This window comes from Ascaphus truei, chromosome 6 (assembly GCF_040206685.1).
Source record: "Ascaphus truei isolate aAscTru1 chromosome 6, aAscTru1.hap1, whole genome shotgun sequence".
Taxonomy (NCBI): domain Eukaryota; kingdom Metazoa; phylum Chordata; class Amphibia; order Anura; family Ascaphidae; genus Ascaphus; species Ascaphus truei.
The window spans coordinates 65,407,366-65,520,078 of record NC_134488.1 but is presented as its reverse complement, the minus strand read 5'-3'; the positions used below and the strand labels follow the sequence as shown (position 1 = coordinate 65,520,078).

The window sequence follows — 112,713 nt, the reverse complement described above, 5'->3', positions numbered from 1 at the left end:
AAGACATAGCATGCACAGTTAGAGATAATATATATTATAGGCGTATGACCAGATTAAAATGTGAGACAGCTTTAGTTTTGAAAGAATTTAGACAGGTGGTGGCTGTGAGAGTCGCCGGTAGATTGTTCCAGTTTGGGGGGGCACGGTAAGAGGAGCGGCCGGATACTTTGCTGAACCTTGGGACCATGAACTGTCTTTTCGAGTCAGATCTCAGATAAGTGATAATTTAGAACTTTTTTAGATAATTTATAACTATTTTTTATGTTTAATGGGATTATTTTTCTGTTTTATGCTTTTTATATACAGGCAGTCCTCGGTTATCCGACACAATGCGTTACTCAAAATGGCGTTGTAAAGCGAAACGTTGTAAAGCGAAACACGTTTTCCCATAGGAACACTGTTTAAATGAAAGGTTCCGTTCCTGGAGGCATTTTTAACACTAAAATACACCAAATATTTTATGCAGGCAATAAGATATGCAGCACACACATAAATTATATAGTGTATATACTGTATTATATATATATAATATAACATAATAAATAATATATTATATAGTATATTATATATATACGCTCTTACGACGCTTTGCAACGTTGTTTATGTGAATTTGTATATATATACCCACATACACAACGTTGCAAAGCGTCGTAAGAGTGTTGGATAAGCCATTTTGGCGTTGTAAAAATGACCATAGATATGCATTGCATAGCGTTGGATAAGCCATTCGTTGTAAAGCGAAGCGTTGTAAAACGAGGACTGCCTCTATTGCGTTGTATGTTTTAATGGTTGATTTATATTACTCATATGAATGCACTTGCATGATTGTGTTTAATCTAATTGCAATTAGGTAAGGTGTGTATATATACATGGACTCCTGCACCCCCCATGCTATATGCCCCTGAGGAAGTCGCCAACAGTGCGACGAAACACGTAGGGTTGTTTTCCATTGTATTTTGTACTGCAGCTATGTCATGGCGTCACGCTGCGACTAGCCCTCCCCCACACATGCGAATACGGAGCTCAGCGCTGTAGGAGATTCTGTACCAGGAAGTGCTGTGGAAGCAGACCCATGGATCCATCTGTGTCTGCTTCTGAGCTCTTTCTATCTCTGCTCCAGCGACACACACGGACTCCGGTATCGGCGTGTTGTGCTGATCTCCACCTGCATCAGGTTATACAAACTGTGTTTTAAAATACTACACTTGTCAGTGTGCATGCATTTTTATGGTTTCTCCAAAACCACTATTGTAATAAATGGAATTACGCGATGGGGCAAGCGCTTCGGTTTTTGTCTTTTAGAATCTTCCTGGAACTTGTTATTCCATCTGAAGCAGCTAAGACCCAAGGGATCTGTCCCACTCCATCCATCATGTCCTTTTTACATGTTTCTGGTTATCTGGACAACATATGTATTATTCACAATTTATATTAATAATAATTGTGTTGATTTAGCACTGAGTTTTTATGTTTGTTATACACACATATACTGCTTTTAATAGGATTCATTGTATTGCATAAATCTGCTGTGGTTTTGTTGTGTAGCAAAGTATCACGGAATTTAAGAATGCGTTTTCTCCCTGACATTGAGGCTCACTGACAAAATAAGAAAAGGTAGTTTTCCACTAAAATAAAAAAAAAAATTGGCCCATAAACCTCAAATCTCACTCACGTATTTAGAATGCAGCATTCTTATTAATGTCTACAAAGCTTGATAACATCTAGGAAAACAGATTCAAGGATAGACTATTACATTAATGATTGCAATACATCGGCGAAACCGTCGACTTTGAACTAAGTACATTCATATATTTACTCAGTTGGTAAAGCTAAATCTATTTTACAAGATAATTTCACTGCTGAACCATTTGTGTAAACCTCTGCAGCCTGCGGGACCAGACGCCTAATGACAGTCGTGATCTGATATTATGAAAACACGTGCAAAGGGACAGGGAGGGTAACTTCCGCCACACCTCCCAGCATTCCTCGCGCGCTCACATCCGCCACCACCTTCCAGGCGTCATTTCGCGCTCACTTCCCGCCACACCTCAGGACGAGGCTCACCCACTGACGCGCGCGGGCCAACTGACAGCGGGGCCCGATTCATCCAATCAGAGGTTTATTAGCTCGCGGGTCGCGCGCTTCCTTCGTCCGAAACTGTGACGTCAGAAGAGAGAGCGAGAGAGATGGCGAGTTATCAGTACGGGCAGGTAAGGAAGTGAGAGGCGAGCGGACAGGGGTAGAGGGGCTGCGCAGGGAGACATTGGGGAAGAGGAGGGGCTCAGGTGGGCAAGTAGAGAGCGGGACTGAGGGAGCAGCACAGCCCTCTACTCATAATAACAATACATGTCTTATGGGAGGAGCGGCTCGTTGTCAAGACATTGACTGGCACTCAGTTTGGAGCAGGGGAACCTGGTTCAATTCCCGATATATAGATTGTAAGCTCCTTCATGGGAAGACTGTGTCTGCAAAATGTCTCTAAAGTGCTTCGTAAAACTAGCAGCACTATACAAGAACATGTTATTATTATGTCTTTTTCCTATTGACCATTATCTTTTGCTGCCTTGCAGCAATCCCGTCCTACTTAAATTGTTTTGTTGACTTTTGAAGGTATCGGTTGTTGAAAACGTGCTTGCCTGGGAGGTTAAAATGGCTGCTGCCAAAGGAGGTTGTCATGGTAGCAGGCGATACCAGGAATATGTGAAACCTCAGACATAAACGTTTTTTTCTTTAGGAAAGTTGGAAATAGATCAGCACAATGTTATATCGTGGTTATAATTTCATGGCGGTATTGCTGTGTTAGGGACCAATAGGATGAGGGGGGATGGGACAGACCGGACGCCAAGGGGGGTAATGCTATATACGAGTAAGAGACTGTTTTTGCCCCATAGACTTCACTGTGGTTTTTCGGTCGAGAGCAGCTGCTTTGGTGTATATAGAATGAGATCCTGAGGCGGAGAGAATGTAGGAGAGGGGTCCAAGAAGAGATACTGAGGGGACAGAATGTGAGGACAGAGAGAGAGAGAGATAAGGAGGACATATACTGAGGGGGAGAGAGGGAAGTTGTGGGAATCAGGACAGGTGGTCTCGTAAGGCTGAGGGAGTGAAAGACGAGAACAGAGACTGCTGGATGAGAACAGAGGTGATCAACTCAAAAAGAGGGACAAGGGAATAGAACAGCGGTTCCTAACCTTTTTACATTGTGCACCCTCTACTAGAAAATGTTACATTAACCCTTAATTAATCTTATTGCCTACTCATCAGACTGCTAAATGATCCGAGGCAGGATAGAGTCCTGTGCTCATGGGGGAACATGCAGTTAATAAGGCCCCAAACTGCACCTCGTGTGTTTACCGCATGGGTGGTATAGCTGTAAATCACTGAGGGAGCTTCCAAAGTCACGTCCCACAGTGCCTTGCTGCTGTGAATGCAAAACATTGTGGGGAGCATATTTGGAAGCTCCTGCTCTAATTGACAGCTATACCACCTTGACTAAGGCTGGGGCCATGGTGCCCGTCCGGAGGCTCTGGAGAAACCATAAAAAGCTGGTGCTTTCCCTGGCCATGGTGTACGGGCGGTGGGGGGTGTTCCTAGGGGCATCACGGAGCTGGTTTGCCCTAATTGGGCGAACCGCTCACGTGACCTGTCTGTCGCGCTAAGAAATCAGTTTAACTGATTTCTCCCGCAACGCGCACCCCCTTCTGCTTGCCCGCACGCTGCATGGAAGTGAACACTGCCTTAAGGCAGTCTGTTTGTCCGCACAGTCTGCGGCATCATGGCCCCAGCCTAAGGTGCATTTTTGGGCCTTGTTAAGTGCGCCATCCCGACACAGCCCAGAAACCTGTTATACTGCCTGGGAATCTGCCATAACATTTTTTATTTTATTCAAGACAGCGACCTCCTAGGAGTTTCCAACCCCCCTGCTGGGAATTGTGTGTGTGTACACACCTGTGACTGAAGGGGAGTCTGGTTCAAATCCCAGTGTGAGCTCCTTGTGACCTTGGGCAAGTCACTTTATCTCCCTGTGCCTTAGGCTCTAGAGCTTAGATAGTAAACTCTACGGGACAGGTACTTATTATGCCTGCAAAATTCTATGTATAGTGCTGCGTACACTGTCAGCGCTATACTAGAAAAAAAACAATATTAGATATACTTTTGTTCATTATGTAGCTTTTAGGTGTGGTTTGACATAGATGGAACCAGTAGTAACAGGTCTAGGTGTGTACACTGCAAGACTAGTCCTGTAAATCACAGCTCAGAGCTATGTATAGTGTTTTGAGTATCTCTACACCTCCAGCCGCACTAAGCTTGTTGTCATTGGATAAAACAGGGTGATTCTGCTTCAACATGCTGCTCTCTCCTTTCAGCAGGGTTACCCTGGATCTGCAGGGCAGTCACCAGGAGCCCCTCAAGGGGGGTACTATGGAGGGCAACAGTATGGTGGAGGGGGCCACCCTGGCAACGGCTATGGAGGACCAGCACCGGGTGGCCCCTATGGACCCCCATCCTCAGGAGGTCACTACGGACATCCTGGTGCAGGTGGAGCAGCACCTGGAGCTCCTGGAGGGTCTTATGGGGGCCAAGCCCCAGGTGGACCTTATGGAGGACAAGGATCCAACCCTTATGGAGGTCACCAGCCTGGACAGTATGGACAGGGTGTCCCCACTGGTGAGTAAGCACGCGGGGAGGGGGTTAGGAACCTTCTGTTGCAATCCCAGAGTAGGTTATTCTCAAATCCCCGCAGCTGAGGCAAGATTTTTCTTTGTCTTCCCCCTTGTGTTTCTTTAGAACAAGTACAGAAAGAAATGTTTCAAACCCGCTAAGGAGCTTTGTCACTGTGGTTCACAAAGTGGAGAGGACAGATCCTGGATTACAGTTTTTGAATTGTAGCTATAGTGTGTGCAGAAAAGCCATTCAATTCATTAGGCTAATTGCACAGATTACAGCTAGAGTGATTTTGTAAATAAACCGTACAGAAGGTTACTCTTTTAAACTGCATTAGTGCTAATTGGGGAACTATTTAATGGCAACTCCCATTCAAGTGGTTTCCATGTAATAGTTACAGTTTGAATAAACCTAATAGAATTGCATGTTCTTATTATGGAAGTAGATATATTTAGAATCTCTGTTCCATATAACGCCATGCTATGTTATATTGTATCAAGATTACGTTTATTCATTTTTATAAAAAATAGAAAAAAAGTCAAAGTAAAAAAGTGCTAAAAAATAAAAAAAATTAAAGAGAGAGAGAGAAACAAAATAACAGGCTGTCTTCTCAAATACATCCACAAATTGCCTGAATTAACATTAATTATAAATCCTGGAGTTTTGCAGCATTTGCTCTAGTGATAAAACACAACAACTTTAAGAAGAACACTGGAAAGGTAAGCATAAAGACGCATGAGCCATTTCAGGAGTGCCACTGTATAACGGAGCTCAAATAAATCACAGGAACTGAAATGTATAAGTAAAATGTAAGGTATTTCACATTTAGGTCCACAAGCATCCTTGCATCTTTCTTGTCCCTCTCTCCTACAGGAAACATCCCACAGGGCGTAGACCCAGAGGCTTTCTCCTGGTTCCAAACAGTTGATACAGATCGTAGTGGTAATATCAGCTTAAAGGAGCTTAAACAAGCCCTGGTGAACTCCAACTGGTCAGCCTTCAACGATGAGACCTGCATCATGATGCTGAGTGAGTGTGGGAGTTAAGTTTACACTTGTGCAGTATGTACAAGGCAAGGGTTGCAACAGGGGAGAGTTTAAGGCTTGGTCCCCACTGGCTGCTGCAGCGCTCGCTATGGCGGGCGCTGCGGGGACAAGAGCCCCTCTCACTGGGGTAGGGCCCGCTGTGAGGGGGGGCCGCCGCGCTGCGCGGTGAGTTTTTCTTCCAGACTCGAAAATTGAGATTGACACGGGTGACGGAGCGCTAGGCCACGCCCCCCGGCGGTTTAGCCAATGAGGGCGACCCTGCCAGGTGACGTCATGGCTGCGCCCCCGTCACGCCCCCCTGTCTTTCCCCCTGCAGCTCACTGCAGACCGGGTAATTTGGCTGCACGCACCGCCAGCCTTGCAGGCGTGCGTACAGCGCAGGCAGCGGGGCCGTAGCCTGAGGTAGCATTGCATGCTTGCTACCATGCCATCTTTGCTAGCTGTGGGGCCTGCAGCACGTAGCATAGCATGTTACAGATATGCTACATTTGTGTTTGTTGATGGCCTCTCTGGCAGCCATGGTGCCATTTCACAAAAACAGTTTTTTATTTATTTTTTTCAAAATCCACAATAAATCAAAGCATTATAAATGAAAGAACAATTCTGCACTGTTTTTTTTATTTTATATTTTCTCAATTCTGTCTTGGAACTGATATCCCCCCATCATTACTGACTAGAATCACAAGCAGCACATATAATCTATACAATACTTGAAAACGAGAGGTAACTCTCAATGTATTACTTCCTGGTAAAACATTTTTATAAATAAATAAAATACAAAGCAAGGCATTGCTTTCACTTTTAAAGTAAAGGGGCAGTTCATCCTACTATTTTTGTTTTTTTTCCCCCCTCTCAGCTTGAGAATTGGGGGGTCCCCCTGAACCAAACACCACTAATTGCAGCTGCAGGGGACCCCCCCCCAACCCCTGGTTCCTGAGCTACTGGTAAAGTTACCAGGTTTGAAACAAAATGGCTGCCAAATCTCAGGCCAGTAGGAAGCTGCAACATCATCCATTCTGGCTTCCTACTTAAATTGCCTTTAAGAACTGGGAAGCAATGCCGGTAACTTCACCAGCAAATATCGTGGAAATCGTGGCGGGAAGTCACCCGGAGCTGAAAATAGTGTGGTTCCAATCCTGTAAATAATAATAATAATGATGCTTGGTTAGGGTAAATTGCTTCTTTAATATGTTTACAATCCGTGCAAAATCATGACTAGTTATGAGAGAAACTGTGGCTATCTTTGGAGTCATGTATGCAAAGAAAGGAGACAATCCCAGCATTAAGCATACATAGATGTAAAGGAGCCAACTTGCCTGTGCACTCCTTCCCTGCAGATATGTTTGATAAGACCAACTCTGGCCAGATTGACCTGTTCGGGTTTTCGGCACTCTGGAGGTTTATTCAGCAGTGGAGGAGCCTTTTCCAGCATTATGACAGGGACCGATCTGGCTGCATCAACCACGGAGAACTGCAACAAGGTGAGGGAGAGACTAGGGGGGTGGGATCTCTGTTTAAGGCTGCGGCCAGGCTGGGAGCGTGTGCGCGCGCTGTGACATCATGACCTCCGCTTGGCTGTGCGATTCCTGGACGTGTGTGTGATTCCTAGTTGCGCGTGTGTGTGGGGGGGGGGGGGGGGGGAAGCGGGGCGCGGCCATGTCACAGAGCTGGTTCGCCCTCATTAGGCGAACCGCTGACATGACGCAGCGGAAACAAATTGACCTGGCTCTGCAAGCAGCTGTGCCCCTATACGCTCATGGGCACGCGCATGCGTGTGCTCACGTTGCCACACACATTGTAGCAATGTGTTTCATCCTGGCGAGCGCGTGCGCCAACACAGCGTCACCCTGGCCGCAGCCTAGTAAGTGTCTGGAAGCAATACTCTCTCTTCACTTTCATAACGCACATTGGGATAGTCACTGTCTTCCTGTACCATAAGTGAATATAGAAGTCCTTCAAAATTGTCGCTCATCGAGCAAGGGGCACCAGCTCTGGAAAGAGCGCACGCCGCTGAATTGCATCAGAAGCGGAGCTATAGCTTATCGCTCTGATTCCTAAAGTCGTGCCCCAAGATGCATTACTTAGTGCTTTTGTGTGACGTGACTTCAGCATTCAGAGCGGTGATTGACAGTGATGCGCGGTCTTCCAGCAACGATTCTCAACCTAAATTTTACTCCTGTCATGGATGTTGGATTTTGAATAAACCAACGGGAGGGTTCTTCATAGATAGTTTGAATTGTTGATTGCAAAGCAAACAATACATTATCAAAACATATTCACTCTGAAAAGCAGCCCACAGGCTCCTTCATGTAACAGAATCATTTTTGATGGGTACAAAGTACAAGAAAAACAAGTTCAGCGGTATAATATAAATATTTGTATTACAGGTCATTTTTTGTTTGTTTTTGTCGCAGCTTAGTTGGTTAATGTGCTTGTCTTGTAAAAAGGATATCCTGAGCTCATCTCACCGGGACCTTGTTTCTCTTTTTAGTGCAGGAAAGGAATTGCAAATGCTTGGGAGAGACATAAGGGGATCCTAAATATGAAAGCAAGCCGAGGGTCTGAGGTTTTCCAGCAGATAGGAAAAGATGCAGGCAAGGTGGCAAGGTCAGCCAAGTGGCTCTTATCTGCTGTCAAATGCTAATTCGATGCCCCTAATCCCCTTTGCTGCCAGAGGAGATTGCAACATATTGTAAAGCGATATAATTAAGACATGGAAATTAATATATAGTGCAGGCTCACCTGGCAGCTGAGGGATTAAATATGTCCAACATATGTTCGTTTCCATTGTGCTATATTTTCTTCCAATAGGGACACTGTTGTATAGAAACTCAAATTCACTTGAATGTAAGTTTCCATGTGTGCCTCATTCAGCAGCACAGCACTGTTTCAGTGCAACATGTAACCTGTTCATTGGAGTGCCCCTGACTCACATGACTCCTTTTCTTGGACCCTTTCTCCCTCTACCTTTGCCTCACTCCCCCCCTTCTTTTTTTTTTTTATTTGTTTTTTTCTCGTTACCTCTTAATTTCTCTCTCACTCCCTTCCTCCTCCCTTTTTCTGTACCTCTCCCAGCGCTGACCCAGATGGGGTACAGCTTCAGCCCCCAGTTCGTACAGATTTTGATGTCACGATATGCTCAGCGATCCTCCAACCCCACCCTGCAGCTTGATCGCTTCATACAGATCTGCACCCAGCTCCAGAGCATGACCGAAGCCTTCAGAGAGAAAGACACAGGCCGTTCAGGCAGCGCCAAGCTCAGCTACGAAGACTTCCTCACCATGACTGCAACACGCCTTCTCTGACCTGGAAAAACTCTGGCTCAGCGAAGGGACCTCCATCATATTCCGTACTCATGAACCTTTCCTCCCCAAGCACTAATTCCCCATTCTCATTAGTATGAGAGAAGCCAAGTGCTCACTAGGGAAGCGGTGTGGTGTAATGGTTAGATCATTGCTCTTCAATCGACATGCTGTGGGTGTGATTCCAGCCTCTGATGCACAGTCTGTTCTCATGCAAATCCTTCTATCACCCTATGCTTCAGTTACCCCCCCTGTAGTTGGGTAACAATAATCTTCCTTTATCCTCTTTAGAGGCCACAGTACTGGAAATGTGCTATCTGGATTCCACCCCAGTGGTGACAGTGCTTTGTAAATGGAAAGCAGAATATAGATACAAAATGCTATTATTATTTATATTATTAGGCTTCAAAGTAAAGCTTTTTTTTCTTTCTTGATATAGAAATATATAATCCACATGGGCAGGTATATTCCCATTTCACAAAATAACCACCCTCAACGAATTCAAAGCACCTGTCCCGCGGCTGTACACAAATTAAATTATTTTTGTAAGTTGTGTTTACTTTTCCTCAATGTGCCAGGGGCTTTTCTGTGGCTGGCAGCTGCTAATACCCTGGCACAGCAATGGTACTATAGAGGAGGGTGAGGTGGTGTGTGTATAATTTTGACACTGTTCCAAAATGCCTTCACCCAGAGACTACTATATTAAATGTGCTTAATGCCTGTGTTTATAGCCAAAACGCTACATTTCAGAAAAGACAACGTGGTGGGGGGAAAGAAACTGGTATTGACATATTTAGGATGACGGAGTTTAGAATTTTTTTTCCTTTTGTACATCATAATTTTAACACCGTGTGTTTGAAAAATACATATACACCATGAAGAGAATTTGGGGGTTACATCTAATTTAACTGTGGATGCCTATATTTTGAAATATGAATTAGTATAAATGGAGGTATTGTAATAACCCCCAAAAATATATGATGGAGGTTTCAGCAAACTTGTAGGTGACACAATATCTTTGTAATGATCCCCTGATTTTTTTATTATTGGAGAGGGGGAGAGAAACAAACACTTCACATCTTTATCCCTGCCTTCCATTCAGTCATATTTTTTAACACACAACTAACCCCTTTAAAGCTAGGAGTGCTCTTGTGTTTCTGCCTCCTGCACCGAAGAATTTAAAGTGGGAAGGGGGAGATGTAAAGGTCTAGTTTTGCCTGACTTATAAAAATATTTCTTTTGCTATGTTCAAAACCAATGTCCAGAAACTCTTTGCCATATTTGTAAGGGCCAATACCTTGTAAGAATCCCTCATTTGGCAGGGAGAACTTTGACCTAATAAATGGCTTTTACAATATATACATATACACACGAGTCTGTCTTTTTCCAGATATGTTGCCGATTGAATAATTGATAGAAGATGTAGGCAGCACTCACATAAAAAGTATCCTACCACAGGTGCTTACTGGGGCATGGAAGGATCCATGCTATAAATGCAGAATTAAAGGAGAAAGTGGTCTTGTGCAGGCGGTGTTTATTAACAGTGACCACTGCTAAATAAACACTACTTGCACAAGACCATGTGAGAGTGCTTTCTACATTTATTCTGCTGATCGAATAATAACATATGCTGGTCACAGGATCGGGGATCGCAAGGGACTGCTGTCCAGGGCCTGGTCAGGCAGGGGGTCTGCCCCCCCTGCTGGCAATACTAACCTACAGTGCCAGATCTGCAGAGGGAGCCCCCCTCTTACAGGTACCTGTGGTCCCCTCAAGGCTGCAGGCACACTTCTCCCTCCTCTGTTATGGCTCAGCCCTCCACCCCCCTCCCAGGGCCAATCCTACAATCTAGGTTCCTACGACTTGGTGCCCCAGCCATTGCCAAACCAATTGCTTCCATAGTCAAATCTATCCTGTCTGCAGGCCATATCCCTAAGACCTGGAAAACTGCCAGAGTTGTCCCAATCTTCAAAAGTGGGGACAAAAACACTGTCTCAAACTATAGGCCAATCTCACTTCTCCCAATTCTATCCAAAGTCATGGAAAAATGTGTCCACTCCCAACTAAGCGATTTCTATACCAAAACAAATTTCCCTAGCCAATTCCAATCTGGCTTTCGTCCCAAACACTCCACCGTAACTACCCTGCTAAAAGTTTGCATTGAAATCCAGTGTGGAATGGAACGCGGACAACTCACTGGTGCAGTATTCCTAGATTTTGCAAAGGCTTTTGACACAGTTGATCATGCTATCCTGCTTAACAAACTCCAGAGCTCTGGAATAGGGAAGCATGCTTTAAACTGGTTTCAGTCCTACCTATCAGGAAGATCCCAACATGTGTCCATCTCAGGTTCTAACTCCAACCCCCTGGATATCACCTGTGGTGTCCCGCAAGTCTCTGTTCTGGGGCCCCTACTCTTCTCAGTGTTCATTAATGATCTTCCCACAGCTTGTAAGGAAGCCTCAATACACATGTATGCAGATGACACAATCCTATATGCACACAGCCATAGCCTCTCTGACCTTCAACACATACTTCAGTCTGACTTTTTGAGACTCGAAAACTGGATTTCTCAAAACAAACTGTTTTTAAACACTGACAAGACTGTAACAATGGTATTTGGGACCAAGACTAAATTTGTAAAGCTTCCAGTGACTGAGCTCCTGCTTAGAACCAACGCTAACACCACCCTAACACCTGTCACTAGTTTTAAATACCCGGGCTTATGGTTTGACTCCCACTTAACACTCGGGATGCACATTGATACCCTGACAACCAAGACCTATGCCAAACTAGGGGTACTTTACAGGAACAAATCCTCCCTAAGTCTCCTGGTCAGAAAGCGTATCGCACAGCAGATGCTAATGCCAATTATTGACTATGGAGACATAGTATATGGCTCTGCACCTCAAACCCACCTTAGCAAACTTGACACCCTCTACAATTCAATTTGTCGTTTTGTTCTCCAATGCAACTACAACACACATCACTGCGAAATGCTCAAAGAACTAGATTGGTCAACACTAGAGTCTAGGCGCAAAGTTCACCTTTCCTGTCTTGCCTTTAAATTCTTCATGGGCAAGCTACCCAGCTACCTGAACAAGCTCCTCACCCATACCACTTGCAGCACTCATCACCTGAGATCAGGCTCCAAAAGACTGTTCATGGTCCCAAGGCTCAACAAAGTATCCGGACGTTCCTCCTTCTCCTACCGTGCACCCCAAAACTGGAACAACCTACCAGAGACTCTCACATCCACCACCAGTCTAAATTCTTTCAAATCTAAGGCTGTCTCACATTTTAACCTGGTCTGTAACTGTTTCATACGCTCATAATATATATTTTCTTTAACTGTGCACGCAATGTCTTGTATATAATGTATACCCTGTTCATTTATGTAACTGTACGGTAACCATGTATTATTTGTTTTACTCTGTGCCCAGGACATACTTGAAAACGAGAGGTAACTCTCAATGTATTACTTCCTGGTAAAATATTTTCTAAATAAATAAATCCTAAACTCCACCAATACCATAAATCCTTCCCCTGCCTCAGACCCATATTGCCTTCCCCATGCCTGCATCAGGCTCATCTCCCCTCTCAGGGACTTCCAGAGTGCTGTGGAGTAGGGTGTGTGCTCCTTTCATTTGTCCTAGGCCCCAAGAATTCTGTTGGCAGCCCTAACTGATCATACAAACCAGGTCCCAATGTCTACCTCTTCAACATACCTTTCTCAGTTCTCTGTCCATGGTCCTGAAGTCTGTAAATTCTCTAAGGCAGGGCTTCTCAACTCCATAACATGTCAGGTTTTAAGGATATCCCTACTTCAGTACAGGTGGCTCAATCAAAAACTGAGCCACCTGTGCTGAAGCAGGGACTGATTGAGCCACCTGTTCTGAAGCTGGGATATCCTGAAACCCTGATCTGTTGAGGGGGTCTTAAGGACTGGAGTTGAGAAACCCTGCTCTAAGGCATGTGTGCACAAAAGGGGATGTGAATTTTTTTTGGGGGGGGGCCTGCTCTTCCCCAAAGCATTTAAATTAAATGCCGGGGAGCACGCAAGGCCTCTGTAAGTTCTCTTACCAAGTCTCCGGTGGGGGAAGGAGAACAGGCAGGGGGGCGCAGACGAAAAAGTTTGCGCACCCCTGCTCTAAGGCATGAGAGTTTTTGTGTCAACGATTTTTAGGTGCAACTAAATACTACCATAAAAATACAATGGTATGGTTTCATTTGTTTTGTTAAGTCTTCTGATATTTGTTTGCACTTAAGAAAATTTGATACATCATCCAAAAAAGTGTTCTCTGTTTAGCATCAAACAAAGTTAACCTTCAATATATATATATATATATATATATATATATATATATATATATATATATATATATATATATATATCGGGAATATTTCACAATATTTTGTGTATATGTGTGTGTATATATATGTGTGTGTGTGTGTGTGTGTGTGTGTATATATATATATATATATATATATATATATATATATATATATATATATGTGTGTGTGCATGTTATTACAGATAAGAAAACACGCTGGTCTTGTACAGTGACTTATTATTATTATTATTCCTAGATGTTATTTTACATGCAAGGCAGTTGGAGACTTAGAAGAGCCTGTTATCACTCTATTTAGATGTGTTCCCTTTTACGTTCCTTTAATGTTCCAAGGTTGTTATATTTGGGTGCTGCTTGTACTTGATGCTGTTTGTTTTATCTTTGCCCAACATTAAACTTTGGTGCATGACACTACATTTAATTAAAGCAGCAGTCCGTGCTGGTCACCATTACAACATTTTTTTTAAAATGTACTTTAATAGATCTCTTGTTGCCCATCTCAACACCATTTAAAAAAAATATATATATGGTTCATCAGGAGATGCAAGTGTTTGAAACATTAAGTGTACAGGAGGTTACAATGGAGCTTTACCCAGAGCCCAGATGCAAGAGATGAAGAAAATCACGATTTTAACATTAAAAAAATAAATATATATATATATATATATATATATATATATATAGTGCAGAATGAATGAGTTCTTTAGTATTAGGTGATACCTTTTTTATTGGACTAACGATTTATGTCATAGGACAAGCTTTCGAGAGTTATCCTCTCTTCTTCAGGTCAAGCAATACTGATATACAAAGGATTCAATGGCTAAAACAGTGTAGAGAGAGGGGAAAAAACAGATATTTACTGTAGATAAGGTAAATATCTGTTTTTTTTCCCTCTCTCTACACTGTTTTAGCCATTGAATCCTTTGTATATCAGTATTGCTTGACCTGAAGAAGAGAGAATAACTCTCAAAAGCGTGTCCTATGACATAAATGGTTAGTCCAATAAAAAAGGTATCACCTAATACTGAAGAACTCGTTTATTCTGCACTATCGCAACTGGACTAACACGGCTATTTTCTGCTATATATATATATATATCTCAGAGGGAAGGATACTTAAATTATACAAGTTAAACTCATGTAGGCTTCTGGAGAGGATTGTTGCTTTACATAATTGCTTGTGTCTCACTTTTCAGGGTCAGTTCAGATAAGAGCAATGTGACCAGAGACCAAGCAGTCTCTTGAACAGAAGTCTTGCTGTTCCCGGAACATAATTATACACTGAGCTCTGTTGCATGGAATACAATGTACATTCCCTTGAAAATGAACATGTTGCTTTGTGAAAGAAAAAAACTTTTATTTGATGTATCGTTTTTCTCCCAAAGGGACTCAAAGCACATCACAAATACAATTTAGTGCACAGAATGCGGCGCTGTGCATAGAATTTTACAGGCCCAGTTGCTGCCCTGAGAGCTTACAATCTATGGTTCCAAAAGGTCACAAGGAGCTGACACCCGACTCCCCTGTGTCACTCACTCCTTCAATGCAGAGTATAACTGCAGACTTTCTCTGTAAGGGTTCTGTATAAGGTCCCAACGTGTATATAGAGGCACAGGATCTGCACCAAATGTAAGAATCTTGTTGAACGTGTGCTGTAAATTGAAAGCAGATCAGTAGTCAGCGGAGTTACCATAAAACTCAGACTTGGCAGATGATTTAGACACAGAGCAATGACGAGAAAATGTAGACAGAGTCTGGAAAAAGTGAGAGACCAAGGAGTAAAATCTTATACTGTACATATAAGAGTCTATTGCCTAGTCTGGTCTGTAAGACTGGGACAAAATCGGCAAAAAAAACCTAGCCATTTACAGATGTAGTCCATTTGTGTCCGGGGTTTTCCTGACCCGAGCCTGTCCCTTACGTGAGATTTCCCAAGAAATTTACGCTAGTTATCCGCGATTTAACCTGGGTGAAGTGAGCCTGAAGGCAGTCTGAAATTCGATATGTGGCGCTATATGCAATACCAGGCAGAATCTCAAGTCGGTGATTGCGAATTATTGTGTAACCTCCCATCTAGCTGTAGGACAAACATGCTGACAAGGGCTCGGCTGAATGTGTACTGCATGTTACATGCTGACAAGGGCTAGAAAACTTTAGTACTTTATGTACAGTACTACTGTAAGTGTATTACATTTACTGCTAAAGAGTAAAAAAGACTTCAAACAATGAAACCAGTGAACACTTTAATAAAAAATAAGTTTTGTTTTATATAGGAAAACTTATTGCAATCTGTGTGTATACTGTACATACGTATAAGTTATAATATATATATATATATATTATATATATTCAGTACTGAAGTCTGTGTGTACACATATACTTTAGATGTTTGTTTATTGCATTGTCTGTTCTCTACTTTTTTTTTTAATGTTACGGTTAATGGATCAAGCTGTGCATTGCCTCCGCAGTGTCTCCTTCTGTGATGCCTACAGTTCTCTAACCTCTGCAGACTCTGCATACTGTATACACTATTAAATGACATCCACAAACCCCCAACCCCATCGCCAGCCAGCCAAACTCCCTCCCCCGTACCTGAGAGAACAGAATGTAAGGTTTGTAACACAGAATACTTCGCACGCACGCACGCACAATATTAACTACAATCCCGCAACCGACCCCCATAACCAAGACAGGATTAGCCTCCGATTAGCTTGATCCATTAACATGGGGGCGTGGCGGGGGGGGCACGGCCATGACTTCACCTGGCAGGTTCGCTCTCATTGGCTGAACCGCCGGGGGCGTGGCCAGCGTCCAGTCGCCCGTTCTGAAGACAGTTTTATTGTCTTCAGAAAAATATGGCTGTGCAGCGTGGCGGCCAAGGTAGGTAGCGGGCCGGCCGCATTGTGGGGCAGATCTTGTGCACGCCGTGTACGCCATAGCGCGCACTGCATCAGGCAGCGGGGACCTAGCCTAACTTAACACATTCACTGTGGACAGGCGCTGAATTTCAAACAAACAAATCTGAAACCTGTCTGGCATATCCTGTTTAATTCAGGTGTGAATAGCAACACAGAGAGCTGTCTCCAGTTGTTTACAACTAAACGAGATTTATATTGATTAAATTTCCAAAACAAAACGATTGATGTCCGGACCTTAGTTAAGGAAAACTGAACATAAAGACAGGCTGTAAGTGCACGTGGGACAAAAGAAGTGAAAACTACCCTGGTGTATTGACACCTTTAGGCACATGTGGAAAAGGTCCATTGTGTTTATAGTTACGCCCTACATTTCCTTCCATTCAAAGAGCGGTGACCTAAAAAACATTGCTCTGGGCATTTCATAGAATGAATGTGTAGCCCCCTTTCCCCATAACTAAGGGAACTATGCGTGCTGTTCTTTACCTGTGGCTCACAGAAGGCCCAAGCCTCTTCCGCTTGGAGCCTGGGGTGCACTCGTCTATCAGGATACAGCACCTCAACCTGGGAGGGATCCTAGCGCCGTAGGATAACCCCTCACAGGAACCAGTACAGTCAGTAAATAGGGATACACACACGGGTATAACTAACTTATATTTACTGACACACAACTAGATAACACAATACAAGGGCCCACAATACAGTACCCACACAATATACACCACCCCGGTGGAACCCCCAAAGTACTGAGGGTACCCTGTGCACCTAACCACCCCGGTGTCCACAGAGTCAAGCCCACCCAAAGTGTGTGGCGTAGCGCTACCCCTTGTGTATGGCTGTTGGTGCACATGGGTACCTTTCTGGTCTTAGGCCAGACCACGCCGACTTGGAATGGTGGATCTGCAGAACCGCCACGTGATCCCACGATGCAGTGTTCTGCTGATCCTGTCTCCTTCCCGAAGGTGTCCGTCTCTTGAGGGAGCTCCAGATGGAGGGTTTCCCTTAATGTCTGTTAGGAGCCTGTGGTCTGGTCCCAGACCGCAAGCCACGCACACCGCGTGGCTTACAGATGCAGCGGCCGTTATTCGAACATTTCACGGAGCCGTTTTCATGTGCTCTGCTGTATTCCACACAGCATTCACGCGGCCAATCACACCAGGCACACGTGTTTATCGCGGTTGCTTTGTTTGAATTTCATGGGTTCTGTTTTGTATCCGTGGCAGAAATGAAAGAATTGTAATGTGTACAGTACTGTGCTACTGTGCTACTGTGTCAATTTCAGGTGTTTAAAAACCAGAACACTAAAATGCAATTTTCTGCACTCGCGTCTTAAGGCGGTACGGTTGGAAGAAATCATGCACCATAACATGGGTATTCCGAGGTATACAACGCGTGAAATGTTCGAATTGCGGCCGCTGCATCTGCACATCCGACGATATCACCACACTCTCACTATACTAAGGGGAGCGTCCCTATCTGGGGCCTTCTCTAGAGTACACAAACTGAAAAAGGGCTCAGGGCTTAACTGGGGCCTTCGGGGCAGATCTGGCCTAGTCTGGGAGCCACTGGCACCCGGACACTACCTTCTCTCTGCTGCGATCCCGCTCCGAATGAGCGCTTGCTCCATTTCGCGCTAATTCCCTATCTACCCAGCGCCCCTAAGGCTCTTGGGAAATGTAGTCCCTTGCGGAGCCTTGGTCAAGATGGCCACCGCAACTTCCCAGCTATTGTGCATGCACATAGCTTCTATCGCGCATGCGCGAACATTCAAGATGGCACCTCCCTTTACCGGCGGTCCCACCGCGGAGCTCCGGCACTCCCACATTCTCCATCCGTCCCCACTCCGACTAGGAGGTAAAAGGGGACCCAGCTACAAATGGATAAATACCTCTCCAACCTCTTCTGGACAACTAAGAGGGAAGGAATCTCCTGAGATGTATTCCTGGTATGGTTGCAAGATGGGCTCATTTAGTTCTCAATAAGGTTTTGGCAGGTGAAAGAGTATACAGATACTCAACATGATTTTATACTACATGTATACCGCACATTTTCAGTGGGACAGTCATGGTATAAGGTGCTGGTCAATGATAGACCCTGACAGAAGTCCTTCACCATTTCCATGCTGCTTGTAAATAAAGTATACATTGCCATAAAAATCAGCTTCATGCTCTAATTAATGAATACCCAGACTACACAAATATCATATGGCATGTTACAGATTTCCATTAGGAGACAGAGGTAATTGTATGAGTATATATCAGTGTTTGGGCATTATGTCACAGAATGTCATGGCAGCATAGCCAACAGCACAGGTCACTTGCATGAACAGCACAAAGAGCCTTTGGAGGATGTCATTCATGCCTTTGCCTGTGGCACCATCTGGTGGTAGTGGGATAAAATGCATCCCATTTACTGTACATGCTGGTACAGTACAGGTATACCCCGGTTTAAGTACACTCACTTTAAGTACACTCGCGAGTAAGTACATCTCGCTCAATAGGCAAACGGCAGCTCACGCATGCGCAAGTCAGGACGTCCTGAACAGCAATACCGGCTCCCTACCTGTACCGAAGCTGTGCGCAAGCGGGGAGACTATAGAGCCTGTTACAAATGCCTTATTTACATCAGTTATGCACGTATATAACGATTGCAGTACAGTACAAGCATCGATAAGTGGAGAAAAGGTAGTGCTTCACTTTAAGTACATTTTCGCTTTACATACATGCTCCGGTCCCATTGCGTACGTTAATGTGGGGTATGCCTGTACATGGAAAAATACATTGTACAGTAATACAGTAAATAAAAATACCCCTTGTGGTGCATTTGCATGTCTCAGACAGGTTCGCAACCCTGTATTTCCCCATTATCGTTACTGCAAACAGTACTTCCACTGCAGCAAGGTATTCTGGGTACTGACATGCAAATGAGCACAGGATGTCTCTCTACTTCACATTCATTTTAACATAGTCACCTATAAGCTTCTGCCTGCGGCATTACACAGCTTTCCAGCACAGTTATTGTACAGTGGAGGGTTTTTGTCACGTTTTTTACCCACCAAACATTTTTTTTATGTCTGGAAAAATACAATGCAAATCCTCATTCTTGTTATTTTGTTTCTTAGATTGACGTGGTATAACAGAGATTCCATCACTCAATCTGTTCCTGTCAGGGATTCAAAGCCACACTGATGAACTGTGGCCAATCCTCTCTTCTATCCATTGGTGACCACAAAAGTGAATGAAAAAAACAATCTTAAATGTCAAAAGATCTACAAAACGGTGAGTACCGTTACCTAATCTTCTTAATCAAAATTAACCCCAGTCTGTGCTGTGATGGCAAGCAAAGCCCTGTTCTGCATTATATTCCTTACCCCTTCAGGTTAAATGCAACAAATGAAGCAGTGACGTAATCCTATGGCTGCCACACGGGGCGTGCCTTGCTCTGCAGGTCCCTCTGGCAGTAAAAGATTTAAATATCTATAACCCCTCTTATTTCCCTATATGTGTCAGTCAGTCCACCCTCCCTTAGTACACCATAGTCAGACCCACCAGACAAGATGTTTATGTATATTTTTTAACTAGTGCTTTATGGTCAGGGTCTCCCTAAGCCCCATGGCCTCTAATCTTAAGTAAAATCCTCCCAATTCAATACAATATATTCATATGTAGCCCAGTGCCCACGGCTATGTGTTTTATGGCCCAGACATTATAAGTCCTGGTAGTAGCAAGCAGTGTTGGGGTTAAATTCCTCTCACATGGGTCAGCATGTGAGTCTCTCCACTGGAGTGTTAATTTGTACCAGGTGCAGTCGGGAAACCATTGGAGCATGTGCCAGGGTGGGGAGGGGATGGTCACTGGAGTAGTGCTGCCCAATTACCGGAGTTTGTGAGTGGGACCCTCCCCTTGTATAAAACATGGCTTCCTTCCAAATGTAGGGAGAAGTGGTTCTGGATTCTACTTTGCCCTATCAAGGGGTAAGGGGATGAAAACTAGCCCAGAGGCCTCAAGCTCCTGGGGGCCTAGTCAAGGGAATGGTCCTGCGAGCCAGGCTCTGACCATGATCAAGATGCAAGCTCCAATAAACCATGTTATACAGTTCCTAGTACGTGGCTACTTTACTGGAAGGGTTCCTGTGTGGATAACCCCTGCCCTTGGCAGAGCCCTGCAGGATGGAGGCGCTGCACCAAAGACTGAAACCTGTCCCGTTGCCTACTCCCTATACCAACGCAGAGGCTCAGACCTCCTCAGAGCCTACAGGTGAGCTACACAGCAGCACAGTAAGATCATGTAACTACAAATCTCCCTTAAGCCGTGATTATACCCAAAAGGTACACAGCATGTAGATTACTGGGTATGGGAGTTCTTTGGCGACACCCACCAACAAAACCTTTGAGTGTTCTCCCACCGTTAGTTTCACCATGGCACGAGGGTACTCCTTGACATCCCCATGTATACATTTAATGCATACCTGGGCCGACCCCTTATGTTTATCTAAGGCCACAAGCTCCCGATGTACCAGTGTCTTACTACAGCCAGAATCCACCAACCCCTCCACCTTAATTCCTTCTACTTCCAAAGATATTAGGAATTTAGTTCTGGCAGGGTCTATCGCCTTGCCCAGGGTCAAGTAGGCGTGAGCACTTCTTTTCCTGACCACCACAATCGGGGTAGCGTAGGGACTCTTTGACTTCAAGATTATACAGTACCTGCAGTCAGCAATTCTTGCAGATGGCATCTTACGTCTTCAACATCGGCCGGTGCTAATCTCCTCGACCTTTCTCTAAATGGCCAAGAATCATGTAGACGCACTTTGTGATCTACTCCCTTGGCACACCCCACGTCCAACTCATGGGAAGAGAATATATCAGGCCTTCTGGCCATAATTTCTCTCAGACGCTGTTTCCACCTTTCTGGAGCAGGGCTATCTCCAAACTGAAACATATAAGGGGTCAATTTCTTTAGTCTAGTCTTCTCCCGACGAGCCCTGTATATAACTTCAGCACTGTACAGTTTGGCTACCATTGTACTGTCCCTTTTCTTACCAGCCAGTCATGGGTTGTTTCACTCCACACTTCGACGGTCATCCAATCTAATTTTGTATTAGGCTCTCACGGGGCGTGACCCTGTCCTTCGAACTTCTCCCACTGGATCGTTAGCAGGTTCTTTCTGCAGGCTTTCAAACACAGGGGTGGGATGGTCAGTACCCTGCAATAATCATCCCTTCCAACCGTGTGGCACCATTTGGCTAGATGGTTGAAGATATTAGCGTTTGTGACAATTATGGTTCTTGTCTCATCCTTATTCCGAACTTCAGGGCATAATAGTGAAACTACTGTCAATTACCCAAACACTCCTTTGACTACCACATACCCTAGGTAAGGTTAGCTGACATCAATTAGTCCAAACAGTACAAGCCCACCCAAAGGTCGCAGTGGTAGATGTTTCAGGTGTTTCTCGTACCATGGTTTGAAGATGATAAACATATGCTATCCAAAAGAACATTGCATATCTTTACTTTGGCAGGTGGACCAAGGAGAGCATCTGGCACTTGGGACTGGTTCAACCATCTGGCAGGGATGGTGTTGGGGGAGCCTTCTTTTGTGGGACCCAGCATGCTCCTTTACGGAGTCCCTTTGTCATTTCCCTGGTTAGGCTTATTGCGGAGTACTTTCCTAATCCCTTGTCACAATCCCGAGAATAAAACCTTTCTTCCATACATCTATAGCAGAATTCAGAGCTGTTGCTACCAGAGGCAACCTTACAAGTCATCCTCCTTCTGGGAAAAGGCTCCCGTCTGGAATCCCACCTGTGTCCTCGCTGTTGCTCAAAAGAGCATCTCCCCTCAATATTTCCTATACCCGCATCGATGCCATGTACTTTTCCACTCCTTTCAGTGACTGCCCTCTGAAATATGGCCCGACTCGACGTGACTCGTCTTCCACTGGCCACACGTCAGCACTTTTTACTGTCCCATTTACCTACCGTCGGTGTACTCTTTATAGACTTCATACATTGAGGTCATAATGCAACTTGTTCCTCCTCATTCCATATGTCTTTGAGAAGTTCCAAGACTTTTGGAGGCGCTTCTTTTCACTCTCGTAATTGTAGATACAGTGTCAACATGTCATTGGATGGAACCCCCCAAATTAGCTGCTCTATTCATGGCTTGTCGGCCCTTTCCAGCAAAACTCCACCTTTTCGCACAACCCTCTGTAGGGTTATTTCCAGTTGTCATAGAAATTCAGATAATTTCTCTCCTTCCTGCTGGTACATCCTTCGAAACCGGAAGTGAAGATCTTCCCCACTCACTGCAGCTCCAAATTTATACTCTAAGGCCCTCAGATAATTGGCAGGGGTGACAGTCATCCACTCCTCTTGAACTACTCTTATAATCGATCTAGGACATTTGGCCGCAACCAAAGCGCCAGCAGCGCTCCGCCACCACAACTATTGACTGCAGGGTGAGTCGCCGCAGGTCACATCACTGTCACTGCCTTTCACATATCCTTCTCTCACTGGACACCTCCACGGCATGTCCTCAGTGCCTCTCCCAGCTGCAGGTCACCTCCGCTGCCCCAATGCGCATGATACTCAGCGTGGCTGCCAGCAGCCAGAAAGCCGTGTGGTGCATGGGAAATGTAAAAATGTGTCCTGGCTGCACGTCGGAGCAGCGGAGGTGCCCAGCGGCTGGGAGAGGTACTGATTACATGATACGGCGGAGGTACATGGCTGGGAGAGGCGCTGAGGACTTGTGGAAGGTGGTGATGGCACAGTGACCTGTGGAGATTTGTCCTGTGGTCAGTAGTTATGGCGGTTGAGGTCCCATTCTGTCTTATAAGTCAATGCTGGTCCGTTAAGGATCTCGGCGACCCGGACCCTTGTATCTTGATCAGACACCCCCGCATTATTTGGGTGGCCTGGTCCATACAGCTCTTGAAGTCATCTTCCCCTATTGGGGTGGGCACTATCCCATAGAAAATCCTTTATCGCCTATAATAGTTATCCCCACTGCAGGACTGCATAGATTTTTCTACTAAGTTTCAGGGGTTGTGAGGGATTTCTACTGGAGGTATGAGAGGCACAAAGCATAGTTAATTTTGAAATTCCTCTAGGGTTTTCCCTGCTTTTGCTAAGGATTCCTTAACCCTATCTACAAGTGGGGCGCGAGATTGTGACACTCCATCTCCAATTTCCATCTGGCCAAGTATATTTTTGGGTGCCGTGCAGGATCAGTAACTTTAGAACACACATAAAATACTGATGCATCTTTTACATCATTTTTATCTGTACTCTTCCTCACATTTCCACTGTAGCCAACACCCCCTTGATCGCTGCATCGTGTACTGCTTCTGGGATACCTGTTATTAAAAAAAAAAACTATATCTAGGCCTTCCCGGGTACACCAATCATGCAAAATAGCCACACTTATCTTGATTAAAATTATACCCACAGCTGCAAGGGAGTACGTGGCTTATAGAGAGCCTTCTCTAATTCAAAATAGTGACACGGGACAATGCTAAAACGATGTCTTGTGATCTGGTAATTTACTAAGAAGCTAAGGGAGTGTTGGCGTTTTATCATTAATATGCAGGGCTCGACAAATGCACTCACCCACTCGCCTGGGGCGAGTGCATTTTGGCCGCTGTCGAGTACTTACCTGAGGCGGTGTCTCCCGGCATTCTCCGTCTTCCTCTGCAAGTTATACTGTTTCTCCTACAGCGCCTGTTAAAATGGCCACTCGACGTCAAATGACGCCGCGTTGCCATGGCATTGGGAAGCTACGTGACATCACGGCTGCGTGGCCATTTTAACTGGAGCGGCAGGGGAAACAGTACAACTTCCAGGGGAGAAGACGGTGATCGCCGGACCCCGCCGCAGGTAAGACTCATGAGGGGGAGTGAGGGAGTTTTATTGGCCGGGTGAGTGACAAGTGTGTTTTTACCTACTTTGTCAAGCCCTATTAATATGAAAAAAAAAAAGAAAAGGGAAATCCTAGTGGTGTCTCCAATGTAACCCCTCTTACTTCCCTGCATATGTCAGGCTGGGGGGCCTGAGTCCACCATCCCTTAGTACAGGACTTTTGAAGCTGTGCCTCCCTGCCTGGCCTCCCCCGGTCTCGCGCCCCCTCTCCTACCTGCCAGCTGCATCAAATGACGCTCTGGGGTCACGTGACCCACTGTGTCATTTGTTGCCGCGTTACCAGGATTCAGACGCGTCTCCATGGCAAGTGTTACTGTTGCAGAGGCCTCACGCAATCCCCGGCATTTAATTTGAATGCCTTGGGGAGGAGCGTGGGATCTCTGCATCCGCCCGCGCCCCCCCCCCCCCCGACAAATCTTGCGCGCCCCCAGTTTGCGCAACCGCTGCCTTAGTACACCATAGTCAAACCCACCAGACGAGGTGTGTAAGTATATATATATACTAGCTGAGAGCCCCGGCGTTGCCCGGGATGTTTGTGGTGTGGGTGTGGCATTTGGGTGGGGAGTGGTCCACACGGCCCATGTGCGGTGGTAGTGCTGCTGTGGCTGTACTGATGGTGATTGTATCGGTGTGCTGATTTGGGAGGGTTTGGTGCTGATGTGGGGGTGCGGATGTGGGTGTGCCGATGGGGGAGGTGCAAAGGTGGCGATGTGTGGGTGCTGATGGTGTTGATGGGGACTGGGAATGGCGGGGAGCCGAGAATGCCAGTGTGCTGGGGGGGCATGGGATACCGGTGTGCTGATGTGGTGGTGCTGGGGATAGTGTGTGTGTGTATACATGTTTGTGTGTATACATTGTGTGTGTGTGTGTGTGTGTGTGTGTGTGTGTATACATGTGTATGTGTGTGTATGTGTACGTGTATACATGTGTGTGTGTATACATGTGTGTGTATGTATACATTGTGTGTATACAACATGTTTGTGTGTGTATACATGTGTGTATACACATGTGTGTATATACACATGTGTGTGTATACACATGTGTGTGTGTGTATACATGTGTGTGTATACACATGTGTCTGTATACATGTGTGTGTGTATACATGTGTGTGTATGTATACATTGTGTGTATGTATATATTGTGTGTATGTATATATTGTGTGTATACAACATGTTTGTGTATGTATACACATGTGTATACACATGTGTGTGTATACACACGTGTATGTGTGTATACACGTGTGTGTATACACGTGTGTGTGTGTATACACGTGTGTGTGTATACACGTGTGTATACACGTGTGTGTATACGTGTGTGTGTACGTGTGTGTGTGTACGTGTACATGTGTGTGGGGGAGGAGGGGGGAGGTGGTGGGGAGGAGGGGGGAAGGGGGGGAGGTGGTGTGGAGGAGGGGGGAAGGGGGGGAGGTGGTGTGGAGGAGGGGGGAAGAGGGGGGAAGAGGGGGGAAGTGGTGGGAAGGGGGGGGAAGTGGTGGGAAGGGGGGGGAAGTGGTGGGGAAGTGGGGGGAAGTGGTGGGAAGGGGGGGGAGGTGGTGGGAAGGAGGTGGTGGGAAGGGGGGGGAGGTGGTGGGAAGGAGGTGGTGGGAAGGAGGTGGTGGGAAGGGGGGAGGTGGTGGGAAGGGGGGGGGGTGGTGGGAAGGGGGGGGGTGGTGGGAAGGGGGGGGTGGTGGGAAGGGGGGGGGGAGGTGGTGGGAAGAGGGGGGGAGGTGGTGGGAAGGGGGGGAGGTGGTGGGAAGGGGGGGGAGGTGGTGCGAAGGGGGGGGGGGGTGGAGGGGAGGTGAAGGGGGTGGGGGGTGGAGGGGAGGTGAAGGGGGTGGGGGGTGGAGGGGAGGTGAAGGGGGTGGAGGGGAGGTGAAGGGGGTGGGGGGTGGAGGGGAGGTGAAGGGGCAGGGTGGAGGGGAGGTGAAGGGGGGGGTGGAGGGGAGGTGAAGGGGGGGTGGAGGGGAGGTGAAGGGGGGGGTGGAGGGGAGTTGAAGGGGGGGGGGTGGAGGAGAGGTGAAGGGGGGGGGTGGAGGAGAGGTGAAGGGGGGGGTGGAGGAGAGGTGAAGGGGGGGTGGAGGAGAGGTGAAGGGGGGGTGAAGGGGGTGGGGGGTGGAGGGGAGGTGAAGGGGGAGGGTGAAGGGGGGGTGGAGGGGAGGTGAAGGGGGTGGGGGGTGGAGGGGAGGTGAAGGGGGGGTGGAGGGGAGGTGAAGGGGGGGGTGGAGGGGAGGTGAAGGGGGGGTGGAGGGGAGGTGAAGGGGGGGGTGGAGGGGAGGTGAAGGGGGGGGTGGAGGGGAGGTGAAGGGGGGGTGGAGGGGAGGTGAAGGGGGGGGTGGAGGGGAGGTGAAGGGGGGGGGGGGGTGGAGGAGAGGTGAAGGGGGGGTGGAGGGGGGTGAAGGGGGGGGTGAGGGGAGGTGAAGGGGAGGTGAAGGGGGGTGGAGGGGAGGTGAAGGGGGGGTGGAGGGAGGTGAGGGGTGGGTGAGGGGAGGTGAAGGGGGGTGAGGGGAGGTGAAGGGCGCTCACTCACCCGTCCGGCCGCTCCCTCACCCGTCCGGCCGCTCCCTCACCCGTCCGGAAGCTCCCACGTGGATCTGAGGCGGGAGGCAGCTTGTTGTGGCCGCTCCCCCGCTGTGTCCCGGGCGCTCGCTCCTCCGCTGACTGTAGCGGCACCGGGGGGGGGGGGGGTGGAGGGGAGGTGAAGGGGGGTGAGGGGAGGTGAAGGGGGGTGAAGGGGGTGAGGGTTGGGTGAAGGGGGGTGAGGGGAGGTGAAGGCCGCTCACTCACCCGTCCGGAAGCTCCCACGTGGATCTGAGGCGGGAGGCAGCTTGTTGTGGCCGCTCCCCCGCTGTGTCCCGGGCGCTCGCTCCCCCGCTGACTGTAGCGGCGCCGGGGGGGGGGGGGGGGCTGAAAGCGCGGGAGACAGGGAGACACGGGGAGAGGAGGAGGTGCGCGCGGGTGTGGAGGCTGATGTTCGGGGAGGAAGAGGCGGAGGCTCCGGGACCGGCGGGTATGTGAGCCCCACCCCCCGGGTTATACATGCTGCTAATGTACACCCCCCCTACTGTGTGTGTGTGTGTCTGTCTGTCTGTCTGTCTGTCTGTGTGTGTGTGTGTGTGTGTGTGTGTGTGTCCGTGTGTGTGTGTGTGTGTGTGTGTGTCCCTGTGTCCCTGTGTCCCTGTGTGTCCTTTGGCCCGTCACTCCGCCTCAGGCCAATGAGAGGTGTGCGGGGGCGGGCCAAGGGACCAATGAGATTTCCCCTAGGGACACCGGATATCCAGGCAGGCAGGCAGGCATACAGTGCTTTCACTAATATAGTATAAGATTAACAAGTGCTGCATGGTTAGGGTCTCCATTAGCCCGATGGCCTCTACACTTAGGGAAAACCCTCCCAATTAAATATAATATAGACATATTACACAGTAAATGATTACGCTGTGCTGTTGTCCCTTATATAGTCACAGTGTCCAATGTAGTAGCCAAAGGGGCCAATGTTAATGCCAGCACAGCGTTGGAGCTCTTATCTTAAGATGGTGTGTAGTCGTGTTGCAGGCCTGTTAAGGATGGAATATTTGTGAGATGATCGTGTACATTCACAAAGGATACTCAAAATGGTAATTCCGTTTTCTTCTTATCCAATCCCATATCTCCTTTCATGTGTTGCCAGGCAGATCAGGGACAGTGTCTCTTGTTCCTTATCGCACCATGTGATAGGTGGAGCAGATTAATTCTGTATTGTCCACAGTACAGTATACATATATTTGTAGCAGGGGCTACATATGTGTTACATACATTGATGTCCCCGTTATCTGCGTCAAAGCAGTCTCCCCCCTCCCCACCCCTAAAAGGGATGAATAGTAAAAGAACACATTACACAGACACTTTAAATAAAAATGTTTTATTATTTAAATATGTGAAACATAGTTATAACAAGGATGACTCCTTGTGTGCTGGTGACAACCTGAGTACAGGTTTGAGTGGATCCTGTTCTTTTCTGTTTGTACAATAAGAATTCGGAGTGCTTTATTGCATACTGACACCAACAGCTTGTAGCAGTGACAACAACAGACCAGATTATTTGTCATTTGTCCTGGTCTGTTATAGGATTGTGAGGAGTCAGAGTGCCTTATTGCTTGTTCCAAGAGCTTGTAGCAGTGACCGTTTGTCTGCAGTGGCACAACGGGCATAAGAAATCACTACCTTTCGGGTGGGAGGCAAAAAGGTATTAACCACAAAGCAATGTGCCGTAAGGGGTTAATTCCAATACTTTCTAAGAGTGGGTGTAACTGGTGTTTGCTACAGTGCTGCTCCCTCTGATATATGTTAAGATTCCCAGGTGCCTTATTGAACCTGGTGGCAAGATTGGGCATATGGCTACACGAGTTTTATTATATGAACAGGTAACGTGAGCCGTCAAACCTTTAGCGTTAATTGGGAGGGTGAAGAGGCCTTATCCACTTTGTTGTGAAGTAATGCAGTTAGCACCTGTGCACTTGAGGGGTTAATGACGCCCCCTTTTAGGATAACACTTGCCTTGCTCCCTGGGTAGGAATGAGTTTATAGGCAGACACATTGTAGGGTGGGATGGGGTATGACAGAGGTTACATGCAGCCCCCAGGACATTCTAGCACCAAACACAGAGAGGACACATGAAAGGAGCTCTGTTTGTTTATGAGCCCACGCCGATATTTCACAAATCATTGCGGGGAGCTCACACACAAATATCCCTCTGTATATACTGACCCGGGGAGCATGCAATATCCACTTTGCAAAGGGGAGATACAATGTGCACAGCCTTTCACTGGGGACATTTACTGGTTGCAGAGGAGTTTAATGTTCTGAGCAGTTCTTCACAGCTATGATGTATGACCAAACATGCTATACAAGGGGAAACCCCAAACTCTAGAGGGTATTAAACCTGGAGATCTAGCTTTAGGAATATAAGTGCTTAACTGTAACCCCTTTTTGTTGCACAGGGACGTGCAACAGTAAGCAACACTGTGCCAGTCCCTCAGGTGCTGATGAGGTTAAAAGGGAAGCCACACTTTGCAGACCCAAACTTTAGCTTAGCCTGACTAATGGTGGCATAATAATTACTCCCTAGTGCAGGGGTGGCCAACTCCAGCCCTCAAGGGCCCCCAACAGGTCAGGTTTTAAGGATATCCCTTCTTCAGCACAGGTGACGCAAACAGCGGCTGAAGCAGGGAGATCCTTAAAACCTGGTTGGTGGCCCTTGAGGACTGGAGTTGGCCACTCCTACCCTAGTGGAAAGAAAGGGGAATATCTAGGAGAGATAAACAGTGCTATTACCCAAGAGATTCAATAAATATAATAAAACCTTTCACATATTTTATATTTAAAATCTTAAATTAGTTTGCATGGTTTAAAAAAAAAAAAAAAAAGGAAGGTGTGTGTGTGTCATAAATTCAATTTGGTCCTAGAGGGGACTTGCGTCTCTACAGAGATGTCCCCGCTCCCTTCCTGCAGTGTTTATCCCGGGGCTGTGAGCTGGAATGTCTGCCTCCGACAGGTTCACAGGCCTAATCGCCTCTTGCTAACAGCCCCAAACAATACCCCGCTGATCCCCCCCAGGATTATAGGATTATCTCCCCTGTTGTCCCTTCTAAATCCCACAGACTGTGAATTTCCTGTGTCAGCACAATGTTGTCGGCATGATGACATGACATATAGGCTCTATCTGTATCCTGCGCCCATCCAGAATTTGCCCCTGGGAGGGTAGTTAGGAATATATCTGGGGTGCTTAAAAAAGGGGCAGATTTCACATGGAGTTGGGCACTACTGGGAAGTGTGCAGATAACACCACAAAACTGGTTCAAAAAAGCATTAGATCATGGCAGCAGGTTTATGATACAATTTGTGTCCGGGTGCAATTATTTGGGGATAGGTATGAAAGCGCTTGATTAACCCTCTCAGTGCTGATGGAAACAGCATCACATTTTTTGTTATATGCACGTTATACCTATACTGTTTTGCAATGTGTTATATGCCTCTCCAGCACTGAATAGGTTAACATGTCCCATTATGAATTTAACTGTGTCTCACACACACATATCCCCAGCCCTCCCAAAATCTAATGCACATACATCCCTCCCTCTGATCCACACTTACACTTCTTTAGATATAAAAGCATCCAATACATGTAGCTCCACCACACGTAACCCCCCTCCCCCATCTCTGTATAAGATAAATACACCTCTACCACCCCAGGACCTCAGATGATCCAGCTCACAGTCTGTGGGAATATCAGAGTTGAGGCACAGGTCAGGAGTGGGTTATCCCCATTCCCACAATACCATAAATTCACAGTGTCCGGGGGTTCCCCTCACTTCCTGTGGGAAACGTCTTCCATGCTGACTCTGCCCCAGACGCCCACCACAAAGGCTTCTATTTCGCACTCATTGTCACCACGAGCGATGCGGAAATATCCTCTCTCACCCCAGTCTGTGCCCCAGGAATTGGCAGCCAGCTAAAGAGGAGGGTAGAGGAGTAAGAGAATGGGCAGTGCCTGATATACACATGCACTCATCACACAGCACACAGCCCTACACACAGATACATACAATCTGACATAACTTATGTAGTAAACCATGTCAGCAGCATGCATCATAACACACACATACGTCACAGACACAATACTATGACAGCATGATATCATAACACAGATTCAATATCATGATATGATGTAAAATAAACTTATAAACAGCACACACAGACACACATTAACAAACACGGCAGACACCAACATACACACAAAATGTCAGTGAAGACAGAACTAACACGATCAGAGCAAAGACCGGACTGCTTGCACATATCCTGACAGATCTAACACAGGCATAGACCCTGGCTTGACAGACACACAATATCAGCATACATAGTGTACACACACACACACACACACAGTGTCAGCTTACAGAAATGCAACATGTAAAGAACGAACACCTTCAGTAAACAAACTCATGTACACACATTCGCACAAAAACGACAACAGTTACTGGCTTCATGCACATACATAAGTACACAACATCAATAGAGACGACTCATGCATTATAACACAATGGCCTCGAGTCAAATTTAATAATGAAAAAATGCAGTATTATAGGCACACAAAGAAAGAAGCGCTATTGTGATGGTGCAAGTCATCAGGATGGTATCGCTAAAAAGAACGCACGTTTTACCATTTGCTTTCGCGATCGGCACCAGAATGACTTAAATACAGCAAATGTAGTCATTTGATGCTAGTCATCAAGTCCCAATATCTAGCAGAACCGGCCTGACGCCAGCAAATACCGCATTTTTGTATCACCGACTACAGACTGGCGTTAGCCCCACCTTTCCCATGTATATAATGGCCATTATATTGCCCATGACATGCATTGGCAAGATAACCTAAACCAACATGGAACAGCTGATAAATAAGGAACTAGAACTCATTTAATTAGATATTAACCCCTTAGTGTAGCCCAAGTGATCAGCGTCTCATGGCTTTTCATGACTAGCTGACTACTAAGGGTTATAAAGGGGTTAATACACTATTACAGGGGTGGGCAGCTCCAGTTCTCAAGGGCCACCAACAGGTCAGGTTTTTAGGATATACATACTTCAGCACAGGTGGTGCAGTCTGTGACTGAGCCACCTATGCTGATGCAGGGATATTCTAAAAACCCGACCTGTTGGTGGCCCTTGAGGACTGGAGTTGCCCGCCCCTGCACTAACACAATCACACTACCTACCCAAATACTGTAGCTAGTAAAGCATTGCCATCAAAGGAGTTAATGTCATTTCTACCATAAGGTTATGTAATGACCCATGTGATGGCGATGCGGTAATTAACGCGCGGTTATCGGTTGCATTAATTACTGCATCGCGACTAGTCTAAACATATCGCTCCTGGGAAAATATTACCGCAATCTTAATGACTTGGGTCATAACATTATGGTAATAGCACCTGGTATTTGTTTATCTTCGGTGCAATATTAACTCTGTTTTGATGGGGTTTGACGACTCCCTGCCAATGTATCACATAACGTTAGACGTGCCAGGGCCAGCTTGTTGGAGGTACCGTCGGTGCCCCTGCACCGAGCCCCGCGCGCTACCCCACAACAATTAAACTGATTGCCGGGGGAGGAGCGCGTGGCCTCTGTAACGCTCTTACCTTCTCCGGCGGCATCTCCTCCTGCAGGGACCAGTCACGGCTCCGCAACACAATTGACGTTGTGTTGCCATGACAACTGGACACCATGTAACGCCCGCGATGTCACATTATCATGGCAACGTGACACCATTTTACGCCACAGAGCCATGACGGCGGGACGCTCAGGAGATGCTGCAGGAGAAGGTAAGAGCCAAGGCCCCGCACATGCACCGAGACCCACAAACATCCCAGCCGACCCTGGCCAGGACACACAGCCTGAGCAAAGGCCAGGACACCCAGCCTCAGCAAAGGCCAGGACACCCAGCCTGAGCAAAGGCCAAGACACACAGCCTCAGCAAAGGCCAGGACACACAGCCTCAGCAAAGGCCAGGACACACAGCCTCAGCAAAGGCCAGGACACACAGCCTGAGCAAAGGCCAGGACACCCAGCCTCAGCAAAGGCCAGGACACACAGCCTGAGCAAAGGCCAGGACACCCAGCCTCAGCAAAGGCCAGGACACCCAGCCTGAGCAAAGGCCAGGACACCCAGCCTGAGCAAAGGCCAGGACACCCAGCCTCAGCAAAGGCCAGGACACCCAGCCTCAGCAAAGGCCAGGACACCCAGCCTCAGCAAAGGCCAGGACACCCAGCCTCAGCAAAGGCCAGGACACCCAGCCTCAGCAAAGGCCAGGACACCCAGCCTCAGCAAAGGCCAGGACACACAGCCTGAGCAAAGGCCAGGACACACAGCCTGAGCAAAGGCCAGGACACACAGCCTCAGCAAAGGCCAGGACACCCAGCCTCAGCAAAGGCCAGGACACACAGCCTCAGCAAAGGCCAGGACACACAGCCTCAGCAAAGGCCAGGACACCCAGCCTGAGCAAAGGCCAGGACACCCAGCCTGAGCAAAGGCCAGGACACCCAGCCTCAGCAAAGGCCAGGACACCCAGCCTCAGCAAAGGCCAGGACACCCAGCCTCAGCAAAGGCCAGGACACACAGCCTGAGCAAAGGCCAGGACACACAGCCTGAGCAAAGGCCAGGACACACAGCCTGAGCAAAGGCCAGGACACACAGCCTGAGCAAAGGCCAGGACACTCAGCCTCAGCAAAGGCCAGGACACCCAGCCTCAGCAAAGGCCATCACACAGCCTCAGCAAAGGCCAGGACACCCAGCCTCAGCAAAGGCCAGGACACTCAGCCTGAGCAAAGGCCAGGACACCCAGCCTGAGCAAAGGCCAGGACACCCAGCCTGAGCAAAGGCCAGGACACACAGCCTGAGCAAAGGCCAGGACACCCAGCCTGAGCAAAGGCCAGGACACCCAGCCTCAGCAAAGGCCAGGACACCCAGCCTCAGCAAAGGCCATCACACAGCCTCAGCAAAGGCCAGGACACTCAGCCTGAGCAAAGGCCAGGACACCCAGCCTCAGCAAAGGCCAGGACACCCAGCCTCAGCAAAGGCCAGGACACACAGCCTCAGCAAAGGCCAGGACACACAGCCTCAGCAAAGGCCAGGACACACAGCCTCAGCAAAGGCCAGGACACACAGCCTGAGCAAAGGCCAGGACACACAGCCTCAGCAAAGGCCAGGACACACAGCCTCAGCAAAGGCCAGGACACCCAGCCTGAGCAAAGGCCAGGACACTCAGCCTGAGCAAAGGCCAGGACACCCAGCCTCAGCAAAGGCCAGGACACCCAGCCTCAGCAAAGGCCAGGACACTCAGCCTGAGCAAAGGCCAGGACACCCAGCCTGAGCAAAGGCCAGGACACCCAGCCTGAGCAAAGGCCAGGACACACAGCCTGAGCAAAGGCCAGGACACACAGCCTGAGCAAAGGCCAGGACACCCAGCCTGAGCAAAGGCCAGGACACTCAGCCTCAGCAAAGGCCAGGACACCCAGCCTCAGCAAAGGCCATCACACAGCCTCAGCAAAGGCCAGGACACCCAGCCTCAGCAAAGGCCAGGACACTCAGCCTGAGCAAAGGCCAGGACACCCAGCCTGAGCAAAGGCCAGGACACCCAGCCTGAGCAAAGGCCAGGACACACAGCCTGAGCAAAGGCCAGGACACTCAGCCTCAGCAACGGCCAGGACACCCAGCCTCAGCAAAGGCCATCACACAGCCTCAGCAAAGGCCAGGACACTCAGCCTGAGCAAAGGCCAGGACACCCAGCCTCAGCAAAGGCCAGGACACCCAGCCTCAGCAAAGGCCATCACACAGCCTCAGCAAAGGCCAGGACACTCAGCCTGAGCAAAGGCCAGGACACTCAGCCTCAGCAAAGGCCAGGACACTCAGCCTGAGCAAAGGCCGGGACACACAGCCTGAGCAAAGGCCAGGACACACAGCCTGAGCAAAGGCCAGGACACACAGCCTGAGCAAAGGCCAGGACACACAGCCTGAGCAAAGGCCAGGACACACTGCCTGAGCAAAGGCCGGGACACACAGCCTGAGCAAAGGCCGGGACACACAGCCTGAGCAAAGGCCAGGACACACAGCCTGAGCAAAGGCCAGGACACACAGCCTGAGCAAAGGCCAGGACACACAGCCTCAGCAAAGGCCAGGACACCCAGCCTCAGCAAAGGCCAGGACACACAGCCTCAGCAAAGGCCAGGACACACCGAGTTAGCACACAGATACACAACACTCAAAGATTCTCCAGCACTCAGACACACACAAATGCACTGATACAATATCAGCACACATCCACTCAACTCAGCCACAAAACATGTACACACAATTGACACACACACAGCTCTGCTGTGTAGGGAGTCACAAACACAAGACACAGATTGCAAGCACTCCTTAACCCATTCTTTACCAAAGGGGCCTGCAGTGCTTTGCCCATATATAGATATATATGCACTGCTCTGACAGATGTCAGACTTTGGGTAAATTATTTCACTAATGTCCCCGGTATGTGTTTCTTACCCAATACTTGTGGTTCTGTCCGTCTGCTCCTCTCTCCTCCCCCCACCTAATAAAGAGAGACAAGGAGGGCAGAAGTAAGACAGAGGATCACTGGCACAGTAATGGGGAAGGCTATACACCCCATCCCAAATCAATCATCATTAATCTTCAGTTTCTACAGACTGTAAAAATCCTTCATTTTAATTGCACTAAGGCACTTAACAGCAACATTCCCAGTGGTTGATATCAGTGGCGCAATGTGATATTATCTTAGTGTGCCAAGTACTGAGTGCCATATTGCCACAGTGATAACATTAACACTTTAAGCACTGAGGGGACCTGCATATTGCTTTGTAAGGCATTACAATCCCCTCCAGCACTGCAGGACTGGAAGTCTCAAGCATTATCTTGATTACATAATACAGTCAGCGTGGGCTTAACACAGATATAAAAAATGTTTGGTTCACACAGCCTCAAAGTTCCAGGTACAGCGCGTATTGAGACGTATCTCATGGATGATAACGAACCTTCTGTATCAGCTCTGTGCACGGCAGTGTCCGGCACATGTTCCGTATTCCTCCCCCTTAGATTGTAAGCTCTGCAGGACAATCACTCCCTTCTCTGCGTGTTTATTTCTATACCTTGTGCTCCTGCCCCTGTGCTGTATTTGCTTTCCCTTATCACTGTGCTTATCTTATACCTTTTAAGAAAGTACAGCAGGCAGCTTGTATTGGGGTTCTTTGGTGATGCTCTAAAGCCAGCGGTCACCTCACCCCCGCTACCCCCCTAACACCCACTTACCACGGTGCGGCGTCATGACGTCACATTGCCATAGCAACGTGACGTCACATGATCCATGATGCCATGACGACGCGTGTGGAGCCAAGGTAAGTAAAGGTTTACAGAGGCCCTGCAGCTCCCCCAGCACTTAATTTAAGTGCCCTTGGGAAGCACGCTGGGCCTCTGTAAACCCCGCGCCCCCCCCCCCCAGCACTGAATCTCGTGCCCCCCAGTTTGCACACCGCTGCTCTAAAGTAATTGTTAGAATGATAAGAGTCAGACACTTTCTGTTTTTTCACATTGGAGATGTGTAATTATAAATATGGCCTGGAGCTCATGTAAGGGCGCAGTTCTGTTTAACTACGGAGGAGGAGGAGGAGTTGCCTGGTACTGGCTTTGAAGCTTGTTCATACTAAGCTTATTGTGACCTTGGACAAGTCACTTTATCTTCGTGTGGCGTAGACGTATAAGATTAGTTTAATTCGTTGTACCTGTAATTCTGTGCATTACGGTGTATACTGCCGTCTCCACCTCCGAAATATTGCCAAGATCTGCACTTTTCTCACTTATGAAACAACTCAAATCCTAATTCACTCCCTCATCTGGTCCCACCTTGACTACTGCAACCTTCTTCTAGTTGGCATTCCTCTTGTCCCAACTCCAATCTACTACGCAAATCCCTACACCGGCTTCCCATATCCTCTAGAATCAAATTTAAAACACTAGCTCTGACTTACAGAAGCACTCAATGTCGTTGCGCCCCCTTACACCTGAGCCCTCATCCCAATATATATCTTTAAATGCCCCCTGCGTTCTGCCCACGACATCCACCTTTCCTCCTGCCTTATCACCTCCTCCCATTCCCACCTACAGTACATGATTTCTCTTGTGCTGCACCCTCTCTGTCTGGAATTTCCTACCACGCACCACGAGACTCTCCCCCAGCTTTCAGATATTCAAAAACTCCCTGAAAGGCTTCCTTGGATAAGGTCAGTTATCTGGCATACAGTACCTCGGACATCCAAATCCCCCTTACCTACGCTCCAATTCCATTGGGGCCAGCTGTGCGGCTGGATCAAACTCCACACTATGCAACACCCCCTAACAACCCTACCCTCAAACCTTAATGGGATCAGCCGCCTGGCTGGACCATACTCTAACCTGATGTATACTCCAACCTACAATGAGCAGCCACTTTATCTTTTGTTTCAACATTGCCCCTTATTCCCTCTAGATTGTAAGCTCTCAGGGGAAGGGCCCTCATCACCTCTTTGTATCTATTTGTCCTTATTCATATACAACTCTGTTTATGTAATTATCAAACCCCTGTACCCCCATTGTACTGCGCTGCACAATATGTTGGCGCTTTACAAACAACAATAATGTATATAGACAGACATAGGTCAAGATTGAGTGAGCAGGGAGTGAGCGCGCTGGCGCTCATGCGCGGTGACGTCACGCTCCCTGCTCGGTCAGGAGATTTGTGGCTGGCAAGGTGCGCGCACGAGGGGTGGGCGATTCAGGGGGGCCGCATGACGTCACGGAGCTGGTTTGCCCTCATTGGGCGAACCGCTCATGTGATGCGCGAGCGAGACACAAATGCAATTTTCCTTGCTTCGGCAAGCATCTAAGCGCCGAGCATGCACAAGCGCTCGCTCACACTGGCCACACACATTGCTACAATGTGTTTCATCGCGGCCAGCGCGAGCACACGCTCAGCGCCACCCTGGCCGCAGCCTAAAAGAGAACAGGTGAGTAATGGTGAAAAGAGGCAGTAACAGAGTATCGGTAGCATTATGTTTTAGTTAATGTTTTAGTTAACCTCTTCAGTGCCTGAATCCCTCACGCATTGCGGTCTCTGGCAGTGAGTGAGGTTGTTATATGTCGATGTGGGAGGAAGCAGAGGGGTGTCTGACAGTAGTGGAAGGGGACAGAGCCCACCTTGCTGCTTCCCCTGTAACCATGGAAACACCTGTTACGTCTGCACATGATGTGAGGCAACCACCTGGCTCTGGGCCAAAGGTATGTTTGGTTACGGCAGGCAACCGGCTGGAACATTCCTGAGCAATCAAGGCTGGGACTCCAAGGTCAGCGAGCGGGGAATTTACCTACATACATTCTGCTAATTATACAGCATGTACTTCAATGTCAGATACGGTGCAATATACTGCACTCTTCTATTACGGTACTGACCCCCCACACACACAGCGCTCACTGCACCTCCATCCTGCACTGCAGCACCCTACTATTACAGTACTGAATCCCTCTCACACACAGCTGTCACTGCACCTCCATCCTGCACCCTTCTATTCCAGTACTGTCCCCCCTCACACACAGCTGTCACTGCACCTCCATCCTGTACCCTACTATTCCAGTACTGTCCCCCCTCACACACAGCTGTCACTGCACCTCCATCCTGTACCCTACTATTCCAGTACTGTCCCCCTCACACACAGCTGTCACTGCACCTCCATCCTGTACCCTACTATTCCAGTACTGTCCCCCCTCACACACAGCTGTCACTGCACCTCCATCCTGTACCCTACTATTCCAGTACTGTCCCCCTCACACACAGCTGTCACTGCACCTCCATCCTGTACCCTACTATTCCAGTACTGTCCCCCCTCACACACAGCTGTCACTGCACACACTCTGCTATTCCAGTACTGACCACACACACACACCCTATATCCTGCACTACAGCACACACTGTTATTCTAGTACTGACCTCTTGCACATAGCTGTCACTTCACCTACATCATGCTTTGCTGCCCTCTTTGCTATTCCAGTACTACACCTCCATCCTGCATGGCAGCATACTCTACTATTCCAGTACTGAAACAACACACACACACACACGTATCACTGTACTGATATCCGGCAATGTAGTACATTCTGCTATTCCAGTACTGACCCCTCTTCACACAATCCTATTACAGTACCCCCATCCTGCACTGCAGCACACTCTACTATTCCAGTGCTAACCCCCACACATAGCCGTCACTACACCTCCACCCTGCACCAAACCATGTGCAACCCAACTCTCCAGTTGCTGTCCTTATAACATGCATATAAAACCCACTGCTCAATGCATTGCAACTTTCTCTGGCAGTGTAGGGGTTACTCCTTGCACAGGATGTGTAGAAATCGCTAGTGGTGGAAATGGTGCTCATTGCAAGGCCCTGTGTGTCCCACTGCTTGCAGGGACCTCTCTTGGATGCTTCCTGCCTCTCCCTTCCTCTGATTCCAAGAACACTTAAAAAGACTCCTGCTCACCACCGGATTTGAGTACATACTACTGATTACTCAACCCTAACACCTCCTGTAACCCCACTCCCCACCAACACCTCCTGTAACCCCCCCCCCCTTATCTGATCTGATTCATGCAGGAAAGAGACAGGCGGGCAAGGCAGATAAAAGGGACAGTCACAGTGAGAGTTACAGATGATAAAAGTGGTAGTAACCCCTTCAGCGCTGGAGACCCTAATGCAGTCTTGCCAACCCTGGCAGTGAGTGAAGACTGGGAAGCTGATCTATTTCGGGGTACGTTGTTGTTGAAAGCGGGTTCTATAATGTCAATACATGGAACATATCTACCCATTCATTTGGTGTGATAGGGAAATTGTATAAAATATACAGTATTATACAAGTTGATAATGGTGAGAATCCCGTGCAGGGAGCACAAATAGACAGGCTCCCTGAAAATAGGGTCATTAACTGCTTCTAGTTTTTTAATTTGAGGTGAGGTGGGGTGAGGTGAGGTGGGGTGAGGTGAGGTGGGGTGGGGTTGGGGGGGGGTGAGGTGGGGTGGGGTTGGGGGGGTGAGGTGAGGTGGGGTGGGGTTGGGGGGGTGGGGTGGGGTTGGGGGGGTGGGGTGAGGTGGGGTGGGGTTGGGGGGGTGATGTTCTGAACTGGCTGCGGTTTTCCTTTAATGATAGTGGAAGCTTCAAAGACAGAACCAGTCAGAGCCATATCCCAGCAACATGTCAAACCTGGGCTGGATTCCGAGACTCCCGATAACACACACTCCTATCTCCCACCGCACACAGACCCCCTCTCACCCGGTGATCTTTACAGAATGCGTCCCATGCCTGCGGTATTGCTCCGGTTTCCCTGCGGTTGCTGGCGTGTGTCTGTAGATCCCACGCTTGTACATAAAGAAATCCTCGTGTACCTCCATGATGGCTACAAGAGAAGCGTGGGAGTCAGTCATACTGCAGTTATTTTAATTACGTATAGTTTTGTTGTAGATATACAGAAAAACGTATAAAATGAATAGTAAATAATAAGTCAGCAACGAAGCTAGTGTGTGTAATATATATATATATATATATATATATATATATATATATATATATATATATATATATATATATATATATATATATATATATATACACATACATACATACATATACACATAAACACACAGTATATCTTCCAAAATAGAGATCTTTAAATTCATAGAAATTATATATATTATATAAAATTATGATTCTGTGACAGAGTTAGGCAGGTGTGAAGTACTCTTCATGGAGATGGAAATAACCTAAAAATAAAATTAATGGGAGAGAAATAAATTAGGCTTGAGTCCTCACGTCCGGAGACCCCACCTCCAATCCTACAGAGCATGTGCCGCGATCAGGCAGTGAAGGGTGACATTTGGGTAGTTATGGGGTGGAGTAAGGAGGTGTGAGCTTTGGGGGGGTTCTCTCAGGGCCCTCCCACCTGGAGACAAAGTACACAAAATCAAAGAATGGAACCCACCTGTCTTGTGGTGTAGTATAACTCGAGTAAATATACTGCTATTTAATAGTTGCAGGTTGCAGCAAGTAGCAACAATTTTAAAGTAAACACAGTTTGTGCATCACAAGGTAATTTCCAGCTGTCTGTTAACTGGATTTGAATGTTAGCACTGTTCTGCCTGCCATTCTGCAGATGTTATGTGATTTAGGGGGGGGAAGGGTGTGTGTGTGTGTGTGTGTGTGTGTGTGTGTGTGTGTGTGTGTGTGTGTGTGTGTGTGTGTGTGTGTGTGTGTGTGTGTGTGTGTGTGTGTGTGTGTGTGTGTGTGTGTGTGTGTGTGTGTGTGTGTGTGTGTGTGTGTGTGTGTGTGTGTGTGTGTGTGTGTGTGTGTTTTGTAGCCACTCTTCAGAACTCACCTTGAACAGGCCCATTCTCAAACACTTCTTTCATAATGTCGCTTTCCTGCAAAATACATTAAACAAATCACTGAAATGACAGAACGCCCGTGTTGGGGTTATTTGTACAGTGATAGAGGGGAATGCAGTGCTGATGGTAGTGGGGGCAGACACAGAATTTAAGGGAGTGCAGGGTTGAGGTGCAGTGACAGAGGTGTGTGTCTGCGCTCTAGCAGACTGTAGCTGCGGCCTCAAGTGGGGTGAAAGGAAGGCTGCTGCGATTTTCAGCTTAAAAAAGAGAATCCAAGCGGCACTATAAAAAAAAAAAGTTTGGGGGTTTTATATATGCAGCATTTGATTACCTTTATTGAAAACTAATTACCTACGCTGACTATGGATTTGTTCTCCCGTGATCGATCAGCAAAGATACTTTTCCCCAGGTTTTCCTAAATGGCTTCCTTTCAGTTTCAATTAATCCTTTAGTCCAGGGGGGCGCAAACTTTTTTCCCTGCGCCCCCCTGCCGGCTGTCCCCTCACTCCCGCGCCTCCCCCAACCCCAACTTACCCGCGCTCCGGCGTAATGACATCACATTGCCATAGCAACGTGACGTCACATGACCTCGCAGCGTCATTTTGACGCCGCGTTGCCATGGCGACGCAGGGAGGAAGCCACCGGAGCCACGGTAAGTTAGGTTTACAGAGGCCCTGCAGCTCCCCCGGCACTTAATTTAAGTGCCTTCGGGAAGCGCGCGGGGCCTTTGTAAACCCCGCGCCCCCCCTGGGGGTCGCGCCCCACAGTTTGCGCACCGCTGCTTTAGTCAATGCAACTCATACAAGAATATATGGTAGCTGCCAAGGTACCATTATCTATTGTTACAGTTTGCAGCTCAAACTGCTGGGAATATTGGTAACAAATGATCACAAAACAGGAAAGTGTTGCAAAGATCTTGCACTGCTGGGGAAGTGTGCTAAAACCTGCTATAGAAAGCAAAGGATACATAGTATATTAAAACTCACTAAAAATGCCAGTAAGAGTTGAATAATAAAAAAATTAAAAAATCCAGTATTATCCAATACTACAGAACTGATTTATTTTAAAAACTCTTGTAGGATATTGCTTGGATTGCCTCTTAATACAATTTTGACTTCTGAGGAAGAAATGTAGATTTCAAATGAGAAAACTGAAGAGAAATACAGTGTAGTGCAGAGCGAGGCAATCGTATGAGAACATAAGCATCGAATCAGAGGAAGAGACCTGTAGGTGAGGTGCCTGAGAGTCCCAGTGTACAGACACAGGGGCTGAGCAGCTCTCGAGGATTCAGAGATGGAAGACTCCAGAGCCCAAAGCCCCTGCAGTGTCCAGGGGGTCAGAGCTTACTCCCTAGGGAACTGCACAGGAGCCGGTCCTCTCACCTGCAAACCACAGTGAAAGAGCACAACATGTCCACAGTGCAAACAAGTGTTTCCGCTCTAACCTGTGCAACCTCATGGAGCAGAGAGACCTCTGTCAAGCACAGACTGTGCAGGAGAGAGAAATGCTGAAAGGCCCTTCCAGTATAGTAAGCAAGAGAGGCACAGAACAGTGTGCGAAGGAAGGGGGGCAAGTTATCAAGACAAGGTGGTTTGTAGCACTGAAACTGCAAAAGGGATACATACGTGTGCAGTGCCTGTAACTGGTGGGAGCAGCAAAGGAGCAAGTCCCAAATACTAAAAGGTGCAACTACTTGGGGCAGTAATACTGCACAGGGACATCTCCTAGCCATAGACGGTGCAAGCACTGGGGTCAAGAAGAATACAAAGGAGAAAAACCCAGCCATATAGGGTAAATCTCCTGGGATCAGCAAGCACGGAAAGAGACAAAGCACAGCCTTTCCACTCCTCATAGAGCAGCTCCATTCACAGATGGTGCAACCATTGGGGGAAACAGGAATGCAAAGAAAAAGAAAAACAGGCACAGGTAGTGAATCTCCTGGAAGAAGCAAGCACCCAAAGAGACAAAATCCAGATGCAGGTAGTGCAACTACTGGGAGCAGAAACACTGCACAAACTCCAAGCAAATGGAGTGCGGCGAGCAGTACTTCCAATGATGGAGCAGCCACCAGCAGCGAAGAAGCAAGAAACCCATTGCTAGCACCATATGGTGCAGTCCAAAGAAGCGTTCCAGGGAAAGACAGAGACTACGCAGGAAAGGGTCATTGGGAATGTCATGAAGCACCGCATGCTAATGATTTCCAAATCAGTGAGGCAACTCTACTTCTGTAGTGCGTGATCCATTGATAAATTGTTCAGTCTTCTCCCCTACGTTACAAAGTAATGAGATAACAGTCTAGGAAAGGATCTCCAGAGTCAAGTGAGGCCCCTGGTAATAAAGAGGAGAGTGCTGGTATGGACATATCCTGTAAGCAATAGACTACTCTATTCAGAGTGTAGCAAGAGGAGCAAGTTCCTTTCCTTGGCACACGGACAGATCTGATGCCATGACATCAGACGCGAACGTTAGCGGTGAGTGCGAGTACCCGGAAGACCAGAGGATCACGAAGCAGGGATCTTAGTGATTGCGGTTCCTTAGAGGCACGGATCCTACAAGGCACCCCTGACGGGCCATCACCAGGCAGAGCAGAACATCACGAAGTGTTCCAGTTAAGGACGGTAGCAATATGCAATGTTCTATGGACACTTATATTGATTGAACACTGTTCTCTGCTCTGGTGGAACTTACCCTTGCATTTCTCTGAAGCTGCACCAAAGATTCTTTACTTGTAAATAAGGATAGGGGCTTGTGTCCTAATATATCTTTTATTTATCTAAAAGGTCTGTGTTTGTCTTCTCTGTTTTTTGCATATACATATACATGTCTTTTAACACGCAGGGATTTAGCTGTGTGATTTTGTATTTTTAATAGTAGAGGGTGGTGCAGGGTAGGATCTTAGTGCCATGCTAGAGCTGTGTGTGAGGGGTCAGTACTGGAGATGCTGGGGGTGCTGCACTATTATGGGTCAAATCACCCCTTTCAGTCTCAGTAACACCGGGGGTCATATGTGTCAAGGCAAAAGTCGTACAACTCTGGGGCACAAACATTGCTCCAGAATTGTATAAATAAAATTCTATTTAGGTCAATGAAACAATTTTTATTTGATACATTGGGTGCAGACTTTTTGCCCCAGAATTACACCACTTTTGTCTTCATGCACAGACAATACAGTGCCACCACAAATGTCATTGCAAGCCCATTGTCAGACCCATACGATAAAAGGTATCACTGTAACTCACGCTAGATGCCAGGCGGTAGGCGGGTGTGGATTGGTAGATCTCATTGGCTATGGAGTGTTGGTTGGGGCAGTGTGCTGTAGCCTGTCTCCTTCCTCGCCCCGTGGAGCGGCTGTGCATCATACAGGGTTTGGCAGCCCAATCTGTATTCAGACTGTCAAATGGGTAACACTCGTCTGTCACCAACCTGAGAAGAAACACAGATATCAGATGGAGGGCTCACAACCCTTTTCACGGCAACATGAGCATACAGTACATTGCAGAGCAGGGTAAACCCGTGTTGTATGCAGAGATATATATATATATATATATCTGTGTTGTAGGCACTGCAAAATATACTGTATCTGAATAGGTATACAGAGTAGTGTATGCCTGTGTTTTAGGCAGAGTGGTGTATACCGGTGCGTTATGTGGGGCAATGCATTGCAGGCCCCTCCTGCAGAGAAGGGGTTAATCCAGTGTACCATAACACATGGAACTGTATTGTTTGGAAGGATGGTGACTACCACATAATGTTTTAAGCTCCTCACCCTCCTACTCCAAGGTGTTCTGCTAATAGCAAGGTATAAAATACATTAAATGTCATTTTCATGGAGGAAGACGTGGAAATACATGGTAAAAAGAACCGGATTAAATTAGAAGTTAGTACGTGCCTGATCTGTGGTTACATTGGCCTTGTGGGCAATATTATCATATTTTGGCAGAAATATGTAACTAAAACCCCAATATAAATTAAATAGAAATAGTCAAATATGCGCTTGCTTTTATGCAGTATGATGTAATTAATAGGAAAGAGTTAATAATAATAATAAAATGTTGGGTATTAGTCAATTTGTATGTGCTTTGATCTTGTGTTTTTGTTAATCCAGTTAGTGTTTTATAAGTGAACGCAAGTCCCTGAACAATGACTCTAAAAATCCCCCACATGCCTCTTTTATGGCATCACCTTGTTATAATGACATCTCACTGCCAAAGTTTGTCCTGTTATTAGAATACCTTCCTATAACAACACCTCCAGATAACAACATCTCAAAGCACTGACAATCATTATCCCATAAGAACACCCAACCAAATAAGAACATCTCCCTGCCCTTCCTAGATGGAAACCCCTCTTAATCTCTGGAGTTCCAGATATAAAGACACCCCCTTTTTAAGGACACCAAGCATTCATACCCTCTCCTCCTCAGATACCACCACGCTCCATCCACGCGCCCCCCACTGCAGCCATGCTGGTTCCTGGTGTCACATGACAGCAGGTTCTGTGGGGAAAGCGCTGGCGTCATGTGACCCATCGACTGGATGGAAATCCTGTCTGAGGCGACCGCTGGGAAAGAGTAAGAGAGAGAAATGAAACCCCCAGTGTTAGCTCCTTTCAGGAAAGCCACTTTATCCAACTGTGCAAAAACATTAGATTGTTAGCTCCTTGGCTTTGGGTAATGATTTTCCTGTAGAATTCAGTGTACAGTATCAGACCTGTATACAGGACATCATTCTCTCAAGTACCACAATATATCCCAATTTAACGCAGAATATCGCAGAGTTGCCATAGGATTCAATTGCGATTATAACGTAGAACATCACAACATAGCCTGAGGTTTGGGCAACCTACAGGTAAAGTGGGTACCTGCAGTGGAGAAAGCCCAGGACCCAGCACAGTTGCCTTGATCGAGGGGCATGTGGATCATTCCTGGCCACTTAACCGCAGCATTGAAGTGACGAGGCAACACCTCATTATTCATGTTCACCTGTGGAGAAGAGAGCCGATCAGAGGTAAAACACCAGCCACAAGGCGGACAGATGAGAGAGAGAGATCACTATACATGTACCACACTACAAAACGGGGGCCGAAAATACAGTGGCCATTATTCATTACGGTGCAATAGTGCCAATCAGACACTGCCAAATGGAAACTCCCATTTAACTCAGTGGGCTTTTCCAGGTGCACTTAATGAGCGTGAGAGAAGTGTCACACTGAGAGACACGAGTGTTCGTGTTCATAAATATTTCTAATCAGAACAGAAGTATGAGACCAGAGAGAAGTGTGGCACTGATCGTTTAACCTCTTCACTGCCTGATGGGGCTTTCAATGTATTGCAAATGGAATTAAAAGGTGCAGTCCCACTTGGCCAAACAAGTGGGGGGGTCTTTGCCTTGCCTTCTTTAACCTGGTTTAATGTTTCATTGTAATATTTGCCATCAGAATTTCCACAAAAACAGAAACTGGTCTGCATTAATCTCCCTCACATTGTGAATTCTCCTGGAGAGATTTCCATTGAAGTATGAGCGGAGAAAAACAAAAGCAACTCAAGCAGACAGACTTTTATTTGATGGAGTTAGTGGGTCAGATCCTGTGAGCTTAGCCTGACCCCGCTTGTTCTAACATGTAGGAATTTTCCAGCCTCTCCTTGTCCCTGGCAGTACCCCCCTTTCTTTCCTCCCCCTGGTGGACAGCAGAAGGGAGTGGTCACTTAACAGAGGCTAACAATCCCTCTAACTACCCGGAGTGGAGAGGCAGCGGATTTCCTGAGTGGAAGTTGCCTGATAAAGCTGGCGGTCTGGGTTATCGGCCCTGTATTGTGCATCTGTGCTGGGCTTGCCAAAAATCACACAGTGACCCCAAGCTCAGGAAAAGGGCCCCTGATAAAAATAAAAGTTGTCTGTGCATTCCACTTCCATGTTTACATGTTAATACCTCATGTCACACGCCAGCGACACAGTAGCACCCAGCAGGCTCTGCACCTTCCACACCTCATGCATGGGGAGGAGGGGATTACTAAAGTGTTGGGGTCACTTAACCTTACGCCACGTCTAACCTCTCTCCCATTTCATGCTTCCCCCCCCCCCCCCCCCCAGCAGAAAGGTGTTTCAACACAGGATTATTGAGCAGCTGGTGACTGCAGGTGCTTAGTCCCTTTTTCATTACGACACAAGTGGTGTGCATATAAGGGCATTTTCTACTGAGCACACTGTCTCGTGAGCTCATCATTTTTCCGACTCAACTATCTACCTCATCTTTCTCTGATTCCTGATGGAGGGGGGGGGGGGGGGTGGTACTCACATGTAGCTCATTCATGTTCATCACTGAGGAGGAAGGTTTGATGGTTCCCAGACGATACTGAATTCCCTCATCCAGAGTCAGGCCCCAAAAGCGACTGTAATTCCCAGCTGTCCAACTAAAGGAGATAGAGCCCACAGAACCAGCGTATTAATGGGAGGGAGACAGACAATGCTATCTGCCCCTGGGGGTACTTCCATCCCTCACCCTACAGTACAGTCTATTATAAGCTTAGGGTACTTTACTTATACAGCACCACATAGAGGCAGGTCACTGTACTGCACTGTACTGTAATGATTACACAGTATAGGGATAAGCACAATCCTTAGGGTCCTTTTTAATGGCAAAAAAAGTCTAATATGTTAAAATAATAATAATAATGAGAGGCTGTAGCCAGTGCGTGAGGCTCATAATTAATGTATTGGAGAATCTATGGCCCAGTCCTGCTTTGGTGTAATGTAGCTTTCCCTTCCTGATGCACTTACCCATAATTCCCCCTGTTGATAGCTTCTACGGTCTCCTGGTTGATGAGGCAGGAGTTTTGCTCGCAGTACCACTGCCCGTTGGTGGTGCAGGTGCTGTAGACAGAAAGGTGGTGAGAGGGTTGAGTCAGGCGCAGCACACAGAGGCTTTGGGGGATTATTCAGTACACAACCATAGTGCTGATCGGGGCACTATCACATGGAAACTGCCATTTACTTTAATATGCCTTTCCGTGTGAGAGTTTAATGAATACATCGAACTTTGCATCAGAATTTTCCATCTGCAAAACCGTCAGATTATTCAGGCTGAAATTGCATATACGAAGAGATGAATGGATCAAGGTGCTGCCACTCCATAGAAAAACTCACCAGAGAATGAAGGGAAAATCAATTTATTGGACTACATAAAAAACATTAACAAAACAAAAATTGACTCCTCACACGCGTTTCGCCTCTCTGTGGCGCTTTTTCAAGGAGTATACTGCTAGGAGAGGAAGAAACCTATTTATACCCCCCCCCCCCTGTAAATGGGACAGATAGTGTCAATTAATGATAATAGCAAATAGATAATTGCAAGAAAAACATCAATTCTATATGTGACACTTGTTGCATTTTTGTTCATTCTTAGTCAGTATTTTATGTTTTTCTTGCAATTAACTATTTGCTACTATCATTAATTGACACTAGCTTTCCCGTTTACTGGGGGAGGTTTAAATAGGTTTCTTCCTCCCCTAGCAGTATACTCCTTGAAAAAGCGCCACAGGGGGTGTGAAACGCGTGGTAGGAGGAGCCAATTTTGTTTTGTTCATGTAGTCCAATAAACTGATTTTACCTTCATTTTCTGGTGCATTTCCCCCATTTTTTTCTTGGAGCGGCAGCACCTTGATCTATCCACCTCTTGATTTGCTATTTTGGATCAAGTGGGCGCTATTTAGGGATTCCGGAGGAACATCTGAAGCAGCAGAATCTTTGCACACATATCAGCTGAACCAGGCTGATGGTGCATGATCACCAGTAATGTTACTCCACACCGACTGCAGTCTAGATACAGGGACTATGAACTGAAGCTGAAATTTGACAAGAAATCTCTCAAACCTATACAGGTACTCACTATCTGCCAAGTTCTGTGTATTTGCCCTATATATCACTAACTGCAATATTACAGACCTACCGCCTTTAAAACCCCTCCAGAAAGACTCCAGTTCAATTGCTATAACTCCTCTACAATTTGCACGCTTAGAGCTTTTATTCGGCTTTTGTCCTATTGCTGAAACTACGTACATTTTATTTAATACATCAGAAGTGTCCCACTTTTACAGCCAGGACTTGGATTTAACCAAGATAAATTGTAAGACACCAGATGTGTCCAACATCTTCAGAAATGATTACACAGTGCAAGGATAAGCATGATGCTTAGGGTCCATTTTAATGGGGGAGGGGGGGAATGTCTGAGTTGTAAATAAAATAAAATAGAGGAGTGAGGCTCTCTCACAATTAATGTAGCAGGATTAGATAAGGGCAACAGTCAGTCAATAAACATTGGAGAAAGGAATCCCTGCCCAAAATTGGTGATTTATTTCTCAAGAAGGAATACATCTAAGAAAACAAATTGCCCGGTTAAATCCAAGTCCTGGCTGCTGGCCTTGCACACATTGGCCCTATTCTCCCCCCCCCCCCCCAGTGTTCACCTGCTCAGAGATCTTTAAGTGATCCCAAATGTTATAATGCAGGTATGAGCATTCCACCCTCTACCCACTGAGCCTTGCTATCTCCTAGAAGCAGGGGAGGTCCTGCAGACAGGACGGTGCTCCCGGATATGTACAGAATTCCCCGGGAGTGACTCAGATGGTATTTTAGTAAATCTTTTGTTAATGCTGTTGAAGGATGGGGGGGGGGTTTCTTGACAAAGTCATTACAGAGGGGCCGGCGACACATTGTTTGACATATCTAGCAAATAAAAATACCACCCAGCCTTTCCCCATTATCTCTTAGCATACAGTGCTTGCACTGCAACCAAGGATTCTGGGTAATGACATGCAAATAATCACACAGTGTGTCACTTTTTGCTTGTCCATTTTAACATGGAACCCTATAAGCTTATGTCTACCGTATTACATAGCTTTTTCAGCACAGCCTGTGTTGAAGAAGTGCAGAGCCAGTAAACCTAATCACAGAGAGCTGTTTAAACCTGTTGGGTCTCAGTGTGAGGTTGGTTATACTGGCTTTGCAATGTGAAGCTGGAAGTGGCTACAACCAGACACAAATCTACTGACACGTAACGGTATTTACATACATGCAAACCCGTATACACTGCAGATCACACATATAATAGGGAGCAATTTGCCACACTCACATGAACAACCAAGATCAACATGTCTACATACATGTCTAGTACATACATTTACATAATGCAGAGTGGGGTGTAATTGTATATTTGACAGTTGCAGAAAAGTGTATATAAACGAAGTATGTGTATGCATGTATAACGCAGCGTATTGTGTGTATCTGTATATAATGCAGAGCAGTATGTGTCTCTATATCACACAGTAGTGCATATCTGTGTACATGATATGCAACATGCGTGTATTTAAATGGTAGTCCATCGCAGAGAAGCTGCATGGTTTAGAGATTATGTGCTGTTCCTCTGTGTCTGTTTTGGGGCTTTACATTCCTTTTAAGGCTCTGGGGATGAGAGTCTAAGTTTAGCTGAAGGATCAGCTTGGGAACTTAGTTTTCTTTAGTTTACTCTTTTCCCACTAACCCCCTTCATGCCAGAGAAACGGAGCAACGAGAATTGATGGGCATCTTAAGGTTACTGAAGGGCCAAAGGTGCAGCCCTCACATAATTCCCATGTGCCCCTAATGCAGCTATTTTTGCATTTACTTTAATTTAAAACAGCAATTCCTTTGCCATCACAAGGACAAGCAGCACATAGCTTAGCAGGTTATATATGTCTTGCTTAGCAATTCTACAGTATGTAAACTCCCCTGGTAGCAAAGGGACCAGTAATACAGTAATATGAACCTGGCTGTCCTGGAGGATGTGAAAATGGGTAATATTGTGAAGGAAAGACTCAGTTTACATTATTGTTCATGGGACACACAGCCAAGCCTAGGTTTATATGTGGTTTTTGTGTGGGTGTGGGTGGGTGTGTCTGACAGCTGCAAAAATTCCTGAACAAATGGGACTTTAGCCCCTGAAAAGAGACACAGTAGTAGTTGTGTTTCTCACAATCCCTCCCAGAGTTCTAGAACACAAATAGCAGAGAGGTTTGTGGGAGTGATGCTAATAACATGGTGGTCAGGAGATTGTCAGACAGACAGAGAGGTATCGGTGTACTGTGCACTTACCACAAGTTACAGTTCTCTTTGTATGTTGCTCCTTTTGGGTATTTTTGTCCATGTCTGACACAAGCTGGAATAGAGGGAGTGATCAGATGAAAATTACTTGGTACACCAACAATCAGCATATGGAGACAAGTTGAAGTAAAAACCATACAGTTTTAAAAGATGACTTTGGGAGCAGAGGTGAATGTCCTTGCAAAGTTGCACACACACTAGTTACTGCATAAAACTCACCGGGTCAGGATAGAGTGTATAAATTAATGTGAGTTATGTTATGAGCATAATCCTGATGAAGGCGATTATGTTTACAGGATGCTGATAAATCACATTTACTTTATTCTGGCTGAGCAACCTTGCATTCCAATGGTAACTTATAACACCCCGTATTCACTTATAACAAATTCTGCACCCCAGTACTGACCTGTAACAAACTTTGCACCCCACTAACAGCCTGTAACAAATGCTGTACCCCAATACTGATCTGTAAAATGCTGTACCTCAATACCTATTTGCAACAAAATTTGCACCCTGCTAACGGCCTATAACAAACTCTCCACCCCAATGCTGGCCTGTAACAAAATCTGAGCCCTCTACACCCCAGTACTGACCTATATGAAACTCTGGAACCCACTATTTACCTTTTTCGAACTGCACCCCAATACAAACGTGTATTAAACTCCGCACCTTATTGCTGATCTTTAACACCGTACTAGCACCCAGCATGGCATTATAACCATATCTGCACCAACCATAGTTCATCACAGTCAGTCCACAAACCATTGCAAACCCGGTACTGGTCTATAACTTAGCTTTGCAGTGATCCAGCACACGTCAACTGCATATTCTGAGGCAGCTCCTGTCCCGTAACCAACTACAGTGCCCACATCCTTATACTGTGCCAGATACCTTCCAAGATGGCAAGGGGTGGCTCAATGCCCAGACAGTAGCCCCAGAAGTCAGGACAGCAGTCGGACACGGTGCGGTTACAGAACAAGTCACAATAGCAGATGGTATCCAAATAGGGCACAGTGCAGACATCATCCCTGCCAGGACAGCAAGAATCTCTCCGCTGACAGTACGAGCCACCCGCATCTCTGATCCCGCGGGTGTGAAGTCCTGGAGCCAGCTCACGTCGGGTACGAGATCTCCGGGGGGTTACCCCTTCTGTCACACCCAAGCAGACCACAAGAGCAGCCAGGAGCAGAAGCTTCATTCTGTTATAGGGTTACTCACAGAGGCTCCTGCAAAGAGATAATAGGGTGAGGAATTAGGGCTCCGGCACAGACATACTAGGGTAATTTGATGGGTCATACAAATGGTGTGATGTATTGAGTTCTGCAACATCCTACAATGTTTTGTACAGTGCAAAGGGAAAGCAGAATTTGGTGAGCTCAAACCTACCAATGTAACAAAAACGTATTATTTGCGTTAGATATTTTTCAATGCCAAATGGAATTTAAGGTGACGTAGTCAGCAGGCTTAAATCAGTTTTTGATCAAACGATGCCAACAAATGACTCCTTTGTTAATAAAGACTTAGGAATGGATCCAAAATGTATAATTACATTTTTTTTTTTTTTTTAAATTAGGGTGCAATTGTATGTCCAAGTTTAGCAGTTTATTAACATGGTGTTTTAAAAACAAACAAGATAAAAGGATAGGTGTATCATTGTGAATCTCAGCAGCTAGAAAAAGTTACAGGTTAGAGGAGAGGTTAAATTACCACTGTCACATACGGCCCACCTGTGAGCACGTAACAAGGGTTAATGCGCAGCTCTCAAGCTGGCCTACTTTCCCCCTTCACAAAAGCCCCTCAAATTAACAATATCTCCCCTTAATCCATTCCCATATACCATCTGTCACGAACAGCACACTTGTGAGCACATGACATACATATGTGTGTAGCCCCCTTTCCCCGTGACTAAGGGAACTATGCGTGCTCAGTACCTGTCTGGTGTACAGGAGGACTAATCCTCCACCACTGGGAGTCCGGGGTTATCTCGTCGTTACTGGATACAGCGCCTCCACCTGGGAGGGATCCTAGCGCTGCAGGATAACCCCTCACAGGAACCAATACAGTCAGTGAATAAGGATACACACACACGTATAACTAAGGCTACGTTTATAGTGACGGTAGGTTGTGGTTGCTGGAAAAATCAAATTGAGATGACTTCCAGTGATCGCGACCAAGCCGTCGCTCCGCGCTTACTATAAGCGAAAGCAACGGCGGCAATGTATTTGTTTTGACGTTGCTCGCTGTCGCCAGCACTATAAGCGCAGCCTAACTTATCTTTACTGACACATATAACTAAACACCACAATAACAATACAAGGCCCCACAATACAGTAACCACACAATATACACCAAACCGGTGGAACCCCCAAAGTACTGAGGGTGCCCGGGCACCTAACCACCCCAGGGTCCACAGAGCCAGGCCCACCCAAAGAGTGTGTGGAGTAGCGCTACCCCCTGTGTATGGCCGTTAGTGCACGTGATTACCTTCCTGGTCTTAGGCCAGACCAGGCCAACTTGGATTGGTGGATCTGCGAACTGCACACTGATCCCACGACGCGGAGTTTGGCTGATCCTCTCCCCCTCGTTCCCGAAGGCGTCTGCCTCTTGAGGGAGCTCCAGATGGAGGGTGTCCGTTATTGTCTCTTAGGTTGCCTGTGGTCTGGTCCCAGACCGCGCGCTCTGTGTGGCGTCCTGTCACCGGTACACTAACAATGCTGGCTGGGTGCTACTGGGGAAGCATCCCTATCTATGTGCCTTCCATGTAGCACCACAAACTGGAAGGGGCTCAGGGGCCTAGCTGGGGCCTGCAAGGGATATCTGGCCTAGTTCAAGGGCCACTGCCATCCTGCTCCCGACTGAGCGTGCGGTTCCTTCATGCCAAATTGTATCTAACTCCTTCTCTCTCCTCTGGGAGCCCTATTGACTGCTCTAGCCCCATGTGTCTGGGACATGTAGTACCGCGCGGAGCCTCTGTAATGGCCACCGCAACTCTTGGCCAATGCGCATGCGCGAGGACCACACTGCACATGCGTGAAAGTCAAAATGGCCACCGCTCCGAAGTACCGGAGCAGCTCCCTGCACCTAGCCGGGTCCGCCCACAGCTCCAGCGGCACCTCTGAAGCAATCCCCCTCCCTGGCCAGTCGGTAAGAGGGGACCTGGCTACATGTGCATCACCCTTTCCCTCCTCCTAAGGGATATTTGGCTGATACGGTGTTATGGTGCTCCCCTGTTAGGCTTACAAGAGGCCTAAGCCTCCGTTCTTAGGGAGCCTGGGGTGGCTGGTGCAGCACCTCCACCTGTGAGGATCCCAGCATTGGCGGGATATCCCCTCATGGGAACCAGTATACCTATAGGGTATTCCTCAAATAACCACAATCCAAACAGTACTCAAACAGTAATAGTAACAGCAATACAGTTCCCTCCAATGTATATGGGCACACAATATCCCTTGGGCACCTGAAAGTGCATGGTGTCCATCAAGACAACACGCAAAGTCAGTGTGAGGGCAGCGCTACCCTCCTGCGTATAGTGTTGGTGTACATGGGTACCTTCCTGGTTACTCATGTGCACAAGGGTTTTTCCTCAGATAGGCCGCATCCAACATCCCACGATGCTGGAGTTGTTTCCCTGTCACTGAAGGAACTACCAGTACTGCTGTTACCTGTTTGGCTACCAGGAGGCCTGAGCCTCCGCCGCTGGAAGCTTGGGGTGATATCTCATCCGCCTTGGTGCAGCGCCTCCACCTGCGTAGGATCCCAACGTGGTGGGATAAGCTCCTCACAGGAACAAATCCAATAATAATCACACACAGGGTATATAATAACTGGTTTTACTGAATGCAAGATAATCAACCTGTAACCCAAAGTACATAGACCCTCCACCGCCCCCCGCACACACACACAACCCCAATACACCAGATGAGTGTCCCCAATGTACATTGGGTGCTTGGCACCTATATTCCTGATGTCTTTTCCCAATGTCGGGGCACACTCAAAAGTGTGGAATAGCGCTATCCCGTGAACTGTTGGTGCACTTGTTGAGGTACCTGCCCGAGGCTCCAGCACCCGGGTACTGCTGGATAACAAACAGGGATCCATCTGATCCAATGTCGTCATCGTCCGCCTCTACGTGGGATGAACACCCGTTGGAGGGTTTCACCTTTGAAAGTCTATAACTGCGACGGTGGCCTGGTCCCTGTCCACAGGCCACAATCACCGCGTGGCGTCTCACCGGTGCTATACTCTGACTATCAGCAGCTATTGGGGAAATGTCACTAGCTATGGGCTTTCCTGTAACAGCTACAGCCTACTGGGAGTTGGGGCCTATCAGGCCTCGTCTGGGATGCCACCTGCACCCAGACCTACCTAACCCCTCTGTGTCCCTTCTCCGACTGGCGTGGCTTCTAGAGTGCCAAGTGTAGCAATCCTAGGAACAGGGGATTGCGGAAACCCTATTGACTGATCCGCGGCACCTGATCTAGCAGTCCCGTGGGCTGCTGGGGGTTGTAGTCCCTTGCGGAGCCTATCTCCGTAATGGCCGCCACACTGATAGACTTCTGAACATGTGCAGTGCCCTGTAATGGCCGCCGCAACTCTGATACCCCCTGTGCATGCGCGACATGTCACTACACATAAGCGGCTACCATTAAGATGGCGGCGCCCTGTGAAGGGAGCCGCCGTGGACCTCCGATGACCCAGTCACCTCTCCTGACTGCCTGCAGGCTCCTGCACCTTCCCCCACCTGCCACCATGCTCGCCCCAGCTTCCACTGCCAGGTAAGGAGGACCAAGGGGGGGAACCAGGCTACATCCTCCCCCTGGTGAAAGTCCCCACTTAGAACGACAACCACCAACATAAGTTATATACTGAAAAATATAGTGTTACATATATAACTTAACACAGTAATTGACTTTAAACCAGATTATACAACTCGGGGAACATCACAATCACAGACCATATCTTACTCCGAGACCAATGCTAAGATTCGTAGTGGGATGCCCCTAACGAATCACAGGCTACCCGATTGGAAAGGTGCCTTACTCGCTGACTTCGGCGAATTTCGTCCTCCACCTCCCTCTGGGGAGTAGTGGTCATAAGCTTGAGGCTCAGGATCTCTCATAGGAGGTCTCTAAAATGTCTCTGGCTGGTATAAAACTTGGACTCCAGGGGTCCACGGGAGGGCTCGTTGGAGCCACTGATATGGGTGCCTGTGGCCCGGGCCTCTCCTTCGGGAGGTGCCCCTTGATTTCTATATTATTCTTGTTGTTTCCATCATGTATTTGAGTTTTCTTCAGATCCCTCTGGCTCACCGGCCAATGGTACAGTCACTATCTCGGGATAGTTATCCCCCACTTGCGGGATAGGCAAGACATGTGTAAGGATCCGCGCTGTGGGTACACCCGCTTCCAGCGCCTCCTTACCTTTGCTCCGTGCCGCCCAGGCTCCCCGGCGGCGTGCCTCACTCCGTGCGGCCCCTTCCACGGCTGCTCCCACACTTCCGGGTCGCGCGCGTCTCCCCTATGGGCGCGCGCGGATCAGACTTCAATTTGCTGGCGCCAGGCGCCTGACTCCCTCCTCTGACGCATCACGCGCTTCCCTGCCCCTGCTCCATCAGGTCCGCCCCCCAGGCCCTTCTCTCCTATCAGGCCCTTCCCCGGGCCGTTCCTCCGCTCCTCCCCTTGCTCTGACAGGTTCCAGCTGCCCAGGCACCTCTCCGCTATCAGGTCCTCCCTCGGGCCGCTCCTCCGTCCCTCCCCTTCCTCTGATAGGTCCCAGCCCCCTATTTAGTCTTCCCTCACCATTTCCTCTTTGCTCTGCATAGCTTCTGTACCTTGGTGCTGTCTGCTGTTGCCTGACCCCTTTTGTCTTTCAGTTCCAATTCCTGTCCCTGGATATACTGCTGACCTCCCTGGATATCGACCTTTGGCTTTGGACTTCTACTACGCTGCTCTCTGGTACCCTAGGATTTGACTTTGGACATTACTACTCTGCAGACTTCTATATCCCTTGGACACGGCTTATGGACACTCTACTACGCTGCTCTCTCCACTCTACGACCCAGGCTTACGGACACACTACTACGCTGCTCTCTCCATCCCACGACCATTGGCTTACGGACTTTACCTTTATACGCTGGAGCTGGCAAGTACGGTACTCATTCTATTCTTGTTACCAGGACCACCTACGCTACTTCCGCACTCCGGCCGTGCCCCTGTTTACTGCTAGGTGTGTGGTATTACTCCTTTCCACCTCAGTCCCGGGGTCTCGTCTGGCTTGTGGGCAGGCCGAGCGTTACAACATGGTTGCGGTGCCAGACCTTTACCTTGCCCTTCCCTTCACATATGCGGTAGACAGGGAGGCCCGGCATTGGAGATTCCACTTCGAATACTCCGTCGTGTCAGCGGTCGACCAGCTTGTGTTTGCCGGGGATCCCTAGATTGCGGAGGAGAACAGCGTCCCCAGGATGAATTTCCCGATGGCAGACCTTGTGGTCGTAGCGCCGTTTGTTGCAGGCATTCAGATGGGCTGATGCTTTCTCCGCTTGGTAGGCTTTCTTGGAGTCATTGCAAGTATTTGAAGTGCGTCCTGTTGGGTACCCAGTCTGTACATATCCTCAGATGTATATCCACAGGCAGCCATGCTTCACGGCCTAACATTAGAAAGTACGAAACAGCAGAATACAGTTTGCTTTTAAACCTGAATGCATTGTGCATAGAAATTATTTTGGAAATGGTAACATTTCTTACGTTTTTACCATTTTTTATGGAACAAAAAGTTTATTTTGAAACTCGCTGCCCGTGCAAGCTCTGTACTTCTGCTGCCATTGGCTCTGAGCACACCACGTGACCACGTCGCCGCACGGGAAGACATTTCTTGTCTTCTCTGCTGGCTGACGCGCCCCAGCGCTTTGTGAGCCAAGACAGCAGAACCCACAGGGGCCTGCCTGATTGAGGGGAGTGTCTGGTGTGCAGTGCGGGGACTCAGCCTAAAGCAGGGCGAGGAAGAATGTTGTAACCATCAAGCTATATCAATAAAGACTTCACATTCTAAACTATAAAACTCCTGGCGCCCATCTATACCATTTGCAAGTATGCCCAGCCTGCGCGGACCCTCACCCTGGATGAAGGTACGCACCCTGAAAAGCCACACATACACTTAAGTTGTACACTTCCTTACAGCCGGGCAGGGAGGGTTACAAATAAATGCAGGACAGTTTCTTAAAATAGCAGGATAAAACATAAAATCGCCATTCATTACATTACCATATGTCATAGGTTTTCCCCCGAGAGGTCACCTGCGTAGAAAGATGAAGATTCAAGTGTTTGATCCTAAACATACCACTGTTGAATTCTGATTTCATAACTCCAGAGCAAGCCCTATATACCATTCTCCTCCAATTGAAACATAAGCCCACCCGTCATAAATCAGCTGTTAGGTTGAAAGTTTTACGACAGAGGGAAAAAAACCTTTTTAACCGTCAAAAGAAGTTTTGCCTCAATATATAAATGCTCATACCTTCATTTCCCAAATACTTAGACATGCGTAAGGCATATCAATAGATTCAGGCAATTATGACCAACGTAACGTGTGACAAATGGATATCTATCCTTGGCACCGCTTACGCACAGGTGTGCTGTACGGTTTGATTTGTCTTTTTGCCATGATTACAAATATCTTAACGGTATACTTAAATTTTTATTTATTTTTTTAAATACAAAAATCAAGGTGATCACCGGATAGTCTTATTTTTACTAAATTCACCTGTGTGTCACCCCCTTGCTGTGAGGCACAAGTAGTGTTGGTTTCCTTTGAGGCTGACAGAGTTCTACTTGGCTATGGTTTATTGCCTTCTAGACACATGTCACTTTTAGTGGGCCATCAGTTATATACACTGTTTATTGTTTTAATCGGTCTACTCATTTGCTGGATTAAACCAGAACTACATTTTGCAGTTCATCATATTTGCCCTGAATTGTTTTACAAACGCATGTAACGTGCTATTGCGCCCGTCTCAATAAAAAGATGTTGCAATTTTGCCGTAATGGTGACGCACAGAAGAGTAACAAATTCATACGTCTTGTATATAACTGATTTTGGTGTGTGCGTCAAACCGTTTCTCACTTTGGAAAAAAAATGACAGTAAGGAGTGCAGTTGGAGGCGGTGTTGGAATGGTGTCGGTGGCGAACCTATGCACATGATATATAAATTGCAAGCATGCTTGTCCATCAACGCTTTCTTGGCATAAAAGATAATTGCAAGAAGAATATGAAAACGTACGGCATAAATAATGACATGACAAATGTAATATCATGAATAATAATATGCCAACACAAATGTCCCTAATAATTTATTTTTTTAAGATCAAATTTTATTGAAAGTTTTCCAGATTATGGGGTACAGAAATTAGAAAGTGAATGGGGACATGGTATATATAATAACATATCTAGAAGATATAAGGAGTAGACAGCACTCAATGTAAGTAAAATAATTAAATACATCAAAGTGGTGCAACGAGAACAAGGGGGACCCTCAACCCTCCCAAATAATCATTAACACAACAGTAGTTCCCAGCACTCAAAAATAGAATAAACCGAAGATCTGCAAATATAGAGCTTTAATATATAAGTGTATCTAAACATGAGCATATACACAATAATAGATGTGGAGATAAGGGGGAAGTGATAACCATCCCAGGTGTGTACAAACAGCTCATGGGGAAAGGTAAATTGGAGGATATGGGATGGGGAAAACAAGGGGAGGGAAAACAAAAAATAGGGAGATGGGGAAGGGGGGAAATGGATAAAAATGGAGTGTTAAAAAAAATAAAAGGTAAGTAGAGGGGGGCAACGTTTCGGTGATAAACCCTTTCTTCTGGCTCATTCCCTATGATCTGCACGACCACAGGCACTTCCCTCTCCCTTAACCCTAACCTCCAAACACACCAAAACAGAGAGCAAAGTACCTGTGGTCGTGCAGATCATAGGGAACGAGCCAGAAGAAGGGGTTTATCCCCGAAACGTTGCCCCCCTCTACTTACCTTTTATTTTTTTTGAACCCTCCATTTTTATCCCCATTTCCCCCCTTCCCCATCTCCCTATTTTTTGCTTTCCCTCCCCTTGTTTTCCCCATACCATATCCTCCAATTTACCTTTCCCCATGAGCTGTTTGTACACACCTGGGATGGTTATCACTTCCCCCTTATCTCCACATCAACATCTATTAATGTGTATATGCTCATGTTTAGGTACACTTATATATTAAAGCTCTATATTTGCAGATCTTCTGTTTATTCTATTTTTGAGTGCTGGGAACTACTGTTGTGTTCATAAAATAACAGCCATGCCTATAGGGTATAATGGGTTATGGCAGTGTCATCTTTTTGTAAACCCTGTGTAATAAAAAAAAGTCTGTGGGAAAGCAGGTGGGGGAGGAGGGGGAAGAAGGGGGTGCAAATGGGAGGTAAACACCAATGGGAGGGCAAGAGAAGGGGCAAGTACAATTCAAGGGGAGTTGTTCAGATTAAAGAATACAACATTTGACACAAGGCACTCTTTCAATTTGTTTTTAAGAAAATAAATAAAATGACCTTATACATAGCCCCCAGTGATATGTAATTGTGCTGCAATGAAAGAGTGTTGCGAAATTCTAGGCAGATCATGATTGCAAAACAGGGCCAAACATGCATCACCAAGTACTATTCAGGTGCGTAATTGTTGATTTTGTTATCCAATGATCTTGAAAGCAAGATATTAATCTTGTTGTTTATTTACAGAGAAAAAAGTTACATTTAACCCCTTTGAAACGCTTCAGAGCAGGGAAATGTTATTTAGATTCGAAATCCCAGGGTGTATTGGGGAGACTGGAATATACACTGGTGGCCAAATCCAGTCCTTAAGGACCATCAACAAGTCAAGTTTTCAGGATATCCCTGCTTCAGCAGAGGTGGCCACTATCAGTGGCTCAGTCATTATGGCAGCCACCTGTGCTGAAGCAGGGATATCCTGAAAACCTGACCTGTTGGTGGCCCTTGAGGACTGGAGTTGGCCATCCTGCTGTAGATCCTCTGTCGATCCCATGCAATGGTGGGTACAGTAGCTGCCAGTGGCCTGCAACACATTGTGAGATTAAACCAGCTACCATACTTGTGTCATTTTATCTCAGTAGGGTAATAAGTGTAGCAATCACAGAATGTTTTGATAAAAGCGTTATACAAACCATGAGTTTCTACAGGCTGTTTGTGGTGACAATCGGATCATTACTGTGACAGGCCCAGACAGCCTAAGGACGGGATTATACCGGAAAACGCAGGCAGCGTTGTATGGCGCGACGCCGCGCGGCTCAAAAACAAAAGACATTAATCCAAGTAAATATACCTTTAGCAGCGTGCGCGATGCCTGGAGCTGCAGGGCGGACGACTGGAGAGGAGACACAGGATTTTGTTATTGGCCGGCGACTGTTGCTTCACGTGAGCGGTTCAGCCAATAAGGGCGAACCGCACACGGCCACGCCTCCGCGCCTCCTCCGCTACTCTTCTCGCCTGTCTCCCTGGTATAATCAAGATGCAGCTCAGCAGCAGCGCAGGCTGACATCACAGAATAGCGCTGCCGCCCTGCAGCTATTGGTATGATCAAGGCCTTAAATTGTATGAGAGACACATGCAAAACCTGGGCTGTCTGAGCCCGCCCAAATAATCTGGGAGGTAGTCAAATAATCTGGGAGGTAGTCAAATAATCTGGGAGGTAGTACCCACCCAAAGAGGAACTTGTACGATGTGCACACAGCTCATTCCCAACCTAGACAGTAACATTTTTTTTGCAGATTTAGATTCTCAGGGACAGGTTCGGCCAGGCCAGATTTTGCAGCTGACCATTACTTTCGCTGCACTGATGCCCTATTGGGATGTGAGGCAGAAGCAGGCAGAGCTGCCCCATAGCTATCTGCAGACAGGTCACTGTAACATAGAGGAGAGGGAGATAGTGGGAAGTTATCCCAACATCTGCCTCATCCAAAAAGATTCAAGGTGAATGTTTAGAATGTAAGGAATGCCAGGCAGCGCCTGTCAGGCTGTGTGGGGCTTCAGGGCAAAGAGGATCCTTCCAAAGGGGGGAGATGTGTGTGTCTGTGCCATCTCAACTAGCACAGCCCCTTGTGTGCTTTCGCCATACAAGCACTGGCAGTGTAAAGTTTGGTAGCGGTACTGCCAGAATCACTCTACTCTTTCCTAAATCTGTCTCGGTGTCTCCCCTCCTGAAATCCCTCTCCTGGCTTCCGATCAAATCCCGCATCTCGTACTCAATTCTCCTCCTCACTTTTAAAGCTTTACACTCTTCTGCTCCTCCTTACATCTCAGCCCTAATTTCTCGCTATGCACCATCCAGAATCTTGCGTTCTGCTCAAGGATGTCGTTTCTCTACCCCCTTTGTATCTAAAGCCCTCTCCCACCTTAAACCTTTCTCACTTTCCGGTCCGCACCTCTGGAATGCCCTTCCCCTCAATACCCGACTACCACCCTCTCTATCCACCTTTAAGACCCACCTTAAGACACACTTGCTTAAAGAAGCATATGAGTAACACCATGGCTAATACTATACACGATACATAAAGCTTGGTCCCCTGCAGACGCACTTACCAGATTGCCCTCCTACTGTCTCTGTATGTTCTTCCTACCTAACAATTAGATTGTAAGCTCCCCGGAGCAGGGACTCCTCTTCCGAAATTTTACTTTTATGTCTGAAGCACTTATTGCCATGATCTGTTATTTGTATTATTTGTTATTTATATGATTGTCACGTGTATTAGTAATGTGAAGCGCTATGTACACTAATGGCGCTATATAAAGACATACATACTGGCATTGCCATGTGTTTAGGTTAGTGAAATAGCAGGTAAATAGAAGGCACTCGCGTGGTCTTCCGCAAAATGGGAGTATTTTATTGTAGGATCAACATTTTGGTCCTGCCGTGGACCTTTCTCCACATGTAATGCAGTGTACAGTACAAATACCACCCTTAAAAAACAAAGACACCAAAATGCACAGCTGCCGTTGCTGGTCAACAAGTGTAAACAACAGTGAATCAATGTGTCAATGTGCGATACAAGAAAAGAATAGTGCAAGAACAAAATATGCAAAAGATGAAAAACAATCATGTAGTGTTTGTATCTACCAACTAGCGAGTGGGCGGATTTACAGGAAAGGGGTAGTTAAATGGCTTATAACCAGGGGTGCTCAACTCCAGTCCCCAAGCCCCCCCAAAAGGTCAGGTTTTCAGGATACCCCAGCTTCAGCACAGGTGGCTCAATCAGAGGCTCACCTGTGCTGAAGCGAGGATATCCTGAAAACCTGACCTGTTGGGGGGGGGGGGGGGGCTGGTGGAGGGGAGCTTGAGGACTGGAGTTCAGCACCCCTGGCTTATCCCACTGAATATTGGATAGCAGGGAGGTATCAGTAGAAATGCAAGTAGGGTAACTATGATAAATATTAACTCTAGCGACACAGATAGGCATAGTTAATGTTTTAAAAGTTCATGGGCGCACAGCGGTGAACAGAAAGAGGAAATGGAAAAAGAAAATGATATATAGTATAGTGCTATACTGTTCATAAATGACTTCACTATATACTGTAGCTTTTTCCATTTTCTCTCTCTCCACACCCCATGGACATTTAACATCATACTAACTGTATGCACTAGGGTCTTAGATTCTCCAGAGGACCAGCAAGTCAGGTAGCAGGATAGGGATAGTTATTATATCATTTGTGTTTATATCACTTGTTTTATTTTATTAGATTCACATGTATTAATTATCACTCTTCCTGTTACTATTTTATTTATTAATATTGCATCTTATACTAATATTTATATACAAATATTTTGTTTCTGTAACGGTGTTTCCCCCACCCAATCGCAGATAGGGTCCATTACAGGGTGTGTGGTGCATATACCTGCTGCAACAGAAGGGGTGATTCGTCCGCCGATAGTTTTGGGGATACAGGAACAGGCTTCTGGGTTTCATACCCCACATATCTGTTTAGCAGTGCAGCGCCTCCATCTGCTGTCGGCTCCAGGAACTGAAGGTGATCTCCCACGGTAGAACTTATTACCTCTTCCCCAGTAAGGTCACGCACCAGGCAACAGGTATATTGCAAACAGGAACGGGTTTATTACTACACTCTGCAGTAACAGTTACACAGAAGTCTTCTGTCAGATACAGTCTGTCAGGTCAGCCATCACTGAAGATGGTCCCTGGACCGTCACCACAGGCCAACGGCACCCGCACTAGCTCTTCCCCACCTCCCTAGCGGAGGCAGAGGTATGGTCCACACTCACTCTCCCCCGGAGGGAAGAGCACATGGGTAGGCCCCAATCTCAGGCTAGCAATTGTGTGATCTGCCTTCCTCAGAGGAAGGAACCACCAACTTTAGGGCGGTCCTGCCCTTAAGTACAGCCAGGAGGCAGTCACCCCGCTGTCCCAGCTACAACAGGATGTACCACCCCCTGCTGTCACTCAAGTGCAATACTAAAAGGTGAGGGGGAAAACCCCATAGCAACTACTGGCAACCTGATAGTACCAGGGTTTACTGGCAGCCCATTAGGTAAAATAGTAGTCAGGGGTCATCCGGCTACATAATTAACGTTTATACCTATGAGATTTAAAGCGCCATCTTCCACGCCATTCACAGTTGGGTATAAACCAAAAAAGAAATGCAGTGAATTATGTTTCTTAGAAATACACAGGCAGAAAATATGTGCCCTGGTCAATGTATCCGTAGCTATACAAGAAGAGGTAGATAGAATCATATATGGCATCGGGCATAGGTAAGAGAGAGAGACTATTGCAAGCTCTGGTCCATAAAAGGCTGCAGATAGAAAAAGGACACTACAATAAGTACAAAATGTCTATCGTATGGTAAACCCAATGTGTAGCACCAATGTGAATGAATCTGCCAAGGGTGGAGAGAAACAGAAGAATTTGGAAACAGAAACCAATACTGTAATAGTCATAAAGGCACGAGGTATATAGAAAATACAGCAGGCGACATATTGCAATCTACGGCCAAGGAAATATATGGTCAGTTAATAGCGGTCTGGTCCACTCTTCTACAGGACTGCGTTTACAGGAGCAGTGACATGTTGGGGAGAAGCACAGGCTATAGAAGTCAACCCATCCCTCACTACATTTATGTAGGTGACAAGTTTATCTATAAGACATAGTAAGATGAGCTGTAGAGGAACTGAGCAAATCGCATATTTTACCTGTGTGTGATAATCGAAAACTAACGGCTCATCTCACCAGCAGATACCAAATATGGGAGGCTCATGGCTCCAGACTCAGCCAACAAGCCCAGGCGTTAACCCTTTTAATGAGAGAGGGACATGTAACACATTGCTCTCTGTCAGCAAAGAGGTCAATATCAAGAAGGGGTCAGCAGCTATGTTTTGTAAGCTGGAGCCATCCTCTGTATGTTAAATAAAAGCCTCAATTTGTTCATGCCTTTAAACAAAGTAAATATAAGTAGTATGATCTCATGGGTAACTAATTATCCACACCAATGGTTTCAAAAGTTTTAATGGGGCAATCCCCCCCTAGAACAAAAAGTGTTTTGTTTTTTAACTTATATGTATGTATGTATTATGGCAAAAGTGGAACCATTGGGGGGACAAAACAATCAAACCAGATGTATGAAAGGAACAAAAATAATCATATTGCTTTCAATGGTGTAATTTCTTTGATACATATGGTAAAGAGGTTTGTGCCTCTGAATTGCACCATTCTTGCCTTGATACATAGACCCCTTAAGTTTTCATGTTAAAACAAGAGCGTTGGGGAGTTTATATAGTTTTTATATGGATTTTGGTGATTAGTGTTGGTCAGTCCTGAACAGTAATTATAAAGCCATCATTAGCCAGACGAACAGAAGTAGCAGCTATACATGGCTTCAGCAGACCCAGAGAAAAACAAATTGCTGTGGACTTCATACAGTAAGTTGGAGAAGATAAATCAACATGTACACAGAAAAGCATCTTTATATTGTAACAGGACGCAACTGTTACTTTAAGTGACAATGAATTTAAGAAAGCCAAATACACTAAGGGGTTTAATAAAATATTTTACCTGCTACAGTATGTGCTATGGACTTGGATAAGTTGGTACTGTAGCACTGTTGAAACAGTTCAGTTTCATCAACGTTGTAGAACCCATACATTGCACATCAATAATATAGCAGAGTTCCCCCGCCCAGGCCATGTTTTTGGGATTACCTGCCCACACCTTCACATATTAAATAAGTGCCTGGTAACTCACAGGTTATTACTAGAGTTTCAGGAGATGGTTGCAAAACACTGGGAGAACACTACTCTTGCTAAAAACAAAAATGTATACACACATACCCTTTGCTGCCAGAGTCGCTAGCTTTGTACAGTATTTGAGTTCTCTGACACTGAATGGGTTAAATAAAACCCTGCATTACAGCACTGTATTTTCTGTCTACTTGTTGAATAACATGCAGGAGGATCATGATAGGATGGGATGGAACCTTCAATTTTTGCAAAGTTCTAATTCCGATCAAGTCACATATGAAAGTGTACTTAATAAAGAAAATGCCACATGTAAGAGAGGCTCTTTTTTTAAACAGTTGACAGCTCTCTAGTTAAAAAAAAAAATATATATATATATATAATTTATCCCATGCTTGGGGATATAGAGAGATAGAGAGAGATCCCCAAAAGTTGTTACCTCCAACTTATGAGAAGTCTATAGCAATAGGGAATTCCCAACTAGGGAAGTCTTCCAGGCATAGGAGGGGGAGAAACAGTGGGAGTAGGTGTGATGGAGCAGTACAAGGCATAGCGATAACACACCAGGGCGGTGTAGAAGGGAGTGTGCGCAATATAGGGCAACACAGTCAAAATAAAGACTTCTTTACAAATCAGATGGGGCAGATAACAGACTGAAAAGGAGCAAGTATTTCACTATGAGCAATATGCAGCTAAATCAAGAATGGGCAGTCAACCAGCACCAGCAGCACAACTTCTGAAATCTGCTCTCAACCAGACCGTGCAACACCTGGGATTTTATAGGCAGGTATCAGGTTGTCACTGATTAGCTTGTTTGCAGCAGGGCAGACTGAAAACCTGAAGTGGCATCAGTGCTCCTGCATGATATATCCAGACTTTAGCCGTCCAATAAAGGAAACTGCAGGAAGAAGAACTTTGACACAATGGGGGTTATTTATTAAACTGTCACATTGCTGACTGGGGAATGATCACATGGAAACTCCATTGGCTTCAATGGGAGCTTCTGTGTGACACTGCCCTGATCGGCACTATTTGTTGAATGAATAACCCCAATGTACGTTGTGGCGAAATTACATACACTCTGTGAGACAAATGTAATGTCTCTTTTAGGTTACTGTATCCAGTATTGGAGTTTTACATAGAAGTCCCAGTCACAAATTTAAAAAAAAAATACAAATGCATCCCCCATCTCACAAACTAAGGCTGCGTCCATGCTGCGAAGACCGCACGGAGGCGTGCGCGCATGGCGCGATCATAATGCCTTAAAGCAATGATCGCGCACATAGACCGTGCGCACGTTCAATCTGATTCCTCAGCGCGTCGGCCCGGTCACATGAGCGGTTCGCCCAATGAGGGCGAACCAGCTCCATGATGTCGCGGCCACACCCCTAAACACGCCCAACTCCATCACGTCTGGCATGGCCAGAAAACACTCCCGCTAATCGCAGGTGATGTCACACGCGTGCACGCCTCATCGTGGTCTCCGGCAGCATGGACGCAGCCTAGAGGAGCAGCTGGAGAGCAGGGAGAAGGGCTCCAACTATGTGCTGAACACTGGCAACCGTAGAATAGCTTTGTATAAACCAGGGGTGGCCAACTGAAGTCCTCAATGGCCACCAACAGGTCAGGTTTTAGGGATATCCCTGCTTCAGCACAGGTGGCTCAATCATTGACTGAAGCAGGAATATCCTTAAAACCTGACTTGTTGTTGGCCCTTAAGAACTGGAATTGGCCACTCCGGGTATAAACCAAGGACATCCCCTCATAGAGGAGGCAGCAATTTATTAGGTGATCTGGCACTGAATAGGTTAAATAAAACACCCACATCACTGCACTCCCTCTTGGTCATTGTCCCTGTCTATTATCTGCTTCTTGCAGGACAAGACAATAAACATTCAGGTGCATGCGTGAATTCACATGACAGCTAGCAATGTTCCTGATTCCCAGCGTGTTAATCTCTGACACAGGGAAAGGAGCAGCAGAGGGACTGAGAAACTTTTACAGGTACCTAAAATGTGCAGCTGATGACACTATTCTTCAATTTGGCCCCTATTAATGTGGTGAGAAGCTGGGTAACACACAGGTAACAATGATAACAAATGTTGGTACATAATAATAGTTTGTTCTTGTATAGCGCTGCTAGTTTTACGTAGCGCTTTACAGAGACATTTTGCAGACACAGGTCCCTGCCCCGTGGAGCTTACAATCTATGCTTTTGGTGCCTGAGGCACAGGGAGATAAAGTGACTTGCCCAAGGTCACAGGGAGCTAACACCAGGAATTGAACCAGGTTCCCCCGCTTCGAACTCGATGCCAGTCAGTGTCTTTTACTCACGGAGCCCATCATTAACATTGCATCACCATGCTTCTCACTATAATGAATAGGGGGGTTTGTCACTGTACCGAAAACAATACATATGTACTAGTGCTAGCAAAATATTTCTAATCATTTAATATAGAAGGTAAATATAATGTAAAAGACACGCAGCTGCTCTCTCCCTCTGGACTTACCTGCAACTTGCTGATGCTCCAGTATAGTCCTAGAGGTATCCAGTAGTCCCAGTTGTGTCTGAGTAACACGCACTTGCTGTAAGCTGCAGCTGGGACACTCCTTATGTATGGCTAGCTTTGCAGTAACACCCACACTACTTTCCCTGCCCAGCCCTGTCACTGCTCAGACCTGCCCCCCTCTGCAGCCTGCCAGGGCACAGCAATTCTTTATATTGGCCCCCATCCACAAACTTGCATTAAATTAGGGTTCATAAAGTGACGTTACATAGAAGAGGAACGGGCGTTACTTTACCTGAGTTAACATGCTATCCTCCAAGTTAATTATATGCCAAAACAATGGCCGTACTACATCTCATTAGCATAGTCCTAACGTTACGTTATCGTAGCATGATATTTAGTTATCTTCCCATAACGTCATTTTATGACAGTCTTGGCGTTACTCCCATCCAGACCCCCAAATAGGGCTTCTGCTGAAGTGGAGAGGGAGACTGGAGGGAAGGGAAATAGCTCTGCAGAATAACTGTGTTATTTAAATGATGCCTAACTAAGGCATCCCAGCCCCCGAGACACAGCGGAAGCCCCATTACAGTGTCTGAATGGGAGTAACGCCAAGTTTAAGAGTAACTTAAATAACATGACATTACGTCCCTGCGTTAACCTTAATCTGACCTTTGTGGAGAACGCCTCATTTGCATATAATCTCCAGGTCATTAGCACTAATCTCCTTTCTAGTTAACGCAATGCTCTTTATGGGAGAAAAAATGTCTTAATGTTTTAGCCCAGGGTTTCCCAAACTTTTTTTTCCGTGACCCGGTTATTTTTTAACTTCTTTTTCGTGACCCACTAAAAATTTTATCGCCTATACTGGCCTATAGGGCCTGCACAGACACACACACAGCCACTGATATACACACACACACACACACACAGCCGCTGATACACACACACACAGCCACTGATACAGACACATACACAGCCACTGATACACACACACACACAGCCACTGATACACGCAGCCACTGACACACACACTGATACACACACAGAGCCACTGATACACACACACGCAGCCACTGACACACACACCCAGCCACTGACACACACGCCGCCACACAGACACTGCTACACACACACACACACACACACACTGATACACACACACACACACTGATACACACAGAGACACTGCTACACACACACACAGACACTGATACACACACACTTACACTGATACTGATACACACAGACACTGATTCACACACAGACACACACACACTGATACAGATACACACACACACTCGCTCTCCCCTATACGCACACAGACACAAACAGTGAATTAAAGGCAACGACGGATGTGAGTGACAGGAGGGGGGGCCAGGGACACTTGGGTGGGAGAGGGGGTGGCCAGGGACACTTGGGTGGGAGAGGGGGTCAGGGGCAGGGACACTTGGGTGGCTGGGAGGGAGGGGGCCAGGGACACTTGGGTGGGTGGGTGGGTGGGGGCCAGGGACACTTGGGTTAGGGGGCCAGGGACACTTGGGTGGGTGGGTGGTAGGGGGCCAGGGACACTGGGAGGGGGCCAGGGACACTTGGGTGGGTGGGAGGGGGCCAGGGACACTTGGGTGGGGGCAGGGACACTTGGGTGGGTGGGAGGGGGGCAGGGACACTTGGGTGGGTGGGAGGGGGCCAGGGACACTTGGGTGGGAGGCAGTGACTGGGTGGGGTGACTTACCTTGCCGCCGGACGCTTTCCCCTGCTGCCCCCGATATCCCCTGCTGCCCGGGACGGGAGGTGGGGTTGGGGGCACGGGAAGTGGGCTCGTGAGGGGGTGCCACGGGAGGTGAGCTCGGGAAGCTGGCCGCGGGGGGAAGCGGGCCGCAGTAGGAGCTTGTACTTCCACCCTGCCCCATGTAACGTGCGGGCCGCAGAGGAGCTGGTACTTCCTCCTCCGCCCCACGTTGGAGCGGGGGGGAGGAAGGGAGCGGACCCTGCTTGCCCTGCCCAAGCGCGCGGGACCGCGGGGGGAATCGCCGCCATTTTTTTAAAACTTGAGCGGGGGGGGACGGGAGACACCGAGCGGCCAGCCTCGCTGCGACCCGGCAATTTTGGTGCCGTGGCCCGGTGCCGGGTCGCGACCCACCATTTGGGAAACACTGTTTTAGCCCGTTAAAGATATGCCGGTAATGTAAACGTGGCATTAAGTTAGGTTAACGCCACGATAAGTGACTTAACCCCTTCAGTGTCCTAATAGCATACAGTGCACGCCATAAAAAGGTGCCTCCCCCCAGAGGCCCTTCCGAGGTTTCCTGTACGTCCTGGCGATCAGCATCGATCTCACACTACTCTGAAGGTGGGGACCTCTGAAGAGCGGTGACGTGATCCGTCAATGCAAGGGGGTCCGTGGCCACGGAGGAGGCAAGACCCCCTGGCACATACGGGGTTAACAGAGCTTTGTGGATCTGAGTCATTGTGTGTTAAGACATATTTTATTGCTATTCCTGTTTGTCTTTGCTTTCAGCCTAAACTCAGTAATTTAATTTTAGTTCTATATACTGTATATATATATATATATATAATTACTTTTTCACGCACAATAACATAATAGTGTCTCTTTTCGTACATCATTAAAGCTGCTCTTCCTCAGCCGTTGTTAACCTAATCTAATGAATTTGAACGAAACATTAAAATTGAGTAACGAACATGCTAAATGATTAGTTAGGGAATCACGTTGCTTGGTGTTAATAGAGAGTGTTTGGTGTGTACATAATGCACAAGTTTGTTTTTTTTAATGGACAAGTGAGTGCCACTGTTTCCTTTAGTTACTATGAATAAATCATTAGCCCCTCCAATAAATACATTTATAAAGCAATAGCCTGACAAAAATATACAAATAGTAACACTTAACACTTTTGCACAGCAATGCATTGCAGGCCCATCTGGCAGTGGAGAGGTTAATGTGCTGCATGTTCCTAGATGAGTTGTCCTTTAGGGTGGCCCCCTGAATTGTGAAATGACACTCTCAGCATTTCTTTCAGTTCAGGACCCTGATTCCCAGCAGTGTGACTTTACAGGAAATTGCTTCTGTCACCAGTCACAGGACTGCTCCGCCACTGTACCCATACAGCACAGGGGGCACTGTGACCCCCTGCCACCCACAGCAGCTGTGACTCACGGGCAAGATGAAACTCAGTGTGTGCAAAGAAGGAACCTCCGGGAGGGTCAAAGAGGGGACTCCTTGTCTTCAGAGGCTAATTCAGACACACATCATTAACAAGTGACAATGGTGGGTCAGTCAGACCCAGGTCACAGCTGACTGGGACAATTTTATCCACAGCCCTCTCTATTCCACTGACGTTTACTCCACTCGACTTCTTCTTTAAACCTGTCTTGTACACTTAGATCTAGTCTCACAAATTCACGCACATCCAAACATACTTCCATTCAACACCACAAATACACTTTCTTGCACATTGTATTTGCACACTACCTCACACGTGCAGTGCAACGGGTCTTGGCCTCCCCCCTTTGGTTTTATTGTCGCACACACATTCTCTTACTTACGCACACATGGTACACATAGGGTACAATTACACACTGTGTTACACACACAACATTCACACTGGTTCACTTTCTCGTGCTCTACTCAGCAAAAGTTCACCCACATAGCACTACGTCCTGCTCTGACTTGCTCTTTACAGCAGCAACTAAAATCAGTTACAGCGTGGCCGAAAGCACGTGAAGACACACAGCCGTGTTTGTCCACCGTCAGTAAAGTTTTGTTTGGTTATTTAGATTTATAAGGCACACCTGTGAGCAGGTGACCTGCATACGGGACAAGGGTTAATACACAGCTCTCTAGCTGGCCCACTTTTCACCTCCGCAATGGTCCTTCAAATGAACAATATCTCACCTCAATCTGTCCCCATATACCATCTGTCACGAACAGCACACTTGTGAACAAGGGACTTAGATATGCAACCAGGGTTAATATACACGGCTACTCTAGCCAAATCACCTTTCTCACCCGCCACCACCCAAGAAATAAGAGTCTAATGTCCCTGTTTAGTAAAGAGAAACTATGCACTTAACACACAACAATCTGTTGTAGCAAAATGTGTCCGAAAATGCACATTACTATCTACAAAGCGTGCAACCAGTTCAATCGGAGCCCAAAGCATTACTTATTAAAGTTTGGCTTTAATATACAAAAAATGACAAAAAGGTGCTTAGATTACATAAAAAGATTATTGCAAGAACATACAATTGGACAACAACCAAAGTAGAATAATATAATGAATAAAACTTCAAACTTTTATTGGCATAATTAACATAAAGACGGGAATACAGGACAGGCATAGTGCTCTAAATACAATAATTACGTATAAAAAGGTTTACATACCTTCTAAGTGGTACCAGGTTATGTAACAATGTTCACATTCAGAATATAAATGTGTATATACACACCCTAGTATATAGTGGTCCGTGGGGCTGTAAATGCTAGCATCAAAGCCCAGCCTACACACTTATTTCTCAAAGATAAAGTATACCTGGTATAATTCTCTAGTGGTATATCTCTAGTTTTGAACAGATACACTGGTTTATATCACAGTGTCTCTCTAGATTCTGTTTATAAGTTAAGCTTCCCTACTGGTAGGATACAGTAAATTATTATAGTAGTATATTCTGAATGTGAACATCGTTACATAACCTGGTACCATTTAGAAGGTATGTAAACCTTTTTATACGTAATCACTGTATTTAGAGCGCTATGCCTGTCCTGTATTCCCGATTTTATTTTAATTATGCCAATTAAAGTTTGAAGTTTTATTCATTATATTATTCTACTTTGGTTGTTGTGCACCATTAAGGGATTTCTTTCCTAGTACATACTTGTACTTTTTTGCTGGTATTCTGATAACCTCCCGGGTAGCACACACCTTCTTATACTATAACCTTTCAAGTTTGAGCAAGGTCTCTCCATATCTACCTTTAAGAACATACAGTTACAATAAATTCAGACCAGTTTCTTAAAATAAAAGGATAAAACAAACAGAAATCCCTATACAGTACGTTACCATATATCATAGGTCCTGTCCCAGAGAGGTTACTGGAGTAGAAGAGAATTTACGTGTTCTGATCCCAAAAACACACCTCTGTTGAATTCTGATTTTCTTTTCAAACATGCCAACATTTATGCCCAGACCTTCTTGCCTTGAAACACACATAAGATTCACCCTTGTCGTTAGTCAACTACTGGGTAGACAGTTTTACAACTACGAAGAAAAACAACATTTCTTGACGTTTAAAGTCTTCCTAAATATATGAAAGACCTCATATCTTAATTTCTCTAATACTTAGACAGACGCCATCTTCATGGTTATGTCGGTGCACTTCACATACATGCCAGCCTAATGGTTATTTTTGCATGAGAAACAGTTATCTGTCTTTGACACCCCTTTGTCATGAAGAGTGTGCTATGATTTGATTTGTCTTATTGCAACTATGACAAATATTTACCTGTTATTATAAAGAATAGGTGTCATCACATGATATCCTCATTTTAATAAAGTCCTCCAACTAAGTGGTGACCTGTTTGTTACCTCTCTCTGGGATGCACAGGGGGTATAAATAATGTTACAGTTTTCTTTGAGGCTGGCAGCCCAGGATCTGGCTATCGTTCCTAGCCTTCTAAACTACACATATTTCACTTTTAGTGGGTCATTAGTGATAGCCCCCCCCCCCCCAATTAAGCCCTCTTTGAAGATCAGCACAGACACAGGAAGGGTCATGACCTGCTATAAACACAATATCTTGTATTTCTAAGACATACTGTAACCACATTAACTCCTGAAGCACCAGATTTATGGAAATACTTAATATTCCCCACCATTTTAATTACAAGCTGGCTATTTAATTGCGCCATATTCTTCTCAGAGCATTAAGATAGTGTAGGAAAAACAAACACTGCCAGTTCTAGCACAGCCATAAAAAGAAAACCATGGCAGATAAAACCTGCAGAGTCCTGCAGCGAATCACTGGCCCTTACTGTAAAGGAGCACTCAACCCTGCTCTAAAACACACATATTTTTGGATCATTCCGTTGGATGCATTTATCAAACCTTTCAATGCTAGTTGCAGGACTTTTCTTCTTTCCTTTTAGGTTGCATCTCTCTGTGGATATCGGTTTGGATATTTCTAGACTTCAGACCACACTGCAAGATGTTTCTGTTTCATTCTATTCAAATATTGTTTTTTACTTGAATAATAATAATGTGTATCTTAACAAATAATTTTCTACGTTTCCTAAAATATTTGTACTGCTTCACCGCCAAGAGGCCTGAAATGCATTGAGAGACATACGCCAAGCAATGTTCTAGGTTATGGACAATGATAAATACATTGCAGGTTCTGATACCTCTTATTGAATAGTTCATGGTTCTGGGTCATTGTGATAAAAAAAAAAAAATTTAAGTTTAGAAGGTTCCAGCCCCCTGCAATAATCACATAAGTAATAGCATTTTCCTCTGTGACACCTGTTGCTATTTCCAGCCCCACAATCGAATGGAGCTAAACTCCACACAAAAGACAAACCACAAGGGTGATGATAAAAAAATAGTTATTGGGTTAATATTTATGCATGTGATGGCGAGCTATATAAGGAGCTCCCTTGAGTAATTGAGCTGGCCACCTGACGAAGCTTGTTGCGAAACGCGTGGAAGTCGGAATGACGTCAGTACGTCGGACGTCAGTAATCACGGTGATCACCGTTCTCCATCTTCGCGAGTTTATACTGATGGGAAGTGACGGTACGAAGTCTTTGGAGTGAGCTGACCCGGTGAATAACTTTTAAAGGACACAATCAAGACCGGGGAGGACATTTTGTGGCCTTAAACCTCCATCTTAAATTGGCAGTATAGAAAAAATGTCCAGTCCGCGCTCTTGCTCTTTAAGAAACTGGAATGGTGGTTCCTCTCTAATCTTTTGCAGCTCTTGATGTTGAAGGTGTCTTCCCCCACCTCCAATGTGGATCCCAGCAGAAAACTCCGACAGCGATACCAAGTCCCAAGAAAGAAAGAGAAAAACACAAAAGCGCACCAAGATTGAGATATAATGTGTATTACAGACAGATAAAATTAGTAGTATACACTTACATGAATAAAAACTTTAATGGTCCTGATCACGATCGTAACTTCTATGGTGAGGCAACAGATGGGATAAAAAGGGGGTGATTTCAGTCTCTAGAAACAAGCCCCGCGCGCTGGGGCTGTGTCTTGGGCTATGCTGCGTGTTCAGCTCCACACGGTTGTCAGCGTGATGGCCTGCGTGACGTGCCTGCGCGGCGAATGAAGCCCCCTATAGTAGTCCTGGAAATGCCTGTTCGTTTTTCGTTCTAATCGTGATTATCAATAAAAACACTTGTGTGAAGACTGGCTGTATGTGGTAAACAGACCAGCGACACCCTTCACATACAGCCAGTCTTCACACAAGTGTTTTTATTGATAATCACGATTAGAACGAAAAACGAACAGGCATTTCCAGGACTACTATAGGGGGCTTCATTCGCCGCGCAGGCACGTCACGCAGGCCATCACGCTGACAACCGTGTGGAGCTGAACACGCAGCATAGCCCAAGACACAGCCCCAGCGCGCGGGGCTTGTTTCTAGAGACTGAAATCACCCCCTTTTTATCCCATCTGTTGCCTCACCATAGAAGTTACAATCGTGATCAGGACCATTAAAGTTTTTATTCATGTAAGTGTATACTACTAATTTTATCTGTCTGTAATACACATTATATCTCAATCTTGGTGCACTTTTTTGTTTTTCTCTTTTTTTCTCCATCTTAAATTGTTGGAGTATCGAGTGACATTTATCTTAGATGAGAGTTACTTATTGCATTTTCTACTTGTATAATACAGGGCACAAAACCTACCAGGGTATAAGTGTTGGTAGGTTTCAGCTTTTCAAGAATAATACTTTGTTGTAGACTGTATAATTGGCGATGTCCTCCCAAATATACAGAGTCTGCAACAGTGTCTATAGAAAGCTGAAAACTACCAACACTTATACCCTGGGAGGAATTGGGCCCTGTTACACATTGGGAAAGGCTCTTTACAGACTATTTGGGAGGTCTGATCCTTGGTGCAGCATTCCACCCGGGTTGATTAGACATTTTTATACATTGACACACTTTTTTACATATTGTCATTTATTGTGAAGTCACTTGTGCTTATTTGTTTTGCAACTTGCATACTGTAATACAACCTGGACTCTAACTCCTGCCTCTTGCGACCTTTTCTTGTGGTTTCTCTCGATTGAGGTAAAAAAAAAACCTTTGCAATAAGCCTTAGATGTTAAAGCTGGGAAGTTTAACCATGTGATGCCTGTGCTGGATCGCAGGACAGAGCTGCACGTGATGGGGGAGTCCTTCTTCATACACAGGAGTAATCTGTCGTGCAGCGTGTTCCCACGGAATACGCTGAGTGTATCACAACCCCAGAAAACACACAGGGGAAGAACAGGAAACTCAGTCATACTGTATGTGTGACCCCAACCTGTACACATTTCCAGGGTTATTTGGTCTCTTTTATACCAGCCTTGTTTGCCCATTGTATTATAATAAAGCAGCAGTCCCTGATGTTAGCCATTATTCTTTTTGGCGTTTTATTTATGTTACTTTCTTTAAGAGATCTCTCTCTTCTTGCCCTTTCCAAAACTATTTTTTCTTTTAAAAATGTTATTAATAATCTTATTTTTATATATCTAAGCGTTTCCAATCTTAAGTGTCAGGGAGGTTAAGATGGAGCTCCCCCCAGAGCAATTTAAAGGTAACCATGAGATGCTAGAGATTAAGAATATTATGATTTTAATCACTTTTATTTTTTAAGGAGGAGGACATGCTCAGGAGAGCAAGATATGAGTTAAACTCAACAAGGCTTCTGGGAGATATTGTGCATTAATAGACAGAGGAGCAGTGACTGTGAGAAGGAACAGAGGGCACAGAGACAGGGACCTGCGACATGAAAAATGGACAGTCGTAGCCCAAAGGAGCCATGGGGACACAGGAAATATAAGGACAGTGATAGAGAGGACATGCAGTGCTGTCACCTGTGGGTTTTAGTTTACCTCAATTATGCCAGATTGCATAATGTGGCCCTTCTGACATTAAACAACTTAATTTCCCTTATATTTATATAGATCTGTTTTAAGAGTGTTCGTGCCCTACATTTACCCCCCCCCCCCCCCCTCTCCCCCTCCTGCTGCAAACCCCCAACACTCCATCCTTTTATGCAGCTATAAGAGTCCCAGAGAGGGATTTCAGATTCTGGTGGCTGTAGAATAAATGAATCTATGTCCCACCCTCTGTGCCCCGCGGGTCTAACATGGAAAGTTCACCACTGCAAAACAATTTGATAAAACAAAACAGCCTCTTGTGTGCTGCAGGAACGGAATAGGAACAAGTTTGTCACCCACAGATAATCTCTGTGTCACACAAATGGCGTATCACACATGTATAGGCATGCAATCATTTGTACAGTAGTATAAGTCACTTTATAATCTTGAAAAAAAACACACACATATATATATACAGTATATATATATATATATATATATATATACTGTATATATACTGTATATATATATATATATATATATATGTATTGAATATGGCAGAAAATATTAAGCATTTTAATCAAGCTGGCAAACAAGGGGTTAATGTTGGTTAAAACATATCTTAAAATACAATATTTGTTTTTTATAGCCTATCAAACCACGCCATGCCCATGTTTTATAGGTTTTATAGGACTGATGGCATATAGAAATAAGGACATCTGTTTTGGCTGAGGATATTGAAATATGGCTTCCCTGACACTAAAATAAACAGGACACTTTTAAATTTACCTTTAAATATATTCTTTGGGGGGTTTGACAGAGTATCAGGGGATGTGGCTAAGAAGGTATTCCAAAAAGAGTAAATTAATTAAATATGAAGATATCATGAGCCTGGCAGCAATTCGTAAGAATAACAAATAGATATTTGTAACTGTGCGATTGCACTAATCAAATTATACATAGAAAACCCTGGGTTTTGGTATAATCTCTGATATCTGTTTCTCTTGCAAAAACAGAAGTTATATAGCCATAATTCATATCCAGGCAAGTATATTAAGTACACAGACACAACAACGACGATGGCATGTATCTAAGTATATATGTAGAGGGAGAGGGGGGTTGGCCCGGTATTAAAGGGGTTGCACCCCATATGGCCACCCCCTGACCTCACCAGGGAGGCAAGGGGTTAACTGGACTGCGGTCCAGGAAGGTGGTTTACACCTTGTCATGTCATGAAAATGTATGTTCCCTTGTTCCCATGTTTCATTATAATCCTGTATTTTAAAGATGTTTTAAAGTGCATTTCTGTATCTCCAGTTCTGGAGGTCGCAGAGAGTTGATATTTGGCCAATATGTGGAGTCACTGTAGGCATTAAGAACGGGCAAATTTCGACCCACTGAGCCCACCAGAATGGAACTTATTAATATGTGTAGATATTAAAGTGTATATGTATGGTATTTTGGATCTGCCCTGAAAATGCAGACTCCATCTGCTATGCTAATAGGTCATGAAGGGCAGCCGGCTGATTGAGCCTAAGCACTGTGATCAATAGTTAACTGCCTGATTGTTTACACTAAGTACTAATCAACAGATCAAGTACTAATCAACAGACTCTGCCACTCTAATTGTTACCTGAGGGTGGAGAATCACCAAACTGGAGTGGTTTGTAAGTGTTATGTCTACACCTACAAACAATGCAGATACTTCATTTGATAGACTGGTCGTCGCCCCTGATTTAATTATGGGGCTACCCATAGAGTCCCAGTACACATGGGCTAATTAGCTGGGGGGCATGGGTTAATCTGTGTCTCCACGTTAGGTATTGGATACAGATAATTGTTCACCAATAGTCTGTATTCAAGGTTAAGAATAGGGTTACACAGGTATATAAACTGTGTTAAGCCTACAGTTTTTAGTTGTGCTTCTGATTCCACCTGGGATGTCACCAGATTGCTGGAGAATTGCTAGCTGATACTTCTCCATCCCCCAAACCTAAGTAAGTGTTACCTTCTTGTCTGTTAATTGTACTATATTGCTGTGTTCATCTTTTTAAAGGAATAAATATATTTTATTATATCTAAGCCTCGTTCAGTTCAACCCAGATATTTGGTGTTCATTATATCTTGTCATAAGCTACCGTGACAATATAGAAACAAAGTTATGAAGTATTTTATATATTGAGGCAAACTTTAAAGGCCAAAGGAAGGTTTTTTTCTTATAAGTCGTAAAAATGTAAGTGGCTGAATGATGGCAGGGGTGGGCTTATGTTGTTTTGAATGAGAGAAGAATAGTATATAAGTCTTGCATTTCAATTTTGAATTAGAATCCAAAAGAGGTGTGTTTTGAGATCAAACACGAACTATTGCTGCCCACCAATAAAGAAAAAAATATACTTACACTGTGTTTTGTGCTGCTCACCTGCTGGCTCACAGAATACTGAGCGTCCACCGATGGTAGTGGGGACGAACTGGACAGGCTTTTGGGGTTCTTTCTCACTTCTTTACTCTGTGCAGCGCCTCCATTCCCCCCAAACTCCAGCAGAAGTGGGTGCAGCCCTGCAAGAAAGCTCTCTGGTACTCCCCTGAATAACTGCACTCTCAGGCAGGAGTATATAATAAACAGGAACAACTTTATTCTTCAACACAGAACGCAGCATACAACTGGATGGTCCCTGGACTTAACCCAGGAGGTTGAGGCCCCAAGGGTCTATCCTCAGCTCTTCCCTTATTCCCTGATGGAATAAGAGGTAGATGTCCCACTCCCCTAAGAGAGGGAAAGGAAGGTGACCAGAGCCCTGGCTCCACGCTTCCAACTCAGAGAAACACTCTGTAGGGCTCCTAAAACAACCACTAAATGTAGGCTCGGAAGCCCCTTATGTACTCAGGGGGAAGGTCTTAGGTCTGAGCCCCTGGTAGGGCAGAACACAGGCCTAATCCCACCCCTCTATCACTCACGGTAGCTGCTTACTGCAGGGGAAACCCCAGATTAACCCTAACACTGCCTGCACTGGTACCAGGGATTATGTGTTAGGCAGGGTAGATTAGTAGCTGGAAACCCCAGATTAACCCTAACACTGCCTGCACTGGTACCAGGGATTATGTGTTAGGCAGGGTAGATTAGTAGCCAAGAGGATACATGGCTACACTTATATTCACCGGTGCTCCTGGTTCAGGGAATCCCTCTCTGCACTCCAAGTTTGAGCAATCAGATAAGAAGCAGGGCACAATGGATTTCTGCAAAAAAAACTATTTATTGGGCCAAGTAACGATGTGACGTTTCGGCAGGCAGGCTGTGTTTTGAGATCAGACACGTGAATTGACATCTTTTCTACTCCAGTGACCGCTCTGGGAAGAACCTATGACGTGGTAACGTCTAGGGATTTCTGCTTATGTTGTTTAATTTAAAAATCTCTGTATTTATTATACCTGTATGTTCTTGAAATCTTTTTCTGTAACCTAAGCACTGTACTTTTTTTTATATTAAAGCTAAACTTTGATCAGTAATACTTTGGTCTCTGATTGAACTATTGTACGTTATGTAGGGAGAAATTTCCATTTTCGGACTCATTTTGCTGTAACAGATTTTTATTTGTTAAGTGCATAGTTTTCTTAATAAACAGGGACCGAAGATCCTGGCAAATACATATTTTTTGCGTTTATCTTGGGTGTTGGAAGTGGTTAATTATATTAAAGAACAGAAGGGATAGACAGCACAACAAAACTAGGGGGTAAACTGATTTGCAGGGTGCAAGAGGAACAGGGAGAACTCTATTTCCTCCCAAACAATAAGTAAACAAGATAATGTTCCAGCACACACTGACTAATAGAAAAATCTCAGAAAGATGGGAATAAGCCAAAATGCTAAAATTATTTAATAAACAGAGCACAAGATATAATCACAAATTGAAATAACTAAAAATGAAAACCACCTATAAATGACCCACAAATGTAAACACAAATGTTGAAAATAAAGGGGAACACAGAGGAAGGGAAAAAGACAAGGAAAACTACAAAGGGAAAAGGGGGGAGGGAAGTGGGGGAGGGATATAGGGGGGGCAACGTTTCGGGTTTAACGACCCCTTCCTCAGGCCCGTTCCCTCAGGTCCAAAGGTACTTCCCCCACCCTGTGTCCCCCAAGAGAATATTGCAAAATAAAGTGAGGGTGTACTAATGCAAGGGCAAAAAGGCACAGATGAAGCAAAATAAAGTCCAGATACAGCATAAAGGATGTAAATCAAATTATTCTCTCTCCTCCTCTCTCCCTCTCTGATCGTGAACAACGAGGGACGTCCTGGTTCATAGAGAGGAGTTTCCGAACAGGCTCCCTGATGTGAATCAGCTGTGCCTGGATCAAATCAATACTCAGCGTATCGCGCTATAAGGGGGTTGAGCTGCATTTTAGTGTAACAAGAGTATGGGTAAATATAAACTCATTTGAAGTACCTTGCGAAGGAGAAAGGTGGGGCAGCGAGTTTATCCATACGTTTTTAACCCTGGTTGTATATCTAAATCACGTGCTCAAAGGTGTGCTGTTCATGACAGATGGTATATTGGGACGGATTGTGGGGAGATATCATTCATTTCAGGGTCCAAGCGTGGAGAAAAGTGAATCTGCTAGATAGCTGTGCGTAGTAAGCCTTGTCCCATATAAATGCAGAGGAAGGAGTAGCAGCAGCATTTTAAGCAATGTTGTAAGGGTTCTAGTCCAGGCTTTGGCTGGAACCCGCCCTTGCCTTGCTTGTATGGACATTTTGATCACTGGCAGCCTGCTATGTTGGCTGCACCTATTCAAGGGCTTAAATAGCAACCAGTGACTTTCAGCCCCTGCCTGCGCATTGTATATGTTTCCTTGTGTTCCTGGCCACCTCGGCTTCTAGCTACTGAGCCTTCCTTGTTCATGAGCTATCCCTGTGGCTTCCCTGTTCCGGAGGCTAGCCTGTTGCTGTGGTTAGCCTGTTCATTTGGAACCCCTGTTGCTGACCCCAGACTGTGACCCCGACCTCCCTGTCTGCCTTGACCATTTGCCTGTTACCTAGACTTTGCACCACTGCCACCAGCCCTGACCTGCCTGCTTACCAGCTACGGATACTCTAACAGGACTCTGTCCCTGGGCTCTGGTTGGTTAATTTGCATCCATACCTCTACGGGTCCGCTTCCTGATCGGAGACAAGCACTATCACAAATGTGCAGTGTTAGGGTTGAAGAAGCAGTATTATAAAATTCCTAGAACTATATCAGGAAAACAATATAAAGAGTATGCTTTATGGAAATAAAAGCAGGAGAAGAGATTAGCAGAAATATAAAGGAATTGCAAGGAAAATGGTGGATAGGGATTGATAATGAACTGAAAAATCAATTCAGCTCTCTCCCTCTTGAAGATGTCTGCAACCCACTGAGGCACATAGCCCCCATCCTTTTTTTCACTGAAAGTTTCACTGAGAATTACACAGAAGAATTTATGCAGTTCACAGTATACAAGTTAAACATTAAACCAGGAAGAAATTGGCTAGAATTCTAAAAAAAAGTTATTTAAAGACATTATTGTATATTATGAAAGTATTCAGATTAGTTATAATTATAAGAATGAAAAAGGACATTTTTATTAAATTAGTTTTTTTGTGCAGGAATAAGAATCAGACTGTTTTGTTTTTGTTTTTACCATGATACAGTAGTTATTCTGGACCAAACCCACTGTGGCAAATGAGTAGGTTCAGAAAATTAAACTCGTCTCCTTTAAATGTACACAGAGTCCTTCTATTTTCTTGCCAATTTTATTTGCACGGGGTGGGGGTACAGAGGATATGAAAATAGCTGACAGGTTACACTTGTGGGAGAAGGTGTAAAGGAATGTGTTTCTAGGGGAGTAGTGGGAGGTATGTCTACACACTGTGGTATGCTGATTGAAAAGGAAGTGGGAAGTCTGAACACCCAGGATATAGGAGGATTACACAACAACTACGGTTTCTGGGAGAAATTACAAGAGTCTGTGCTGGAGTTGCTAGTCAACCGACAAACCATGGAGGGAACTATATATTAGGTGCAATGTTGCACTGAACAGGGACAGGAATGACATAACAGGGAGAAATGCACCACTAGTTTTAGGGCAAGTGTGCTGGCATCTAGAGAGCAGCGAAAAAACATAATCTTGTTCCAGGACACTCCCCGTCTGGTATCTGTAGATATCACTATATCTAACATAAATGTGGAACATATAAATATAACAACGATATACTGTATATACAGTCCATGTTCACATAACGAATGGTACTGGACAGAACCATTGGACTCCAAAGTTCTTTGGTGCCTCAGGAGTCAAGATAGATGCACCAGTTCAGGATAATTGGGTACTCCTCAATGTCTTTCTGTGAGATCATAAAATGGGTGAGGCCCATGAATGATAATGGGGTACCACTAAGTCCCTAAGTCCCCAAAATCCTGGCAAAAATTCTGGATCCGACAGAGGCTGGAATCGCACCCATGAGCATTGTCAAGGCTCGTGGGAAAGTCAGGCTGGGCTTGCCTCTAGGGTCGTGAAGATTAGTTGGTTGGGTAATTCTAACCGTGCGTTCCCAGCACACTTGGGGATTGGTAAGGCGACACCTGTTCATGTAGAGTCGCCCTTGTTGGTCGTAGGATTCTGTTTCCAGAAGGAACTCCCTTTAGAGAGGTTCCCTTTTCCATTGACGCAATTGGTCTTGTCTGTATGCATCTCCCTTTGGATGCAACTGGGGATGACCATCTTTGCCTCGGTCACTATGCTGCTAGTGCTTAGTCTGTTGTAAGGAGGCTTACCACGACAGCTGACTCTTCTACCACCAGTTGTGTGGTTGAAAGCAGTGGTAGCCTGCCTGAACTGTGCGAACGCTCGCTGGAGCATTGTCCATCTAGAGGAATGATGAAGTTCTAGCGTACCTTCAGGTGTCACGTTTGTGACCACAGCACCACAGGAAGGTGGATTTCTGTAACTGTTCCCGGGATTCTTAATTGACCTGGATCTGCTAGAACTGATGGGATCTCATCAGATTGCACCTGAGACTCTGGTTCTGTAAGCAATGATGTGCTCTGAGGGTGAGCTGTAGACTCTAACCCTGTAGTGTGGTCCGCAGGGTTCGGGTCTGTAGCTGTAGATGCTAGCTCATTGTTGCCACTGATCTGTCTGTGTTGATTTCTCAACTCCCTTTCCTTTGATTAGGAGATGTCCACTGGGTGGATGGAGTGGAGGCAAAGTTGTCTTCTTGTCTTATCTTGGAAGATGTCTTTGTCAATTGCCTTCAGGAGTTCGTTTTCTTTCGTTGGTGAAGTTGGCTCATCGTCTTTTGTCATCTGGACTACTGAACATCCTAGGCCATTGTCACATTCCTCTGATATGAAGATGCCCTTGTGGTTCTCAGGGGTATGACCTTGTTTCTCTTCGTTGCTATGCCTACCTGTCACTTGGATATGGCCAAGACATGGTCTCCTCTCTGTTGTCTCAGACAGTCCTGCACATGTTCGGAGTGTGTAGGCGGAGGCATTGTCTTGTGTGTTGAACAAGCTAAAGAACTCTGACTTGACTAATGATCTGTTGCTTTGATCATCGATGATTGCGTACATCCTAATAGCCTTCTCAGGTTGTCGCTTCGGGTATACTGCAACAAGGCATATTTTGGAGCAGGATCTTTGGTCACATCCTTCTCTGCAATCCTCAGTGCACTGGGATGTGACAGATAGTGACTTCTCTTCTCCTTCCTCCCCGCCATGCTTTGCCATGGGGGAAGGGTTGTTGAGCTGGTCAAGTGTCAGTGCCTCTGGATGTAGAGCTGTTACATTCTTGCCACTGTTGCACACTGTACATTTCATGGCTTCTTCACAGTCTTTGAATAGATGAGTTTGGAAGTGCAGCACCTGAAGCAAACTCCAAATTCTCTGAGTAGGTTCTTGCATTCCTCTATTGGCTTCATACTAAACACAAAACAACTGTTACATGGTGTGGCTTCTTGTGTATGGGGAATTCCTTGTTTGCGTCCCCTGTTTCCCTGCTTGGATAAAGCTCAAGAAGAATGAAAAGGGGTGGAAGGCAACTTGCTTTTCCCTTTTGTATTTTGAACCTTGCGAAGACCATCTGTATTGGAGGTTGTGTGGTAGTTTCTCCAAGATGGGTTTTACTCCACGAGCGGTGTCTAAGACGTTGAGACCTGATAGAGATTGATCTGCTCTTGAAGACTCCAATTCCTGCAGCAGATCTCCAAGCTCTCATAACTTCGAATAGTCTTTCACCCTAATTCTGGGGAAGTGGTCGACTCTTGAAAAGTGCATCTTCGATTACCTCTGGGCTACCATAGCACTCCTCTAGCCTTTTCCATACTACGTCAAGACCTAGTTGGGGGCGTCTAACAGGGACTTATTCCTGTTTAAATAAATCAGCCTCCGAGCTCCGAGAATCCAGCAGAGGGATAGTTGATTGCAGCCACTCAATTAACTAGCCTCCACCTGGACTAATGAGAGCTCTGTAAACAGCCTCATGTGAGACACAGGAGGACACAGGAAAGCAGAGAAGCCTGCACACAGACACTGTCTTGAGCACAAAGGCCGTGCTGAGATCAAGACACTCAGAGACCTATATTTTCTGGACACAGAGGATCCAGGAACATGCCAGAGACTGACATAGAGGGCCACCTGCTTAAGGTACTTCCTGATACTTTGTGGTGATAGGCTGGTAATAGGAATATCCCTCCAGTCCTGCAGATAGGGTCTGGGGAAGTAAGTTAGCCTTTACAGAGGGATAGGGGTTTGTTATTTTGTTGTTTTTGTATTTGTTGCCTGGATAAAGGAACAGGCTCAATAAAACCTTATATTAATTTCACCCTAAAAATGGTCTCCACCTGCTATATTAAGTATAAAGCTATCCCTGGCACTCTAAAGGTAGGATTAAAGGCAAATTGTTCAATACACTGTTCCAAGGGTATGATGCAAAGTTAAACAGGTAATTGACTGGTTCTGGCAAGGCCAGAATACTTGTTTATTACATGTAGATCCTATTTCTAATCAGTTGAGTTGGAAACTCAATGATGGAAAGGTATGCTGGAATCATTTTATGGGCGATATCACCATACATAGTACAAATTGTTCGGTTACCATAAATTTGCCTCAAGGAAACTACTGTACTAAGCGATGTATTACAGTATTGAAGTTAAAATGTATAATCACAATGGTGTTATGTATTCAGTAAAACCAATGATACCCATTGCTTTAAATTTCACATTGACATACTACCAGAGGTATGTATATCCAGTGGTATTGGGATATGGAGATGAATTTTATAATCAACTAAGAAATCCTACAAAATTACAACAGATAATCACAGAATTATCTAAATCATCTCATACTTCACTTATGCAGTTAGAGATTGTAGATGGGAAATTAACTACGATCAAAAAGGACTATAGTGAAGAAAATAGTCTTGGTGGCAGAGATGGTTTGGAGGAAAAATGCCTTCTCTTGCCCAAGGAGTGATACACTGGATGACCCATCCTCTGCTAATAATTGCTATTCTAATCTTAGTACTCATTATACGTTGTATTATACTGTTTAGAAGAATGAGAAAATTTAATGCAGATATAGCCAATGCAAAGAAAATAAAATAACTGCGCCAACCGTATAAAATGGGTTCAAAGTTCAGTCCCTTCTGGAGTAAAGTCCTGCTGCCAGAGTCTCTGTAAGAGGTGATTCAACAACCTCTTGATTGTAACAGAAGAGTAAAGAAGGGGGGGATCCTCCGGCGCGATGTCTTACTCAGGTTTCCAGGACACATGCAATATAAACAGACAGAGGGACCACAATCAGGAAGGGTTAAAACACAATGGTATGCTTGAGATATGGTGTTAAGGAAGCACACTTACATTGAAACCTCTATATCCACCTTGAGTATGGTGTGTGTTTCACAGAACAACAAGCGACCATTAAAAAATGGCATGGAATGGTGAAGTTTTCAGTCTCTGCCTGGACTGCCTCCCAGATGGTTAGGTGTCCGCATGGAGTCTGTCCCAGTAGATGATGAAGGCAATGCAGTGGTACGGGTGTAGATCAGGTGGTTCGTCCTGACTTGTGCACAGTCTGGTCTTCCTCCCGGTCGTCAGACTCCCCACTGCTGCTGCTGCTTCCGTTGCCTGCCGTCCGCGCATGCGCATGCGCTTCGGCGATGATGTTTCACTAACTGGGATTTAACTTTCTTCCTGGGTATGGTGGCTTGCGAGGACCAAAAAGCCGTCAGACGCGTTTCGCTAAAAGCTTCCTCAGTGACGTCTGGGAGGCAGTCCAGGCAGAGACTGAAAACTTCACCATTCCATGCCATTTTTTAATGGTCGCTTGTTGTTCTGTGAAACACACACCATACTCAAGGTGGATATAGAGGTTTCAATGTAAGTGTGCTTCCTTAACACCATATCTCAAGCATACCATTGTGTTTCAACCCTTCCAGATATAGCCAATGTTGAGTATAGATTTAATTTTTTAATTACAGGATCAGGTTATCAAAATGATACTTCCAAGTATCAAAGAGGAGCTTGATATATATTATCATATACATGCGGGCCCTGGTAATGCGGCGGGTTCCGTTCTATGGTCCCACCCGCAAATCAAAAATCTGCGGAAAGCGGAACTGGCGATTTTCGGCATCTGCGCAGACCGGCAATTTCCCCTTCTGCGCATGCGCAACCTCCGTTCTGTACAAGCGCGACCACCGTTCTGCGCCGGCAGGGGGGCGCAGGGAAAAAAGATTGTGCTCCCCTGCCTTAGGCCTCGTTCAGGGTGCCAGCTGCAGGACTCGGAGGGAGGGCGGGAGGGAGGCAGTGCGGCAGTTTGCTGGGCGATCTGTGTTTATCCCCCAGCAGACTTTTCAGCGTTGGGGAGGGGGCGGGGTTACACACAGCAGGGTAAGTATCCAAGTTGCAGTCATGAAATCATTCTGAAGAATGATTTCATTTGCTGCCTAGGTCCCAGTGACGCTGCTGCAGCTCCAAAAAACGAAATTTTCGTTTATTGAAACTGTAGTCAGCTTCAACTCCTGGCTTCGGAGACAGGGTGGTTGCTACCCTGACAACCAGTATTCAAATTGAATACTTTGTTTCTCACGGCAGCACACACGGCAGCACGCCCTCCCTCCGAAGCCAGCACCCTGAACGAGGCCTTATAGAGTCTTTGTGCTGCAGTGCTTGGAGAGGACTATCTGGTTTCGGGGCAAGGCATGTTCCAGGTGTAGAGAATGGTGTGACGGTGTGACTGATGTTTTGTCTCGCTTTCACTTTTCAGAATTCAGGAGGCTGGCTCTGGAGGTGAGACTGCTGGCAGACCTTGCCCAACGGGACTTAGTCACATGGCAGTGGAAGAGTAATGTATTTGGTGTGGACTTCTGTGGCTCTGGATATGTGGGCAAGGTATGCAATGTCTTGGGAGGATTGGAACAGGTTTTGTCATAGGGGGTTGATCAATGGTATGTTGGTTAATAGAGAAGATGGTATGTCGGGTGCCAGAATGGAGCGCTCTTAAGTGAGTCTGTCCTTTTTTTTAAAGTTACATGCACTGGTGGGATTCAACATTTTTAGTAACCGGTTCTTTTCTTACCTTCAGCGGTGTCGTCTTGGCATCTTCCCCCTGCAACTCTTACACCTGTGCGGGTGAGCGGGTGGCATGCTCCGGCATCTTTCCCCTGCAAATCTTCTCAATATGGCCGCGCCGCGTCACATTGCGTCGCGTTGCCATGACAATGTGATGCCGTTTTACGTCATGATGTCACGGAGCGTCCCATTGTCATAGCAACGGGCATCATGTGATGCGGTTACGTCACGTAGCGTTCCCGATGGCATGGCAGTACGGTGCAATTTGACGCTGCATGCCCATATTGAGCAGATTTGCAGGGGAAACATGCCGGGAGATGCCAGGAGATGCTGGTAGACGCCGCCCACCACCCACCCACAAAAGTGAGAGAATTAAGCACCGGTTTGGCGAACTTGTGAAATTTTAAGAACAGGTTTGCGTGAACCGGTGCGAACCAGCTGAATCCCACCACTGATTACATGGGTTTAGGGATATTACAAAGGCATTTATAGTTTGCAAGATGGGGGTGGGGTGGAAGAGGCAGACAGGTAGGTGGGATGATCGTGATCGAATTACTCTGATTCCTTTGGAGGGCTTGGTGGGCGAGACTAGGGTGATCTGTTTTTATGATTTTGAAGCTCGTTTATTTAGTTTGGCATTTTTTCATTGGCTTTCTTTTGAGCCATGAGGGTAAGTGAGCTGGTGGCAGCCTCAAAATAGGGGGCAAGAGGTTTGAGAGGGGAGGACGTCCTGGTGGGATCAGGTCAGGTTAATTTTCTTACCAGGAGGTCTAAGACAGACTAGAAAGGTAAGGGTAAGTGGGTGTTGTTCTGCTTGATGAGTTGAGGCCCATAGTGGGGGTCCATTCTTGGTGCATAAGGATAGTTCTTCTTTATCCAGGTTTCAATTTATAAGAGTGTTGGATCAGTGTGTGAATGGACTAAATTTAGGGGGATTGAGAATGAGCTCTCACTCATTTAGGGTTGGTGATGCGTCTGAAGCAGTATGGTTAGGTTTAGGATTTCCCCCAGATTAGTGTGGCTGGAGGCTAGGAATAGCAGTGACATCGAAAGGTTGAGCCTTTGTGGAGGAGCTGAGCAGTTTATAGATTCGACACACAGATCTGAAGGGCAGTTCAGCAGGTTTGTCTAGGGGAGATCGGGTACATCTCTTGGATATTGGGAGTGATATCTTCAATCTAAGTTTGCAAGGCAGTTTGGAGAGGGCAGTAGGTTTGTTTACTGCGGTTAAATGCCCTTGCTCATGGTGAGATGGTGTTATGTCTAACCCACGCCGACTGTTCTCTGTCTTTGATACTCTACTCAAACCACCCTCAGCTGCCTCTCCTTCCTCCATCTCCGCTCAGGACTTTGCTGACTATTTTAAGGAAAAGGTAGAATCCATACGTCAGAACATCCCCTCTGTTTCTTCCTCCCATCCTACACCTCTTCAGAGGAGGATGTGTCGCTGTTGATCGCCTCTTCTCCCTCTACCACTTGCCCTCTTGACCCCATTCCCTCCCATCTCATAAAACCTCTTGCTCCTACTATAATCCCTACGCTCACACACATTTTGAACTCCTCCCTCTGCTCTGGAACCTTTCCATCCTCCTTTAAACATGCAACAGTCATACCATTACTCAAAAACAGCAAGCTTGACCCTACCTGTCTTTCTAACTATAGACCTGTCTCCCTCCTGCCTTTTGCTTCTAAACTCCTTGAACATCTTGTATTCTCTCGCTTGCTCCATTTTCTCAACACCTATTCTCTCCTAGACCCTCTACAATCTGGCTTCCGCACTGCTCACTCCACGGAAACAGCCCTCACTAAAATAACTGACAACCTCCATGCTGCCAAAGACAGAGATCATTACACTCTGCTCATATTACTCGACCTCTCTGCAGCATTTGACACCGTGGACCACCGTCTTCTCCTTCACATTCTCCATACTCTTGGTATTCGGAACAAAGCTCTATCCTGGATCTCATCCTACCTCTCCCATCGTACTTTCAGTGTCTCTTTTACTAACACCTCCTCCTCCTCTATATATCTCTCTGGGCGTACCCCAGGGCTCTGTCCTGGGACCTCTTCTGTTTTCTCTGTACACACTCTCTCTAGGTGACCTAATAACATCTTTTGGGTTTAATTATCACCTCTATGCTGACGACACACAAATATATTTTTCAACACCCGACCTTACACCTGCTGTACAAATCAAAGTTTCTGAATGTCTCTCTGCTATATCATCCTGGATGGCCCTCCGCCGCCTTAAACTCAACATGGCTAAAACAGAGCTCCTCATACTTCCTCCCAAACCTGGCCCTACTACCTCCTTCCACATTACTGTTGGAACTACGATCATTCACCCAGTAGCCCAAGCATGCTGCCTAGGGGTCAGACTCGACTCCTCTCTCACATTCGCCCCTCACATTCAAAACATTTCTAAAACCTGTCGCTTTTTCCTCTGCAATATAACAAAGATACGCCCTTTCCTCTGTTGCTCGACTGCTAAAACTCTGACTCAGGCCCTCATTCTCTCCCGTCTTGATTACTGTAACCTCCTGCTGTCCGGCCTTCCTGCCTCTCCCCTGTCTCCCCTACGATCTATCCTAAACGCTGCTGCCAGAGTCACGCTACTCTTTCTTAGATCTGCCTCAGCATCTCCCCTCATGAATTCCCTCTCCTGGCTTCTGATCAAATCCGCATCTCACACTCCATTCTTCTCCTCACTTTTAAAGCTTTACACTCTTCTGCCCCTCCTTACATCTCAGCCCTAATTTCTCGTTATGCACCATCCAGACTCTTGTGTTCTTCTCAAGGATGTCTTCTTTCTACCCCCTTTGTATCTAAAGCTCTCTCCCGCCTTAAACCTTTTTCACTGACTGCCCCACACCTCTGGAATGCCCTTCCCCTCAGTACCCGACTAGCACCCTCTCTATCCACCTTTAAGACCCAACTTAAGACACACTTGCTTAAAGAAGCATATGAATAGCACTGTGGATATTCTGAACGCATGATACATAAAGCTTGGCCCCCTGCAGACGCACTTACCAGAACTCCCTCCTACTGTCTCTGTACGTTCTCCCTACCTACCAATTAGACTGTAAGCTCCTCGGGGCAGGGACTCCTCTTCCTTAATGTTACTTTTATGTCTAAAGCACTTATTCCCATGATCTGTTATTTATATGTAGCCATGCTGTAAAATGGACTACAGTCATCTCTCCTGCTGACAGTAAGGCCTGGTAAGTTGTGGGCATGCCAGCAGTAATTATGGAGGTTTGCCCTCACACCCTGGTGAGGTGCCCTATGTATGGATGTGAGTGGCCACATACTCTGAATCCATAATTAGTGATGTCAGAGTTGTGCCTGCCCCCAGAGGATACATAAGGCACAGCACTGCTCAAAAGTTAGGAAGTGTTGGAGTGTTGCAGAGTTGGTTGTAGATGTTGAAGCAAGGAGCAAGCCTGAGTACAGACTTGGGAGGAGGCGGCTCACTAGACTGTGACCAGGGACCTGGCACAGGGAATATCTCACTGAGGGGAGATAGGGAATCCACCAAATTGGGAAGAGATACCTTTCAAAGGGAAGTGTGGTGAGCATGAGCGGCTGAGCACAACCGCTGTGAGGGGCAGCTGGCCCACCTCACTTCAATAAAGATGATCTTGTTCAATCATACCCTCGTGTGTAAGTGTGGAGTGATTACACAGAGGAGTGCACCACAGAGGAGTTCCTCACCAGGACCATCCACAAGCGGACGCTGGGATCCTGATGAGGTGGAGGCGCTGCACTGGATCTAGGTAGGACTCAAGTACACTACCTCAGCTGCCTGTCTGGGTTGGCAATCCCCACACAACATCATGCGGGAGACTCAGGAGTCCTGTTGCCAACAGGTGCACCACCAGACACTACACTGTAATGGGGGCTGGTTAGACCACAGGGGCCAATGTGAGATTGGGTGGGTCAGGCCAGGCCAGAAAATCCGTTACATATATTATCTGTTATTTGTTTTGATTACCATGTGTATTACTACTGTGAAGCGCTATGTACATTAATGGCGCTATATAAATAAAGACATACAATACAATACAATGTTTGTTGTGGGGACCTTGTTGGTTTGGTTCTTTTAGTGGAGGTCAATGGACCTCTTGTGGTGTGGTCATTGGGGAAGTAGTGCCATAAGAGTCTAATGCGGCAAGTATGTGAGTGACCTCCCAAGTAATGTATATTTTACAGTGTCATCAGGCTTGTGGTGGCTGTAGTGATTTAGGGTTGAAGCCACGGGTATCCTGTGGGCTTTTTGTGTGTTGTGTTCAGAGCAAACAGGCGGAACCCCGGGAAGGCGGAACCACGGGAAATGAAAATGTTAAGTTGTGTATTGGTTGTTGTGTTGTGACAATTTATATCCACTAATTCTGATGTCGGCGTGTTTGTTCAAAGTTGGAAAGAGGTGACAAAATCCGAGAGTGGATAAGTTATGCTTTTACCACTGGGTTAATCATTCAACTCTTAGCTTCCTGTATAATCGTCTGACAGAGCAATGCTAGGTTCTAACTTGCTGTGAATTAATCTTGTGAAATAATAGGACTTCTGTTTTCCTCTGTATTGTTCTAACCTCACTCGATATTAATAATAATTATTTGTGAAAGGCTCGTGTCTTCTGTATTGATCGGACATTGTGTTATAACTCCAGAATACATTCTGTCTATTTTATGAAACAGATGGTGTATATGAATACATATATATTTACATACATAGATGCATAATATTTCTGCATTTCGTTGCTCCAGCTTGATCTGCTTTGATAATAGTTGTAGTAATAATAATAGTAATTATTTGCTGTCATTCTTGATCGTTTGGGCTTGTCTGATTCTCAGTCTTCCTTGCTTGTAGCAGTTTCCCCCCTGTCCTGCTCCCTGTGGATTTGTCACCAGTGCTGCAGATCACAGCATAGAACACCTCCAGCTTCCAACCTCCAGAGCATATCCGTGACTGCTTGTACTTCTCATTACTGTCTCTCAGCGCGCTCCCCGCAGTGCATGCTTTATTACCAGTCTGGGACATCTTATTATGATGTGACAGGATGCAGAGCAATGAGGCACAGTGTCACAGCCCCTGGCACGGCAAGGGGGCATGGGGTAGACTTTGTAGAACAATAAAAGGTAATTGCGTAGCTATTGCTAAGCAAAATAGTGGATGAAAATACAGCCTCCTAAAGCAAAATTCAAATCCGTTTTAACAAAGAAACGTACAATGTGACAGCAGAGCAAGTAGATCAACCATAAGAGCCAAGACATAGCTTTTATAACCATATAACACCTGACGTCTGCACTTAAATTGTATATATTGTTCTCTTATCTCCCCACATGCTCCCCCTGGATGTTTTGAGCAATACTTAACCCTTGGAACCCGTGACACAGGTCCCACCAGTGAGGTTTGAGCAAGGGGTTGGATTATTAATCCTATCTGTACCACTTTTCTATTACATTCTACAATAATTTCATTCACGAAGTAGCGCCTGTTTTTTCACTCTTTTCCAGCTCCATAGGGTTACCAGGTGTCCGGTATTGAACCTGATAGCCCAGTATTTGGTTGCTCTGTCCAGTAAAAAATGAGATAATAGCGGGCATGTATGTGTGCAGGGGGCAGGGCAGGACATGTATGTGTGCGGGGGAGGGGAGGGCGGACACATGTATGTGTCCGGTATTATGTCTCCGGACTTAGTAACCAATCGTGGGATTTCCCCCGAGAAGGAAGAGAGCTGGGCTGCTGCTCCTAGAGGGCTGGGCAGCTTCCTCCATCCTGATTGGCTGCATTACACAGCAGCAGCTAGTCAGGATGGAGGTGGCTAGAGCCTGGGGGTGGGGCCAAATAGCGGGGGAAAAGGATGGAGCAGAGAGAGGTGAGACTGTCTTGCCTGTGTGCCCTGTGTGTATTTGTTCTGTTTTGTCCTGGTGTCAGTGTGTGTATTTGAACTTGTACCGTTTTGTGTGTGTTTTCTCTGGCTGTCCTGTGGGGGTGATAATGACAGGGAAGGGGGTGAGAAGATGAAGGTGGGGGGGGGGGGGTGGGTGAGAGGATGAAGGGAGGAGGGGTGATAATGACAGGGAGGGGGTGAGAGGTTAAAGGGGTGTGGATGAGAGAGGATGTAGGGGGGGGGGTGAGAGAGGATGAAGAGAGTGGGGGATGAGAGGATGAAGGGAGGGGGGGTGAGAGGATGAAGGGAGGGGAGTGAGAGAGGATGAAGTGACGGGGGTGAGAGAGGATGAGGGGAAGGGGTGAGAGGACGACGGAGGTGGGCGGGTGAAAGGATAAGGGGAGAGAGGATGACGAGGGGTGCAACAATCTTGGAATTTGTGGGAGGAGTATTAAGATTAGTTTTGCTCACCATGTACATACAGTATGACTGCAGGTCAGTTATTTATAAATGATCTGACCATTACGTCATTTGTTCTAAATGTCACTCCAAGCGTGCACCAATTTGCACTATTTCATATTCTATTTCCTAAAAAAAATCCTCGGAAGGGCGCTCCCTCCCAAGATCCCCCCCCCCCAGATTTTTTACGAAATTGAATATAAATTAGTGCAAATTGAATTCTTGGAGTGAAATTTAGAAAAAACGACGTAACAGTCAGGTCATTTATAAATAACGTTCTTCCTCACCAACGATTCTTGCACGCGTTGCACCTTTCACCACTGTGTCCAGTATGTTTGGACAAGCCACCTGGCAACCCTAGCTCCAAAGGACCTGCTTTGGACGTACAAACTGAACAAATATGCGGGATTGCTGCTCACAGTTAATGATTTGAATTGATAAAGCACAAAGTGAAAATAGGAAAACGCAGATGTTAGGAAGTGCCTGTAATAGCTGGAAGAGGGCGTGTTGGGTTATCCACAATTTAAAACATGGCATTCTAGAAAGCAGAAGCACTATAGTAGAATAAAAAGGTTTAAAATAATATTTTACCAGGGAAGACATTTAAATGAACACATTGTTTTCAAGTCTACTCTACTGCATTCAACATGAATAAGAGGGAATTAATTTCCAGATGAAAGGGTCTGGAGAGGGTTTAAGGAGACATTCCTGTGTAACCCCCTGCACTCTGCTGCTGTAACCTTTGCACATCTCCTGCCCAGGGCTGGAATGCAGAGCATGTCTGATGTAGGTGTGTGTAAAGATAGGTAGGGCAGGGGTTAAACTCTTCAGGGCAGGAGGCAGGACTCCCCAACAGCATATATAGAGTGTGATCCTTCTGACTGTATGCCCATGATACTCCCTTTGCCATATATTATACAAAATAATACAATACCCACATATGTGTGTTTCTATAACGAAACAACTGTCTGTGAGTGGGTTTACTGGCTTTGAATCTGATCCAAGGCTGTGTTTAAAAGGGCGAGCATTTGGCTTAAGGGTTCCATGTAATAATGTATTTGAGGCAAAAGGTGGCACTGTGTGCTCATTTGCATGTAATTTCCCAGAATCCCTTGCTGCAGTGGAAGCACTGTATGCTAGGTGATAATGGTGAAAAGCAGGGTTGCAGGCCTGTCTAAGACATGTGAAGGTGCTCACAAGTAATATTTGTATTTGCTATATATATAGAACTAATAATATATATTATATACAGTACTATATGATAATATCATTATGTGAAGTACTATTTCTACTAATGTAAAGGTATATTTTAAGTACTACCCAGTTCTTGTCTTGTATTGCATGACTGCAGCATTCTGTGGTTGCTTTCTACCCAAAGGATAACCCTACTCTGCAATGTCTTATTGCAGTAAAGTTGCCCTGATTTCCATGAGATAATAATCACCCTGTGTGACTTATTTCAGTAGTATTGCCTGCGTGGTCAGTGATAACGCCACTCCTGAGTGGCGTGTTGCATTTCATCTCTGTGCTTGCTATATGGGATTTCTTCCAAGAGAGGAGGATATGAGAGTGCAGGGCTGACACGGGAGCTGGTCCCCCTCTGGGATGGACATTCTTTTGGGCAGGTAGTGACAAAGTGGAGGCGTCAGGCTGAGCACAGGTACCTGCATACCTGAGACGATGGAATGCAGGAACCAGACGGGCAGCGCTGTGTCACCTGCATTGCGCTATATACAGGATCAAGGAGTATAATGGGAAGGGGGCGTGCAGGTGGGGGGAGGGGGCAAGTGAAGTCTGTGCCCCCGGGGCAATTTTATTTCTCTGTTATTATAGGGGGAATGGTGCAGAGTTCTGTAGGCTGAGAACTAACAGTCTGTCCTAACAATAACAAAATACAGGACTGTCTCAGTCTGTCCCGTTAACTGTTTAGTTGCCAGAGAGGTATACAGGCCCATCTGACAGGTAAAAGGTCTATATAGAAATATGGGCCTGTCCCAGTCAGTCTCTTGATTAATGGATGTATTAAATGGTTGGGGTAAAGTGGTTGATACAGTAGTTGCAAGCAAAAGGGCACTTAGTAAACACCCCAACATACATACATAAAGCAGCTCTTACTCCACCTTGTGGTTAGCCCTCAGCACTGCAGAAAACTAAATGGTAATGGCAACAAGTCATGTCCACCCAGGATAACCATGTGCCAGCCATTTAACCTTTTCACTGACAAAAGGGCCAGCAAAGCATGAAATTACTCCTCTGGGAGCAATGTGATAAGGTAGCAGAGAAGAATGGCGCATGATCATCTAAATCTATCACAGAAACGGGATACTTCAGGAGTTGTGTTACAATTTGATGCCAGCGTCAGTGCTGAGGAAATCCTTCATTTGGAAAAATGGTGCAAGTAATGGTATTTTAGGGGGATAATTCTTCCCAACATCACTAACAAACTAGATGCAGCTGCAAAGAAAAAAGTGGAACACCCCCTTGTTATGGAGTGAAGCACAAGCCCCCAATACCCCGGTATCCCCCCATACCAGTAATAACCGGGCTCAAACCTGCTCACCTTCTGATGTCTAAGGAGATTAGTTGCTTTTAAGAAGATATAGCTGTAAGCAACAGTGGTGCTCTCTTCATGGTAGTCTCTCATGCGAGTACCAACCAGGCCTGGTACGGCTTAGATTAAGATCTGAGGGGATCAGGAGCTGTCAGAGGTATGGCTGTAGGCGTTAATAGATCTCTCTTTTACTCCTCTTATCCCATCCAGGTAATAGGAGGTGAGAGGGGGCTATTTATTTTGAGCAGTATGAGGCATTTTGACAGTCGGAGGAACTTGGGGAGACGTTATATAGCACAACTGTTTAATCCCTCTTTCAGATATTTAGGGTTGAAAGCAATAGGGCACGCAAGAGTTGAGTTGCCGTCAGATGATATAACAAAGAGGGTAACCTGAATTGCCTTATTAACCTTTTGAATGCCCCAAGATGTAGTTAATACGTCATGGATAGAAGAAAAAAGGTGCCAGCGCACTGCCAATAACTCACCAAGGGTAGGTAAATAGCATGAAAAAATATACATTTATTGGCACATGAACAGGATAAAAAACACTCTAACTCGTTTCGCGCCGGATGGCTCTTTGACAAAGCGCCATCCGGTGCAAAACGTGTTAAGTGTTTTTTTTATCCTGTTCATGTGCCAATCAATGTATATTTTATCATGCTATTTACCTACCCTTGGTGAGTTATTGGCAGTGCGCCGGCACCGTTTTTCTTCTATTCATCGTTTGATCCGGATTGGAGCACGCCGGCTGCGGTTCACTCTGCAAAGAAAAAAACTCAGCGAGTACTTCAAAGCTGATCATTCATTAATACTGCTTGTGATCATCACAACTTCATTTATAGCATCACTGTGACGGAGAAGATTTATACTGACCAGGTTTTACCATTTCTGTTGTAGACCTGCTCTTTCAAGTAGTCACAGCGCATCTATATTTACTCAAAGAATATATCAACTACCTATTAAATGTGTAAAGGTCAACACCCACTGAGACTGATGTCTTAAATCTCTGCAAGTGAACTGCTTTCATTTATTTACTTGTCAGGCTACACTTTATCAAATTGTTCTTTTGTATGTGGTTTTGATGCACTGCTGCCTGTTTGGGATCCCCCAAACATATTTTATGACCTAATATGTCATGGGGTCTGCCACTTCAGGTGCCCCTTGACATAGTAGCTATTTCAAAGAATCCTGCTCGTTTTGCTAGGGGAGATGGCATCCTGACGCGATCTGCACTGATCAGGAATGGGGATGACTCTTCCCCTTCAGTTATCTTTTAATGGAGGTGGAGGGATCATGTGATCGGAGTGGCTGTGGCACTCTGGCCCTGAGGCCCCTCCGGCACTTAAAAGGTTAATAGGGTGTACTTTCCCACGGTACCAGATGATAAGGGGAAACCTGTTCCTGGTAATCTGGAGCCAGGAGTTCTCTCTTAGCACAATCACAGTGCGGGAGGGGGGAAGGAGGGAGGGGGGAAAGGAAGCAAAAAAATTAAAAAATACAGAGTCCGACTTTCTAAGTAAAACTTTATTGAAACCAATAAGTTAATAAATTAATCAAGTGAGGTACAGAATTGTTCTATAGCAAATGCATCTATTCCCAAGTCAAGTTTCAGGTAGCTCAAAGCATTCTTCTAACTGTAATGTTCCTCCCCCCATGTTAGCGTTCCCCTCTCGCCCTCTTCTGACCATGCAGAGATGGTAATATCGCAGTGAGAGGGTGGAGATCAGGCAAACGTCTGTGTGGGGGGGAGCCTCCTATACTGGATGCAGATCCTAACTCCATGCTGGTGCATGCATAGCATTCGTGTGAGGCGTGCAGGGTCCGGCCACTGTCCCAGCACCAGGAGGGAGAGAGCACAAAACCGGGGCACCAGGCACAAGCAAGAGAGAACCCTCCCCCAGAGCTTGACAAAGCAGGTGTGAAATAGAGGGAGAGGGGCGGGTGACGTATCACTATGGGGTCTGTGTACCATGCTGTATATATTACCACTCTAATCCTTGTCCTGGACAGTTACTCATTATTCTGGTATTTCGTTTTCCCCCTGCATTATATTGTGATCGTACCAATTGGGCACTACAGCACGCATACTCCCACTGACATTAATGGGAGTGTCTGTGCAGTATTACCCGGTCTGCACTATTGCACTTAAATGAATAACCCGCTTAGGTCCAGATTCACACAGGTCTGTTATTGATTTAACAAGGCGGTAACTTAAATGAATGCCTTGTTAAGTGCTAGCGGGTATCTTCAAAACACAATAACATTGGGTTAAAGTTCTGTTTAGGACGGTAAAGGTCATTGCATGAACTATACCAGACATAAGTGCTAACTATTTGCAAATGAGGTGTTCCCTTTAACAACGCGTATCCACAACCGTCCGGTAGAGATTTAAGGAGACATTACATTACATTCTTTACAGTAAGGGCGGTTTAAAATGTGGAATTCATTACCCATGGAGACTGTGATGGCAGATACAATAGATTTGTTCAAAAAAAGGTTGGGCATCTTTTTAGAAAGGAAAGGTATACAGGGATATACCAAATAAGTATACATGGGAAGGATGTTGATCCAGGGACTAATCTGATTACCAATTCTTGGAGTCAGGGAGGAATTTATTTTTCCCCTTATTAGATATAATTGGATGATATGACACTGGGGTTTTTTGTTTGCCTTCCTCTGGATCAATAAGTAAGTATAGATATAGGATAAAGTATCTGTTGTCTAAATTTAGCATAGGTTGAACTTAATGGACGTATATCTTTTTTCAACCTCATCTACTATGTAACTATGCAACTATTAGTTATGTCAGCGCTAAACTTGCCGTTACTCACATTCAGATCCTGAAATAGGTATTTTACAGGGTCTGGGTAGGTGTAACATCACAGTTAGGTATGATTGAACTAACATAGCGTTATATAACTCTTCTTTCCTCTCGTTTTGTACTTTATACACCTATTCAGGGCATGGATGGGAGTAACACCACCTTTGAGGTGGGACATGTTTAACACCATGTTATTTGAAGCTAACGCAGGGAATTGCTATCTTAGCGGCCATTGTTTTTGCACAGAATTAGCTCTGTGGATATGCATTAACCTCAGGGATATAACGTTCATTAATGATTTTGATAACGGCCCTGTGCCGATCGGGGATTTAGTGTCTACGTGAAATCAAAGACGTGATAGATTTGACAATGCCAGAAGTGTCGCTAAGACAAACCTCTGCAGGCCTCTCTGATAGAGATGGGGATGAGGTCAGATGAGAGTTGGCAGCTGCTACTGATGCACATAAGAAAATGGGAAGAGGTGATAATTAGTGCATCCCTTTACCATATACACGTCAAGTAACTTACTATTGCCTCATTTAGCTTCCCCCATTGTAGTTGTTCAAGTACAAAGTATCTTAATCAACCGATTGGGCCTTTAGAGCTATTTACATTGTAAAGGTTGTTACAGCGTGATACACAGACCCCGTAGGCTCTGCTAGCGTCATGGGGGAAAGTATGGGAAATGATCCTTATCCTAGCAGAGTCTATAGTCATACTACTGCTGGCCGTCTCCCAACCTTTAAGGAAGTAAACAAAGGGGCTTTAAGACTTAAAATGGCAAAGCAATCTATGATTTGGAAAGTTAGTATGACTCAGGTTTGATTATTTACCGGTGCAGCCTTGGACTTGTAGACCTCGTGTTGAATAGAAAGAGAAGGACCATAAATTCCACGATACCTTGAACTGAATGTTAAATTATACAGTATCGGAATAACATTTCCCAGGGGACAGTGGGGCAGTTAGATAGAGATGGAGAAGCGCTCAAATGCTAGGTATAATAACCAATGATAGCCAAAGCCAATGTCCAAGGATAATCCAGAAGCAATAATGATGACTAAAAATAGTAGCTAGCAATGTTGGGTTAATAAGCCTCCTGAAGACAGGTAATGGACAGGAATAACCCCCCCACAATCAGCCTCATTGGAAGTAACCCTGAAGCAATAAAGTACTCACAATTCCTTGGTATGGGGCTGGCAGGACGTGCAGCTTCCAGTGGTAGTAGATACAGGAAGTGGAAAGGAGCGCACGATCCAACAGGAGCAGAGAGAGGAGAGGACCAAATTCCCCAAAAATATATAAACTTTATTGTGTCATGGACCTAAAATCCAAATTGGATTTTAGGTCCATGACACAATAAAGTTTATATATTTTTTTGGAATTGGGTCCTCTCCTCTCTCTGCTCCTGTTGGATCGTGCGCCCCTTTCCACTTCCTGACAGTGGGGCAGTGCATCATGGTGAGGGCAGGCTGTGATATGAGAGTGTTGTGATGAAGAGCAAGCCCAGCTGTAGGTAGATGATGTGTCTGCTACTGTAAGTAACATTGGAGGGGGTGAGCAAAAGCCCAGTATTGTTTCTAACCCAGCAGCAAGTGGCCACATGCTTGAGACATCGGATGGGTGGGGGAGGGGAAGGTCTCCATGCTGTGTGCGTGTTTGGGTTATCGAGCATGGGATGGAAGATAGAGTTATGCTGGGAAGGTTAATGCTTTGCATATATCTAAGTATTGCTCCTCCTACAGAGGCAGCAGTGCAAATATATTACTGCTTTATCAGGACAGCTACGACTCCCCCTCTGCAGACACATACAGAGCAGATTAGGTGTTACATGCCACATCGTGCGACACAAGTACCCGCACATCTCTGCAAACAGAGCTGCACGCGCACCAACATCTCTGCAGTTATATAGACGTACACCCATACAGTATATCTCTGAAACACACACCCACACACACATGTTTGCAAATGTATGCACATGTACAAAAAAACACACCTCTGTAAAAGTACATGCCCAAACATAACTGCAAACATATGTACACATACACCCACACACATACCTACAATTATACACACATACACAGCCATCCGTAAAGATGGCAATCTCACACATCTCTGAATACATACATGCACACTACAATTTCTGTAGACATATGTACACAAACACCCACACATCTGACAACCCAACATCTTTTGCATCAATAGGTAAATACAGAATATCCCACCTTTCTTTCCCCCACAAGAAGGGAAGTTTCAGTAACTCATTAAGAGGAGATGAGGTTTATGTCTTAGTTACACCTTGGGGGCTCTGTGTAAATGCCCAGTTTGCCTCACTGCCGGGATTGGGAAGGATGTCCTGCTCCAATAAAGTGGGAAGCACTGCTTAAGTTTCCTGTGCATCAAGCCTTGATGGAAGCAGCATCTGCACTGTAAGGTCTTTGAGGCACTTTCTATAAGAGGCTGAATATGACGTTGCAGATGGGGGGGCTGGAAAGTTGTCGATGTTGTATGACATGGAAGTAGAGGTTACAATACAGAATATCCATCGATAGCTGCTCGTAGCCACGGTACTCTTCAAAAGTGTGTCCTTCCCATGGCAGAGTGACACAGGCAGGGGGAACCTATGGCTTATCTAGTCTGTCCTTCCAGTCTCCCTGTGGCACAAGGGACCAATGTCCTATTTCCAAGGGACCTGCTTTCTAATTGCATAAGGAGATTTGTTTTTCTTCAGTCTGTCATAATTTGGTGGCAGCTGCAGGAGCAAAATGGCACACACCGGTCCATCAAATGCTCTATAAACGAGCTTTCCGTTCCTGCAGCTCCCTGAGGTAATACACACCCACCCTCCCTCTTCCCGAAGAGAGCAGCCGGTGGCCAGGTGGCACCACTCGCCCCGGGTCACCCAGTCTCTTTTCCCAACATTCCTCACTCCAAGTTGGTGCTGTCGGAGCGGGAAATATTGAGTGTCTGCGCTGACACAGAGAGGTCCCCCGAATCCACCGGGCTCTGATAATCGGACGTCATGTCTTGATCTATGAGTGGCATTTGCATGGAGCTCAGTGTGAATGAGCTGACCGGGCCCTTTCGGAGGCACTGAGAGTAGAAGCCCAGCAGGATGTCAAGCTTCTCCTCTATGGACTGCACCTGTGGAAAGAGACCTGTAAGTGACCTGGGGCAAAGGTACAGACACCACAGTGTGGATCTGGGGCCAGAATACACTATGAAAAGGTATTGTACTGATAGCAACTAAAACAGGATTATGAAAAATGCCCCAGGATCACGCTACCATGTGTTCTCTCCCTCCCCCGGGATCACGCTACTATGTGTCCTCTCCCTCCCCCGCGATCACGCTACTATATGTCCTCTCCCTGCCCTGGGATCACGCTACCATGTATCCTCTTCCTCCCCCGGGATCACGCTATTATGTGTCCTCTTCCTCCCCCGGGATCACGCTACCATGTGTCCTCTCCCTCCCCCCAGGATCACGTTCCTGTGTCCTTTCCTTCCCCTGGGATCACACTCCTGTGCCCTCTCCCTCCCCCAGGATCACGCTCCCGTGACACTCTCCCTCCCCCGGGATCACGTTTCATGTCTTTTCCCTCAGGATCACACTCTGTGGGACCACGCTCCATGCTTCATGTCCTCTTCCTCCTCCAGGATCACGCTCCGGTGACCCTCTCCCACCCCCAGGATCACACTCCTGTGTCCTCTTCCCCTGGATCACGCTCCCGTGTCCTCTCCCTCAGGATCACGCTCCCGTGACCTCTCCCTCCCCTGGGATCACGCTCCCGTGTCCCTCTCCCTGCCCTAGGATCATGCTTCATGTCTTCCCCCTCCCCCAGGATCATGCTCCCGTGTCCTCTCCCTCCCATAGGATCACGCTCCCGTAACCCTCTCCCTCCCCCAGGATCACGCTCTCGTGACCCTCTCCATCCCCCAAAATCATGCTCCTGTGTCCTCTCCCCCTGTATCACGCTCCCATGACCCTCTCCCTCCTCCAGGATCACGCTTTATGTCCTCTCCCCCAGGATAAAGCTCCCGTGGGATCACGCTGCCCAAGGATCACGCTCCTGTGTCCTCTCCCTCCCCCAGGATCACGCTCTCGTGTCCTCTCCCCCTGGATCACGCTCCAGTGTCCCTCTCCTCCTCCAGGATCACGCTTCATGTCCTCTCCCCCAGGATTATGCTCCTGTGGGATCACGCTCCCATGTCATCTCCCTCCCCCGGAACACGCCCGTGTGTCTCTCTCCCTCCCCCAGGATGATTCTCCGTATCCTGTCCCTCCCCCAGGATCATGCTACATGTCCTCTCCCTCTCCCGGGATCACGCTCCCGTGTCCTTTCCCTCCCCTGGGATCACGTTCCCGTGTCCTCACCGTCCCCCGGGATCAAGCTCCTGTGACCCTATCCCTCCTCCTGGATTACGCTCCCATGTCCTTCCCTCCCCCGAGATCACACTCCTGTGTGCTTTCCCTCCCCCAGGATCACGCTCCCGTGACCCTCTCCCCCAGGATCACGCTCCCAGGTCCTCTCCCACAGGATCACGCTCCCATGTCCTTCCCTCCCCCGGGATCACACTCCCATGACCCTCTCCCCCAGGATCACGCTCCCATGACCCTCTCCCCCAGGATCACGCTCCCGTGTCCTTTACCTCCTCTGGGATCACGCTCTTGTGTCCTTCCTTCCCCCGAGATCACGCTCCCGTGCCCTCTCCCTTCCCCAGGATCACGCATCATGTCCTCTCCCCCAAGATCACGATTCCGTGTCCCTCTCCCTCCCCCAGGATCACGCTTCATTTCTTCTCCCTCCCGTGGGATCACGCTCCCATGTCCCTCTCCCTCCCCCAGGATCACGCTTCATGGCCTCTCCCTCCCCCACGATCACGCTCTGGTGTCCTCTCCCTCCACTGGGGTAATGCTCCCATGTGCTCTTCATTACTGAGGATTATCCTCCCGTGTCCTCTGCCTCCCCCAGGATGACACTCCTGTATCATCGTCCCTCAGGTCACTCACCTGCCTCTCCACCTTCACCACTCTTCCCATCATGCTCAGCTCATCTGCAGCATCGGCCTCAGACCCTGTAGGATAGGGCTTCTCTCCTTTCTCTCTAGGCTTCTTTTCCGTGGGGACTGGGCCCCTGCCGATGATCTGATCCACCCTGCACGGAAGGGAATCAGAGCTCACTGAAGAATTATTATTTGTCATTATCGTTTATTTGTAACGCGCCAACATATTCCGCAGCGCCATACAGTGGGGGGTTGATAATTACATAAACAGTTACATACAAATGAGGACAAACAGATACAAAGAGGTGATGAGAACCCTGCCACTGAGAGCTTACAATCTAGAGGGAACGAGGGACAATGTTGAGACAGAAGGAAAAGTGACTGGTCATTGTGGGGTGGCGTATATTTCAGGTTGGAGTATGGTCCAGCTAGAGAGCTGATCCCATTAAGGTTTGAGGGTGGGGATGTTAGGGGGTGTTACATAGGGTGGAAATTGGTCCAGCCACGCAGCTGGCCCAAATGAGAGGGAGGAGTTGATGTTAGAGAATCTGCCTGTTGATAAGGACAGAGAGATGTGTACAGCCGGTGCTTCAAGGGTTAATTGTATCCCTATAACATATAGATTCTCCGCTAGGACCACTCAAATAAGTAATGAATGTACTGTATGATTCAGCATCCCTTGCCAGGGTTTAGGGGACTAGTACCTACTGCTCACCAGCACAAATTTATAAGTACAAATAATGTTCCATATAAAGCTGACATAAAGCGTAAGGAAACAGGAATAACTCACTGTATCATTAATGTGTCTGATGATTCTAATAATGATTTGTTTGATCTTGATATTAATACATCTAATCTTAATACTAATCTTATTGGAAAAAATCTCTCATTCAGGGACTATTGTCGTCTTAAAGACATGAATGAATTGCTGGATGATCAGAATTCACAAATTGATCCTCGGGCATTTCTAGGTAGAAGGGCCTCTGGATTCAAAAGAAAATTGAACTTCTACCCTACTTTTGTTAAGGGGAATGCAATAACCACCTTTGAAAAAATGGTGGAGAGAGATATATCTATTCTAGCCACATGGTATAAATTCACTGCTGGGGCTATGAAACCCCCAAATAAAAACGTAACTGTAGGAGAAATAAATGCGTTAAAAACATTAAAAACGAACAAGCAGCTGATCATCAATAATGCGGATAAGGGGTGGGGTGGGGGGGTGCAGCATAGGAGCGACTACCACAAGGAGGCTTTACGCAAACTTGGGGATAATCTCTCCTATGCTGCACTCCCATTTGACCCAACCCTTTCGTTCAAATTTGATTTAACAGAACTCCTTGATGAGGGGAATATTCTGGGTGTTCTTGATACCAATGAGATGGATTTCCTTTACAATTCATTTCCGATCAGGGCCGTGTTCCACCATCTCCCAAAGATCGATAAGACGTTGGTCTCCCCGCCTGGGAGACCTATTGTCTCAATTATTGGATCTTTGGGAGATGGTCTGTCACGGTATGTGGATCACTACCTGCAGCCCCTGGCGAGATCCCTCCCCTCAAACATTTTGGATAGTGGGGATCTCATTAACCAAATTAAGGACATTTCTTGGAAACCCAATTTTGTATGGTTGTCTATGGACGTCACATCGCTCTACACCATAATTGAGCACCAACTGGGGATGGCAGCGTCACAACACTTTTTGGAACTTTCTGACTTGTCACCTTCACAAATCACTTTCATTCTAGATTCTATTCACTTCCTGTTAACACACAATTATTTTTTGCTTGAAGATGTTCGCTATCTCCAAACACGTGGAACAGCAATGGGTACCAGCTTTGCCCCACCCTATGCTAATTTGTTCATGGGATGGTGAGAATCGTTCCACGTGTTTGGAGATAGGAACCCATTTAGGGATCACATTATTTTTTATCGTCGTTTCATTGATGATCTTATTTTTATTTGGGAGGGTGATGTCACTACACTTTTATTGTTTATAGATTCACTTAACACAAATGATTATAATCTAAAATTCCCTTACACTTATGATTATCAGAATCTACAATATTTAGATCTGTTATTTTACATAGGATCTTTCTTTGAATATACACAGACATCTCCCGAAAAGAAAACTCACGGAATACATATTTGAGAGCGGACAGCTGCCACCCTAGGAACCTTATTAAAGGAATACCGAAGGGGCAATTTATGAGGGTCAAGCGAAACTGTTCCCAGGAGGAGGACGTCCACAGACAATCAGATGATTTGCATAACAGGTTTCTTGCCAGGGGTTATAGGCCCCATGATTTATTACAAGCACGGGGGGAGGTGGAGGAAATGGACAGAGATCACTTATTAAAAAGGAAGTCTAAAAAGGTCTCACATTTTGAGAGCACATTTTTTGTTACGCAATTTAGTCAGCAGGCAAAAGATATGAGGTTAATCCTGGAAAAACACTGGGATATCCTGCACCTGGATCCTGTCTTGGAGCAGGGTTTACCACCGAGCCCCAAAATTGTGTTCAGAAAGGCTAAAACCATCTCGAATTCTCTTTCATCCAGTTTATTTACATCACATATCGATAGATCTAGACAATTGACCAAGGGGTCATATACATGTGGTTCCTGCAGAATCTGTCATTTGATGTTACCGTCCAAGACTTTCAAAAGTACAGTTACTAAGGAAGTGTTCCGTATACAGTACAGAGTTTCATCAATTGTAAAACCGTATATGTTATCTACCTTCTCACTTGCGGTTGTGGGAAACAATATGTGGGACGGACCACGAGGTGTTTGAAGGTACGTGTTATGGAACATGTCAGACTTATCAAACATAAAGATATCATTCACCCGGTCCCACTACATTGTACCCACTGCCCCATGGGGGATAGTAGATACTTGAAATTCTGTGGAATTTAGTTTGTTTCTTCTCATGTGAGAGGAGGTAATCGTATTAAAAGGCTCGACCAGAGGGAGGACTATTGGATCTTTACCTTGAAGACCCAGGTCCCTCTCGGTCTCAACACGGATTGGAATCGTGGACATTTTCTTTGATCCAGTGGTCTTCCCTCTGTTCCTGCCATTCTGTTTTATTCGAGGGTCCCTTTATGTACCTATGGCTTAAGAGCCAGCGTGGAATTTGAATTTCCCTTTATGATAATATTAACTCTTGGGATTATACCTCATATTTTACACTTCTGGCTAATGAGTTTATTGGATATGTTTAGGGCTAATATGGATTATTACTCTCTTCTCAAACACGGTGTGTGTCTGTATTGTGCATTGTCTAGGTCAAGTAGTGATAAATACACTTAGTGATAAATACACTTGGAGCTTTTACTAATGGATAAAAAGGTGGGGAGGGGCGGTAACAGTCTATGGAGGTTAGGTGGCACCTCCCCCCAGAGCTCGCCCCTCCCCACCTTTTTAACTTGGGAGGTTCTGGCAACTTGCTGAATGGACAGGACTCACTGCAGTTCCTTCCCCTCATACAGAGGTAACAGGAAAGGTTCACAGGTTTAGTGTTAGGACCTGCATTTTTGGTTTACCTTGACGTTAGTATGCAAGCTTACGATGCTTTGGCCAAAGGGTTTAACTAAAAAAAACAAGTAATTACTATTATTATTCAAGTATTTAAACTTTATACTCATTACCATATATGTTTTGTCAATTTGATGTAGCATTGGGCACCCGTCTTCTGTGGTTTTTAATTTGTGTTTGTGTTCTTTTTTAATTATTTTTTTTGGTAAGAGGTTATTTTGTTAATTTGTGATTATTATTTTGTGACTCATTGAGCAGTTTTGTATGTGCTGATGGCTGAGTGACTGACGTCACAACTCTTCTATTATTATTGTACAGGGATGTTTGCCTTGATATTGTGTACATAAAGTTTGTTCTAATGAGATTTGGGTTATCCAATCAGAATGTATGTCAATTGGGAACGTATCTGTACTCTTGGTTGAACACCTCTATTTGTGTTCATATGTGCCTATATTGTCCTAATAAAGTTTCTTACATTGATATGGCACGTCGACCTATCAGAGCCTCTGCACGAAGGAGCGCTAAGCTGATTGGATATTGAGTTGTGATGTCACTCACTGGCGCGATCTGGATCTGTATGCCGGTTGCATTGTAAGCAATTACACCTTGATAAAGGGTGTGTTGCTCAAAATGCGTAGGTGCATTGCATTGTTGCTACCCAAGGGGTCAGTTATGATCCACTTATTGAATAAATAATTTTTATTTTTACACATGGGCCTCCTCCAGTTTTTTGGCAGTGCTCTGCCCTTTTTCTATTTTTGTTGATAAGGACACTGTATTTGACGTGGGGAATCTAGTATGTGTCAACACTTTAGCTCCTTTATGCAGGTTACATTACCTTTCTGCGCCTTACGCACCAAACATTTGAGTGTAAGCTCTTCACGGCAGGGACTCAATTGTAAAATTCTACTACTATGTGCAAACCAGTCACTGTTCTAAAGGAATACATTTTTTGTTAATATGCTGTATGTGTCTTATGTCTCTGGGACTTATTATAATACAATACATAACATGCGCTGACAATGTGAAGCTCAAGGTGACTCTCACCGGCACTGTAGACTCTTGATGCGCCCGAGCATGTCCAGGTGTCCAGCTGAGTACTGCTCTATCACGTCCTTCACATCGTAGGGGCGAAGCGTCTCCTTAAACTTCCTCTTGGCCACAAGGAACTTCAAGATCCTGTAGGAGCCAAGTTGTCAAATTATATAGCACCTCATCACTCTAAGGTATATACTGCACCTGAGCACTTGTGTTTCTTCTTTAGTATGTGTGTCTGCAGGTGTGTTTGTGTATAAGTGGTGAACTGTGTCTGTATGTGTGTATGTGTGTCTGCGTATGTATAAAGGTATTTAAGTGTAGGTGGGTCAGTGTGTCTGTAGGTGTAAGTGTGCCTATATATATGTATGTTTACGTATGTATGTATAGCTGCGTTTACATGTGTCTAATAGTGTGTAGCAGTGCCTGCATATGTTCAATTCCCGGGATTATCTCCTTGTGACCTTGGGCAAGTCACTTTATCTCCCTGTGCCTCAGGCACCAAAACATAGATTGTAAAATCACCTTGGCTGGGACGGTGTCTGTAACAATTCTGTGTGCTGTGTGCCTCACACTATACTGTAATTGTGATGCGCTTTGTGTCCCATTGGGAAAAAAGTGCCATATGAAATAAGTTATTATTATGTAGGTGTGTAAGTTTGTGTGTGAAGGTGTCTCTGCTTGTACAGTATGTGTCCGAGTATGTACTGTAGATGTGTCTGCGTATGAGTTTAATAGTGTGTAGGTGTGCCTGTGTGTGTGTGTGTGTAGGTTTCTGTATTTTAGTGTGTAAGTCTGTGTGTTTTAGTGTACATGTGTTAGTGTGTCCATGTGTGTATTACTCTTATTGCATCTAATGAATCTGAACAATTTATATTTTGAGCGTGTGTTTGCATGTGTACAGTATCTGATGGTAGGGGTAGATTTGGCTGCTTTTAAATAAAGGTTAAGTCTGCATTACAAAATGATATGATGTATTTGTTTATGTATATACAGTTTATTGTACCAGTCCTATATATGTTATTCTTAAAGAATGTAAAACAGTGATGTACAGCTCTGATGAAGAGGGGGGACCTGCAGGGGTTAATTCTCTCTTGTAAAAAGAGCTGTAATCACATCAGAGTTTGGTATTGTAAATCTGGACACTGTGATGGGATTAGGCCCATTGTTGAGGAACCAAGGAGAGGCCGACCACCTGCAGAGTGGACTTGTTCTGCAAGAAAGCTGTAACACCTGGGACTATATCTGTATTGTATGACTGTGGAGGGGAACTGTGTGGGCATTGTCCTGTATCTGCCTATATCCTGTGGACTATGTTAAGGATAAGAATGTATTTACTGGGGAAAGAAAGAATCCAGTTGTCAAATAATTTTATTTGTAAATATATAAATATAGCCATGTCTGGTTTTGGCTACTAAACTGCTCTGCCTAACATGTAAGCCCTGGTATCAGTGCAGGCAGTATTAGGCCCAATCCGGGGTTTCCCCTGCAGTGATCAGCTCCCTTGAGTGATAGGGGGCAGGACAAGGCCTGTGTTCTGCCCAATCCTGGGCTCAGACCTTGAACCCTCCC

General features: G+C 46.0%; 3 protein-coding genes across 7 annotated transcripts in view; 1 reads left to right on the top strand and 2 right to left on the bottom strand.

Annotated features, from left to right (window-relative positions):
* The first annotated feature begins 2,044 nt into the window (after positions 1-2,044).
* On the top strand, positions 2,045-10,380 carry PEF1 (penta-EF-hand domain containing 1). 2 transcript variants are annotated; one of them, XM_075604630.1, is made up of 5 exons: positions 2,045-2,210; positions 4,371-4,668; positions 5,539-5,694; positions 7,049-7,192; positions 8,787-10,380. In XM_075604630.1, exons 1-5 carry the CDS (start codon positions 2,187-2,189, stop codon positions 9,014-9,016), a joined length of 852 nt encoding a protein of 283 aa, XP_075460745.1. In that variant the 5' UTR covers positions 2,045-2,186; the 3' UTR covers positions 9,017-10,380. The 2 variants fall into 2 exon arrangements, with proteins under 2 accessions (XP_075460745.1, XP_075460743.1); XM_075604628.1 differs by having other exon boundaries at positions 2,047-2,210; positions 4,368-4,668.
* Positions 10,381-28,076: 17,696 nt separating this feature from the next.
* On the bottom strand, positions 28,077-69,291 carry TINAGL1 (tubulointerstitial nephritis antigen like 1). 2 transcript variants are annotated; one of them, XM_075604627.1, is made up of 13 exons: positions 69,136-69,225; positions 65,585-65,685; positions 52,223-52,557; positions 51,323-51,386; positions 47,975-48,067; positions 47,493-47,607; positions 46,059-46,179; positions 45,608-45,758; positions 44,438-44,621; positions 41,189-41,234; positions 40,090-40,213; positions 35,270-35,315; positions 28,077-30,681 (listed from the first exon to the last, which is right to left on the bottom strand). In XM_075604627.1, the coding sequence occupies exons 3-13, from the start codon at positions 52,527-52,529 to the stop codon at positions 30,538-30,540; spliced, it is 1,395 nt and encodes a 464-aa protein (XP_075460742.1). In that variant the 5' UTR covers positions 52,530-52,557; positions 65,585-65,685; positions 69,136-69,225; the 3' UTR covers positions 28,077-30,537. The 2 variants fall into 2 exon arrangements, with proteins under 2 accessions (XP_075460742.1, XP_075460741.1); XM_075604626.1 differs by lacking the exon at positions 65,585-65,685 and having other exon boundaries at positions 69,136-69,291.
* Positions 69,292-102,977: 33,686 nt separating this feature from the next.
* The window catches only part of KCNQ4 (potassium voltage-gated channel subfamily Q member 4), a 95,628-nt gene continuing 85,892 nt past the window's right edge, over positions 102,978-112,713 (bottom strand). For all 3 annotated transcript variants that reach the window (XM_075604624.1, XM_075604623.1, XM_075604625.1), the window contains 3 exons: positions 111,154-111,285; positions 106,575-106,719; positions 102,978-104,707 (listed from right to left, as the gene is read on the bottom strand). In XM_075604624.1, coding sequence (XP_075460739.1) covers positions 104,489-104,707; positions 106,575-106,719; positions 111,154-111,285 — 496 coding nt within the window. In that variant the 3' untranslated portion in view covers positions 102,978-104,488. The remainder of the gene's footprint in view (positions 104,708-106,574; positions 106,720-111,153; positions 111,286-112,713) is intronic.

Excerpts from the sequence above, each read along its gene's own strand:
- PEF1 (XM_075604628.1), top strand. The coding sequence starts at position 2,187 with ATGGCGAGTTATCAGTACGGGCAG. Across the intron at positions 2,211-4,367 it reads CGAGTTATCAGTACGGGCAG|CAGGGTTACCCTGGATCTGC; the intron begins GTAAGGAAGTGA and ends CTCTCCTTTCAG. Across the intron at positions 5,695-7,048 it reads GACCTGCATCATGATGCTGA|ATATGTTTGATAAGACCAAC; the intron begins GTGAGTGTGGGA and ends CCTTCCCTGCAG.
- TINAGL1 (XM_075604626.1), bottom strand. The coding sequence starts at position 52,529 with ATGAAGCTTCTGCTCCTGGCTGCTCTTGTGGTCTGCTTGGGTGTGACA. Across the intron at positions 44,622-45,607 it reads TGGTATCTGAGGAGGAGAGG|GTTGGTGACAGACGAGTGTT; the intron begins GTATGAATGCTT and ends GTTTCTTCTCAG. Across the intron at positions 30,682-35,269 it reads GACAGAACCACAAGTATTGG|CTGGCTGCCAATTCCTGGGG; the intron begins GTAAGAAACACA and ends CCTCCTCTTTAG.